The sequence below is a fragment of the Lithobates pipiens genome, unplaced genomic scaffold, assembly GCF_037356315.1.
Source record: "Lithobates pipiens isolate NorthernLeopardFrog02 unplaced genomic scaffold, aLitPip1_a1.2 Scaffold_27, whole genome shotgun sequence".
NCBI lineage: Eukaryota > Metazoa > Chordata > Amphibia > Anura > Ranidae > Lithobates > Lithobates pipiens.
The window spans coordinates 32,881,430-33,025,608 of NW_027507788.1; the positions used below are offsets into that span (position 1 = coordinate 32,881,430).

Sequence of the window (144,179 nt, forward strand, 5' to 3'; positions counted from 1 at the left end):
CTTACCCGAGCCTGTAGACCGGAAGAGAGGTCCCCCTCCTGAACCATACCGGGGGGTATGGGTACTTTGTTGATAGGGACAAGGGCATCTTCCCCACAACCCTGGCCAGTGGTTGTAGGGGTCTGTGGGCAGGGGACTTATCAGAATCTGAAAGCCCCTTTTAAGAAAGGGCTCCCCTGGATACCACCCCCCCATGTGAATGAGTATGGGGTACATTGCACCCCTACCCATTCACCCAACAAAAAGCAGTGTAATATTTCAAAAAACAAGAGACAGTTTTTGACAAGTCCTTTATTATAAATGAGGAATGTCCCCCACCGTAGTTACAACCTCAGTCACTATGTTTTCTTTCTCCGGTTCCTCCAATGATGTCTTATTTCTCCAGTTCCTCCACTTATGTCTTCTTTTTTCAGTTCCTCCACTGATGTCTTCTTGCCCAAGTTCCCTCAAATATGCAGATCAGAACCTCCTGGCCTCCACCCACCAACTTCCAGAAGCTTCTACAAGCTTCTAGATCCAGGGGGAGGTACCAGAGATCTGCATCTGTAGAGCCATCCAGCCCAACCTGCAGTAACCGACCCAATTTCTAACTCACTTAACTTATGAGTCATAAGATTAAATTTGCCTACACTAGCACTAGTAGCACACTAGAGGGTTCTACATTTAGTTGACACATGCTTTTCTTCTCTGGGTGATTCCATTGTGTAAGATTAAAAAGTTTATAATTACTGCACTGTCCTAATATCACTCTTAAAGTGTCGATAATCAAACAAAAAGTGAAACTTCTGCAACCAAAAATGTGAGACACACAACAAAAAAAACGGGGAAAAAATAGCTGCGCTGAAAAACTTAAATAATAACAACTACAGTGATTTCAACTGAGAAATAATTCTCCAGGTGGCTCAATAACAAAGCTAATAATGATACCACAGTGATAAATAAAACATGACATGAATAATATAGAATTAATAATGAAATTGGCCAAATGTCCAATTAGCTCCAAGTTACAACTAATTGAATGTTCCACACGATGGTACAATATCAAATGGTATTCGAATGAAGGTTCCTTAATGTTCTATTCATTAGTGACATAACTCTATATCACCCAAGAAGTAGTGACAGGGTATGACAGAAAAGGTCCTCCACCACTGAAAGTGCTGCCGCTTACTAAGAGATCTATTAATCTGGTAAGAGGCAGCAGTTTCGGTGGTGGAGGACCTTTTCTGTCATACCCTGTCACTGCTTCTTGGGTGATATAGTGTTATGTCACTAATGAATAGAGCGTTAAGGAACCTTCATTCGATTACCATTTGATATTGTAGCATCGTGTGGAACATTCAATTAGTGGTACCTGGGAGCTAATTGGACATTTGGACAATTTCATTATTAATTCTATATTATTCATTTCCTGTTTTATTTATCACTGTGGTATCATTATTAGCTTTGCCATTGAGCACCTGGAGAATTATTTCTCAGTTGAAATCACTGTAGTTGTTATTATTTAAGTTTTTTAGCGCAGCTAATTTTTTCCCATGTTTGATTCCGTTGTGTGTCTGAGCATGAGAGATGAGGGTGGGCAGCTCCTGGGCATTACATGGTCTGGTAATCCCTACAATGAATAAATGAGAAAATGGTGCAGGTAGAAGTGTAGTTAAAAGAACATATCATAATGTACCAAAAAGGTTGATACATAAGATAACTAAATTTTACTAAACTAATTCAACTAAATATAAAAACAACTCAATTGTTTGTACAAATTCCATAAAAAAGTCTGTTTATGCCAAGAGGGAATAGCGGCATCTCCTCAAAAAGAGTGAAGCAATCTCTGTGTAAAATACAAGAAAAACAGCAGAGGCTGCCAGCTAAATGCAGTATATCCATAAAGTTTATTAAGACCTATAAGTAGCAACTCTTTGGTAAAAGACATTATTGGCATATCTCATTCCTCAAAGTGGTTTTCGTCCTGGGAATGATGTGTTTATGTGATGAGAATGAATGTTGGGGCAGCTGCTAGCCAGATGGATGAATGAGACACTGGGAGTGGAACTCTGGGAACATATTCATTTTATTTATTTATCAAAGGTACTTACATAGCGGCATCAATTTATGCATTTTTTATACATTCACATCAGTCCCTGCCCTCAGGGAGCTTACAATCTAAGGTCCTTAACTCACATTCAAACAGACATGTACTAGGGCTAATTTAGGATCCATTTAACCTACCAACATATCTTTGGAGTGTGGAAGGAAATCTAAGCAGACACAGAGGAATATGCAATATCCAGGCAGGTAGTGCCGTGGTTGGGATTCGAACCAACGACAGTAGTGCTGCTAGGTGAAAGTGCTAAGCCACTGTGCTGCCCAATGTACAGGACTGGATGTGAAATCATGCCTAGCAGGCTCATAGTAAGAGGGGCCATAGGTTTTGGATTGCAGAGCATATCTGCTTCTTTCTTAAGCTTTCCTTGAGGTTTATCACTATCCTCAAGGCTTGAGAAAGGAACAGATATGCTCCTTGTAGCCTCACCCCCCTCTTACTGCAGCCCTATTAGGTTTGACATCACATCCAGTCCTGTTAATTTCATGGTGGTTACGGTGCACAAAGTTCCACACCTACTGTAGTGTCTCAATCATTCCTCTGTTGGCTGCATCAAGGTTCTGTCACATAAGGTTAAATTCTACCTACACTGGATAGTTGGAAAATCTGCTTGTGATGACAGATTGCATCTGAAACATGATCTCTATTATACATAACAGAAAAAGATAGCAGTAGGCAAGTGTTGGGATTTATTATTCTTCCCTCCATATTGTCCCTTTCTAGTTATGGATCTTCTTTAAAGGTAATAATCTACAGTAGTATTGAAGACCTTGGCAAAGTGGAACCCTCCTTCAGGCAAATATTTGATTGGCTTGACATATTTGTAAACAGATATAAAAGTAATCCAAAGGGAGGGCATACCAATACACTACTGGTAGAGAATGTAACAGCTACCACCCAACCCCATAGTGGAAGCCAAATGGAGATTCTGCTTTTAATGCTGTAGGAGGTTATGGGACAAGGACCACCATTCATGGTAATGTGTATGTACTAATAAGGCCGTATTGTGTTTCAATTATATAACAGTGATTAGGGATGAGTGAGTGATATCACCCCTCCCCCCATCCAGAATTTTGCCAAAAGTTAGCAGATTTCTGCTAAAAATCATCATGTTGGCAAAATGCATTTCCATAGGGAGAGGTGGTTTAAAAGGTTTGTAAGGGCTGTAAATGAGGATTACTGTCACAGATTGTCAAATCTGCATAATCACACTAGGACACTGAGACCAGACTATATATATATTTAAAGTAAGATTTATCTACACTGGAACCAAAATCCATCCAAACACCAGCAAACAACAAGCATAAAGATATAAGTGAGCCAAAAACCTGTGATAAAATACATAACTAAACGAGTAAACAGAGTAACAGAAAGCTTAACTAGTGAATGAACTGTATATAATATACAGAAATGGGGAACACTGGGGCAAAGGGGAAATGTAGAAGAGGAACTAAATACCCTCCCAGCAGCCAGCATCAGGTGGAAACTGATTACTAGGATTTGCTGGCTGCTGGGAGATACCCACTGGTGGACATCAGAACTGCAACCTTCCGCTCTGGAATACTCAGAGCAGAAGTATCTGGGACCTGGATCAGCAGGTGATCCAGGTCCTGACAATGCTACTGAAGAAGACAAGGGCCCCTTCCCCACAAACCTGGCCTGGTGGTTATGGAGGTCTGTAAGTGGAGTACTTATCAGAATCAGGGGAATAGGATAAATAGCTAGCAGTATTTGTCAGCAAAGCAAGACACTGGAGCGAGAGGGAGATGTAGAGGTGGGACTAATGGCCCGTACATATGATCGGATATATGATTGTAAGACCATTTCCGCTTAATAGTTGCAAGTAGAAATTGAATAGCTATATAAAGTCCCGAAAATTCTCGTACGACAGAAAAAAAAATCGGAAGTGATATCATGTGTTGTAATGTATTTGTATTGAATTTTCGGACGACAACTATACTGGCTAACCGAAAATTTCCAGATGATACGAGGAAAATTTTCGTGCATGCCCGATCAAATAAGATCATATAAACGGTCGTGAACGGCTGTCGAAAGTAGTGTACACACGATCCGAAAATCGTACAATCCTTCCTTGGATGACCGTTTTCCTACGATATTTGGATCGTGTGTACGAGCCATAAATATACTTCCAGCAGCCAGCATCAAGTGGAAACTGATTACTGGGGATCTGCTGGCTGTTGGGACACACCCACTGGTGGACACAGGAACTTCAACCTTCCGCTAGAACCACGTTGCCCCAGTAGGTGATCCAGGTCCTGACACTTACAGAAGCTCATTTCAATGATCTTGGACCTATTCTTGTGTCAATAGTCTCACTATTTTATGCTTGTTTCATAAGAAGAAAAATATAACAGTGCAAACCGAAGCAAAAAAAAAAAAAAAAGAAAATAGAACAGCAGCTTTTTAACCATGTGATTGGCTGTGTCCAATCATTTTACCTTCCTTTTGTCTCTAGTGCTTTGTCCAGTGCTCTGCCTGCACTTTTAGATTATATTATATGTATTGTTCCTTCTGCCTGGATTTTCCTGGGGAAATTTGTCTTCAGACACTGAAGGTGACAACAGCAACAATTCTGCAACTGAGCAAATTTATGTGTTTTTGATTATTGAATATATTTTATTATTATTATATTATTATTTTTTATAATTATTTATAGTTATTTATTATATTATAATTTTTGAATTAGTGTTTCAAACTTTATCATACCCGGGATGCCTACTAGACTCTTGTTTGGACAGATTTAAGTGAGTTACAGGCCTACAATATAAAACAATTTTTATTTTTACACTGTTGCTTTATGTTTTTGTTTTTATCACTTTTATTGCTGCCACAAGGAATATACACATCCCTGTAAAAGCAATAGGCATGTGACAGATACTCTTTATGGAGAGATCTGGGCGCTATAAGAATCTTAAAAGCATTCAAAACACCAAGAACACTGTTCTAGAATGCTTTTGATTTTTTTTAAATGGCGCCGTTGACATCTGGGTAAACTGGAAGTGATGTCATGTCATTGCTTCTGGGTTACCATAGCCGAGAGCCAATCCAAGCCAATCCAGCCTTTGTTCAGCTCTCCAACCAGCCAGCGGATGCACCAGCTGGTTGCTCGGGTCTCCCAGTGGGATGGCGGCTGGAGGGGGGACGTCCCCTCCCGCAGCATGTAAAAGAAATCGAGCGGCTAGTTATCCACTACGATTGCTTTTACAAGAGAGCTGACCGCCAGCTGCAGGCATCATCCTGGTATACCATTTGAAGTCCAGCAACTTACCGATATGTTGCTGGTCCTAAAGTGGTCCCATGGGCATTTGGTCTGTTTCAGTGTATTAACTCTAAATACAGCCCCTTTAAAGCACAACCTACAAATACAGAAGAAAATTGATTGTTTCCGCCTTTTTTATGCAATTTTCATCTAAGTAGCTAAAAGGGCAAAAGTGAGTTTTGATTTCACATGTAAAATCTTTGTCCCTGTTTATCCCTAAAATGTATACTACACAGTGGGTATCTTGTTAGTAGGGATGAGCTTCGTGTTCGAGTCGAACGTACGTTCGACTCGAACATTGGCTGTTCGTGCGTTCGGCGAATTCCGAACGTTTTGGCCGTTCGCGTCAAAATTCGAGTGACGCGCGCGCGGACCACAATGCACTGCGTTGGCGCAGTGCATTGCTGTCCGATGATTGGCCAAGCATGCACTGTGACCCCACATGCTTGGCCAATCGCAGCGCCGGCAGCGAGGAGAGCCATGATTGGCCACAGGCAGGATGCCTGTGGCCAATCATAGCTCAGACTGTGTAGTGCACGCCCCACACTATATAAGGCCGCCTTTAAGGCCGCCTCCTGTAGTGTGTTACTTTGCATCTGAAGCAGTGGGTGTTCTGTGTACCTTCAACACAGTACACACCAATCGTTTTTGGCTGATTTCCTATCTTGCTGCTGTGTAGTGGTTGTTGTCTGTGCCCTGACCGCAGTATACACCACTATATTCACCTCACCTATATAGCTAGTGATCTAGCTTTAACCACTTAACAACTGCCCATTGCCGATTAACGGCTTCAGGGCGGTTGTTTAACTCAGAGAGGCCGTTAATTAACGGCCTCCCAGAATTCTGCTCTCGCGTGCCCCGAGGTGTGCGCACTCGAGAGCATCCGTGACCGCCGGGTCCTATGGCTCATAGCGGCCGTTTACCACGTGATTGCTCCATCAAATGACGGAGTGATCACTTGGAAACAAACCGGCGTCATGTTATGACGCCTGTTCCTCCCTCCCCTTTCTGTACCGATCGGTACAGCGGAGGGGAAAGAGATCGGTGTCAGCAGCGATGTGGGCTGCATCTGCAGTGCCCACATCGCTGCTCACCGAATTTAACCCCTCAATTCCCTGCCAATACTCTGCAATACCAGTGCATACTCTGCAGTACCCTGCCATTACTCTGCAGTACCCCTCCATTACTCTGCAGTACCCCGCCATTACTCTGCAGTGCAGTACCCCGCCATTACTCTGCAGTGCAGTACCCTGCCATTACTCTGCAGTACCCCGCCATTACTCTGCAGTGCAGTACCCCGCCATTACTCTGCAGTGCAGTACCCCGCCATTACTCTGCAGTGCAGTACCCTGCCATTACTCTGCAGTGCAGTACCCCGCCATTACTCTGCAGTGCAGTACCCCGCCATTACTCTGCAGTGCAGTACCCTGCCATTACTCTGCAGTGCAGTACCCTGCCATTACTCTGCAGTGCAGTACCCTGCCATTACTCTGCAGTACCCTGCCATTACTCTGCAGTACCCCGCCATTACTCTGCAGTACCCCCCATTACTCTGCAGTACCCCCCAATACTCTGCAGTACCCGCCATTACTCTGCAGTACCCCCAATACTCTGCAGTACCCTACTATTACTCTGTAGTACCCCGCCAATACCCCGCCAATACTCTGTAATACCCTGCCATAAATTGCCATACCCAGCCATACTCAGAGATACCCAGCCATACTCGGTGATACCCTGAAGTACCCAGCCATAGACGCCCCCCATCCCTCACCGCCCTCCGGTGCTTCTACCAACTCGCCAGTACGATCAAAGCCAGAATCTTTTTTTTTATTTTTTATTTCAGGCTTCCCAGCCTAGAGGTGAGATGTGGGGTCATATTGACCCCCCAGATTTCACTGTAAAGAGGACCTGTCACCCCATATTCCTATTACAAGGGATGTTTACATTTCTTGTAATAGGAATAAAAGTGATCAAAAATATATTTTTGGGAAAAAAAATGTCAAACTAAAATAAATAAAGTAAAATGAACAATAAAAAAATAAAATAAAAATTAAAGCGCCCATGTCCCCATGTGCTCGCATGTGCCACACATGTGAGGTATCGCCGAGAATGTTAGAGCGAGAGCAATAATTCTAGTCCTAGACCTCCTCTGCAACTCAAAACATGTAACCAGTAAAAAAATATTTAAAGCGTCGCCTATGGGGATTTTTTAAGTAGCGACGTTTGGCGCCATTCCACGGGCATGTGCAATTTTGAAGAGTGACATGTTTGATATCTATTTACTCAGCATAACTTCATCTTTCACTTTATGCAAACATTGGGCTAACAAGTGGTTAATAATAGAGCTTGCAGTCAGTAGTGTTAGGAGATAGTGCGTGCTGTCTGCGTGCTCTGTACCCAGTACATACCGCTATAATATAGGGCAGGCCCCTACTTTCAAACATCCAACTTACAAACATCTCCTACTTGCAAACGCAAGGAGACAGCAGCAAGTGAGATGAAAAAAGATGGACGACAAAACAAATTATACAGGGGTGATAACCCTTCCCTATGTTTTCCAAAAAGCTTAAAGATATTTTTTTTGACTGGAGCTACACTTTAAAAATGTACCGGTTGAAAATGACAAACAGATTCAACTTAACACAACAAACCTACACAGTCCCTGTCTTGTTTGCACCGCCTGTATACTGCTGTTCTGAGTATATAGGGCCTGGGGGCCACACGCATTTCCTTTTTTTAATATGGGTACGGGGTTCCCCTTAATATGTGTACAAGACCCAAATAGGCTGGTAATGGGCAGGGAGGGCTGCCCATGCCATTTTTCTGAATGATTTTCAACCATATTGCAGGAACCAGATATAACATTAAAACCGCAAGCAGTTTTAAATGGTGTTATTTCCGTTTAATGTCATTTTGTGCAGGGACTGTTCTAAACACGGGAAACACGTGGCACTTCACAGGCATACTATAGACACCCCCCAGGCACCATATTTAAAGGAATATTTCACTTTTTTTTCACTTTAATCGTCATTAAAATCAGTGCTCCCGCCAAAACGGTAGTTTTTAAAACTTTTTTTTGCAGTGACCCATGTCCCCTGAGGCAGGAGGCAGGTCGCCAAACCCTTTTTAGCACACTATCTTGCATATTAGCCGTTAAAATTAGCATTTTCCAATTCGAACGTTCGAGTCCCATAGACTTCAATGGGGTTCTAACGTTCGTACCGAACGCGGGGGTCGTTCGCAAGTTCTGGTGCGAACCGAACCGGGGGGTGTTCGGCTCATCCCTACTTGTTAGTATCCATTGACAATTATGGAGTTGGGGCTTCCTCGTATCTTGTTCCTTTGGACCACTTTGCAATGTCACAAAGGTCCTGAAGGCTGTATTGGCTGTATTCACTGCCAGTTCTGACCTGAGCAAATCTTCTACATTCTAGGTTTGTTGATATGAGTATAGACCAGGGAGTTCCTCCTGTGGTGGTTCTACAAAAGCTCTTTTGGATGGTGATAAACACCATAAATCAATCTAGTCTAAGAATAACCTTGTTTGTGCTATCTAGCTTGAGTTTATTTTAACTCGTTCAAACTACATTCCAGTCTAGATTTAATTTTCCTCCAGTTGGAACCTTCTCCTTTGCCCAATAAGACATAAAGAACAGGATTAACACAGCTGTTGATGGAGACCAAGCAAAGGCACAAAGAACTTATCATAAAATCAGTGAGCACTTGATACACAGTTTCGTTTTTTGCTATCAGTGGCCACACATTGTATGGAAACCAGCACCCAAAAAAGCAAACCACAACAGCTATGATAATCCGGAAAGTTCTCTGAAATTTCTTGGGCCTTTTAATTGTGTTTGATCGGAGTCTGAAGATAATCAGACTGTAACAGACAAGGATTATAGAAAACGATAGCCCAAACATGATGCAGCATCGAGAGAGCATTAAATATTTTGCAGCTGATGAATATTTGATCTGACAATAATATGAAAGATCATCATACATAGGGACAAGGATATAGAAAATATGGATATCTGTTTCGGAAATGAGCATATATGATATTATAATAGATAAGGGTATAGTCCATATAAACACTGAACAAATGTTGACTAATTTCCTTGTACGGTGTACTTTGGACCAGAATGGCCAAACGATGGCCACACAACGGTCAATGCTAATGGCTGTTAGGAACAAAACACTGATGAAGGAGTTTATGTGCAACAATGTAAAATTAAATGCTTGTAAAGAAGTTCTATCATTGTATGATAGAAACCACACTGTTACCCGGAAAGGGAGGGAAATACAAAACATGAAGTCAACAATGGCCAAGTTGACAAACCACACAGCACTGACAGTCTTCATTTTGAATCCGGCGATCCAGATCACCAAACCATTCCCAATAATTCCGACTATAAAAGTCATACAGAAGCAAGCAATAATCAGAACTTTTGAAATGATGAATGCAAACTGAAATGATGGCAAACCAAGTATCTTCACAATGTCAGTGGCATCCAGTGTGAAATTCTGTACTTTGCATTTTGGCCTGTTGATAAAAAGGAAAAAGAAATCTCAAAAATTCATCATTACTAACTAGTTAATAACGTTATATGGTTTAAAGGTTTTAGATACCTGACTATAATCCCAATATTAGTTTGTTTGACAACCCATTCCAAAATCATGGTCATTTATATAGCGTTGGTCCCCCTATGCAGCTATAACAGCCTCCACTCTTCTGGGAAGGCTTTCCACAAGATTTTGGAGTGTGTCTGTGGGAATGTGTGCCAATTCATTCAAAAAATGAATAATTAGGCCAGGTACTTATGTTGGTTAAGAACACCTGGCTTACTATTGGTGTTCCAATTCAGTGGGTGTTTCCAAAAGTGTTCAGTAAGGTGAGTTGAGGTCAGGGCTCTGTTTAGGCCACTTGGGTTTCTCTACCTCAAACTGGGGAATCAATATTTTTTGGCAGGTAAGACAGTTTTTATATATATACATTTGAAGTGTGGTCTTTGGATCAGTTTGGATAGAGATTCACTCTAAATGTAAACAGATTAAAGAGAGAAAAGCAAAGAGAGGTTCAAGAAGTGAATGCTTTCTCTTTTATGAAGATGCTTTTATTGTGGACAGTGAATGGCAATTGGATACTGGCCTAGTACATAACTAGTATCACTATTACGTTTCCAGTTTTACTGCCTTATTGTCTTATGTTCTTCACTATATCCAATTAATAATGATGTGGCTGTTTTTCAAATAGCTGCATTAAAAATAAAACTTAAAGTGTAGACAAAAACTTGTTTTACCAATAATAATCATAATCGGAACTTGGGTTGATCGTGGAAAAATCCATTTGGTCATAAGCGCTCATGACTGGTAGGGTTCTATAAAACAAGATATAAATATGTTTATTTGATAGTGCAACTGACATCGATGAAACATTGACATTGTGTCTGGATCTAGGAGGTTGCTGTGATGGGCTGTGCTCCCCAGATTTCAGTTACACCCCCCAAAAGACAACAGGGCTCTGCTGAATGCCCTGCCAGCAGTGACCCCTATCATCTGACCTGCCACAATGACCCTTGTCCCCCTTCCTGCTGACCTCTATGCTCAGCTCTGCTAAACCCCTGTACATTGCCCTGCTTACCCCTGTCTGTCCTCTGCCCTGTGGAGCCCTGTACACTGCCCTGTTGACCCCTGTATTCCATCCTGTGGACCCTGTATGTTGCCTTTCTGACCCCTGTGCTCCATTCTGTGAACCCCGTACATGCTCTTCTGACCCCTGTCCTCTACCCTGCTGATCCTGTACACTGCCCTACAAACTGCTGATGCTATCCTCTGCCCTACTGACCTCCCATCCTCTGCCCCCTGACATTTTTTTACTGCACCCCCACATCAGACAGGCTATATCTGGCCCTGATTGACATAGAGTGTACCATTGTTGTTCATTCTGATATCATGAATGCTTATAACATTGATATCAATATAAGCCCTTCCCTGTGCCTCCCTGCTTACTTTAGCAATAAACGGGACCAAAAGAACTGTAGGACTGAGAATGAAAGGGAGTTCATCCAGACCCCAAGGGTGGTTTAATACCAAACGTTTAAATTATTATATTTAATGGTTCTTCATGATTTTATCACTCTTTGTAAACCTAATATTAATATCAGGTTGTGTTGTAAATAACGTATATATGCATTTTAGTTGTATAACATAGTATCTATATTATGGATAAGGATATCCTAAAATGCACCTTTTTAATTAGATCACTTTTTTATTTTATGTGACCTAATATTGGAGGGGATGGGGGTTAGGTATATTGAATTCCCAGAGCAAGTTTCAATTTTCTTTTTGCTCTCCTGTCATGTGCAATAAAGATTTACTGGACTTATATTAGATCTTTGGCATCCTTATCTTTATCACATTTTGTTGACTACTCCAAAAACCACCAAGGATACTTGAGCTGACAGAGAGGTGCCTGTAAAATTTGGATTGAAAGCCCTATTCCTCCTACTTTGGGCCAACCTTAAAAGTGGAAGAGTTAGGAACACTGTCAGATTTTTATTGCTGTACATGATGGGGAGATTTTTCCTCACTTCCTATTCCAGTGACCACGGAGTCAATCTCAACACAGAAAGCAATAGAAAAGAAACAAAAGTGGTTTTATTCTCTTTCCTATTTGAAAATATTCTTTTATTTCCGGTTCTGGAAACCACAGTTGAAGTAGAGTGAAATCTTCTCTGTAGATTTGGGAGAACTGAAGGATAGTTGAAACCCATCAAATTTGTTATTCTGTTGTGCCCATTTTTCTTCTCTTCTTGTCCAAGAGACTTAATGAGAAGTGAAAAATGAGAAGAAATCCCATCTTGAAAGATGTCCCGAGATGGAAAAGATACAACCATTTGAAGATTTCCTTTCCCCTCCTCTTTCAGTGACAACTTGGATTTCTCAGTACAATATGATACTACGTACATAGATACTAGTCACCAAGACAAACAGGGATAGGCATTCCCCGTGGGTGCACAGGAAATAGTAAAAGCTACACTGTTGTTCCATCCCATTACCATCCTATGTATGATTTTCTTTTAGATTTGGGTAATTGAGGAACAGTTGAAACCCATCCACATTCTATTGTGGCAATCTTTGTTCACCTCTTGTCCAAGAGACCCAGCAGGAAGCAAAAAAGAAAATTTGCAAAATTAAAAGAAATCCCATCTTGAAAGATGTCCCCAGATGGAAAAGATGCCCCCATTTTAGGATATCCTTTCCCCTCCTGTTTCAGTGACAACTTTAAAAAAATTGATTTCTCATTACATTACTATATGATTCAACATACATGGATCCTAGTCACTAGGACAAATAGAGGGGGTGACATTCCCCAGTTGGGGCACAGAAAGTAATAAAAACTAGACTGATGTTCCATCCCTTAACCATCCTATGTATGATATTTTTTAAGATTTGGGGAACTGAGGAATAGTTGAAAACCATCAAATTTGTTTCTTTATTCTATTGTGGCCATTTTCTTCTCTTCTTGTCCAAGAGAAATAACGAGAAGTGACATAAATATAAAGGTGCAGAGCTAAAAACATCTCAAAATGAACTAAGACAATGTTGTGAATCTCACATTCTATAATAAGGAATCAGTGAAAGCTTGATTAAATATGTTCACAGTGATGATACATCAATAATGAAAAACAAATAAACAGATAAACATGAAATCCATACGTTGTAGAACCCCAATGCATAGTGAGTCCAAACATTTTTGCCAAATGTTCATAACATCCATTTGACATCAAGGGTGAAAATAACTTGTGAAGAAAGTTGTACAAGTAGATAATCCACCACCAATCAGATGAAGGCTTACTAGAATGTTTGAACACAAAAGGGCGTACGCCCAGTGAGTCAAAAAGGCTGTGGTGGCGTATACCAAAGATGGAGGCTTCAGATCTGGCAACCTTTGACAAATGAATCAGGTAATCCCACAAATCCTCAAACAGCTTTCAAGGGTAGTAACCTCCAAGGTAAGTATTCACAAAGCAAGATGGATAGATTCTCCCATGCATTCATATATACAGTATAGTTGGAGACGAGAAAAAAATGCTACATAGTGTGATTCCGTTAAAAATATTTGATATTTATTTAAAGTTAAAAAACTCACATTTAAGAAGATGAACAGTGTTTTTGGTACATGTATAATGGCAGCAGTGGCCACATAGGCTGACAGCTATCAGATGGTTGGAGATTGAGACGAGTGTCACTTGTCCATTGCACCCATGTGCCATGTTATGGTCAGCTCTAGCTACGTCTATTACCCAACTGAGAAGCTTATGTCTACATCCTCTGTTATTCACTTTTAGTATATGGAAAAAATGGTCAACGGTTCTCGCGCTCTTCTCCATGGCCACCTTTGTTAAATGTGCTATTTAACCCCGACAACTCCGACAAACTATCCTATAGCCGAATGTACCCTTGGTTACAAGTTGGCATTTTCCAACTCAGTAATATAGTTCACCAACTTACCCATAGACTTCTCACTTTTGCGAAGATTCAACACAAGATCGCCAGATCGCTAAGCAACCTTTTTTACTCCTACTTACAGTTTAAACATTACTTCTCTTCCAAGTCACCATTCCTAACTCTAGGTAAACCTACTCCATTCAAACTCCTATGTACCCAAGGCCTTTACTAACCTCATCTTATCGTCCATTTCCAAATTTCTCCATGATGCTTCTTCACTGACTCGTACCATCTCTATATGCAAAAATGGTCCCAACTCATCCAACGGCAGATTACCCTGCCACAGTGGCAGAAAATATGGGACTCGGTTTCTAAAGCCTCAAGATACGTGGAGCAGAGAGAGATGGCCTATAAAATAATGTTTTTTTCTGGTACAGAACCTCAGAGGTCCTTCACAGATCTGACTCTAAGTTTCCTTGGGTGTGTTGGAGATGTCATGGTGACATAGGTTCCCATTACCACATCTTTTGGGTATGTCCCATTATCCAACCATTTTGGTCCTCAGTCCAAACCCTCCCACAAAACCTTTTTGAAATATTAATTCCTCTATACCTGATTCATTATCTTCTGGGCCTGCCTATTCCTGGTGTCTCCAACTATACCTGAAAATGTATTGCATTTGTTCTCCTAGCAGCTAAACATGTAATCCCCTTGGGATAGCTGTCCACTTTCCCACTCCCATTAAAGAGGAAGTAAACCCTGATGAGTTTACTTCCTCATTCATTCCCTGCAAAGGCAAAGCATGATGGACTTACCTGACACAGGAGACAGCGAAGTCACCGCTGTCCCCTGTAGTCCGGCCCATACATCTTCACGGTGGGGTCTCGCAGCTCCGCCGCTGTCATTCGGTGAAGCCGTCACTCCCACGCATGCGCACGGGAGCCAAGATGCGCGGCATCTTCGTCATCGAGGATGCCACGCTCAGTGCGCTTGCGCGCCGCTGTCTACGGCGCATGGTGCCCGTCTTTGGGCAAATATCTCCTAAACCGTATAGGTTTGGGAGATATTTCTTGGACCTACAGGTAAGCCTTAATCTAGGCTTACCTGTAGGTCAAAGTGGTTTTTAAGGGTTTACAACCACTTTAAGCAAACTATTACAGGTCCTAGCTCACATATGTACATCTTACTGCCGTGGTAGACGATTCTCTACCTCAATTTTCTAAAATTTGGGATTTGTTGGATAATTCAGTACTTAAAGTGGAGTTCCAACCACATATATACATTTTTTTAATCCATCTGTTATAATCACAGTATGCTAATTTTGCATTCATTAGGCTGGCAAATTGCGCTGCTTTTGTTTCTATTTTATTAAAAAAATTAACCTTATATTCCTCCTGCTTGAGCAATCCCAGCTTGGTTGTGGGCAGGCAAAGTCCAGAAGGATAAACTTCTGGGTTTGCAGTGCTGCTGAGTAACCAGCATGCAGTGCCCGTTCTCACGCATGCGCAGTAAGCACACATCACGTCGATGAGAGCACCCTGAGGTAAATTATATAAATCGGCGTGGAGCTGAAGAGGCAGAATACAAGAGACCCCATAGCAACAGTGAAGAAGGGATGAGTAAAAAAAAAATGTCCAATTGTTATTGCTGAAGGATTATGATGTCTATTTCTGTAAAGTAAATTTTATGGGTGGAAATATCAGTGCCTCTAATATCTGAATAATTGTATCCCCCCCTTTTATATATTTCATTTCATTGAAATGTTTTTATTTCTTATATTCTCATCTCCCATGGTGTACCTCTCTCTCACTTTTTTTTCAGGTTGCGCACCCCTCGGGGTAATTCCCTTTTCTGCCTCAAACCTTCCCATTAGGAAGTTTTAGAAGGTGTCAATCCGTGGAGCTACCATTATTGTTATGTGTTGGTTTGTCCCGGCTTTTTAAGCCTGCTCTATTGGATTGCCATTTCTATGATATTCAAGACTTTGTTTTTATGTGACATACAATATATGTGATTTATGTCTTGGATGTAACATAATATTCTTTTTCAAATATTTTCTATCTGTATTTGTAATTCTCTGAATATTTTTAAATAAAAACACAATAAAAAAAGCACAAATATCTAAATATTTTTTTGGTGGGCACACAAGTTTGCAAATCATGGTAATATGTTATTTCATTTGATTTCAGCAGATGCAATTAACAGTATAAACCTACCTTGACCTGAGTTAAAGTGCCCTTGATATTTTCCTTTCCCAATCGGTGCTCCCCAATTTCCTATATTTGTACATTTGTACATTTCCCACTATGAATCACCTTCGAATGTCCCCTTCGGTTCAGCTGAGAACCATAGTCCTCTCATATGGTTTGCCTAACCCAATTATCCTTGCAGGACCCTACCCTGTAGCAGCCTACCCATATGATCTTACTTCACTATCCTAGCATGATTGTGTAACACATGCCTCTTGTTACTTCTGATTTTGATCCAATGTCAAAAACTCCCTTCATTTAAACATTTGTAACAATTTGTAACATTAGCCATGGATACCTGCCCATTTATTCATGTTGTTATGCTCACACGCCTCCAATTTGACTATAGTAAAACCTTGGTTTGCGAGAATAATTCCTTCCAGAAACATGCTTGTAATCCAAAGCACTTTTATATAGCAAAGCAAATTTCCCCATAAGAAATAATGGAAACTCAGATGATTCGTTCCACAACCATTTATTCATAGATCCTTCAGTTTATAGTCCATATAAAAAGATTAGAGCAAAGTGACCAGGTTGTGTAACCATAAAATGTCCATCCATAAAAATGGAAGCCTCCACAATGGGATTAGAAGCAAAATACAGCAGGAGCTACAGAGTATAAAAAAGAAGAGAGGCGTCTCTAAGTGTAGCAATATGGTTACATTTAATGAAGGTACAACGTTTAGCAACTCACATGGTTGATGATTAAAAGAGGCACATCTAAGTATGCCGGCATTCGGGGTAAAGCTGTCCACATAGATCATCCTCCGCACGGCCGGCTCTCACCGCTGTCAGTCTACAATCGTGACCGGGAAGACTACCCGGCAGTAGAACGATCTGTAAGTGAGGCTTCAAGCGCTCGTGGAGCGCAGAGTGGAAGGGACGATGTCGATGGCGGTGAGGAGGACAGTCTGTGTGGACAGCTTTACCCCGGATGCCTGCATACTTTGATGTGCCTCTTTTAATCATCAACCATGTGAGTTGCTAAATGTTGTACCTTCATTAAAGGTAACCATATTTCTACACTTATGCTGTGTACACACGATCGGACTTTCCGGCAGACTTGGTCAGGCGGAACGGAATCCATCTGACAATTTGATCGTGTGTGGGCTCCAGCGGACTTTTTTTTCCCAAAAGTCAGACGGACCTAGAAATAAAACATGTTTTAAATCTATCCGACAGACTCAAGTCCGACTGGCTAAAAATCGGGAAAAACCGTTCGTCTGTGTGCTAGTCCGATGGACCAAATAAGATGCGAGGGCAGCTATTGGCTACTGAACTTCCTTGTTTAGTCCCGTTTACATCATCACGTTCAAAACGAATGGACTTTTGAACGGACGTAGTCCGGTTGTGTGTGGCCAAGTCTGTTTGTTCAGAAAGTCCGTCGGTCCTCTGCCGAAAAGTCAGTCAAAAAGTCCGGTCATGTGTACGCGGCATTAGAGGTGCCTCTCTTCTCTTTTCTACTCAGTTGTGACATGACGCTACTCTTATATCAAGATATTGCTTGTATATCAAGAGAAAATGTATTAAATAATTTTGCTTGTCTTGCAAAACACTCTCAAACCAAGTTAATCTCAAACCAAGGTTTTACTGAAGTTGTATTATACCTTGTATGTCTCAAAGGTGACATTTTTTCTATGTACTTTTAAATCTTATTATCAATAAGCTATTTTTTTTAAAAGGGGCCCCGATATCTTAAAATTATTTTGATTAAACTACCTAGAAGAGGAGAGGCAGTAAATCACCAACACCAACGCCATTGCTAGACAATTGAATGATCTTCAAATAAAATGATATTTTCACAGACTTTATCTTTTCAATAGTTTTGGTTCATCTGCTCTTTATAGACCATGGCAGTCTAGCACCTAGTGTTGCCAGATATTAGTCTATTCTGAAAGTTTTCTCTTTTAGCTATAGACACCGGTACACTTTAATCTACATAAACAAACTTCAATTTAAACTACTTACCCCTCTTCTTTCGGTGCAAGGCTTTCTCGACCTTCTTCACACTTGTTTCCACAGTCAATAAGATCATGATTAAGGCAAATGCCTGTCTCTTTTATTTATTTTTTATTAATTTCTTATGATGGTTTATGATTGGATGAAGTAGAGATTCTGTATTTGATTTTTATAACCTCTCCAAATACGGAGAAGATAATCTGTCACACAGTTTCTGTTGTTTTTTGAACTGTTACAGTAGATTTGTATCTGGCCAGACATGTGACAAAGGATATGGACCGTTAAAGATCAACTAATTGTGTGCTCAGCATGTACACGGGTCAGAATATTATTGTGAATAGTAATGAGTGAATTGGATCAGCTAATGGAAATTAGATATTTTTTTTCTAATTATCGATTCCGTCCTCCCCTGAAATATAAAAAATATGTTCAGTAAACATGTGAGGGGCCTAGTAGCCCACTTCCATGTTCCAGTATCTCACATAAGTAAAAATTATATTATGTAAGTATTTTGTTAGATATGCTAGATGATATATATATTATATATATATATATATATATATATATATATATATATATATATATATATATATATATATATATATATATATATATATATATATATTGTAATATTTGGGGGTTATTTTAGCTTAAAGGTAGAGCTTACCAGTGAGCTGGATCCACACCAGATGTCGTTTAAGGGCTCGTAGGCCCACTTTTATTAAAGAAAGAAAAGTCAAATAACAAAATAGTTGCCCACACAGGGGTTTCAGCTTTCCACAGCAGTAATGTATGTAGAACCAAAAATACCAAGCCACCTGGCTCTCTTTAGCAGCACTGCTGCTCAGACTTCTGCTGCAGCCCTCTTGGCTCTTTAACAGAGTTCCCGTACACCCAGTACCTCAGCACTCTTTAACAGCTTCTCTTTCAGCCCACAAGCTTGGACCCTCTGTCTGCTCTGACAGACCGACCTGTGCAGACATGCACACTTCTTCTCCCTTACACGCCTGGACTCCTCGGGAGGGTGGAGCCCAGAACCATGGTGTTGGCTTTGTTTTAAGCCCAAGACCCACCTGTGCAATCATCCAGTCAGACTGCTGGCTGTTCCCAAAACCCGGTCCCAGGATTGGAGATTCCGAACTACCACATATCCCCCCCCTTTGTTTCGACCCAGAGGGCGGAACACCCAAGTTACTTTTGGCACCTCTGTGCCAGATACCATTTACAGAAGTACCCTCCTGTCCAACCTCGCTTCTCCTAACGGGGAACTCCACCCAATGCCTCCTTTGGGGTCTCCCTCTAAGCCTTACTGTCACTCTGCTATGAGCTTTGATGCGACCTTCCCAACTTTTCTTCCGAGTGAATTTCCATAAGCACTTCCTCTCCTGAAATCTAAATGGGTTCCCGTTGGTCTTTCTACCAACCCTTCTGCCTCCACGCTTCAGTTTCCCAGGTTTCCCCAAAACTCTCTCAGCAGTACTGTTCTGAGACTGTAGGGGGCCCATTTCTATAGTGTTTAGAACGGAAACCCACCTCTTATTTCTGGTACCTGACGCAGCAGTCACTAATTGATTACCAGGTTTACCTGTACCTTTGGACACCACATTATCATGTACCATTAACACATTATTTGGTTCATCATTGACAGACATATTCAAACCAACATTAGACCTCTCAATGTTGCACATGTCACCAATGCCTTTTTTTTCAAAATTTGCTAGGGCAGAGTCTGCAGAGGGCACACATACTGGAGGGCCGCCATCACCCACAGGAACCTCACAGGACGCCACCTCCCCTGGGTTCACCCACTCTGCAGGCAGCTGTCCTATCACTTGACCCATTCTGATGCCATCTGTATTTTTATCCACCGGAACAGGCAAGCTCTGGTCTGATCCACATACAATTTTTATCACGCTCCTTGCCCATTCCCCTGTCCCGGGGACCTTATTAGGTTTGTCACCTAAACCAACCATTGGACTGGGGACCCCAGTCTCTTTAACCACCTTTGTTTGAGCCCTGGTCAGGATCTCTGCTGCTTTCAGGTCCACACATGGCCCTTCCACCTCATGTGGTTTTTCTACTGGTGCAGTATACACGCCCTTCACCAACAACTGACCAGCACCACACTGGACCATAGCAGCAGAAATGCTTCCCATATGGCTGTTAGGAGGTGTAACCACAGACATTTTAGGCTTATTTTCAACTTCTCCAATATCTGTCTCAAATATTTCTTCTGGAGCTAATCTAGCAGCATACGTAGCGGCAACTTTTAACAAAAGTAGCAAATTTAGGAATAAATCATTCCTGTCCTGTATTGCTTTGCTCTGTACAGCCTGCCATAAAGTGCTCCACCTAGTGGTACTCCGCAGTACCGGACCATCAGACTGTGGAGGAGACACACTAGTATAGATTGGTTGTACATCCCAAAGTTCAAGCATCTCTTTTAATGCTTTGGTGAATAACCAGGCCCTTGACTCCAGACCCAAGTCCTTCCTGGGGACTTTCATGACACTGGGGATGCAGAGAGACTCACTTGCTGAGACTTGAAAAGTTGCAATGGTTAACGGAACCTCCTCCCGGCTGGAGGTAAACACAGCCTGGTGCTCCACCAGAGCGCTGCCAATTGCTGGACTCATACCCAACTTCTCAGGCTCAGCATCAGTGAACTGCTCCAGAACATTACCAGTGACGTCACGTTGACACTCCATGTCAACCTCAGTTTTGTGGGTCACGGACAATGTCTCTGCTGTGCCCTTATTTGGTTCATCCTGCTCACCAGGGTTAACCCCTGCAGCAGCCACCGTGCCCTCAGGTACAGGCTGTTCTGCAGTCCCTCCTACTGGCCCAGCAGAAACAGTGTCCACCTTATCTTTGTGCATAAAAGCCTTATCTATCAGGGAGATAAGATTTTTGCTCCAACTATCCCAATCTGTTGTATGTGCGCTCCCTTCTGCGGTATTCCTCAGCACCGATCCATCTGCCCAAGGAGACACATAAGAACAGACTGGCCTAGTTGCAGACTCATTACAACAGTCATTGTAAATCATGTCAGACTGTGGTAGCACAGGTTGCAATACACCATATTCACCACCTTGCTCAGCTTGCATTTCATAAGCCTCACACACCTTTGCATTTTTCACAGGTTGTGTTAATCCACCATTTACCTGCACATTTTTAGTACTAGCAGCTTGCACTAACACATTACCATTACACGGTACAGTTCCATTCTGTCTAACCAGAGTGACATCGCAGTTGTCCAGGGCAACCTCTGACTCCAACACATGAAGTTCCCTGGAGATTCCTGTGGACAACTGTGCTGTCTTACCACCAGTTGCTACAGGCAACGGCCCATTTTTGATAACCCCAGGTTCTTTCAGAACAAAAGTTTTCCCAACAGCATTCAACTTTTCATTAACAGTAACACTTATAGCATTTTTCGCATTTGTAGGCTGTCCTAGCCCATGGTCAACTTGAGCCTGATAGTCATTAGACACAACACTTTTAGACATCAACACAGGTTCTATTTGGATTTTAACCCTTGCATTTCCACTATATAGGGAAAAGTCATTCTCAAGTGCACATTCAGTGGCCCCACTAACTGGGGTCACTCTCACATCGTCATGGACAGTCTCGTAACCAGTCCTTTTATACATGAAATCAGCAGTTCCAGCCATCATTTCATTAAAGACAGTCTTACCCACTGCAGTAGTTGGGGTCACCATCTTCATTTGAGTACGTTGTCTTATGCACCAGTCCTCTGCTGCACTTTTACTGGCCAACTCCTCCTGGTGGCCATGGGATGAAACTACAGCAGGCATCTCCCACCGTTTAGCACCCCCTGCAGGCACAACAGGAAACTTCTTGTTGCTAGGGGTGACTGCAAACATATTTTCACCGGAATCTGGGCCTACAGACAAAACTTTTTTCTCAGTAACATTATCTCCAGCCGTATTCCACAACCTAGGGCAAGAAAACCTGCCATGCCTCAGCTGGCCACATTCCAGGCATGGTACTGGACGATTTTTTCCCAAAGCGATTCTCTCTTGGTGATTCCCAGCTGGCCGGAATGCACAGGCCTCTTTGTGGGGACGCTGAACCAAACCTCTACTGCAGCTCCTTCCAGACATAAATTTCACTCCGGTTGCCATGGGAGACCGCACTCTCCCAGCAGAACTTTGCTGGCTCTCTCCAACATGATAAATTGGCTCCTCCTTAAGCCACTTTCCACGATCCTTATTAGACTTATTAGCCCATGGTACAGAGACAGCCCGACTGGCTTCCTCTGCATTGCTATGGGCAACCACTCTCATCCTCCGCCTTTGATCAGCCTCTCTCCTTGCATATAGCATGGGGTTCTCTCTGCTGGATCCCGTCTCATGCTGTGACACATTCACGTCTTTCACAATAGCTGTTTTAACTGCAGCAGCTTTGCTAGGGGCAACAACAGCCCTCTTCCAGTTATGGACATCCAGCGGCTTTCCCCTTGCACTGAGGGTTGGCTTCCTTTCCTCTGTAGCTTGGTTCAGTGCTGCTAAATGCCGCTTGCACCAATCCACTGCAGATTCAAATGCTGGTGGACTCTCCATAACAGCAGTCACCTGTGCACTCATTGCACCAGGGTTGCTAGGGACAACCCCAGCCCTTTTTCTCCTTGATAAACTCTGATCAGGTATGTATGGGGCTCGTTCAGGCGGTAACATCCCCTCCAACCACAGAGCTCTGTCTCTCATTTCAGAAAACCTGGCCTCTTTTAAGAGCTTTGACCGCCCCATACTTAGAGATTCCAGAGCAACTTTAAACAGTCCAGGAAAATGAAAGTGTCTCTTTTAAAGCAAGTTGCTTTTCTCTTCATGCAAGCTTTCCTCACCTGCACATTGCACACACTGATTGTGCTGTCTCATGCACACAAACACAGTTCATAGCAAGGAAAAAAAAAAAAATGGACTTTTCATTCACAGGTACACCACCTGCAACACGCAATGCCTTTTGCCTGGCTGCACTTCCACACACAGCCAACAGTTCCTGACTTGAACTTACTGTAGAGCAAGGACCCAGATTCCACCGTCTTCTGCCCGCATTCGAACACCACTTGTAATATTTGGGGGTTATTTTAGCTTAAAGGTAGAGCTTACCAGTGAGCTGGATCCACACCAGATGTCGTTTAAGGGCTCGTAGGCCCACTTTTATTAAAGAAAGAAAAGTCAAATAACAAAATAGTTGCCCACACAGGGGTTTCAGCTTTCCACAGCAGTAATGTATGTAGAACCAAAAATACCAAGCCACCTGGCTCTCTTTAGCAGCACTGCTGCTCAGACTTCTGCTGCAGCCCTCTTGGCTCTTTAACAGAGTTCCCGTACACCCAGTACCTCAGCACTCTTTAACTAACAGCTTCTCTTTCAGCCCACAAGCTTGGACCCTCTGTCTGCTCTGACAGACCGACCTGTGCAGACATGCACACTTCTTCTCCCTTACACGCCTGGACTCCTCGGGAGGGTGGAGCCCAGAACCATGGTGTTGGCTTTGTTTTAAGCCCAAGACCCACCTGTGCAATCATCCAGTCAGACTGCTGGCTGTTCCCAAAACCCGGTCCCAGGATTGGAGATTCCGAACTACCACAATATATATATATATATATATATATATTTATTTGTTATTATTTTTTTGTATAGTATAAGTAAACACTTAAGAAATGGCACATTGGGGAAAAGAAAGCAACAGAACTGGCTTGGTGATATAACATCAACTCCTTTTTAACCAATATTTTAAAACCATATGAATGTTTCACATCCTTGTATTTCTTTACCATCCCATATACTTGAACATTATGACTAGTGGCATCACTAGGGGGTGGCTTTTGGGGCTATAGCCCCAAATCTGTGACCCATAGCCCCGAGTCTCTGTAGGGGTCCCCAAGGGGAGGGGAGGCTCTCTGGGGACCCTGATATAAGTGGGGGGCTCTCTGGGGACCCTTATGCAAGGGGAGGCTCTCTGGGGACCCTGATTTTAAGCGAGAGGCTCTCTGGGGACCCTGATTTTAAGCGAGAGGCTCTCTGGGGACCCTGATTTAAGGGGACTCTCTGGAAACCATGATGCAAGGGGGAGACTCTCTGGGGTCTCTAATGTAAGAAGGAGGCTCTCTGTGGACCCTGATGTAAGGGGGGGCTCTCTGGGGACCCTGATGTAAGGGGGGAGCTCTCTGGGGATATACACACACACATGTATATTACTGTATATACATGTGTATGCCTGCTCAAGCGTATGACTTTCTTTACTACCGGTATGCTGCTATGGGCTTTAGCCCTAGATCTTTTGTAGACCTAACAACGCCCCTGCATGTGGATAAATTTTGCTTGCAGAGGAAGAAAGGGGGCCTGTCTGACTGGACCCTGATTACTGAGTCAGCTGAGTCTTAAGCTAGTTATAAATGGATCAAAATTTGTCCGCTTAAGCAGGGACTGTACGAATTTAGATTTATATGTGGTCAGTGTGGTTAAACAGAAGTCAATCTTCTGTTCGCTTTGTGTTCAACCGCCCGGTCAGTATATTTCCTCAGGCTGCAGCCCTGATCTGGCACAAGCAATGGCTGCAGCAATAATCTGTGTATTTTGATGGCGGGGGAGTCTCCCAGCTATCAGAATACAAGGGCACGGTGAAGAGGATTCCTCCATTCACATTGAATGTGTGGATGGGAAAAATCGGGTCATGTATGGCCAGCTTAACTCTAGTGCCTATTGTACTGGACAGTCAAATTTATACACCCAACACTATGACTGGAACAAAAACATAGAGGTAAGATTAGAGAAATGAAACAAGTGCCAGCTCTGTATGAACACATTCCTTTATTCTGTTACTTTAATTGGGCTTTAATAACCATTTGGAAGCATGCACTGATCTAGCTGAAATAGTTTAACAGAATTAAACATTAAGATAGAGATTGTTACCTACAGATAATAATAACGCTAAGTGAAATTAGCAAAGTGAGATTGCATTGAAATCATATACTTTATAATAATATCCATGTTATGATGATAAATCCAAAATACCATTAATGGCAAGGCAACAGATTTGCTTTAATCCCCTATATATACACTACTATGCACTTCCCTCGCTTGCTGTCACTCCATTTAGTGATGAGCCAAAGGAAATGTCAGATGTTCTTGGATATGGACAAGCATGGCCATTGGCAATGTGATAGCTCTTGGTCAATCATCACTGTAGCTTGGGAGGTCCATAGACTTATGTAAAATGCAATGACTTTAGCGATTTATAGCTTGCGTGGAGATTTTATTTACCCCTGATGACTGAATAGAGAGGTGGTCGGGTAAGTATTTGCTTCTGAGTGTAGGAAAACCTCTTACTTTTTGTTCGAGTTCTGTGGGTGCACTTACATGTTTGGTGATCCATTGGGCCATGTATTGGTTGATGCAATGACTCTTAAGACCATAGGAAAATGCTTTCAAATATAACCAGAAGTAGAACATGGATGCCTAAGTCTATTAGTAGTGCACTTTCAAGGGGATTGTTGGTCCGTAAGGTTGCAAGAAATAAGTACTTAGAGAAGACTTGGATGAGGCAAGTTCACCGTAATGGAAAAGATTTTCTTCCCCTCGACTATCTTCAATCACTCATTGCATTTTCCAGTCTGGCCTTTATGGATTTTTTATAATTGGCCCCGCGTGCTCGGCCCAGTAAGACATAAAGAATGGGATTGATGCAACTGCTGATTGAGATCAGGCAAAGGCAAACATTACTTATTATGAAATCGGGAAGTGTTTCATTTATCCCCGTAAGCAGGCCCGGGCATTTTAGACCGAGCAGCCCATTTTTATGATTTTTTTTAAACCAAATTACAAATAATGACAGCTAACCCTTTCACAATGTATTTTTGTTATATTTAGCCTGGTTTAATCACTGTGACAGGGATGATGTGATTCTCACAAACTTACTTTGAGGACCAAGACCCCTCTGGGCTTATTAGAGAGCTGTACAGCCAATCAGTTCCACTAAATGCCACCCGCCACCCTCCTTACCAGCATGTTTCCAACAGTTGCTTGCCCCCAGATTAGGGGGTAACCAGACATACCCTATGTGCACACCTATGGGACCTGTCTTCAATTCTTACTGTGCAGAGGAGTTGGGCATTTGCTGTGTACATGCTTTGGGGGGATGCAGCTGAGCTGATTCTGCACACCACACCAATACTTCAACCCACCAATACTACAGACAACTACACCAATACTATGGACCACCACACCAAAATAACTGAACACCAAGCGAGGAGGCAGGGCGGCACAACGTGACATTTAAAGTGATATTAAAGTCGCTTGTCATATGTATCTCCTCTGGGTAGTGGTTTTGCACAGAGCCTGATCCTCCTCTTCTCGGGTCCCTCGTCAGCATTCCTGGCCCCTCCCTCCTGCCAAATGCCCCCACATCAAGCAGCTTGCAATGGGGGCACCCAAGCAGGCTCACTCCTGAACGGCATGTCCATTCACACACAGAGCCTACTCCCTTAATGTTTTCCTCTCCAACAGAGACTTCAGGTAGCCATAAACTTCACAATCTGATTGTACAATCTCCTTTAGATTTTATAAAAGCAATGTAATATGAGGACACATCTAAACAATACTATATATTTCCTGGTAGATCTAAAGTAGATTGTACAATCATACTGTGTAGTGTATGGTCATCTTAAATCATAACTTGTCAGTCTGAAATACTTGCAGTAGGCCCTGTGGCTGCTGTCTGAGTAAAATATGTCCATCTTTGCATCAGCAGCTAAAATCCCATCATTACTGTCACTAAAATAATCCCCATTGTTGGTGTCAGATCCACCTTCCTCTCCCTTCCTATAGGGTGCTTCAGAGTCTTCAAATTCCCAAGCTGACTAAAATGATAAGGGCTACGAGGCTTTAGCACTATATTGGCTGCATGCAGCAGGGGGAACTGTACCACTGCAATATTGCCACAAGTCCTACCCACATATTTACATGGTAAAAAAAAGACCATCCAGCTCAATCAACATAGAAAAGAAAAACACAAATAGAAAATCTCCATATATACAATCCTATACCCACAGTTGATACAGAGCCCCCAGTAAAGTATGATCCAATGTGCTGCAGTGGGGGGAAAGAAATTCCTTCTTGATCCCCGAGAGGTAATCGGATTTTCCCCGGATCAACTTTACCTATAAATGTCAGTACCCAGTTATATTATTCTGTACATTTAGGAAAGAAAGAAAGAATCCAGCCTTTCTCCTAAAGAGAAGTATGTTTTTTGTTTTTTTTGCTATTTATACTTACCTAGGTGGATGCTGCATCTGTTCCCTGCCGCCTCCTCACTGAGAACTGAGCCACTGAACACCGCTGATGGCTCGGTTCTCTAACCTCCCTGAGTGGAGAGCTGCTGCCTATCAGTCAGCATCTCTCCTGCTCAGCTCCTCCACGCTCATTGGAGTGTTGAGCTGTGAAGGGGTGGGGACCGGCCATCTCAGCAGCTCGCTGAGACTGCCATCAGTGCAGTGCCTGGACTGATCCTGGTGACATCATCAGAGAGCGATCTTCAGACCACTCTCTTCTGAAAATGGGTCACAGCAGTGCAAAATGAATTGCACTCTGTGACCCATAGGAGAAGTACATCCAAATGAGCTCAAGCTGGACTTCTCCTTTAAAACAATCTACTGTGCTGGCCAGAACCAGCTCCTGAGGGAGTCTATTCTACATTTTCACAACTCCTACTATGAAGAAACCTTTCTGTATTTGGAGATTAAATCTCATTTTCTCCATACTTGTTCAGAGCTGTTTAACCCTCAACTCTCCTTCAAGGCAAAGGAACAGCAGCAGTGCCTTGAGTACTAGGAATACAATTGCACCAAAATGGTACAGGAGTAAAATCGCATCAAAATCGCTCACATGTTGCACGGCATAATCACCCTTTAAATCACAACACACATCACACTAGTGTGAACGATGCCTAAATGCTGGACAAATACCCTGCAATCTAAAACAGCCAGGTATAAAAACTCTGTGTCCTCTTCTTGATACTATATGCATCTTTAACAGGGTGAATTCCCATTTACAATACATTGCATGCTTACAGGCTGCGTGCACATAACATTTGAGGTTTGGAGTGAGTTGGGACTGTAGTCCTTGCTTGAAAAAAAGTTCAGTGACAAGCAGATCTTGAAGCCCTCAAATCCCCCATAAGATCTTGTTTGATACAAAGCTGGTCATGTAAAGGTTGACATGGTCACACAATAGTAATGTTTTGCCCCATGCAGACACCATATCGCTACAACTGCCCCAGCCAATTTTATGCAGCCACCTCTCACCCCCTTCACATTTAGGCATCTGCATTACAACACAGAACACAGACCTTGTAAACTTCACTGCATGCTCCGGGGCATTTTCTGCTACACACAGGGAGGGGGCATGGCTGAGCCGAGGACATGGACAGCAGGAACAAGGAACATAATTAAAGTGGTTGTAAACCCTTACAACACACTTTGACCTACAGGTAAGCCTAGATTAAGGCTTACCTGTAGGTCTAAGAAATATCTCCTAAACCTACACGGTTTAGGAGATATTTGCTGAAAGACAGGCACCGCTGTCTACGGCGCATGCGCCACAGACAGCGGCGCGCAGGTGCACTGAGCGCGGCACCGTCAACGGCAAATATGCTGCGCGTGGCGGCTCCCGTGCGCATGCGCAGGAGTGACGTCATCGCAGCTTCGCCGAATGACAGCGGCGGGGCAGCGAGACCCATGAGAAGATGGATGTGCCGGACTACAGGGGACATCGGAGACTTCACTGGCTCCTGTGTCAGGTAAGTGACACATAATGGACTATGCGATGCATAGTAGTCCATTATGCTTTACCTTTGCAGGGAATGAAAGAGGAAGTAAACCCATCAGGGTTTACTTCCTCTTTAAGCTCAGACAGTATGTAAAAATCAAATGCTGCTCCACACACTCCAGCATCCTTCACTTGTCATGTATGGGCTGCAGATGAGGGTGGTAGGAGAAATTCTGAGGGTGTTGAAGTACTCACCTGGCACTGCTCCTGCCTGCTCCCAATTGACCACCCCACTCCTCTCCATGGGGAGCTCTGCAGCCAAGTGACTCTAGCTGTACACTAGGTGCCGATGCCAGCACAGTGCAGACCGCTGGTTGTGGGGGCCTCAACCACCACTCATAGGGCCCCCTACTGCCAGCCCAGGTAGTGATTCATTGCTGCATCCTCCTCCGCTGTCCCTCTAACTATCTGACATCATCGCTGTACTCGCACTTCCTATCTGTGAGCGGCAGTCAGCACAGAGGAAAGACAAGCCCTGTGCGGCTTCTCTGCTATAGGGGCCTGGCCTGGCCCGGCCCACTGGGCAAATGCCCGCTGTGCCCAATGGCCAGTCCGGCCCTGCCCGTAAGCCACGCTAGGACTGGCCATGTGCTGAAAGGAAATCAGCAGATAAAAAAGCAAACCACTACTGCAATGATGATCCTGAAAGTTCTTTAAAACCCTTTTGGCCCTTTAAATCTGTTCTGACGTATTTTGTAGACAATAAGGCCATAACAAATAAGGATGATGATAAAAGGTATCCCAAATATTTTTGGACATTATGATATATGTTTCATAACTAATTTCAGAATTTAAACTATAAATATAGTGCATTTCAATCTCATTTAACCCTGGCACAGATATATAGTAACTGTTGTATCTGGCATAGTCCTTTAAAAAAGCACAATTAATAAACAGCACAACAGCCAGAGGAACAAGCCAAAGAACGACGGATACAATCCTCACTAATCTCTGTGTTCGGTGTACTTTAGCATGGACGATGGACACACAGCAGTTAATACTAATGACTGTTAAGAAAGCCACACTAACAGCGGAGTTCAAGTTCATCATAAAAAAGTTGATGATCTTTAAAAAAAATATGTAAATTCTCCATGTAAGGTATATGATCCACAACACCAGAAACAGCCAGCCATTCTATGACACGAAATGGAAGACAAAGGCAAAATATGAAGTCAGCGATGGCCAAGTTCATGAACCACACCGCACCGATGGTCTTCATCCTGAAGCCGGCGATCCATATTACCAATCCATTTCCTATGATTCCAACAATGCAGGAGATACAGTAACAGGAGATGGTTAAAACCTTGATGACTTCGTATGCCTCTGCCACATATGTTTCATTCATGGTGCCAGCAGTGGATGGAGTAGGATTAAGTGAACTCCTGTTAAAACAGAAGGGATGGATTATTCATTTTAAAAAACAAATTTGGAATTCTCAGTCAGACTTTCTGATGGGAAATGTTGGATGTGTGCTTGTTGTTGGAAAGTCCGACTGTGTGTGTGCTCCCTCGAACATTTGCTGTCGTAATTTCCACCCACAAATGTTTAAGAGCAGGTTCTCAAATTTTCCTCCAACTTCACTCGTCCCCTCCCTCAAAAAAAAAAATTTGCGTATAAATCTGCATGCTCAATCCCTAAGCATAAATCCCCCCCCCCTTCCAGTACAAATCTGCCCCCTGCTAAAATTCCCCCTCCCAGCACAAATCTTTGCCATACCCTCCAACTCAAATCCTCTCTCTCTGTATATGTCTACCTCCAGCACAAACACCCCCCCACCACCACCCACACACACACAAGCTTTTGTGTTTTTCTCGCATGTTGACTGGCCTTTGCTGGTTCAGAAAACGCCACTGATTGTTGGTTTTGCTTTATTGCTTGGAAAAACCCCATTGATTCCTTGTCCACATTTGTCATATGTTCTTTGTCCACGACTAACTTCTTTAAATGGGAATCAAGCTTTTGTGTTTTCTTCTCATGTCGGCTGGCCTTTGCTGATTTTTCTGGTTTAGAAAAAGCCACTGATGGTTGGTTTCGCTTTATTGCTTGGAAAGATGCCAGTGATTCCTTGTCCACATTTGTTGTATGTTTGTTGCCCACGAATAACTTCCTCAAATGGTAATCAAGCTTTCGTGCTTTCATCTCATGTCGGCTGGCCTTTGCTGGTATTGTTGATTCAGAAAATGGTTTTGCTTTATTGCTTGGAAAGACCCCAGTGATTCCTTGTCCTCAGTTGCCTTGTCCTCAGTTGCCTTATGTTCTTCATCCACGACAAACTTCCTCAAATGAGGATCAAACTTTAGTCTTTTCCTTCCATGTCGGCCAGCCTTTGTTGGTTTGCTGGTTCATAAAATGCCATTGATGGTTGGTTTTGTGTTTTTGTTTGGAAAGATCCCAGTGATTCTTTATACTCAGGGAATGTAGGGCCTTTGTCCTCAGGCAATGTCTGTTCATCCACAGGCAATGTCTCTTTTTCTTCTGCAGTCACTTCTTGGTCTTCATATGAAGTCACTTCCTCGTCTTTATATGCAGGCAGTGCCTGGTCTTCATATGCAGGCACTGTCCATTTTTCATCCACAGGGAATATATGTTCTTCATCCCTGGTCTGGATGGTAGAAGTGACTGGATAGGAAAACATGGCCATACGCCTGGCTTGAAATTTCTTGCCTACGTTCATATGTACAAATGTACAGTGAACCAGCACATACAACTTTTTCTTCCTAAGGTGTTTATTCAATATGGACCTACTGTATTTAACACTTAACTGTTACATGAATGTTGAGCTTTTTAACCAGTCCACTCTGAACACCATGCACCTTGACATTTACCTCGTACGTCCCACTTGCCTCCAGGCGGAGAGGACTGATAACAAAAGAACAGTCCTTTTCAGCAGCATGGGTCGAACTTATGTGGGCTCTCTGGTCATGATGACTCAGAGGTAGCAGCTTGATGCCACTGTGCCACAGGATGGTCATGTACGCCTGGGGTCCAGATGGTGCCATCCTCCATTCTATGTCAAGCCGTTGATTGGCAGTCAATCCGTCAATGGTGAGATGGCATGGAATCACCAATCTGGAGCTGGCTCTAGCCTCCAGGTGGTTTTATAGAGGCTCAGCATGGGACAATGTTACTGGTTGGTTTTGCTTTATTGCTTGGAAAGACCCCAGTGATTCTTTGTCCTCAGGCAATGTCTGTTCATTCACAGGCAATGTCTCTTTTTCATCCGCAGTCACTTCTTGGTCTTCATGTGAAGTCACTTCTTGGTCTTCATGTGAAGTCACTTCTTGGTCTTCATGTGAAGTCACTTCCTGGTCTTCATGTGAAGTCACTTCCTGGTCTTCATGTGAAGTCACTTCCTGGTCTTCATGTGAAGTCACTTCCTGGTCTTCATGTGAAGTCACTTCCTGGTCTTCATATGAAGTCACTTCCTGGTCTTCATATGAAGTCACTGCCTGGTCTTTATTTGCAGGTACTGCCTGGTCTTCATTTAGAGGCACTGCTTGGTCTTCATTTGCAGGGAATATCTGTTCTTCATCCCTGGTCTGGATGGTAGACGTGACTGGGCGGGAAAACACGGCCATACGCCTGGCTTGAAATTTCTTGTCTACGTTCATGAGCAGAGAATATGCATAAAACAAATATCAAAGAGGTCATACAAATGTACAGTGAACCAGCACATCAAACTTTTTCTTGCTAAGTTGTGTATTCGATATGGACCTACTTTGTTTAACACTTACCTGCTACATGAACGTTGAGCTTTTCAACCGGTCCGCTCTGTACATCATCCACCTTGAGGTGGATCTCGTACGTCCCACTGTCCTTCAGGCGGAGAGGACTGATAGCAAAAGAACAGTCCTTTTCAGTGGCATGGGTTGAACTTAGGTGCACCCTCTGGTCACAATGACTCAGAGGTTGCAGCTTGATGCCACAGGATGGTCATGCACGTGGTTGCGGCTGGTGCCATCCTCCATTTTGTGTCAATCTGACGATTGCCAGTCACTCCATCATTGGTCAGATGGCATGCAATCACAAATTTGGAGCCGGCTCTAGCCTCCAGATGGTTGTACGGAAGCTCAGCAATGGGCAATGCTACAGAAAGAGAACAGTGGTTAACCACATGTCGACTGGCTCCTGTACATATACGTCGGCAGAATGACACGGCTGGGCAAAGTAACGTACCTATACGTTACTTTGAATTTCCGCCGTGTAGGCGCAACGCCTGCTGTAAACTCCATGACCGTGTGCTCGCCGGGTGCTCGCGATCGTGTCACAAAGCTGAGCGTTCTGCCTAGTGACAGGACACTGATCGTCTGCTCCCTGTCATCGGGAGCAGCGATCAGTGTCGTGTCACTGCTAGCCCATCCCCACCACAGTTAGAACCACTCCCTAGGACACACTTAACCCCTACAGCACCACTTAGTGGTTAACCCCTTCACTGGCAGTGACCTTTTTACAGTAATCAATGCAATTTTATAGCATTGATCGCTGTATTAATGCCAATGGTCCCAAAAATGTGTCAAAATTGTCCGATGTGTCCGCCATAATTTTGCAGTCACAATAAAAATCGCTGATCGCCGCCATTACTAAAAAATAAAAAATTATTATTAAAAATGCCATAAAACTATCCCCTATTTTGTAGGCACTATAACTATTGCTCAAACCAATCAATAAACGATTTTTTTTACCAAACATGTGTCGAAGAATACGTATCGGCCTAAACTGAGGGAAAAAACTTTTTTTATATATTTTTGGGGCATATTTATTATAGCAAAAAGTAAAAAAAAAAAAATGTGTTTTTTTTAAAGTTGATGCTCTATTTTTGTTCATAGTGCAAAAAAACAAAAATGCAGAGGTGATCAAATACCACCAAAAGAAAGCTCTACCTGTGGGGAAAAAAGGACGTCAGTTTTGTTTGGGAACCATCTCGCACGACCGCGCAGTTGTGATTTAAATTGACGCAGCACCGAATCGTAAAAAGTGCTCTGGTCTTTGGCCAGCCAAATGGTCCGGGGCTTAATTGGTTAATAGTGAAACATTTCCCAAGTTATAATATATAACATCAAAATCAATAAAAAGAAAAAATGTAAAACAGTTTTTTGTGGACCATAGATGTATCTGACATTCCTGGGTTTAGATACTTTAATCCTTTCGCTGCTAGGGATGTTTTTCAAATTTTTTTAAATTTTTTTTTTTTACACATTTAAAAATGATTTTAGGCCCGAAGAATAATTAAAACCTTCAAATCATTATTTTTTTTTTAAAAACGGACACCCTGGAATGTAGAATGATGGTAGTTGCAATAGACCCCTGATGTCTCATCTACTATCCATCGATGCCTGAAACTGGAAGTGATGTTATACATGTCGCTTTCTGGGTCCTTTGTGGTGTGGGGAGATCAGCAAATAGGTGTTCGCTGGTCTCCCTCCACTCCACCCACGTGACACCAGGTGGGACAGAGGAACCCAAGAAGCTCGGAGGAGAGCACATATGTCGTGGCAGTAAAAGGCTAAATAAAATTGCTAGGATCTCATGGTTTGCCCAGCCCTCCTGAGCGCCATTCTCCTGGCAGGAGAAAAGCAGCGCCAAAAATGCACCTGAGGCTTTGTCTTTATAAAAGCGTTTAGATGCATCAAGAACTTGGCCGTGAATTGATTTCATTGGCCACAATAACAATTTATTGTGTCTATTGAAATGAATTAACGTTCAAGCGCCTAACACGCATTTAGGCAAGCCAAGATTTTTTTTCTGCCAAAATTTTGCTGCTCCATGAACGTGTTGGCAGGAGCATGTTACGCCCTAAACATGCTCCCATAGGTGAACTTATCCTTTAACTCGGAACTAAACCCTCCTCTCTTTTACAGCCAAGGAAGCTGCCATCTAAGCCCTCTGTTTGAACTGCAGTTGCCATGGAGCTGCACATGCCATCCGTTATGGTGCCAGTCATCTGATGGATTGACAGTTCGGTTGAGAGGAGAAGCAAATGTGACAGTTAGCATTGCCTTGTATGTAGCTGTGTTGGGAAGCTATTACATTTATTGGCTTTAGTTCCACTAAGGCTAAAACTCGTACACGGGCGATATCCGTATTGCTGGTATTTGAGTCCCTTTGCATTGCACTGTAAATACAGCTCTGCCAATAGGAATGCTGTCAGCCAACCAGTGACTCTAGTTGATTAAAAACAAAGGGGATAAGATGGCGCAAAGGACCAATCACAGCAAAGTCTCTTATGCCGTGTACACACGATCAGATTGTCCGGCGTACTTAGTCCGCCGAAACACATTTCAGCGGACAATTCGATCGTGTGTGGGCTTCAGCGGACTTTTCCAGCGTGAAGTCCGGTGGACTAAGAAAGTATTTTTGCACTCCAATCTTCCCGTCGGACTTGGGTTTCAGCGGACAATACGTTCGTCAGTATGCTAGTACGGCGGACTAAGAATGACGCATGCTCAGAAGCAAGTACGAAAAAGGAAGCTATTGGCTACTGGCTATTGAACTTCTTTTTTCTAGTCCCGTCGTACGTGCTGTACGTCATCACGCTAGCAAACGCCGGACTTTCTGTGTGGTCAAGTCTGTTCGGTAGAAAGTCCGCCGGATTATCCGTCGGATTGTATGTCGGACTAGGTAAGCCAGACAATTCGATCGTGTGTACGCGGCATTAGAAGTAATAAAAGGGAGGGGAGACAGGTAAAGAACCCCCGATAGGCTCAATTCACAAAGTTTTAGCATAAGAACGAATGATTTTTAAATTTAGCCAATTGACTGTAATTTATAAATCGCATAAAACTCCATTTACAAAGCCTACATTTCAGGACAAGGAAGCGTATGTTCAGAAAAGTGTCAGTTATTTTCACCTAAGTCCCTTAAAAAAAAAAAAAATGGTTAAATGGCTAAAAATAGCACCGCTCATCTACATATCCAAGATTGTTTATGTAGCGTTCGCTCCTGAAGAGCACGCGTTATGTGTTTTGTCATTTAACTTTTCCTGGAACCACAGTTTGGTTTTGGGTTTAATTACTCTAAATTTTGACCTCGGTACCAGTCTGGCTGGACTGCAGGGTGTTCTGCCTGACCATAGGTGGCGCTGTCATCTCTGGCAGGGTCAAGAACGCAGTCTAATTGGGTGCATTAAGGGTTTACTCTCTCTCAGAACCAGCCCAGTGGGAGTGTCACTCTTGCTGTGCATTCTGGGAGAGGGTACTTAAAGCCCTTGTACACACGGTCGGAGAATCCGTCGGAATGTGTCCTATCGGACCGTGTTGTCGGATAATCCGACTGTGTGTGGTCTGCATCGGACTGTTTCCATCGGAAAATCCGTCGGACCCAATTTTCCAACTTGTTGGAAATATTTTCCGGCAAACTGGTCCGATCGGACATACTCCGATCATGTGTAGAGAATTCCGATCAGTGCCACGCATGCTCAGATCAAATACCTACACCAAAGCTATTGGCTACTAGCCTGAACGTAGTCCCGTCGTAACAAAATAACGTCATCACGTTATGTACAATCGGATTTTCCGACAACTTGGTCCGACCGCGTGTATGCAAAAGTTTCGGACACAATCCGTCGGACAAAATCCAACGGATTTGGTTGGCAGAATGTCTGACCGTGTGTACAGGGGCAAAGAGGGAGTCCACCCAAAAAAAATTATTAAAAGCCAGCAGCTACAAATACTACAGCTGCTGACTTTTAATAAAATGGACACTTACTTTTCCTGGAGTCCAGCGATGTCGGCAGCTGAGGCACATCAATTACTCGGCACTCGGCTGCTGCCGCCGCCATTCTCTGTGAGGGAATCAGGAAGTGAAGTGTTGCGGCTTCACTTCCCAGTTCCCTACTGCGCATGCGCGAGTCGCGCAGCGCAATGAGAATGCTCTGCGCTGTCTCTGGGACCCGTGTGTGTCCCAGTAGACAGCGTGGCGGGACAGGAAGAGGCATAGATTACTTTGGGAGTATATGCCCGAAAGAGGGTGCAAATACCTGTCTTAGACAGGTATCTGCACCCTCCACCCCCCTGAAAGGTGCCAACTGTGGCACCGCAGGGGGGGAGGGTTCTGATGAGCGGAAGTTCCACTTTTGGGTGGAACTCCGCTTTAAGGTGCTGACGTCACATGCTTTGGGGTTCCGGTCCAGAAGTGCTTTCTGGCTGTTTGGTCCTTGTCCTCCTGACCAGCCCCCAGGACTCTCATGGCCTGGGGTGCGGATCCACCCGACTACAAGTCTAGCCCGAGGCAAAGAAACTGAAGGAAGGATTCAGAGGTGGTCGTCTCGGTTTGTGGAGAGGCCCAGCAACTGTGAAGGTTTCTAGGGGAGGACTCTTCGGGAGAGGGCCATGCAAAGGTTGGCTTCTCAGCAAGAGCCTGGACAAGTTGAAAGGCCCCAAGTGAATCTGGTCTCGTATGGTATCGCTGGACCGCCTGCAAGACACTGGTACCATACGAGGGTTTTCTGAGTTGTCTACATCTTTCGGGTCTGTTCAAGTGTTATACAACAAGTCTGTGGTAGAGACTTTAACCAAGTGTTCTACAACAAGTCTGTGGCAGAGACTGTATCTGATTGTTGGCTTCTAGGCCTGGTGAGTGAAGGACTATCCGATAAGGGTGAGGATCCAGCTGTGAATGGCTATTCTCTGGATTTCCTAGTGTGAGAGACTTTTCCTATTTGACTTAGCACTAAGAGTACCTGGACTGTCCTACCTAAACCCTCTAACCCTATGTTGAGAGACTGTGTTCGTTAACTATTTTTGCAAATAAAAATCCCTCTGGTTTGGATCTGGTGTCAGTCTCTACAGTTATTGGGCCATCTACCTTGGGAAACCCCTAGACCAGCCTTTCTCAACCTTTTCAACACAGAGGAACCCTTGAAATAGTTCTCTGGTCTCGGGGAACCCCTGCTAAAAATTAGAAATCTACAACTCATGATACATTAGTGTGATGGTCAGTGGGAAGAATGGTCCTTACACTTGTGGTCATTGGGAAGAATTATCTCCTTACAGATAGCTAAAAAGATCAATGGTGTGAGTGGGAACTTATCTGAGACTGAAAGGCAGAAATTGCCAAATGCTGAAGGAACCCCTAGCAATCTCTGGAGGAACCCTGGTTGAGAATCATTGCCCTAGACACACACGAGGTCAGGAAGGTAACGGTAAGCCCAATTAAATTAGCTGCTCCTTCGGGGGTCAGTGATACATTTACATAAAAAAAAAGCAGAGATTAGAAATTATTATAATTTTTGAAGAACCCCGGTAGGCTCAATTTACAAAGCTTTAGCACAAGAAAGAACAAGTTTTAAATATAACCAATTGACTATAATTTATAAATCACATAAAACTCCATTTACAAAGCATATAAATCAGGGCAAAGGATTCCTATGTTCAGAAGAGTGGCAGTTATTTTCCCATAAGTCTCATGAGATTTGACAAAAAAACCTGTTAAATGGCCTTAAAAGAGGATCACTCATCCACACATCCAAGCAGAATTGCCAATTTTCATGTTTACCAAAAGAAAAAAAAAATTTGAAATGAATATATGAGTTTACCTGTCCCCAGGTGCAAAATGCACAGAAAAAATTAGCAGCTTTATTTAAAAAAAAAAAAAAAATCACATTCTCAATCTTTATCATAAAGATGATGATGAATTGTAATTAAAAAAAAGTCCCACAAATCTGGATCACAAATATAATAAATGTAACTCAGAAATATATACAGTATCTCACAAAAGTAATTACACCCCTCACATTTTTGTAAATATTTTCTTGTATCTTTTCTAGGGCTGAAACGATTAAGCAATATTATCGATAATGAAAATCGTTGTCAACGATTTTCATTATTGATTAGTTGGTCCGCACCATGTGATCCGCAGAGTGGGCCGCGGCCTTATGAAAGACCGCGGCTTCGGCCTAGCTCCGGAGCTGGCGGCCATCTTGGTACACCCGGTGGCGGCGAGCTGCGCGCTGACGTCACCCCCAGCGCGGCGTTCAGCCTGTGTCAGCCCAAGTGAAGGAATTCTGGAGGAGTCACGCTGGATGCCTTGCATGCCCTCATTCAAAACTTTTATGCAGGTACCACTACATTTATTACCCAATCTAACCTAATAACAAACTACTATTTATTTGATAGTAGCTAGTTATTATCTAATCCTATCTATGCCTTTCCACTTGCTTGGCACAGCCACATTGTTCATTTAAATAAAAAGGCACAACACTATCTCCCCCCAATAAAATGCAGCTTATGACAAGCATAAAAACATAGTATATCACTGACGTTTTGCGCCAATAGGCATCCCGGGACTCATCACGGCGGTCTGTTTGGAGGAACTTTGATCAGTGGTGAGCTTGGCGCATCATCAGTGATATGCTGACTATGTTTTTATGCTTGTAATAAGCTGCATTTTATTGGGGGGGGGGGGGGGGAGATTGTTTATTTAAATAAAAGGTATAACACTATGTGGCTGTGGGGGGCGGGGATAGCGTTATTTTTTTTTGCTGATCCGAAAATTGATCCGATCCGTGACTCTGATGCGAGGAACGATCCGATAGTTTTTTGATCCGTTGCACCCCTAGTCTGCACCTTCCCCCCCTGCCGGTCCGTTAGAATCCTGTGTATCCTCCCGTGTCCTACGCATGCACCACGTCCATGACCACGCAGCTACGCCTGCTTGTATTCTCCACCCAGCTGACGTCCTGCCAGCAACGTGCCTGCGCTGCTTTCGGCTCCTCCTCCCCCCTCTACCCAGCAGCCTTCCAATAGACCCGCCGCAGAGCGCAGGAGCGTTAAGCCCTTGCGGGCCGCTTTCCAGCGCTGCCGTGATTGGAGGTTGTGCTCTGCACATGCGTGCATCCATCTCCCGGCTTTGGGGTGCCCTTCGCTCCATTTGGAGGAGTCGGCCGAGTCACGTGTGTGGGGGGTCCAGACTGAGACTCCGCCCCAAACCACCCCGGCACACCGAGGAGGAGCCGCTGTCACCATGAAGGGGTGAGAAAACCCGAGACACCGGAGGGGAGCACTGAGAGGAGGTGGGGCAGTGACACCATGTGAGAGGGGAGGAATGTGTCATCTATACTAGGGGGGACACGTGTGTGTGTGTGTGCGCGTATATAGTATATATACAAGCATGTACTGGCCATAGGGACTATAGGGAGTTTCCCGGTGGGCCGATGGCTCAGTGGGCCGGTTTCAGTGACAGGCATCGCTGGGGGGGGGGGACTTTTGAGGCTAGAGCCCCGAATCTGGGGCCCATAGCCCCGAGTCAGTCCAGGAGTCCCCAACCACAGGGTCCTGACCCACTACCAGCCCTCTTTCTGGTGACCCTGATGTAAGGACGGGCTCTCTGGTGACCCTGATGTAAGGAGGGGCTCTTTGGGGACCCTGATGTAAGCCGGAGGCTCTCTGGGGACCCTGATGTAAGCCGGAGGCTCTCTGTGGACCCAGATGTAAGGGGGGGTCTCTCTAGGGACCCTGATGTAAGGCAGATGATCTCTAGGGACTCTGATGTAAGAGGGGCTCTCTGGGGACCCTGATGTAAGGGGAAGGCTATATGGGGACCCTGATGTAAGGGGAAGGCTATATGGGGACCCTGATGTAAGGGGAGGCTCTCTGGGGACCCTGGTGTAAGTGGGGGGTTCTCTGGGGACCCAGATGTAAAGGGGGCTCTCTAGGGGCCTTTTTGCGCAATTGCGTACAGTTTATATACTGTTTTTTGCGTGTTTGCAAAATTAAAGTGGGCCGGTCTGGATGAAGTCCAGCGCCAAATTTTTGTACCAGTCCAGCCTTGTGTGTGTATATATATATATATATATATATATATATATATATTTCTCCCCTTTTTCAGTTTTTTTTTTTTTTTATCCGATTAATCGATTGTGAAAATAATCGTTAGTTGCAGCCCTAATCTTTTCATGTGACAACTATGGGCGTCCGCAGAACTTTTTCCAAGGGGGGGCATCATTTTAAGGCCACTCATGCTCCGCCCCTTTTCAACAATCTCATGAAAATCTTTCCACTAGAAATACATATGTGTTATATAACAGATAATTAATTTTCACTTGGTATTGGAAGTTACTCTGGCGGCTGTGTTTCATGCCCATATAGCCTAGAGAATGGACATCTTTTTACATTGCAATACATCTGTTGTGGTCATATTTTGAGCTCATACTGTCACTGTATAGGCTGTTTTCATCAAGATAAAAATATGGCAACAACAGATGTATTGCAATGTTAAAGATGTACATTCTCTAGGCTATATGGGCATGGTACGCAGCCACCTGAGTAACCTTGCGGACGCCCATGCTTTCAAAAACCAGCCTCACAGCATTATTATACCAGCCCAACAGCATAACGTCATTATTTTCTTGTTCATGAAAGGGAAAACCATACATTTTAAAGCATATTTGATGAAGAGCGTATTATATATAGATATGAAATCTCATAGGGCTTATAATATATATATATATATATATATATATATATATATATATTCAAATTCCAGTTAATAGTGGTAAGTGATCAATCATCAAGGGGGACCCCAGGAACCCAGAATGTGGGGGGGGGGGCACCTTCTGCAGAAAGAATACTCTAAGGTAAGGGGGGTGGGTTACTAACATAAGGAGGAAACCCTTTATATCAGTGCCCCTTACATTATCACATTCACTCCCCCCTTACATCAGTGACCCCCCCCCCCCCCCGACTGGCCTGGCGGTGCTTTCACTGACCTCCTCTCAGGTACACTGTGCAGGGCTTAGTCAGTCGGCTCCAGCTTGGTGGCTCTGGTTTTATCCTATAGTCTCCTGTCCACAGTCCACACAAGTCTGACTTTTCCCATGACCCCCATCCCGGCGGTGCTCCCACTCTTGACTCCTCTCCAGACTCCCTCAGAGACTGCAGACATGCTACAGGAGATGGTCAGAGACTGCAGACATGATGCAAGAGCTCAATGCAGCCTCACCAGGGCCCATCAAATGCAGCCTCACCAGTGCCCATCAAATGCAGCCTCACTGTGCCCACCAATGCAGCCTCACTGTGCCAACCAAATGCAGCTTTACTGTACCCATCATTACAGCCCCTCCTGTGCCCCATGTCCCAGTCTGCAGTCCCTGTCTGTGGGAAGGTGTGTTGTTGATGCTTGGTACGGTACCTTGCGTGCCAGCAGGATATCCATGACGGGCAGCAGCAGGCAGGGTCTGTTCTCGTTTTGGATGGGGACGGTGCTCCTTCCAGAGGATCTGTCTGCTGTGAGATGGAGTGGTCCCTGGCCACCTGCACCTTCAGCCATCCTCATTTTCCGGCCCCAGTCAGCCTGTCCTCTGGTCCTGGGGAAGCGGAGAGCACTGGGTGGGAGTTGGAGAGAAGAAGGAGCCTACTAGAGAGTAGAGAGTACTGGCGGGGTTGGAGAACACATGGGTGGGGGCAAAGAGCGAGGGGGAGTGGAGATCACAGGGGTGGGGAGCAGAAAGCGCTGGGGGTGGAGAGTACTGGGGGGGTACAAAGAGCAGGGGGCTGGAGAGCACCAGTGGGGGCCAGAAAGAACAGGGGTGGAAAGCACGGGGGACTGGAGAGCACTATGGGGGGTAGAGAGCACTGGTAGGGTTGGAGAGCACATGGGTGGTGGCAAAATGCAGGGGTGGAGAGCACGGAGGGTAGAGAGCACTGGGGGGCTGGAGAGCACAAGGGGGGCAGAAAGGACAGGGGTAGGGAGAATGGGGGGCTGGAGAGTGATGGGGAGAGCTGAAGAGCTCTAGGGGGGGGGGAAGAATAGGGGGGAGAGCATGGGGGGAGCACTGGGGGGAGTGGAGAGCACTGGAGGAAGTGGAGAGCACTGGGGGGGAAGAACAGGGGGGAGAGCACTGGGGGGGAAAGAACAGGGGGGAGAGCACTGGGAAGGAGAACAGTGGGAGAGCACGGAGGGGGGAGGACTGGGGGAAGTGGAGAGCACTGTGGGGGGGGGGGCACTGTGGGGAGTGGAGAGCACTGGGGGGAACAGGGGGGAGAGCATTGGGGGGAAGAGCACTGGGGGGGAAACAGGGGGGAGAGCACTGGGATGGTGGCTAGAGAAGTATGGGGAGAGCTGGAGAGCAGGGGGGGCAGGAGAGTGTGGTGCTGGAGGAAAACACGGGGGGGCAGGAGAGTGTGGTGCGGTGAAAAAGCACTGGGGGAGCAGAAAAACAGGGGTGGAGAGCACGGGGGCTGGTGAGTACTGGGGAGGTACAAAGAGCAGGGGGGAGTGGAGAGCACCAGTGGGGGCCAGAAAGAACAGGGGTGGAAAGCACTGGGGACTGGAGAGCACTATGGGGGGTGGAGAGCACATGGGTGGGGGCAGAATGCAGGGGGAGTGAAGAGTACAGGGGTGGGGAGTGGAGAGTGCTGGGGGGGAGCCAAAAAGAAAAGAAGATGGGTGGAGAGCACTGGGTGGGGGCTGGAGAGCACCGGGGGGCAGAAAGAACAGGGGTGGGGAGAATGGGGGACTGGAGAGCACTGGGGTGGGGGCTGGAGAGTGATGGGGAGAGCTGAAGAGCACTGGGGGGAATGGAAAGAAGAGGGGGAGAAAGAACAGGGGGAGAGCACTGGAGGGAGTAGAGAGCACGGGGGGGGGGGGAAGAACAGGGGGGAGAGCACGGGGGAGAACAGGGGAGGAGAACGAGGGCAGAGCACGGAGGGGAGAGGACTGGGGGGAGTGGAGAGCACTGGGCAGGGGGGAACAGGGGGGGATAGCACTGAGGGGGGAGAGCATTGGGGGGGATGGGGGGGGGCACTGGGATGGTGGCTAGAGAAGGATGGGGAGAGCTGGAGAGTTGGGGGGCAGCAAGAACAGGGAGGAGAAAACTGTGAGGGGGCAGGAGAGTGTGGTGGTGGAGAGAGGGGGGGAGAGTGTGGTGGTGGAGAGAGAGGGGGGAGAGAGTGTGGTGGTGGAGAGAGAGGGGGGAGAGAGTGTGATGGTGGAGATAGAGGGGGGGAGAGTGTGGTGGTGGAGAGAGAGGGGGGAGAGAGTGTGGTGGAGGAGAGAGGGGGGGGGCAGGAGAGTGTGGTGGAGGAGAGAGGGAGGGGCAGGAGAGTGTGGTGGTGGAGGAGAGCACTGGGGGGGGGGGGGGCAGGGAGCACAAGGTGAACTGGGGACAGTAAAATAAGTTGGATAGGAGAATCGGCAGGGGGCCCCCTGCAGCCCCCCCTCGATCCTCCTATCCAGGCACTGTGGCACATAGGGCGGGCTGTACCTGCAGCATCTCCTTCTCTTGACCATAGTGCTGGATGGCTCTGTTGACTGCAGTCGCTCTGTAACATGGCCCCGCCCCCCCCAGACCGGCTCGTGTGATGGGGGAACGTTGATTCTCTTTACTATCACACAAGCTGGTCTGAGGGGGAGGGACTGTGTTACAGAGCGGCCGCCGAACACAGAGCCATCCAGCGCTCTGATCCATAGGAGCCAGAGAGGGCGGAGGATGCAGCCGCCAGCGGACAAAAAAAATGAAAAAAAAAAGTGAAAAAAATGCAGCATGGTGGCGGCTACGGCAGACTCCAGCGGGGGCACTTGACCCCCCTTGCCCCCTGCTGCGGACGCCTATGGTGACAACACTGAAGAAATGACACTTGTCTACAATGTAAAGTAGTGAGTGTACAGCTTGTATAACAGTGTAAATTTGCTGTCCCCTCAAAATAAATCAACACACAACCATTAATGTCTAAACCGCTGGCAACAAAAGTCAGTACACCCCTAAGTGAAAATCTCCAAATTGGGCCATATTAGCCATTTTCCCTCCCCGATGTCATGTGACTCATTAGTGTTACAAGGTCTCAGGTGTGAATGGGCAGCAGGTGTGTTAAATTTGGTGTTATCGCTCTCACACTGCCTTCTGTATTGAACTGAACTGTAATTGTGCTGTCCCCCCTCTACATTGTAAAGTTCCACGTAAACTGTTGGCGCTATATAAATCGTGTATAATAATAATAATACTGGTCACTGGAAGTTCAACATGGCACCTCATGGCAAAGAACTCTCTGAGGATCTGAAAAAAAGAATTGTTGCTCCACATAAAGATGGCCTAGGCTATAAGAAGATTGCCAAGGACCTGAAACTGAGCTGCAGCACAGTGGCCAAGACCATACAGCGGTATAACAGGACAGGATCCACTCAGAACAAGCCTCGCGGGGGTCCACGAAAGAAGTTGAGGTCACGTGCTCAGCGTCATATCCAGAGGTTGTCTTTGGGGAATAGACCTATGAGTGCTGCTAGCAGTGCTGCAGAGCTTGAAGGGGTGGGGGGGTCAGCCTATCAGTGTTCACACCATACGCCGCACACTGCATCAAGCTGGTCTGCATGGCTGTTGTCCCAGAAGGAAGCCTCTTCTAAAGAAGATACACAAGAAAGCACACAGTTTGCTGAAGACAAGCAGACTAAGGACATGGATTACTGGAACCACGTCCTGTGGTCTGATGAGACCAAGATAATCGTATTTGGTTCAGATGGTGATAAGCGTGTGTGGTGGCAACCAGGTGAGGAGTACAAAGACAAATGTGTCTTGCCTACAGTCAGGCATGCTGGTGGGAATGTCATGGTCTAGGGCTGCATGAGTGCTGCCGGCACTGGGGAGCTACAGATCATTGAGGGATCATTGACATGAATGCCAACATGTACTGTGACATACTGAAGCAGGGCATGATCCTCTCCCTTCAGAGCCTGAGCCACAGGGCAGTATTCCAACATGATAACCACCCCAAACACACCTCCAAGATGACCTGAAGGTAAAGGTGATGGACTGGTCAAGCATGTCTCCAGACCTAAACCCTATTGAACATCTGTGGGGCATCCTCAAACAGAAGGTGGAGGAGTGCAAGGTCTCCAACATCCACCAGCTCTGTGATGTCATCAGAATAGAAGAGGACTCCAGGGGCAACCTGTAAAGCTCTGGTGACCTCCATGCCCAAGAGGGTTAAGGCAGTGCTGGAAAATAATGGAGGCCACACAAAATATTGACACTTTGAGCCCAATTTTGACATTTTCACTTAGGGGTGTACTCACTTTTGTTGCCAGCGGTTTAGACATTAATGGCTGTGTGTTGAGTTATTTTGAGGGGACAGCAAATTCACACTGTTATACAAGCTGTACACTCACTACTTTACATTGTAGACAAGTGTCATTTCTTCAGTGTTGTCATATGAAAAGATAAAACAAAAGATTTACACAAAATGTGAGGGGTGTACTCACTTTTGTGAGATACTGTATATATATATATATATATATATATATATATATATATATATATATATATATATATATATATATACATATATATATATATATATAAAAATGTATATATCTTTTTTTAGTAGAGGCCCTATAGAATAAAATGATGGGTTTTGTCACATGGTATTTGTGTAGTGTTTTTTCAAATGTAAAAAATACACTTTAATTAACCACTATAAATTATTTATATATATATATATATATTATACTGCAGCAGGTCGGCACGATCCCGCAAACCATCGTAGCTATATGCCGATCCCTTTAAGTGAAATAGCAGATGAACACGCGCACCCGCTGCAATGAACGCTGGCCACATGCGATCGTGGGCACAAGAGGCAGAACAGGGACATATGTGTGTGTGTAAACACACATCCCAGATCTGTGAGGAGAGGCAGATTGTAAATTCCTACAAGCTGGGAACCACGATCTGTCATTTCCTCCAGTCACTTCCATCCCCCACAGTTAGAAACAAACACATAGGGAACACATTTAACCCCTTGATCTCCCCCTAGTGTTAACTGCTACCCTGCCAGTGACATTTTCACAGTAATCAGTGCATATTTATAGCACTGATCGCTGTCGCTGTATAATTTTTAATGGTCCCAAAAAAGTTTCAAAAGTGTCTCATCTGTCTGTTGCAATCCTGATAAAAATCCCTGATTGCCGCCATTACTAGTTTAAAAAAAAAAAAAAAAAAAAATGCCATAAATCTTTCCCATAGTTTGTAGATGCTATAACTTTTGCGCAAACCAATCAATATACGCTTATTGCGATTTTTTTTTTTTTTACCAAAAATATGTAAGAGAATATGTATTGGCCTAAACTGATGAATACATTTTAACATTCTTGGGGATATTCATTATAGCATAAAATTTCAAAATGTTTTTTTTTTCAAAATTGTCTTTTTTTGGTTATAGTGCAAAAAATAAAAACCGCAGAGGTGATCGACCGCGCAATTTTCAGTTAAAGCGACACAGTTTCAAATTGTAAAAAGTGCTCTGGTCAGAAAGGGGGTAAAAATCTTTTGGGGCTGAAGTGGTTAAGTTAACAAAAAAAATTATATATTTTTTTATATTATACAATCATTTTTATTTATTTTTTATCTCCTGGAGATATATATATATATCTTTTTAATACATATCTATCTTCTCCAGGAGGTAAAACAAACAAAAACAAAATACAAATAAATTATAATATATATACATATATATATATATATATATATACATATATATTTTTATATATATATATATATATACATACATATATATATATATATATATATATATATATATATATATATATATATATATATATATATATATATTTTTTTTTTTTTATTATTATTATTTATTTGTATTTTTTTATTTTTTTTTTACCTCTTGGCAGTGTATTTAATATATATATATATATATATATATATATATATATATATATATATACATATACATATACACACACACTTTCCATTATATATATATATATATATATATATATATATATATATAATCTCCAAGAGATAGTAAAAAAAATTACAAGTACATTTTAATAACAATTATATATAATATATATATATATATATATATATATATAAATATATATATATATATATATATATATATATATATATATATATATATATATATTCTCCAGGAGATAGTAAAAAACATTACAAATAAATTATATTTTAATATATATATATATTTCCACTATTGAGAAGAAAAAAGTAGGGAGAAATCAGTTACCATTTACCACCAATTTATCTTGGGGGAAAAAAAAATAAAAACACAGTATAATCCTTCTGGTTACTAACAGACATCAGAGCTACAAAATTATGTTCAGTCATTACCAGCAGTCACTAAGGGGTTAATGAACAATGAGCTCAGCCTTTCATATATTAACAAAGTGACTGTTAGTTTTGGCCAACTGACAAATCTATTTTTAGCTGAGCTCAGTGCATTTTGCAGCAGTGCGGTTAAGCGAGGTGCAGCCTACTGCCATTATGACATCACAGAGGAGAGATTTCTGAGCTGTTATAAAAGAGCCTTCAGTGCTGGCTGTGTGTCAGTTGGAGTGAGAGTCTCAGAGCAAGAACATACGTGTGGAGTTCTTCCTGGCAACTCTCATTCTAGTTACAGAGCGAATATTCAGATTCTGTCTGATTATATAAGCAGTATATATATTATATATATAGTATATATAGATATATATTAATTTCTGTGTCACATTTCCAGATTATTTGTGACACATTTATAAAAATGAGCCTTTGGAAAGTGATTGTCGCTTTCTATTTCCTATACGCAGCATGCTGTATAGGAAATACAAATGCTCACCCGGTATATAGACGCATTGATGGTACAGCGGGCACCAAACTGGTGATCCCGTGTGAGGTCCCCGCTGACCATCGCTTTAGTTCCACCAACATCAGGATTGAGTGGGGGTGGTCTCCGGAAGACGGAGGCGCTCCATACACACCAATCCTGAGTCGTGATCTTGATGACCTGCTGAAGCAGCAAAGCAGGAAATATTCTATCCATCCACCACCTTCCGATAAAGCGGATTGCTCCATATTGATGGAACCGGTCCGCAAAACCGACAGCGGGACCTACGAGGTCCGACTCATCGTGGACGAGGAACCAAGACAGCCCTTCATGAAATTCTTCGTTCATGTGACTGGTAAGTGTTAGAGGATTTGGTTTATTGTTCATTCTATAGGGGGGTCTTCTCCTGCTGTGGGAGGGGGGTCTTCTCCTGCTGTGGGAGGGGGTCTTCTGCTGTGGGGGGCAAGGTATTCTGCTGTGGGAGGGTCTTCTCGTGCTTTGGGGGTCTCCTTCTGTGGGGGGGGGGTCTTCTGCTGTGGGGGGGCATGGTCGTTTGCTGTGGGAGGGGGTCTTCTTCTGCTGTGGGGGGGCATGGTCTTCTTCTGCTGTGGGGGGGTATGGTCTTCTGCTGTGGGGGGGCATGGTCTTCTTCTGCTGTGGGGGGGCATGGTCGTTTGCTGTGGGGGGGTCTTCTTCTGCTGTGGGGGGGGTCTTCTTCTGCTGTGGGGGGGGGCATGGTCTTCTTCTGCTGTGGGGGGGCATGGTCGTTTTCTGTGGGGGGGGGGTATGGTCTTCTGCTGGGGGGTGGCATGGTCTTCTTCTGCTGTGGGGGGGGGGCATGGTCTTCTGCTGTGGGGTGGCATGGTCTTCTTCTGCTGTGGGGGGGCATGGTCGTTTGCTGTGGGGGGGGGCATGGTCTTCTGCTGTGGGGGGGGCATGGTCTTCTTCTGCTGTGGGGGGAGGGGGCTCTACTGAGGACCAGGCTGGACAGGTATTGGTGGGCTTCTGGGTGATCTGATAACCCTTTCCCTGCCAGTTCTCTCCCCATAGAAGGCATAACTCACATCTTATACCCAGAAATGCCCCACCCAGGAGACGTCTGCCCCTTACATGATGTATTGTATCTCATCATCACTTCTCACACTATACAAATATGTGACATGCGGAGCTCCGCCCACTTTTACATCTCCTCCTCCTCCCTCCCTAATCTGAGCACCGCAAACAAATTGGATATTTGATATTTTTTTCCCGGCACTTACTGTGTTCATTTTAGTATTTGTTTTTCCCGGCCTCCTCTCAGCCAATCGCTGTCATTTGTGGTTTGCAATGCCTCCTGGGAGATGTGTGTCATCAATGGGCGTCGCGTTATTTGTGAACCAGAAATGATGCGATGACCATCCAGCGCCATGTTTAAAAAGGGTAACCAGGCTTTTGTTGCCATAGTTACCAAAGCTTCTTATTCACAGTGAGGGGCAGTGGGGGAGGCGGCTGGAGAATCTCAGCTCTGATTACATACAGAGCCCGGGGGAGGGGACAAGACACACCAATCCTTTATAATAGAGCAGTATGATAGGGGCAGTTTATGGAGGCAGTTTTGATGGGGGCAAGCTTTGATGGGGGAGGTTTTCATGGGGGCAATTTAATGGGGACAGTTTATGGAGGCAGTTTTGATGGGGGCAAGTTTTGATGGGGGGCAGTTTAATTGGGGGCAGTTTAATTGGGGGCAGTTTTGATGGGGGCAGTTTTGATGGGGGCAAGTTTTGATGGGGGCAAGTTTAATGGCCGCAGTTTATGGAGGCAGTTTTGATGGGGGCAAGTTTTGATGGGGGCACTTTATGGAGGCAGTTTTGATGGAGGCAGTTTTGATGGGGCAAGTTTTGATGGGGGCAAGTTTATGGAGGCAGTTTATGGAGGCAGTTTTGATGGGGCAAGTTTTGATGGGGCAAGTTTAATGGCCGCAGTTTATGGAGGCAGTTTTGATGGGGGCAAGTTTTGATGGGGGCAAGTTTTGATGGGGCAGTTTATGGAGGCAGTTTTGATGGTGTCAAGCTTTGATGGGGGAAGTTTTCATGGGGGCAATTTAATGGGGACAGTTTATGGAGGCAGTTTTGATGGGGGCAAGTTTAATGGGGGCAGTTTATGGAGGCAGTTTTGATGGGGCAATCTTTGATGGGGCAGTTTAATGGGGGCAGTTTATGGAGGCAGTTTTGATGGGGCAAGTTTTGACGGGGGTAGCTAAATGGGGACAGTTAATGGAGGCAGTTTTGATGGGGGCAAGTTTTGATGGGGGCAAGTTTTGATGGGGGCAGTTTATGGAGGCAGTTTTGATGGGGCAAGTTTTAATGGGGCAAGTTTTGATAGGGCAGCTAAATGGGGACAGTTTACAGAGGCAGTTTTGATGGTGTCAAGCTTTGATGGGGGAAGTTTTCATGGGGGCAATTTAATGGGGACAGTTTATGGAGGCAGTTTTGATGGGGGCAAGTTTAATGGGGGCAGTTTATGGAGGCAGTTTTGATGGGGCAAGCTTTGATGGGGCAGTTTAATGGGGGCAGTTTATGGAGGCAGTTTTGATGGGGCAAGTTTTGACGGGGGTAGCTAAATGGGGACAGTTAATGGAGGCAGTTTTGATGGGGGCAAGTTTTGATGGGGGCAAGTTTTGATGGGGGCAGTTTATGGAGGCAGTTTTGATGGGGCAAGTTTTAATGGGGCAAGTTTTGATAGGGCAGCTAAATGGGGACAGTTTACAGAGGCAGTTTTGATGGAGGCAGTTTTGATGGGGCAAGTTTTGATGGGGGCAAGTTTATGGAGGCAGTTTATGGAGGCAGTTTTGATGGGGCAAGTTTTGATGGGGCAAGTTTTGATGGGGCAAGTTTAATGGCCGCAGTTTATGGAGGCAGTTTTGATGGGGGCAAGTTTTGATGGGGGCAAGTTTTGATGGGGCAGTTTATGGAGGCAGTTTTGATGGTGTCAAGCTTTGATGGGGGAAGTTTTCATGGGGGCAATTTAATGGGGACAGTTTATGGAGGCAGTTTTGATGAGGGCAAGTTTTAATGGGGCAGTTTAATGGGGCAGTTTATGGGGCAGTGTTGATGGGGGCAATTTAATGGGGGCAAATTAATGGGGGCAGTTTATGGAGGCAGTTTTGATGGGGGCTGTTTAATGGGGGCAGTTTATGGAGGCAGTTTTCATGGGGGCAAGCTTTGATGGGGCAGTTTAATGGGGCCAGCTTATGGAGGCAGCTTTGATGGGGCAAGGTTTGATGGGGGCAGTTTATGGAGGCAGTTTTGATTGGGACAGTTTAATGGGGGCAGTTTTGATGGGGCAAGTTTTGATGGGCGCAAGTTTTCACGGGGGGGCAGTATTGATGGGTGCAATTTAATGGGGGCAGTTTATGGAGGCAGTTTTGATTAGGCAAGTTTTGATGGGGGCAGTTTTGCCGGCGGTATTACAAAAAAACGACTTCGGGAAAAGTAAAAATCCTCCCTTGCGGCTTCCTTACTGCAAGTGAGAATTGCTCATTTGTGTCTAGAGGAGGAGGAAAGTTATATTTCCCCGGATCCTCCAGCAGATGGCGCTCCCCTATGCTCCTCCAGTGGACAGTCCCTTGGCCTGTCCAATGCAGAGGAAGTGAGGGGAAATCTATCCAATGGGGACACACACAGCAATGTTTTATAATAGGTTGGGGAAGATTTTGATCCTTTGTTAGGTTTTTATTGGGATGCCCCCATTGGGGAGAATTGTCACCACTTCCTGTTCCTGTGATCCTGGTCCCCAGTACAGGAAGTAAGAGGAAATGGACGACTCTAACCTTCCCCTGCTCTATAAAAAAAAAAATGTAAAAGACCTGATTTGTCCTAAATTCATAGCCAATTGGATGAGGGACATTTGGAATAGATTTATAGTCATGAATGGAAACTGGTTTGTTGAATATTATAGCTCATTATTTGGACATTTAAGTGAATTTCCTTTGTTTTTATTTCATCAGATCCCACGTCCACTGAGACTGCCGAGACCGAGGCCATCAAGAAACACCAAAGAAATATGGAGACGCTTTGGCAAACCCCTCCAGATGCTACCTCTGACGCTGTGTATTACGAGGCAGAGGAGACCCCTCCAGTCTCTTCCACTGAGGAGGTCGGGGAGGACCCCAACAACGTAGAGGTAGAGGCGGAGACCCCTCCAGTCTCTTCCACAGAGGAGGTCGGGGAGGATCCCAACAACGTGGAGGTAGAGACGGAGACCCCTCCAGTCTCTTTCGCTGAGGAGGTCGGGGAGGACCCCAACAACGTGGAGGTAGAGACGGAGACCCCTCCAGTCTCTTTCGCTGAGGAGGTCGGGGAGGACCCCAACAACGTGGAGGTAGAGACGGAGACCCCTCCAGTCTCTTTCGCTGAGGAGGTCGGGGAGGACCCCAACAACGTGGAGGTAGAGGCGGAGACCCCTCCAGTCTCTTCCACAGAGGAGGTCGGGGAGGACCCCAACAACGTGGAGGTAGAGGCGGAGACCCCTCCAGTCTCTTCCACAGAGGAGGTCGGGGAGGACCCCAACAACGTGGAGGTAGAGGCGGAGACCCCTCCAGTCTCTTCCACAGAGGAGGTCGGGGAGGACCCCAACAACGTGGAGGTAGAGGCGGAGACCCCTCCAGTCTCTTCCACAGAGGAGGTCGGGGAGGACCCCAACAACGTGGAGGTAGAGGCGGAGACCCCTCCAGTCTCTTCCACCGAGGAGGTCGGGGAGGACCCCAACAACGTGGAGGTAGAGGCGGAGACCCCTCCAGTCTCTTCCACAGAGGAGGTCGGGGAGGACCCCAACAACGTGGAGGTAGAGACGGAGACCCCTCCAGTCTCTTCCACAGAGGAGGTCGGGGAGGACCCCAACAACGTGGAGGTAGAGGCGGAGACCCTTCCAGTCTCTTCCACTGAGGAAGTTGGGGAGGACCCCAACAACGTGGAGGTAGAGGCGGAGACCCCTCCAGTCTCTTCCACTGAGGAAGTCGGGGAGGACCCCAACAACGTGGAGGTAGAGGCGGAGACCCCTCCAGTCTCTTCCACAGAGGAGGTCGGGGAGGACCCCAACAACGTGGAGGTAGAGGCGGAGACCCCTCCAGTCTCTTCCACAGAGGAGGTCGGGGAGGACCCCAACAACGTGGAGGTAGAGGCGGAGACCCCTCCAGTCTCTTCCACAGAGGAGGTCGGGGAGGACCCCAACAACGTGGAGGTAGAGGCGGAGACCCCTCCAGTCTCTTCCACCGAGGAGGTCGGGGAGGACCCCAACAACGTGGAGGTAGAGACGGAGACCCCTCCAGTCTCTTCCACCGAGGAAGTCGGGGAGGACCCCAACAACGTGGAGGTAGAGGCGGAGACCCCTCCAGTCTCTTCCACAGAGGAGGTCGGGGAGGACCCCAACAACGTGGAGGTAGAGGCGGAGACCCCTCCAGTCTCTTCCACCGAGGAGGTCGGGGAGGACCCCAACAACGTGGAGGTAGAGGCGGAGACCCCTCCAGTCTCTTCCACCGAGGTGGTCGGGGAGGATCCCAACATCGTGGAGGTAGAGACGGAGACCCCTCCAGTCTCTTCCACTAAGGACATCTACGATCAAGTTGTTAAAAGTGGCTACCTCCCATATATGATCGTACCCCTTGTAGCCTGTGTCCTGGTCGTAATCATCGGAGTCCCTGCAGGACTTTACTTTTGGTAAGTTATCGCACATTCTTCATAGGTTTTCTCAATTACACTTCATGCTATCACCCACTGTATCTGAGCCCTCCCCCCTCCCAATATTTACCACTTTGCCTATAGGTGGGCAGTTGATCAGACCGAGGCGGTGTGTTTTCTGTACTTATTGCCCGGGGTTTAGCAGCACAAGCCCCTTACTGGTCATCATGAGATTAAAGCACCTCTAATGCCCCCCCTTACACACAGTCGGACTTTCCAACGACAAAATCCGTCGGATTTATTCAGACGGATTTTGGCCCAAACTTCTCTTGCGTACGCACGGTCGCACAAAGTTGTCGGAAAATGCGATCGCTCGGAACGAGGTGACGTAGAACACGTACGACGGGACTATAAAGAGGCCAGTAGCCAATAGTTTTTGTCTCGTAATTTATTCTGAGCATGCGTGGCACTTTGTCGGTCGGAAATTGTCTACACACGATCGCAATTTAAAATGATCGGATTTTGTTGTCGGAAAATTTTAGATCCTGCTCTCAAACTTTTTGTGTGTCGGAAGTTCCGACGGATAAAGTCAGATGGAGCCCACACGCGATCAGATTTTCCGACAACACAATCCGATCGCACATTTTCCGTCGGAAAAATGGGGTGATGGCGTGTGACTATTTATTTTCTATCAATCGCAGATTTAGGTGGCATCGCCTATTAATTCTGAAGATTATTGCTGGTTTATGGACACATTCTTATAACATTTCTTTCTTTATCTCAGTGGAATTAGGTGCTGCAGGTGTCAAAGAAAGAGGGACAGCGTAACCAGCATGGAGGAGGGACTATTAGAACTGGGAGGAGGACAAAAGATGGAAGTCAGTAAAAATCTGCTAGAGAGAGAAAAAGTGGAGATGCAAGAAAAACTGTCAGGGAGGGAAGAAGAACTGGCAGAAACAAAAAGAGCCCTGTCACTGAGAGAGAAAGAACTTGCGGAGACACGAGAAAAATTTTACAACAAAGAGCAAGAATTTATATCAATACTCTCAGAGACAAGAGACAAGGTCATCGAGCTTGAAGACCAACTATCAGCGATGACCAAAAAATTTGCACAAACGGAAAAAGAACTGGCAGAGAGCAAAAAGAACAAAGATGCCAGATAAAAAGATAAATGACACAATAGAGGTATATCAAGAAAAATCGCTCGTTGTCAGCTGAATGAATAGCTGACAAAAATCAAGGCCCAAAATCAATATCGGGCCTTTATCTGAGCATGCCCTCAACATGGGGGGTGTTTTGGGGTAACAACATGGGGGCAAGCTGCTTTCGGGGAGGGGAGCCCCTCTATCCCAAAGCACCCCCCATGTTGAGGACATGTGGCCTGGTATGGTTGGGGGTGGGGAGATGCAGGGGGGGGGGGAGGGGCACCCCCATGTTGAGGACATGTGCCCTGGTATGGTTGGGGGTGGGGGAGATGCAGGGAGGGGGAGGGGGGAGGGGGACGGGCACCAGCAATGTTGAGGACATGTGGCCTGGTATGGTTGGGGGTGGGGGAGATGCAGGGGAGGGGAGCCCCTCTATCCCAAAGCACCCCCCATGTTGAGGACATGTGGCCTGGTATGGTTGAGGATGGCGGGGATGCTGCAGCTGCCATCTTTGGTAAGGGAATCAGGAAGAGAAGACTTGAGCCTCCGGAACCATACCAGGCCACATGCCCTCAACATGGGGGGTGCTTTGGGGTATGGGGCTTCACTCCCCCTAAGTATCTTGTCCCCATCAACATGGGGGCAAGCTGTTTTCGGGAAGGGGGAGGGGAATCCCTCTATCCCAAAGCACTCCCCATGTTGAGGACATGTGGCCTGGTATGGTTGGGGGTGAGTGGGATGCGGGGAGGGGCGGGGAGGGGAGGGGAGGGGGGAGGAGGAGTGGAGGGGATAGAGGACCATATGTACATAAACTGACCGCTCCATGCTTTAGATAGATGAACACAGACACACAACCAAATTAGGAGAGAGTAGATCGCACACACAGATTATAGGATGAGGCCGTACTACAAACATACATCCAACATTAGAGAAAGGATGACTAGCATCCAGTAGGGTAGCTTAGTGTAGTTAGTGTAGGTCCTGCCCTAGAAGAGTCTACCTTGCCGTGGTGGGCAGGCTTGGAATCTCTTGGCCAAAAGTGTGTCAGCGAATGAGCGATCACCAGATCTTCACTTCTGGCCAATTGATTTTACCAAGGGACTCTTGGTTTAATCAGAGTATATATAGTTGGAAAAGGAAAAAAAATGCGTACAGATCCATAATTACACTTTCATAAACACGCAATAAAAATTTGGTATATTTACATTTGAATTGCTTCCTCTTTTATTTCATCCTTTCATGGCCGGGGGAGGGGTATTACCACTTGGATGAACAGGCCACACTTTCAAGGCTGGAAGGGGCTCTATGGCTACTTCCATTTCACTTGGATGTGTATAAGGTGTTTATGTATTAACATTAGGGGTGCGCATCTTCAGTGGTCTCACCATTCAATTTGATTATCCTGTCCGCGATTCGATTCGATTCCACGATGCATCACGTTTGATACCCAAGTGCCTATAGAGAAATATAGAAAGAAATATATTTATTTTCAAAAAAATGACACAGTATTTGTGAAAAGATCACTAAGACAAGATATAAACCATTAATGAAATAATAAGAATAATAGAAAAGTTATTGTAATGTAAAATATATTATTATTATTAGAATTGCACTTACTGAATAAAATATATGTGCCACTGACTGTGTGGCCTGCGCTGCCGCCAGCCTGAGCCAATATATTATTGACACAAATTAAATGACAACGTATCCCATTAGTTATGGTTTTATGACTATATGTCATTGTCTTAGTGATTGATTCACATCACACAACTTCATTGGATACCTTTTTGTATGATTTTAGTTATTGTTTTTCTCATCATCACACGGCCTCACACATGCAATGCATGCCATGCGCAGCCATGATGCCATGCATGGGCATGTGTGGGGCAGTGATGATGATGAGCAAAACCATAAATCATCAAAGGAAGCCATGAAGTTGTGATGTGAATCAAATCAATCACTATGATAAGACCTACCATAAACCAGATTTCATTACATGGCATGGTCACTTTTATGTTTAGGTCCACCATCATTATTATTTATAATGACTAGTCATAATTTGGCATTTTTTTTCACTGCAGTGAAGTCCACATGAATGGTGGTGCATCAGATATATTATATATACTACTAGTAGAGTTAAGCACCGTACACACTATCAGATTGTCTGCTGAGTTTTTCCTTCAGATTTACCAAAACCATGTAGTAGAAGGGCCTGCCTGATTGCATACACATTGAAACTCCTAAGGTTTGACCTCATATTATATGGTTTTGGTAAATCTGAAGGAAAAACTCAGCAGACAATCTGATAGTGTGTACGGGGCTTTATATATACTCAGGGCTTTATTTCACAGAAAATAGGTACAGGAACTCAACCGCCTCTTACCCTCCACTGGATGATCCTGCCCCTTTAAAACGCTCCCACTGTTAGTAGAATTTGACCACACCCACAATTTGATGAGATTTGGGGGGTGTGCGTGTATTCAAATTCCACCAACAGTGGGAGGGTCTTAAAGGGGCAAGATCATCCAGTGGGGGTGCCGGCCTCTGCACTGTACCTTGGGCAGGGCTGGACTTACCATTGGGCTTGACTGGGCTCAAGCCCATGGGTCCCGCCCAATAGGGGGCCCCGTGGGCCCCACCGAGATACATAGCTGAGTGTACTCGGCTTGGCTCACAGTCACACCCAGTCCCGCACTATGATGGACATAACTATATAAATCGTATATAATAATAATAATAATAATACTGGTCACTGGAAGTTCAACATGGCACCTCATGGCAAAGAACTCTCTGAGGATCTGAAAAAAAGAATTGTTGCTCCACATAAAGATGGCCTAGGCTATAAGAAGATTGCCAAGGACCTGAGCTGCAGCACGGTGGCCAAGACCATACAGCGGTTTAACAGGACAGGTTCCACTCAGAACAGGCCTCGCGGGGGTCCACGAAAGAAGTTGAGGTCACGTGCTCAGCGTCATATCCAGAGGTTGTCTTTGGGGAATAGACCTATGAGTGCTGCTAGCAGTGCTGCAGAGCTTGAAGGGTTGGGGGGGTCAGCCTATCAGTGTTCACACCATACGCCGCACACTGCATCAAACTGGTCTGCATGGCTGTTGTCCCAGAAGAAAGCCTCTTCTAAAGAAGATACACAAGAAAGCACACAGTTTGCTGAAGACAAGCAGACTAAGGACATGGATTACTGGAACCATGTCCTGTGGTCTGATGAGACCAAGATAATCGTATTTGGTTCAGATGGTGATAAGCGTGTGTGGCGGCAACCAGGTGAGGAGTACAAAGACAAGTGTGTCTTGCCTACAGTCAGGCATGCTGGTGGGAATGTCATGGTCTAGGGCTGCATGAGTGCTGCCGGCACTGGGGAGCTACAGATCATTGAGGGATCATTGACATGAATGCCAACATGTACTGTGACATACTGAAGCAGGGCATGATCCTCTCTCTTCAGAGCCTGAGCCACAGGGCAGTATTCCAACATGATAACCACCCCAAACACACCTCCAAGATGACCTGAGGGTAAAGGTGATGGACTGGTCAAGCATGTCTCCAGACCTAAACCCTATTGAGCATCTGTGGGGAATGCTCAAACAGAAGGTGGAGGAGTGCAAGGTCTCCAACATCCACCAGCTCTGTGATGTCATCAGAATAGAAGAGGACTCCAGTGGCACCCTGTAAAGCTCTGGTGACCTCCATGCCCAAGAGGGTTAAGGCAGTGCTGGAAAATAATGGAGGCCACACAAAATATTGACACTTTGAGCCCAATTTTGACATTTTCACTTAGGGGTGTACTGACTTTTGTTGCCAGCGGTTTAGACATTAATGGCTGTGTGTTGAGTTATTTTGAGGGGACAGCAAATTTACACTGTTATACAAGCTGTACACTCACTACTTTACATTGTAGCAAAGTGTCATTTCTTCAGTGTTGTCATATGAAAAGATAAAACAAAAGATTTACACAAAATGTGAGGGGTGTACTCACTTTTGTGAGATACTGTATATATATATATATATATATACATATATATATATATATACATATATATATAAAAAATGTATATATCTTTTTTTAGTAGAGTTCCTATAGAATAAAATGATGGGTTTTGTCACATGGTATTTGTGCAGTGTTTTTTCAAATGTAAAAAATACACTTTAATTAACCACTATAAATTATTTATATATATATATATATATTATACTGCAGCAGGTCGGCACGATCCCGCAAACCATCGTAGCTATATGCCGATCCCTTTAAGTGGGACAGCAGATGAACACGCGCACCCGCTGCAATGAACGCTGGCCACATGCGATCGTGGGCACAAGAGGCAGAACAGGGACATATGTGTGTGTGTAAACACACATCCCAGATCTGTGAGGAGAGGCAGATTGTGAATTCCTACAAGCTGGGAACCACGATCTGTCATTTCCTCCAGTCACTTCCATCCCCCACAGTTAGAAACAAACACATAGGGAACACATTTAACCCCTTGATCGCCCCCTAGTGTTAACTGCTACCCTGCCAGTGACATTTTCACAGTAATCAGTGCATATTTATAGCACTGATCGCTGTCGGTGTATAATTTTTAATGGTCCCAAAAAAGTGTCAAAAGTGTCTCATCTGTCTGTTGCAATCCTGATAAAAATCCCTGATTGCCGCCATTACTAGTTTAAAAAAACAAAAAACAAAAAAAAAAATGCCATAAATCTTTCCCATAGTTTGTAGATGCTATAACTTTTGCGCAAACCAATCAATATTCGCTTATTGCGATTTTTTTTTTTTTACCAAAAATATGTAAGAGAATATGTATTGGCCTAAACTGATGAATACATTTTAACATTCTTGGGGATATTCATTATAGCATAAAATTTCAAAATGTTTTTTTTTTTCAAAATTGTCTTTTTTTGGTTATAGTGCAAAAAATAAAAACCGCAGAGGTGATCGACCGCGCAATTTTCAGTTAAAGCGACACAGTTTCAAATTGTAAAAAGTGCTCTGGTCAGAAAGGGGGTAAAAATCTTTTGGGGCTGAAGTGGTTAAGTTAACAAAAAAAATTATATATTTTTTTTATATTATACAATCATTTTTATTTATTTTTTATCTCCTGGAGATATATATATATATATATATATCTTTTTAATACATATCTATCTTCTCCAAGAGGTAAAACAAACAAAAACAAAATACAAATAAATTATAATATATATATATATATATATATATATATATATATATTTTTTTTTTTTTTTTTTTAATTATTATTATTTATTTGTATTTTTTCATTTATTTTTTTACCTCTTGGCAGTGTATTTAATATATATATACATATATATATATATATATATATATATATATATATATATATATATATATATATACACGCACACACACGCACACACACACATATATATATATATATATATATATATATTGTGACAGAGCGAGGCTCTGTCCCTATGAAATTAGAGGTAAAGGAGACACAGAGTTTGCATATCTGCGGACTGCAGGACTACAGAGTGTAGAGTTTAAATGGAGAAAACTGCTCTGTCAGTTTTCTCCAGGTTTTGCTAGCTCCAGATGGGATTCTGTAGTTTGGAGATCCCTGAGAGTTATGGGTGGGACGGGATCTCCAACCCTGTGTCCGGGTCTTGAGGCTAGCGAGCAGGGTGTGTGCCCAGCTGCACACAGCCCATATAACGAGGGGATTTGTGTAGGATGGTGGTGTGTGAGCAGCTTGCTGCTTGAAGCTGTGTGAAGGACTTGAAGCTGTGTGCGTCCAAGGAGCCGTGTGCTGTGTGTCGAAGGGTTGGAAGCTGTGTGCGTCCAAGCAGTTTGTTGGACGGGGCAAGTACCTATAGCAGCAGTACTGCTGAAGAGTAGCCAGGTGGGCTAGCATTTTCGTTCTGATTTTGCTGTATTTAATTTAAGCTTGGACCCCTGCGTGGGATTACTGGATGGACTAATATTTTGTTTTCTTCGAATAAACGTGGGCTACCAGGCCCTTAACCATACACGCCTGACTGATGTGGACTAAAAAATGCATCTACCAATTGAGCTAATCACCCCAATGTCACAAGTGGTGCTCGAATGCGGGCATGTAGACGGTGGAATCCGGGTCCTTGCTCCATGGTGAGTCGCATCAGGAACTACTGCTAGCTGTGTGTGGCAGCCAGGCGAACAGCATTGCATATACGTTTATTTGATGGACTGTGTTGCATGCGGGTTGTGTACCTGTGAAGGAAGAATCAAACATCAGATTTTTTTTTTTTTCTTTCTCTGCTGAGAACTGTTACAAGCTGCTGTGTGCATGTGATTGCAAGGATGGGACGGTCAAAGCAAAAAAAGGAAGCAATCCTTGCTAAAGCCAGGGAGCGGCTATTGTGGCTAGAGGGTATTTCACCACATGCCCCAGCCACACCAGAGAATTTGTCTGAGTCTGACATCGCTGTGATCTGGGGTAAATTGATCATGTCACCCCGAGTTAAAGGAGAAGTGAAAGAGGATGTTGTTCCTGGCAGCCTGAGCCCAAAGGTGCCACAGCATGACGCAAGGAGGCCTCTGCGCTGCATTAGTTGTAGTGAGTGGGGACATGCTGTTGCCCATTGCCCCTTGTCACAGGAATGTTTGTGGAATAGCCAAGCTGGATGGGAGGTTGATGAATTCTGGAGCTCATCTACTAATGATTGTGATCAGCGGTATCCAATGGCAACGAGTGAGAGCCAGTCATGGAGGAGATGCCAAGAAGTGAGCTCAGCATGGCCTGAGAAGATGTCTCCACCTTGTAGGACCAGTAAAAAGGGGCCAGTGACATGTGAGACAGCGAATGAATGGTTCAAGCGGAATCGCAAAGAGTCGGGTGCACTGCAAGGGGCTGAGATCTTGGCCTCTGACTATGTGCAACCCATGCTGCCTACAGAGGAGGTGGGAGACTTCCTTGTAAGATTTGAAAAAGTTGCTGTAAAGAGAAAATGGCCTAGGGACCGGTGGCCAAAACTGCTGCAAACCTTATTGCGGATAGAGTTCCGGTCGGTTTACCATTTGATGGATGGGGACCAGGATGACTACAGCAAGTTTAAAGAGGAAATCCTTCTTAGAGGAGAGTTCCATCGTATCACGGGCCGCCAGCAATGCTCCAGGACGGGAGAAGTGTCGCCGGAAGACCTAGGATTTGGAAATCCAGAGAAACGTAAAGTTTTCTGTCATGGCCGCTTAGGCAAAGGGGTCAGTCCAGAAAGGAGAGTACATCAGCTTGAATCCTGCATGAGTTATAGCCAACCAGCTTTGGAGCGCAAGTCTGCAGTTACCCCTATCAACAAGGATCTTGTGTTACCTACAGGGGGCGTCAGTGGGTCCAGAAAGGCTGCAGATTTGCTCCATGGCCACATGGGGGAGTCAGCCTATGGAGACACCACACCAGTGAGACAACGCACTCAAGTGAAGGCTATGACATCAGCTGCAGGAACTGGTAAGACTGTTTCAGTTTATGATGCTGAACCTGGTGAAGTGGAAGTATGTCCAGTGGGGAGATCCGCAGTACAAATGGACATAGACTTTCTGCATTGTGCTACCCAGAGCAGTGGGGAGGCGCAGCGTAAAGCCCAACTAGACGCAGGGCTAAAGACTGAAAAGGACATGGGGACTCTGCATATGCCTGCTATGATCCAGCAGATGGCTGGGAAAATTGAGCTAGGGGTGACCAAAACAGTGCTGGTACCATGTTCCCTAGTGACAGCTGCTGCAGGGTTGCCCATGGAAACTTCCAAGGAGCTTGCAGTGTTGGAGCAGAGAGTTTCCCAGGTCAGCTATGGAGCTTCCCAAATAGGCAAAAGTGCCCCTTTACAGAGAGCGGGTGCTGTGAAGAGTTGCTCAGAGGTGATGGTGGCTCATAGACAACCCACAAAAGCAGTAGCTATGTCAACACATAATGAGAATATTGATGGTCATGCTGACAATAGTGTTGGCCAATGTGATGTGATTGGTGATTATAATGCTGAAAAATGTGTTTCCTGTAATGTTACGACTGAGCCACACAGTGAGAGAGTGTGGGCGCAGCCCCACAACCCTACGTGTAGCCCAGTAGGCAAGGGGTTAATTCAGCCTGCAAAAGCTGAGTGTACAAAGCTGAATGTGTCTGTAGTGCCACCAGAAAAAGGTGTTCAAAATGGTGTGCTGCACCAAGCTTTAGGTGAAGCATCACCCCAATGCAACGTTGATAAAAGTGTGGTGTTACAAAATGATGTATATAGAAGTGAGGAATGTGCAGTTAAAGCTAATGAATCCCAGGTTTCTGTGCGGCTTTCTACAGCAGGTGATGCAACGCTGTGGAACACCCATGGTGGAACCACAATGGACTGGGACAGCTGGGCCAAACAATTGCTAGCCATGCTGGGTAAGGCTAACTTAAGTAACAAGGGTGTGGACACAACTGCTATGCCAGACAGGGGGATCGCAGAGCCGCCGGTGGTTGAGGGCGTCCTGGTCCCTGCAAAGGTTGCTGCCCTCCCCTCTGAAGAAACAGTTCAGGGCACTGGCATCGCAGATGTGTTGTCCACAGCTCCACAGCTAAATGATATTGAGTATCAAAGTGATAGTGTGACTTGTAATGACCTGCAGAGGCTCACCAACACTGGTGCAGAATGGATAAGAGTGAGACATGTGTCTGACAGCTCTCCAGGGGAGCAACAGGCCGTGATGATGAGTACCTCCAAGGAGGATGAGGTCTCTTCAAATGTCTCATCCTCTCAACCTGCAGTCGCTGAGCCCCTCCATGTCTTGGACAGGGTAGAAGACCCTAGAAAGTTCTAGTGTTTAGACATGGGATGTTTAGAGATGACCGAAACCTTACTGGAAATGCTAGAGTTGGTAAAAATGAACTCGCTGTATACTTGGGTATCTCCACCGCAGTTGGACCAGGTGGTGCTGCGTAGCACCAATGGGTGGAGCCAGGTGGTACAGGCAGTGCTGGGAAACCATGACCAACAGTGGAATTGGTGGGACCAATGGTTAACCATTTGGCACAGGATCTCCAGATTCTCTGTGAGCGTACTTCTAGTTATTGATTGGTATGGAAGGCACGCGAGAGAACTGCTTGAGATATCAGAGGTCTCTCCGTCTGGGGCGGTGACTAGAAACATCTCTGCTGGTGTGGTCCGAGGTGGGGCGGAGCAGTGGTCAGTAGAGGGCGCAGATACTGCCTTACCCGCTAGGCCTCATGAGAAGGAAGGGCCCAGAATGGACTCAGCAGTAGCAGAGATGCTTTCTGTCACTGGCCCAGGGGTACAAGTTAAGGTGCCCGGAGACACTATGGGAGAAAGTGTTAATGTTGGTTGCCGTAACAATGTAATGTGTACACCTGGAAAAAATGGTTTATGCTTGGGTCAGGGTAGTTTGTTAGAACAGGTACCCATGGAGTGTTTGACAACAGGTGAGGTGGAGCTGTGCTATGGTCCCGTCGGACGTAGTCCCTCCTCAGGTCTTCTTCTAACAAACACTGAATTGGAAAGCACTGCTGATATGGAAAGCTGTGATCTGTTAAGAGTTCGTTCTGTAAACAATGATTTGGTTGCAGTGGGTACCAAGAAAAACAGTTTTGAACCTGAAATACCGATGGTGAAGGGTAAAATGGGTATTTGTAAGTTGAAAGGAGGGCTCAAGGAAGGCAGAGTTCCCCCAAGAAAAGTGAATAAGCCCAGGGACCCCAAAAGAAGAGGAAGGCTGAGTATAGGACAATATAGGAACCTGTTAAGATCCAGGGGGGAATGTTCCTGGAAGCGCACCCGGAAAAAGGGTTGGGCCTACGTGGCTGACAGCCAGCACATAGGTGTCCCAACCATCATGATGGGTGCTGGTGTTCCTCCCTCCGGATCGAAACAAAGGGGGGGGATATGTGACAGAGCGAGGCTCTGTCCCTATGAAATTAGAGGAAAAGGAGACACAGAGTTTGCATATCTGCGGACTGCAGGACTACAGAGTGTAGAGTTTAAATGGAGAAAACTGCTCTGTCAGTTTTCTCCAGGTTTTGCTAGCTCCAGATGGGATTCTGTAGTTTGGAGATCCCTGAGAGTTATGGGTGGGACGGGATCTCCAACCCTGTGTCTGGGTCTTGAGGCTAGCGAGCAGGGTGTGTGCCCAGCTGCACACAGCCCATATAACGAGGGGATTTGTGTAGGATGGTAGTGTGTGAGCAGCTTGCTGCTTGAAGCTGTGCATGTCCAAAGCTGTGTGAAGGACTTGAAGCTGTGTGCGTCCAAGGAGCCGTGTGCTGTGTGGGTTGGAAGCTGTGTGCGTCCAAGCAGTTTGTTGGACGGGGCAAGTACCTATAGCAGCAGTACTGCTGAAGAGTAGCCAGGTGGGCTAGCATTTTCATTCTGATTTTGCTGTATTTAATTTAAGCTTGGACCCCTGCGTGGGATTACTGGATGGACTAATATTTTGTTTTCTTCTAATAAACGTGGGCTACCAGGCCCTTAACCATACACGCCTGACTGATGTGGACTAAAAAATGCATCTACCAATTGAGCTAATCACCCCAATGTCACTATATATATATACATACATACATACATACATACATACATACATACATACACTTTCCATTTTATATATATATATATATATATATATATATATATATATATATATATATATATATATATATATATATATATTCTCCAAAAGGTAAAAAATACAAATAAATAATAATAATAATAATAATAATAATATATATTATTAAAATAATATATTTGTAATTTTTTTTACTATCTCTTGGAGATTTTATTATATATATATATATATATAATAAAATCTCCAAGAGATAGTAAAAAAAATTACAAGTACATTTTAATAACAATTATATATATATATATATATATATATATATATATATATATTCTCCAGGAGATAGTAAAAAACATTACAAATAAATTATATTTTAATATATATATATTTCCACTATTGAGAAGAAAAAAGTAGGGAGAAATCAGTTACCATTTACCACCAATTTATCTTGGGGGGGGGAAAATAAAAACACAGTATAATCCTTCTGGTTACTAACAGACATCAGAGCTACAAAATTGTGTTCAGTCATTACCAGCAGTCACTAAGGGGTTAATGAACAATGAGCTCAGCCTTTCATATATAAACAAAGTGACTGTTAGTTTTGGCCAACTGACAAATCTATTTTTGGCTGAGCTCAGTGCATTTTGCAGCAGTGCGGTTAAGCGAGGTGCAGCCTACTGCCATTATGACATCACAGAGGAGAGATTTCTGAGCTGTTATAAAAGAGCCTTCAGTGCTGGCTGTGTGTCAGTTGGAGTGAGAGTCTCAGAGCAAGAACATACGTCTGGAGTTCTTCCTGGCAACTCTCATTCTAGTTACAGAGCGAATATTCAGATTCTGTCTGATTATATAAGCAGTATATATATTATATATATAGTATATATAGATATATATTAATTTCTGTGTCACATTTCCAGATTATTTGTGACACATTTATAAAAATGAGCCTTTGGAAAGTGATTGTCGCTTTCTATTTCCTATACGCAGCATGCTGTATAGGAAATGCAAATGCTCACCCGGTATATAGACGCATTGATGGTACAGCGGGCACCAAACTGGTGATCCCGTGTGAGGTCCCTGCTGACCATCGCTTTAGTTCCACCAACATCAGGATTGAGTGGGGGTGGACTCCGGAAGACGGAGGCGCTCCATACACACCAATCCTGAGTCGTGATCTTGATGACCTGCTGAAGCAGCAAAGCAGGAAATATTCTATCCATCCACCACCTTCCGATAAAGCGGATTGCTCCATATTGATGGAACCGGTCCGCAAAACCGACAGCGGGACCTACGAGGTCCGACTCATCGTGGACGAGGAACCAAGACAGCCATTCATGGAATTCTTCGTTCATGTGACTGGTAAGTGTTAGAGGATTTGGTTTATTGTTCATTCTATAGGGGGGTCTTCTGCTGTGGGAGGGGGTCTTCTGCTGTGGGGGGGCATCTTCTTCTGTGGGGGGCGAGGTATTCTCCTGCTGTGGGAGGGTCTTCTTGTGCTTTGGGGGTCTCCTTCTGTGGGGGGGGGTCTTCTGCTGTGGGGGGGCATGGTCGTTTGCTGTGGGAGGGGGTCTTCTTCTGCTGTGGGGGGGCATGGTCTTCTTCTGCTGTGGGGGGGCATGGTCTTCTTCTGCTGTGGGGGGGCATGGTCGTTTGCTGTGGGGGGGGTATGGTCTTCTGCTGTGGGGTGGCATGGTCTTCTGCTGTGGGGGGAGTATGGTCTTCTTCTGCTGTGGGGGGGCATGGTCTTCTTCTGCTGTGGGGGGAGGGGGCTCTACTGAGGACCAGGCTGGGCAGGTATTGGTGGGCTTCTGGGTGATCTGATAACCCTTTCCCTGCCAGTTCTCTCCCCATAGAAGGCATAACTCACATCTTATACCCAGAAATGCCCCACCCAGGAGACGTCTGCCCCTTACATGATGTATTGTATCTCATCATCACTTCTCACACTATACAAATATGTGAGATGCGGAGCTCCGCCCACTTTTACATCTCCTCCTCCTCCCTCCCTAATCTGAGCACCGCAAACAAATTGGATATTTGATATTTTTTTCCCGGCACTTACTGTGTTCATTTTAGTATTTGTTTTTCCCGGCCTCCTCTCAGCCAATCGCTGTAATTTGTGGTTTGCAATGCCTCCTGGGAGATGTGTGTCATCAATGGGCGTCGCGTTATTTGTGAATCAGAAATGACGCGATGACCATCCAGCGCCATGTTTAAAAAGGGTAACCAGGCTTTTGTTGCCATAGTTACCAAAGCTTCTTATTCACAGTGAGGGGCGGTGGGGGAGGCGGCTGGAGAATCTCAGCTCTGATTACATACAGAGCCCGGGGGAGGGGACAAGACACACCAATCCTTTATAATAGAGCAGTATGATAGGGGCAGTTTATGGAGGCAGTTTTGATGGGGGCAAGCTTTGATGGGGGCAAGCTTTGATGGGGGAGGTTTTCATGGGGGCAATTTAATGGGGACAGTTTATGGAGGCAGTTTTGATGGGGGCAAGTTTTGATGGGGGGCAGTTTAATTGGGGGCAGTTTTGATGGGGGCAGTTTTGATGGGGGCAAGTTTTGATGGGGGCAAGTTTAATGGCCGCAGTTTATGGAGGCAGTTTTGATGGGGGCAAGTTTTGATGGGGGCACTTTATGGAGGCAGTTTTGATGGAGGCAGTTTTGATGGGGCAAGTTTTGATGGGGGCAAGTTTATGGAGGCAGTTTATGGAGGCAGTTTTGATGGGGGCAAGTTTAATGGGGGCAGTTTATGGAGGCAGTTTTGATGGGGCAAGCTTTGATGGGGCAGTTTAATGGGGGCAGTTTATGGAGGCAGTTTTGATGGGGCAAGTTTTGACGGGGGTAGCTAAATGGGGACAGTTAATGGAGGCAGTTTTGATGGGGGCAAGTTTTGATGGGGGCAGTTTATGGAGGCAGTTTTGATGGGGCAAGTTTTAATGGGGCAAGTTTTGATAGGGCAGCTAAATGGGGACAGTTTACAGAGGCAGTTTTGATGGGGCAAGCTTTGATGGAGAAGTTTTCATGGGGGCAATTTAATGGGGACAGTTTATGGAGGCAGTTTTGATGGGGGCAAGTTTTAATGGGGCAGTTTAATGGGGCAGTTTATGGGGCAGTTTTGATGGGGGCAAATTAATGGGGGCAGTTTATGGAGGCAGTTTTGATGGGGGCTGTTTAATGGGGGTAGTTTATGGAGGCAGTTTTCATGGGGGCAAGCTTTGATGGGGCAGTTTAATGGGGCCAGCTTATGGAGGCAGCTTTGATGGGGCAAGGTTTGATGGGGGCAGTTTATGGAGGCAGTTTTGATTGGGACAGTTTAATGGGGGCAGTTTTGATGGGGCAAGTTTTGATGGGCGCAAGTTTTCACGGGGGGGGCAGTATTGATGGGTGGAATTTAATGGGGGCAGTTTATGGAGGCAGTTTTGATTAGGCAAGTTTTGATGGGGGCAGTTTTGCCGGCGGTATTACAAAAAAACGACTTCGGGAAAAGTAAAAATCCTCCCTTGCGGCTTCCTTACTGCAAGTGAGAATTGCTCATTTGTGTCTAGAGGAGGAGGAAAGTTATATTTCCCCGGATCCTCCAGCAGATGGCGCTCCCCTATGCTCCTCCAGTGGACAGTCCCTTGGCCTGTCCAATGCAGAGGAAGTGAGGGGAAATCTATCCAATGGGGACACACACAGCAATGTTTTATAATAGGTTGGGGAAGATTTTGATCCTTTGTTAGGTTTTTATTGGGATGCCCCCATTGGGGAGAATTGTCACCACTTCCTGTTCCTGTGATCCTGGTCCCCAGTACAGGAAGTAAGAGGAAATGGACAACTCTAACCTTCCCCTGCTCTATAAAAAAAAAAATGTAAAAGACCTGATTTGTCCTAAATTCATAGCCAATTGGATGAGGGACATTTGGAATAGATTTATAGTCATGAATGGAAACTGGTTTGTTGAATATTATAGCTCATTATTTGGACATTTAAGTGAATTTCCTTTGTTTTTATTTCATCAGATCCCACGTCCACTGAGACTGCCGAGACCGAGGCCATCAAGAAACACCAAAGAAATATGGAGACGCTTTGGCAAACCCCTCCAGATGCTACCTCTGACGCTGTGTATTACGAGGCAGAGGAGACCCCTCCAGTCTCTTCCACTGAGGAGGTCGGGGAGGACCCCAACAACGTAGAGGTAGAGGCGGAGACCCCTCCAGTCTCTTCCACAGAGGAGGTCGGGGAGGACCCCAACAACGTGGAGGTAGAGGCGGAGACCCCTCCAGTCTCTTTCGCTGAGGAGGTCGGGGAGGACCCCAACAACGTGGAGGTAGAGACGGAGACCCCTCCAGTCTCTTCCACAGAGGAGGTCGGGGAGGACCCCAACAACGTGGAGGTAGAGACGGAGACCCCTCCAGTCTCTTCCACAGAGAAGGTCGGGGAGGACCCCAACAACGTGGAGGTAGAGGCGGAGACCCCTCCAGTCTCTTTCGCTGAGGAGGTCGGGGAGGACCCCAACAACGTGGAGGTAGAGACGGAGACCCCTCCAGTCTCTTCCACAGAGGAGGTCGGGGAGGACCCCAACAACGTGGAGGTAGAGACGGAGACCCCTCCAGTCTCTTCCACAGAGAAGGTTGGGGAGGACCCCAACAACGTGGAGGTAGAGACGGAGACCCCTCCAGTCTCTTCCACTGAGGACATCTACAATCAAGTTGTTAAAAGTGGCTACCTCCCATATATGATCGTACCCCTTGTAGCCTGTGTCCTGGTCGTAATCATCGGAGTCCCTGCAGGACTTTACTTTTGGTAAGTTATCGCACATTCTTCATAGGTTTTCTCAATTACACTTCATGCTATCACCCACTGTATCTGAGCCCTCCCCCCTCCCAATATTTACCACTTTGCCTATAGGTGGGCAGTTGATCAGACCGAGGCGGTGTGTTTTCTGTACTTATTGCCCGGGGTTTAGCAGCACAAGCCCCTCACTGGTCATCATGAGATTAAAGCACCTCTAATGCCCCCCCTTACACACAGTCGGACTTTCCAACGACAAAATCCGTCGGATTTATTCAGACGAATTTTGGCCCAAACTTCTCTTGCGTACGCACGGTCGCACAAAGTTGTCGGAAAATCCGATCGCTCGGAACGAGGTGACGTAGAACACGTACGACGGGACTATAAAGAGGCCAGTAGCCAATAGTTTTCGTCTCGTAATTTATTCTGAGCATGCATGGCACTTTGTCGGTCGGAAATTGTCTACACACGATCGCAATTTAAAACGATCGGATTTTGTTGTCGGAAAATTTTAGATCCTGCTCTCAAACTTTTTGTGTGTCGGAAGTTCCGACGGATAAAGTCAGATGGAGCCCACACGCGATCAGATTTTTCGACAACACAATCCGATCGCACATTTTCCGTCGGAAAAATGGGGTGATGGCGTGTGACTATTTATTTTCTATCAAACGCAGATTTAGGTGGCATCGCCTATTAATTCTGAAGATTATTGCTGGTTTATGGACACATTCTTATAACATTTCTTTCTTTATCTCAGTGGAATTAGGTGCTGCAGGTGTCAAAGAAAGAGGGACAGCGTAACCAGCATGGAGGAGGGACTATTAGAACTGGGAGGAGGACAAAAGATGGAAGTCAGTGAAGATCTGCTAGAGAGAGAAAAAGTGGAGATGCAAGAAAAACTGTCAGGGAGGGAAGAAGAACTGGCAGAAATAAAAAGAGTCCTGTCACTGAGAGAGAAAGAACTTAAGGAGACACAAGAAACATTTTACAACAAAGAACAAGAATTTATATCAATACTCTCAGAGACAAGAGGCGAGGTCATCGAGCTTGAAGACCAACTATCAGCGATGACCAAAAAATTTGCACAAACGGAAAAAGAACTGGCAGAGAGCAAAAAGAACAAAGATGCCAGATAAAAAGATAAATGACACAATAGAGGTATATCAAGAAAAATCGCTCGTTGTCAGCTGAATGAATAGCTGACAAAAATCAAGGCCCAAAATCAATATCGGGCCTTTATCTGAGCATGCCCTCAACATGGGGGGTGTTTTGGGGTAACAACATGGGGGCAAGCTGCTTTCGGGGAGGGGGAGGGGAGCCCCTCTATCCCAAAGCACCCCCCATGTTGAGGACATGTGGCCTGGTATGGTTGGGGGTGGGGAGATGCAGGGAGGGGGGGAGGGGCACCCCCATGTTGAGGACATGTGCCCTGGTATGGTTGGGGGTGGGGGAGATGCGGGGTGGGGGAGATGCGGGGTGGGGGAGATGCAGGGAGGGGGAGGGGGGAGGGGGGACGGGCACCACCAATGTTGAGGACATGTGGCCTGGTATGGTTGGGGGTGGAGGAGATGCAGGGAAGGGAGGGGGGAGGGGAGCCCCTCTATCCCAAAGCACCCCCCATGTTGAGGACATGTGGCCTGGTATGGTTGAGGGTGGCGGGGATGCTGCGGCTGCCATCTTTGGTAAGGGAATCAGGAAGAGAAGCCTTGAGCCTCCGGAACCATACCAGGCCACATGCCCTCAACATGGGGGGTGCTTTGGGGTATGGGGCTTCCCTCCCCCTAAGTATCTTGTCCCCATCAACATGGGGGCAAGCTGTTTTCGGGAAGGGGGAGGGGAATCCCTCTATCCCAAAGCACTCCCCATGTTGAGGACATGTGGCCTGGCATGGTTGGGGGTGGGTGGGATGCGGGGAGGGGAGGGGAGCCCCTCTATCCCAAAGCACCCTCCATGTTGAGGACATGTGGCCTGGTATGGTTGGTGGTGGGGGAGTTGAGGGGAGGGGGGAGGAGCCCCTCTATCCCAAAGCACCCCTCATGTTGAGGACATGTGGTCTGGTATGGTTGGGGGTGGGTGAGATGCGGGGAGGAGGGGGGGAGAGGAGCCCCTCTATCCCAAAGCACCCCCCATGTTGAGGACATGTGGCCTGGTATGGTTGGGGGTGGGGGAGATGCGGGGAGGAGGAGGGGGGGTGCCCCTCTATCCCAAAGCACTCCCCATGTTGAGGACATGTGGCCTGGTATGGTTGGGGGTGGGGGAGATGCGGGGAGGGGGAGGGGGGAGGGGAGCCCCTCTATCCCAAAGCACCCCCCAGGTTGAGGACATGTGGCCTGGTATAGTTGGGGGTGGCGGGGATGCTGCGGCTGCCATCTTCTGTAATGGAATCAGGAAGAGAAGCCTTGAGGCTTCACTTCCTGATTCCCTACTGCGCATGCATGACTCGCGCTGCCACTGGTCCCTGCTGTCTTCTGGGACCTGTGTGGCATCCTTAACAATAGCTGGTTGTTAAGGAGCGGGCCACGTCCTTAACAACTAATGACTCATCAGCTGTTGGCGGGTTTCCCACTGACAGCTGAATGAAAACAAAAGAATTGCCAGCAATAACATTGTAAGGTAAATCAGCGTGGGGGTCCCCCCAATCCATACTAGGCCCTTTGGGGGTCTGGAGAAGCTGAAAGGTGCCAGTCGGTGACCCCAGAAGAGGAAGAGCTGAAGGTTGCCAGTCGGTGACCCCAAAAGAGGAGGAGCTGAAGGGTGCCAGTCGGTGACCCCAGAAGAGGAGGAGCTGAAGGGTGCCAGTCGATGACCCCAGAAGCAGAGGAGGAGGAGGAGGAGGAGATCTTTAGTCTGAAGATGTATACACAGATGGACAGAGCATGCGATTCCTTCATCCTCAAATCGGAAGGACCGAGATTTTTTGACCGAAGGCAAGATGAACTCCAAATTGCAGATGAGTTTGGTCCAGGTAAAAACAGAACTAACATTTATTTACTGACACACAGAGGTCAACAGACAATGACTGGCATACACTGACCTGCACTAACAGAGGACGTCCATATGTACATAAACTGACCGCTCCATGCTTTAGATAGATGAACACAGACACACAACCAAATTAGGAGAGAGTAGATCGCACACACAGATTATAGGATGAGGCCGTACTACAAACATACATCCAACATTAGAGATAGGATGACTAGCATCCAGTAGGGTAGCTTAGTGTAGTTAGTGTAGGTCCTGCCCTAGAAGAGTCTACCTTGCCGTGGTGGGCAGGCTTGGAATCTCTTGGCCAAAAGTGTGTCAGCGAATGAGCGATCACCAGATCTTCACTTCTGGCCAATTGATTTTACCAAAGGACTCTTGGTTTAATCAGAGTATATATAGTTGGAAAAGGAAAAAAAATGTGTACAGATCCATAATTACACTTTCATAAACACGCAATAAAAATTTGGTATATTTACATTTGAATTGCTTCCTCTTTTATTTAATCCTTTCATGGCCGGGGGAGGGGTATTACCACTTGGATGAACAGGCCACATTTTCAAGGCTGGAAGGGGCTCTATGGCTACTTCCATTTCACTTGGATGTGTATAAGGTGTTTATGTATTAACATTAGGGGTGCGCATCTTCAGTGGTCTCACCATTCAATTTGATTATCCTGTCCGCGATTCGATTAGATTCCACGATGCATCACGTTTGATACCCAAGTGCCTATAGAGAAATATAGAAAGAAATATATTTATTTTCAAAAAAATGACACAGTATTTGTGAAAAGATCACTAAGACAAGATATAAACCATTAATGAAATAATAAGAATAATAGAAAAGTTATTGTAATGTAAAATATATTATTATTATTAGAATTGCACTTACTGAATAAAATATATGTGCCACTGACTGTGTGGCCTGCGCTGCCGCCAGCCTGAGCCAATATATTATTGACACAAATTAAATGACAACGTATCCCATTAGTTATGGTTTTATGACTATATGTCATTGTCTTAGTGATTGTTTCACATCACACAACTTCATTGGATACCTTTTTGTATGATTTTAGTTATGGTTTTTCTCATCATCACACGGCCTCACACATGCAATGCATGCCATGCGCAGCCATGATGCCATGCGTGGGCATGTGTGGGGCAGTGATGATGATGAGCAAAACCATAAATCATCAAAGGAAGCCATGAAGTTGTGATGTGAATCAAATCAATCACTATGATAAGACCTACCATAAACCAGATTTCATTACATGGCATGGTCACTTTTATGTTTAGGTCCACCATCATTATTATTTATAATGACTAGTCATAATTTGGCATTTTTTTCACTGCAGTGAAGTCCACATGAATGGTGGTGCATCAGATATATTATATATACTACTAGTAGAGTTAAGCACCGTACACACTATCAGATTGTCTGCTGAGTTTTTCCTTCAGATTTACCAAAACCATGTAGTAGAAGGGCCTGCCTGATTGCATACACATTGAAACTCCTAAGGTTTGACCTCATATTATATAGTTTTGGTAAATCTGAAGGAAAAACTCAGCAGACAATCTGATAGTGTGTACGGGGCTTTATATATACTCAGGGCTTTATTTCACAGAAAATAGGTACAGGAACTCAACCGCCTCTTACCCTCCACTGGATGATCCTGCCCCTTTAAAACGCTCCCACTGTTAGTAGAATTTGACCACACCCACAATTTGATGCGATTTGGGGGGTGTGCGTGTATTCAAATTCCACCAACAGTGGGAGGGTCTTAAAGGGGCAGGATCATCCAGTGGGGGTGTCGGCCTCTGCACTGTACCTTGGGCAGGGCTGGACTTACCATTGGGCTTGACTGGGCTCAAGCCCATGGGTCCCGCCCAATAGGGGGCCCCGTGGGCCCCACCGAGATACATAGCTGAGTGTACTCGGCTTGGCTCACAGTCACACCCAGTCCCGCACTATGATAGACATAACTATATAAATCGTATATAATAATAATAATAATACTGGTCACTGGAAGTTCAACATGGCACCTCATGGCAAAGAACTCTCTGAGGATCTGAAAAAAAGAATTGTTGCTCCACATAAAGATGGCCTAGGCTATAAGAAGATTGCCAAGGACCTGAGCTGCAGCACGGTGGCCAAGACCATACAGCGGTTTAACAGGACAGGTTCCACTCAGAACAGGCCTCGCGGGGGTCCACGAAAGAAGTTGAGGTCACGTGCTCAGCGTCATATCCAGAGGTTGTCTTTGGGGAATAGACCTATGAGTGCTGCTAGCAGTGCTGCAGAGCTTGAAGGGTTGGGGGGGGTCAGCCTATCAGTGTTCACACCATACGCCGCACACTGCATCAAGCTGGTCTGCATGGCTGTTGTCCCAAAAGAAAGCCTCTTCTAAAGAAGATACACAAGAAAGCACACAGTTTGCTGAAGACAAGCAGACTAAGGACATGGATTACTGGAACCATGTCCTGTGGTCTGATGAGACCAAGATAATCGTATTTGGTTCAGATGGTGATAAGCGTGTGTGGTGGCAACCAGGTGAGGAGTACAAAGACAAGTGTGTCTTGTCTACAGTCAGGCATGCTGGAGGGAATGTCATGGTCTGGGGCTGCATGAGTGCTGCCGGCACTGGGGAGCTACAGATCATTGAGGGATCATTGACATGAATGCCAACATGTACTGTGACATACTGAAGCAGGGCATGATCCTCTCCCTTCAGAGCCTGAGCCACAGGGCAGTATTCCAACATGATAACCACCCCAAACACACCTCCAAGATGACCTGAAGGTAAAGGTGATGGACTGGTCAAGCATGTCTCCAGACCTAAACCCTATTGAGCATCTGTGGGGAATGCTCAAACAGAAGGTGGAGGAGTGCAAGGTCTCCAACATCCACCAGCTCCGTGATGTCATCAGAATAGAAGAGGAATCCAGGGGCAACCTGTAAAGCTCTGGTGACCTCCATGCCCAAGAGGGTTAAGGCAGTGCTGGAAAATAATGGAGGCCACACAAAATATTGACACTTTGAGCCCAATTTTGATATTTTCACTTAGGGGTGTACTGACTTTTGTTGCCAGCGGTTTAGACATTAATGGGTGTGTGTTGAGTTATTTTGAGGGGACAGCAAATTTACACTGTTATACAAGCTGTACACTCACTACTTTACATTGTAGACAAGTGTCATTTCTTCAGTGTTGTCATATGAAAAGATAGAACAAAAGATTTACACAAAATGTGAGGGGTGTACTCACTTTTGTAAGATACTGCATATATATATATATATATATATATATATATATATATATATATATATATATATATATATATAAAAAATGTATATATCTTTTTTTAGTAGAGGCCCTATAGAATAAAATGATGGGTTTTGTCACATGGTATTTAAAAATACACTTTAATTAACCACTATAAATTATTTATATATATATATTATACTGCAGCAGGTCGGCACGATCCCGCAAACCATCGTAGCTATATGCCGATCCCTTTAAGTGGGATAGCAGATGAACACGCGCACCCGCTGCAATGAACGCTGGCCACATGCGATCGTGGGCACAAGAGGCAGAACAGGGACATATGTGTGTGTTTTTTTTCAAAATTGTCTTTTTTTGGTTATAGTGCAAAAAATAAAAACCGCAGAGGTGATCGACCGCGCAATTTTCAGTTAAAGCGACACAGTTTCAAATTGTAAAAAGTGCTCTGGTCAGAAAGGGGGTAAAAATCTTTTGGGGCTGAAGTGGTTAAGTTAACAAAAAAAATTATATATTTTTTTTATATTATACAATCATTTTTATTTATTTTTTATCTCCTGGAGATATATATATATATATATATCTATCTTTTTAATACATATCTATCTTCTCCAGGAGGTAAAACAAACAAAAACAAAATACAAATAAATTATAATATATATATATATATTTTTTAATTATTATTATTTATTTGTATTTTTTTATTTATTTTTTTACCTCTTGGCAGTGTATTTAATATATATATATACATATATATATATATATATATATATATATATATATATATATACGCACACACACGCACACACACACACACACACATATATATATATATATATTGTGACAGAGCGAGGCTCTGTCCCTATGAAATTAGAGGTAAAGGAGACACAGAGTTTGCATATCTGCGGACTGCAGGACTACAGAGTGTAGAGTTTAAATGGAGAAAACTGCTCTGTCAGTTTTCTCCAGGTTTTGCTAGCTCCAGATGGGATTCTGTAGTTTGGAGATCCCTGAGAGTTATGGGTGGGACGGGATCTCCAACCCTGTGTCCGGGTCTTGAGGCTAGCGAGCAGGGTGTGTGCCCAGCTGCACACAGCCCATATAACGAGGGGATTTGTGTAGGATGGTGGTGTGTGAGCAGCTTGCTGCTTGAAGCTGTGCATGTCCAAAGCTGTGTGAAGGACTTGAAGCTGTGTGCGTCCAAGGAGCCGTGTGCTGTGTGTCGAAGGGTTGGAAGCTGTGTGCGTCCAAGCAGTTTGTTGGACGGGGCAAGTACCTATAGCAGCAGTACTGCTGAAGAGTAGCCAGGTGGGCTAGCATTTTCGTTCTGATTTTGCTGTATTTAATTTAAGCTTGGACCCCTGCGTGGGATTACTGGATGGACTAATATTTTGTTTTCTTCGAATAAACGTGGGCTACCAGGCCCTTAACCATACAAGCCTGACTGATGTGGACTAAAAAATGCATCTACCAATTGAGCTAATCACCCCAATGTCACAAGTGGTGCTCGAATGCGGGCATGTAGACGGTGGAATCCGGGTCCTTGCTCCATGGTGAGTCGCATCAGGAACTACTGCTAGCTGTGTGTGGCAGCCAGGCGAACAGCATTGCGTATACGTTTATTTGATGGACTGTGTTGCATGCGGGTTGTGTACCTGTGAAGGAAGAATCAAACATCAGATTTTTTTTTTTTTTTTCTCTGCTGAGAACTGTTACAAGCTGCTGTGTGCATGTGATTGCAAGGATGGGACGGTCAAAGCAAAAAAAGGAAGCAATCCTTGCTAAAGCCAGGGAGCGGCTATTGTGGCTAGAGGGTATTTCACCACATGCCCCAGCCACACCAGAGAATTTGTCTGAGTCTGACATCGCTGTGATCTGGGGTAAATTGATCATGTCACCCCGAGTTAAAGGAGAAGTGAAAGAGGATGTTGTTCCTGGCAGCCTGAGCCCAAAGGTGCCACAGCATGACGCAAGGAGGCCTCTGCGCTGCATTAGTTGTAGTGAGTGGGGACATGCTGTTGCCCATTGCCCCTTGTCACAGGAATGTTTGTGGAATAACCAAGCTGGATGGGAGGTTGATGAATTCTGGAGCTCATCTACTAATGATTGTGATCAGCGGTATCCAATGGCAACGAGTGAGAGCCAGTCATGGAGGAGATGCCAAGAAGTGAGCTCAGCATGGCCTGAGAAGATGTCTCCACCTTGTAGGACCAGTAAAAAGGGGCCAGTGACATGTGAGACAGCGAATGAATGGTTCAAGCGGAATCGCAAAGAGTCGGGTGCACTGCAAGGGGCTGAGATCTTGGCCTCTGACTATGTGCAACCCATGCTGCCTACAGAGGAGGTGGGAGACTTCCTTGTAAGATTTGAAAAAGTTGCTGTAAAGAGAAAATGGCCTAGGGACCGGTGGCCAAAACTGCTGCAAACCTTATTGCGGATAGAGTTCCGGTCGGTTTACCATTTGATGGATGGGGACCAGGATGACTACAGCAAGTTTAAAGAGGAAATCCTTCTTAGAGGAGAGTTCCATCGTATCACGGGCCGCCAGCAATGCTCCAGGACGGGAGAAGTGTCGCCGGAAGACCTAGGATTTGGAAATCCAGAGAAACGTAAAGTTTTCTGTCATGGCCGCTTAGGCAAAGGGGTCAGTCCAGAAAGGAGAGTACATCAGCTTGAATCCTGCATGAGTTATAGCCAACCAGCTTTGGAGCGCAAGTCTGCAGTTACCCCTATCAACAAGGATCTTGTGTTACCTACAGGGGGCGTCAGTGGGTCCAGAAAGGCTGCAGATTTGCTCCATGGCCACATGGGGGAGTCAGCCTATGGAGACACCACACCAGTGAGACAACGCACTCAAGTGAAGGCTATGACATCAGCTGCAGGAACTGGTAAGACTGTTTCAGTTTATGATGCTGAACCTGGTGAAGTGGGAGTATGTCCAGTGGGGAGATCCGCAGTACAAATGGACATAGACTTTCTGCATTGTGCTACCCAGAGCAGTGGGGAGGCGCAGCGTAAAGCCCAACTAGACGCAGGGCTAAAGACTGAAAAGGACATGGGGACTCTGCATATGCCTGCTATGATCCAGCAGATGGCTGGGAAAATTGAGCTAGGGGTGACCAAAACAGTGCTGGTACCATGTTCCCTAGTGACAGCTGCTGCAGGGTTGCCCAGGGAAACTTCCAAGGAGCTTGCAGTGTTGGAGCAGAGAGTTTCCCAGGTCAGCTATGGAGCTGCCCAAATAGGCAAAAGTGACCCTTTACAGAGAGCGGGTGCTGTGAAGAGCTGCTCAGAGGTTATGGTGGCTCATAGACAACCCACAAAAGCAGTAGCTATGTCAACACATAATGAGAATATTGATGGTCATGCTGACAATAGTGTTGGCCAATGTGATGTGATTGGTGATTATAATGCTGAAAAATGTGTTTCCTGTAATGTTACGACTGAGCCACACAGTGAGAGAGTGTGGGCGCAGCCCCACAACCCTACTTGTAGCCCAGTAGGCAAGGGGTTAATTCAGCCTGCAAAAGTTGAGGGTACAAAGCTGAATGTGTCTGTAGTGCCACCAGAAAAAGGTGTTCAAAATGGTGTGCTGCACCAAGCTTTAGGTGAAGCATCACCCCAATGCAACGTTGATAAAAGTGTGGTGTTACAAAATGATGTATATAGAAGTGAGGAATGTGCAGTTAAAGCTAATGAATCCCAGGTTTCTGTGCGGCTTTCTACAGCAGGTGATGCAACGCTGTGGAACACCCATGGTGGAACCACAATGGACTGGGACAGCTGGGCCAAACAATTGCTAGCCATGCTGGGTAAGGCTAACTTAAGTAACAAGGGTGTGGACACAACTGCTATGCCAGACAGGGGGATCGCAGAGCCGCCGGTGGTTGAGGGCGTCCTGGTCCCTGCAAAGGTTGATGCCCTCCCCTCTGAAGAAACAGTTCAGGGCACTGGCATCGCAGATGTGTTGTCCACAGCTCCACAGCTAAATGATATTGAGTATCAAAGTGATAGTGTGACTTGTAATGACCTGCAGAGGCTCACCAACACTGGTGCAGAATGGATAAGTGTGAGACATGTGTCTGACAGCTCTCCAGGGGAGCAACAGGCCGTGATGATGAGTACCTCCAAGGAGGATGAGGTCTCTTCAAATGTCTCACCCTCTCAACCTGCAGTCGCTGAGCCCCTCCATGTCTTGGACAGGGTAGAAGACTCTAGAAAGTTCTGGTGTTTAGACATGGGATGTTTAGAGATGATCGAAACCTTACTGGAAATGCTAGAGTTGGTAAAAATGAACTCGCTGTATACTTGGGTATCTCCACCGCAGTTGGACCAGGTGGTGCTGCGTAGCACCAATGGGTGGAGCCAGGTGGTACAGGCGGTGCTGGGAAACCATGACCAACAGTGGAATTGGTGGGACCAATGGTTACCCATTTGGCACAGGATCTCCAGATTCTCTGTGAGCGTACTTCTAGTTATTGATTGGTATGGAAGGCACGCGAGAGAACTGCTTGAGATATCAGAGGTCTCTCCGTCTGGGCGGTGACTAGAAACATCTCTGCTGGTGTGGTCCGAGGTGGGGCGGAGCAGTGGTCAGTAGAGGGCGCAGATACTGCCTTACCCGCTAGGCCTCATGAGAAGGAAGGGCCCAGAATGGACTCAGCAGTAGCAGAGATGCTTTCTGTCACTGGCCCAGGGGTACAAGTTAAGGTGCCCGGAGACACTATGGGAGAAAGTGTTAATGTTGGTTGCCGTAACAATGTAATGTGTACACCTGGAAAAAATGGTTTATGCTTGGGTCAGGGTAGTTTGTTAGAACAGGTACCCATGGAGTGTTTGACAATGGGTGAGGTGGAGCTGTGCTATGGTCCCGTCGGACGTAGTCCCTCCTCGGGTCTTCTTCTAACAAACACTGAATTGGAAAGCACTGCTGATATGGAAAGCTGTGATCTGTTAAGAGTTCGTTCTGTAAACAATGATTTGGTTGCAGTGGGTACCAAGAAAAACTGTTTTGAACCTGAAATACCGATGGTGAAGGGTAAAATGGGTATTTGTAAGTTGAAAGGAGGGCTCAAGGAAGGCAGAGTTCCCCCAAGAAAAGTGAATAAGCCCAGGGACCCCAAAAGAAGAGGAAGGCTGAGTATAGGACAATATAGGAACCTGTTAAGATCCAGGGGGGAATGTTCCTGGAAGCGCACCCGGAAAAAGGGTTGGGCCTACGTGGCTGACAGCCAGCACAGAGGTGTCCCAACCATCATGATGGGTGCTGGTGTTCCTCCCTCCGGATCGAAACAAAGGGGGGGGGATATGTGACAGAGCGAGGCTCTGTCCCTATGAAATTAGAGGAAAAGGAGACACAGAGTTTGCATATCTGCGGACTGCAGGACTACAGAGTGTAGAGTTTAAATGGAGAAAACTGCTCTGTCAGTTTTCTCCAGGTTTTGCTAGCTCCAGATGGGATTCTGTAGTTTGGAGATCCCTGAGAGTTATGGGTGGGACGGGATCTCCAACCCTGTGTCCGGGTCTTGAGGCTAGCGAGCAGGGTGTGTGCCCAGCTGCACACAGCCCATATAACGAGGGGATTTGTGTAGGATGGTGGTGTGTGAGCAGCTTGCTGCTTGAAGCTGTGCATGTCCAAAGCTGTGTGAAGGACTTGAAGCTGTGTGCGTCCAAGGAGCCGTGTGCTGTGTGTCGAAGGGTTGGAAGCTGTGTGCGTCCAAGCAGTTTGTTGGACGGGGCAAGTACCTATAGCAGCAGTACTGCTGAAGAGTAGCCAGGTGGGCTAGCATTTTCGTTCTGATTTTGCTGTATTTAATTTAAGCTTGGACCCCTGCGTGGGATTACTGGATGGACTAATATTTTGTTTTCTTCTAATAAACGTGGGCTACCAGGCCCTTAACCATACACGCCTGACTGATGTGGACTAAAAAATGCATCTACCAATTGAGCTAATCACCCCAATGTCACTATATATATATATATATATATATATATATATATATATATATATATTCTCCAAAAGGTAAAAAATACAAATAAATAATAATAATAATATATATTATTAAAATAATTTATTTGTAATTTTTTTTTACTATCTCTTGGAGATTTTATTATTTATATATATATATATATATATATATATATATATATATATATATATATATATATATATATATATATATATATATATATATATTATATATAATAAAATCTCCAAGAGATAGTAAAAAAAATTACAAGTACATTTTAATAACAATTTTTTATATATATATATATATATATATATATATATATATATATATATATATATATATATATATATATATATATATATATATATATATATATATATATATATATATATTCTCCAGGAGATGGTAAAAAACATTACAAATAAATTATATTTTAATAATATATATATATATATTTCCACTATTGAGAAGAAAAAAGTAGGGAGAAATCAGTTACCATTTACCACCAATTTATTTTGGGGAAAAAAATAAATAAAAACACAGTATAATCCTTCTGGTTACTAACAGACATCAGAGCTACAAAATTGTGTTCAGTCATTACCAGCAGTCACTAAGGGGTTAATGAACAATGAGCTCAGCCTTTCATATATAAACAAAGTGACTGTTAGTTTTGGCCAACTGACAAATCAATTTTTAGCTGAGCTCAGTGCATTTTGCAGCAGTGCGGTTAAGCGAGGTGCAGCCTACTGCCATTATGACATCACAGAGGAGAGATTTCTGAGCTTTTATAAAGAGACTCTGCTGGCTGTGTGTCAGTTGGAACAAGAGTCTCAGAGCAAGAACATACGTCTGGAGTTCTTCCTGGCAATTCTCATTCTAGTTACAGAGCGAATATTCAGATTCTGTCTGATTATATAAGCAGTATATATATTATATATATAGTATATATAGATATATATTAATTTCTGTGTCACATTTCCAGATTATTTGTGACACATTTATAAAAATGAGCCTTTGGAAAGTGATTGTCGCTTTCTATTTCCTATACGCAGCATGCTGTATAGGAAATGCAAATGCTCACCCGGTATATAGACGCATTGATGGTACAGCGGGCACCAAACTGGTGATCCCGTGTGAGGTCCCCGCTGACCATCACTTTAGTTCCACCAACATCAGGATTGAGTGGGGGTGGTCTCCGGAAGACGGAGGCGCTCCATACACACCAATCCTGAGTCGTGATCTTGATGACCTGCTGAAGCAGCAAAGCAGGAAATATTCTATCCATCCACCACCTTCCGATAAAGCGGATTGCTCCATATTGATGGAACCGGTCCGCAAAACCGACAGCGGGACCTACGAGGTCCGACTCATCGTGGACGAGGAACCAAGACAGCCGTTCATGAAATTCTTCCTTCATGTGACTGGTAAGTGTTAGAGGATTTGTTTTATTGTTCATTCTATAGGGGGGTCTTCTGCTGTGGGAGGGAGTCTTCTGCTGTGGGGGGGCATCTTCTTCTGTGGGGGGCGAGGTATTCTCCTGCTGTGGGAGGGTCTTCTTGTGCTTTGGGGGTCTCCTTCTGTGGGGGGGTCTTCTGCTGTGGGGGGGCATGGTCGTTTGCTGTGGGAGGGGGTCTTCTTCTGCTGTGGGGTGACATGGTCTTCTTCTGCTGTGGGGTGACATGGTCTTCTGCTGTGGGGGGGCATGGTCGTTTTCTGTGGGGGGGGGGTATGGTCTTCTGCTGTGGTGTGGCATGGTCTTCTTCTGCTGTGGGGGGAGGGGGCTCTACTGAGGACCAGGCTGGGCAGGTATTGGTGGGCTTCTGGGTGATCTGATAACCCTTTCCCTGCCAGTTCTCTCCCCATAGAAGGCATAACTCACATCTTATACCCAGAAATGCCCCACCCAGGAGACGTCTGCCCCTTACATGATGTATTGTATCTCATCATCACTTCTCACACTATACAAATATGTGACATGCGGAGCTCCGCCCACTTTTACATCTCCTCCTCCTCCCTCCCTAATCTGAGCACCGCAAACAAATTGGATATTTGATATTTTTTTCCCGACACTTACTGTGTTCATTTTAGTATTTGTTTTTCCCGGTCTCCTCTCGGCCAATCACTGTCATTTGTGGTTTGCAATGCCTCCTGGGAGATGTGTGTCATCAATGGGCGTCGCGTTATTTGTGAACCAGAAATGATGCGATGACCATCCAGCGCCATGTTTAAAAAGGGTAACCAGGCTTTTGTTGCCATAGTTACCAAAGCTTCTTATTCACAGTGAGGGGCGGTGGGGGAGGCGGCTGGAGAATCTCAGCTCTGATTACATACAGAGCCCGAGGGAGGGGACAAGACACACCAATCCTTTATAATAGAGCAGTATGATAGGGGCAGTTTATGGAGGCAGTTTTGATGGGGCAAGTTTTGATGGGGCAAGTTTTGATGGGGCAAGTTTTGATGGGGGCAGTTTATGGAGGAAGTTTTGATGGGGCAAGTTTTGATGGGGCAAGTTTTGATGGGGCAAGTTTTGATGGGGCAAGTTTTGATGGGGGCAGTTTATGGAGGCAGTTTTGATGGGGGCAGTTTAATGGAGGCAGTTTTGATGGGGGCACTTTATGGAGGCAGTTTTGATCGGGCAAGTTTTGATGGGGGCAAGTTTAATGGCCGCAGTTTATGGAGGCAGTTTTGATGGGGGCAAGTTTTGATGGGGGCAAGTTTTATGGCCGCAGTTTATGGAGGCAGTTTTTATGGGGGCAAGTTTTGATGGGGGCAAGTTTTGATGGGGGCAAGTTTTGATGGGGGCAAGTTTTGATGGGGGCAAGTTTTGATGGGGCAGTTTATGGAGGCAGCTTTGATGGGGGAAGTTTTCATGGGGGCAATTTAATGGGGACAGTTTATGGAGGCATTTTTGATGGGGCAAGCTTTGATGGGGCAAGTTTTGACGGGGGTAGCTAAATGGGGACAGTTAATGGAGGCAGTTTTGATGGGGGCAAGTTTTGATGGGGGCAGTTTATGGAGGCAGTTTTGATGGGGGCAAGTTTTGATGGGGGCAGTTTATGGAGGCAGTTTTGATGGGGCAAGTTTTAATGGGGCAAGTTTTGATAGGGCAGCTAAATGGGGACAGTTTACAGAGGCAGTTTTGATGGGGCAAGCTTTGATGGAGAAGTTTTCATGGGGGCAATTTAATGGGGACAGTTTATGGAGGCAGTTTTGATGGGGGCAAGTTTTAATGGGGCAGTTTAATGGGGCAGTTTAATGGGGCAGTTTAATGGGGCAGTTTATGGGGCAGTTTATGGGGCAGTTTTGATGGGGGAAAGTTTTGATGGGGGCAAATTAATGGGGGCAGTTTATGGAGGCAGTTTGGATGGGGGCTGTTTAATGGGGGCAGTTTATGGAGGCAGTTTTCATGGGGGCAAGCTTTGATGGGGCAGTTTAATGGGGCCAGCTTATGGAGGCAGCTTTGATGGGGGCAGTTTATGGAGGCAGTTTTGATTGGGACAGTTTAATGGGGCCAGCTTATGGAGGCAGCTTTGATGGGGCAAGGTTTGATGGGGGCAGTTTATGGAGGCAGTTTTGATTGGGACAGTTTAATGGGGGCAGTTTATGGAGGCAGTTTTGATGGGGCAAGTTTTGATGGGCGCAAGTTTTCACGGGGGGGCAGTTTTGATGGGTGCAATTTAATGGAGGCAGTTTTGATTAGGCAAGTTTTGATGGGGGCAGTTTTGCCGGCGGTATTACAAAAAAACGACTTCGGGAAAAGTAAAAATCCTCCCTTGCGGCTTCCTTACTGCAAGTGAGAATTGCTCATTTGTGTCTAGAGGAGGAGGAAAGTTATATTTCCCCCGATCCTCCAGCAGATGGCGCTCCCCTATGCTCCTCCAGTGGACAGTCCCTTGGCCTGTCCAATGCAGAGGAAGTGAGGGGAAATCTATCCAATGGGGACACAGACAGCAATGTTTTATAATAGGTTGGGGAAGATTTTGATCCTTTGTTAGGTTTTTATTGGGATGCCCCCATTGGGGAGAATTGTCACCACTTCCTGTTCCTGTGATCCTGGTCCCCAGTACAGGAAGTAAGAGGAAATGGACGACTCTAACCTTCCCCTGCTCTATAAAAAAAAAAATGTAAAAGACCTGATTTGTCCTAAATTCATAGCCAATTGGATGAGGGACATTTGGAATAGATTTATAGTCATGAATGGAAACTGGTTTGTTGAATATTATAGCTCATTATTTGGACATTTAAGTGAATTTCCTTTGTTTTTATTTCATCAGATCCCACGTCCACTGAGACTACCGAGACCGAGGCCATCAAGAAACACCAAAGAAATATGGAGACGCTTTGGCAAACCCCTCCAGATGCTACCTCTGACGCTGTGTATTACGAGGCAGAGGAGACCCCTCCAGTCTCTTCCACTGAGGAGGTCGGGGAGGACCCCAACAACGTGGAGGTAGAGGCGGAGACCCCTCCAGTCTCTTCCACAGAGGAGGTCGGGGAGGACCCCAACAACGTGGAGGTAGAGGCGGAGACCCCTCCAGTCTCTTCCACAGAGGAGGTCGGGGAGGACCCCAACAACGTGGAGGTAGAGGCGGAGACCCCTCCAGTCTCTTCCACAGAGGAGGTCGGGGAGGACCCCAACAACATGGAGGTAGAGACGGAGACCCCTCCAGTCTCTTCCACAGAGGAGGTCGGGGAGGATCCCAACAACGTGGAGGTAGAGACGGAGACCCCTCCAGTCTCTTCTACAGAGGAGGTCGGGGAGGACCCCAACAACGTGGAGGTAGAGGCGGAGACCCCTCCAGTCGCTTTCGCTGAGGAGGTCGGGGAGGACCCCAACAACGTGGAGGTAGAGACGGAGACCCCTCCAGTCTCTTTCGCTGAGGAGGTCGGGGAGGACCCCAACAACGTGGAGGTAGAGACGGAGACCCCTCCAGTCTCTTCCACTGAGGACATCTACAATCAAGTTGTTAAAAGTGGCTACCTCCCATATATGATCGTACCCCTTGTAGCCTGTGTCCTGGTCGTAATCATCGGAGTCCCTGCAGGACTTTACTTTTGGTAAGTTATCGCACATTCTTCATAGGTTTTCTCAATTACACTTCATGCTATCACCCACTGTATCTGAGCCCTCCCCCCTCCCAATATTTACCACTTTGCCTATAGGTGGGCAGTTGATCAGACCGAGGCGGTGTGTTTTCTGTACTTATTGCCCGGGGTTTAGCAGCACAAGCCCCTCACTGGTCATCATGAGATTAAAGCACCTCTAATGCCCCCCCGTACACACAGTCGGACTTTCCAACGACAAAATCCGTCGGATTTATTCAGACGGATTTTGGCCCAAACTTCTCTTGCGTACGCACGGTCGCACAAAGTTGTCGGAAAATCCGATCGCTCGGAACGAGGTGACATAGAACACGTACGACGGGACTATAAAGAGGCCAGTAGCCAATAGTTTTCGTCTCGTAATTTATTCTGAGCATGCGTGGCACTTTGTCGGTCGGAAATTGTCTACACACGATCACAATTTAAAACGATCGGATTTTGTTGTCGGAAAATTTTAGATCCTGCTCTCAAACTTTTTGTGTGTCGGAAGTTCCGACGGATAAAGTCAGATGGAGCCCACACGCGATCAGATTTTCCGACAACACAATCCGATCGCACATTTTCCGTCGGAAAAATGGGGTGATGGCGTGTGACTATTTATTTTCTATCAAGCGCAGATTTAGGTGGCATCGCCTATTAATTCTGAAGATTATTGCTGGTTTATGGACACATTCTTATAACATTTCTTTCTTTATCTCAGTGGAATTAGGTGCTGCAGGTGTCAAAGAAAGAGGGACAGCGTAACCAACATGGAGGAGGGACTATTAGAACTGGGAGGAGGACAAAAGATGGAAGTCAGTGAAGATCTGCTAGAGAGAGAAAAAGTGGAGATGCAAGAAAAACTGTCAGGGAGGGAAGAAGAACTGGCAGAAATAAAAAGAGTCCTGTCACTGAGAGAGAAAGAACTTGCGGAGACACGAGAAAAAATTTCCAACAAAGAACAAGAATTTATATCAATACTCTCAGAGACAAGAGACCAGGTCATCGAGCTTGAAGACCAACTATCAGCGATGACCAAAAAATTTGCACAAACGGAAAAAGAACTGGCAGAGAGCAAAAAGAACAAAGATGCCAGATAAAAAGATAAATGACACAATAGAAGTATATCAAGAAAAATCGCTCGTTGTCAGCTGAATGAATAGCTGACAAAAATCAAGGCCCAAAATCAATATCGGGCCTTTATCTGAGCATGCGCTCAACATGGGGGGTGTTTTGGGGTAACAACATGGGGGCAAGCTGCTTTCGGGGAGGGGGAGGGGAGCCCCTCTATCCCAAAGCACCCCCCATGTTGAGGACATGTGGCCTGGTATGGTTGGGGGTGGGGAGATGCAGGGAGGGGGGGAGGGGCACCCCCATGTTGAGGACATGTGCCCTGGTATGGTTGGGGGTGGGGGAGATGCGGGGTGGGGGAGATGCGGGGTGGGGGAGATGCAGGGAGGGGGAGGGGGGGAGGGGGGACGGGCACCACCAATGTTGAGGACATGTGGCCTGGTATGGTTGGGGGTGGAGGAGATGCAGGGAAAAGAGGGGGGAGGGGAGCCCCTCTATCCCAAAGCACCCCCCATGTTGAGGAGGACATGTGGCCTGGCATGGTTGGGGGTGGGTGGGATGCGGGGAGGGGAGGGAAGCCCCTCTATCCCAAAGCACCCTCCATGTTGAGGACATGTGGCCTGGTATGGTTGGTGGTGGGGGAGTTGAGGGGAGGGGGGGAGGAGCCCCTCTATCCCAAAGCACCCCTCATGTTGAGGACATGTGGTCTGGTATGGTTGGGGGTGGGTGAGATGCGGGGAGGAGGAGGAGGGGAGAGGAGCCCCTCTATCCCAAAGCACCCCCCATGTTGAGGACATGTGGCCTGGTATGGTTGGGGGTGGGGGAGATGCGGGGAGGAGGAGGGGGGGTGCCCCTCTATCCCAAAGCACTCCCCATGTTGAGGACATGTGGCTTGGTATGGTTGGGGGTGGGGGAGATGAGGGGAGGGGGGAGGGGAGCCCCTCTATCCCAAAGCACCCCCCAGGTTGAGGACATGTGGCCTGGTATAGTTGGGGGTGGCGGGGATGCTGCGGCTGCCATCTTCTGTAATGGAATCAGGAAGAGAAGCCTTGAGGCTTCACTTCCTGATTCCCTACTGCGCATGCGACTCGCGCTGCCACTGGTCCCTGCTGTCTTCTGGGACCTGTGTGGCATCCTTAACAATAGCTGGTTGTTAAGGAGTGGGCCACGTCCTTAACAACTAAAGACTCATCAGCTGTCGGCGGGTTTCCCACTGAGAGCTGAATGAAAATAAAAGAATTGCCAACAATAAGATTTTAAGATAAATCAGCGTAGGGGTCCCTCCAATCCATACCAGGCCCTTTGGGTCTGGTATGGATTTTAAGGGGAACCTCACACCAAAATTTTTAAAAAGAATGCTTTGTGGGCCCAAAATCTATATAAGACCTTTATCCATGTATGCAGGCTGGTAGTTCAGAAAAGGGGCTGGAGGCGGACAGGTGAGTGTCCTTCCCCCCTACCTCCGGAACCATACCAGGCCACATGCCCTCAACATGGGGGGTGCTTTGGGGTATGGGGCTTCCCTCCCCCTAAGTATCTTGTCTCCATCAACATGGGGGCAAGCTGTTTTCGGGGAGGGGGAGGGGAACCCCTCTATCCCAAAGCACTCCCCATGTTGAGAACATGTGGCCTGGTATGGTTGCAGGTGGGTGGGATGCGGGGAGGGGGAGGGGAGGTGGTGGGGAGCCCCTCTATCCCAAAGCACCCCCCATGTTGAGGAAATGTGGCCTGGTATGGTTGGGGGTGGCGGGGATGCTGCGGCTGCCATCTTCAGTAAGGGAATCAGGAAGAAAAGCCTCGAGGCTTCACTTCCTGATTCCCTACTGCGCATGCGCGACTCGCGCTGCCACTGGTCCCTGCTGTCTTCTGGGACCTGTGTGGCGTCCTTAACAATAGCTGGTTGTTAAGGAGCGGGCCACGTCCTTAACAACTAATGACTCATCAGCTGTTGGCGGGTTTCCCACTGACAGCTGAATGAAAACAAAAGAATTGCCAGCAATAACATTTTAAGAGAAATCAGCGTGGGGGTCCCCCCAATCCATACCAGGCCCGCTGTCGGCGGGTTTCCTGCTGACAGCTGAATGAAAACTAAAGAATTGCCAGCAATAACATTGGAAGGTAAATCAGCGTGGGGGTCCCCCCAATCCATACTAGGCCCTTTGGGGGTCTGGAGAAGCTGAAAGGTGCCAGTCGGTGACCCCAGAAGAGGAGGAGCTGAAGGTTGCCAGTCGGTGACCCCAAAAGAGGAGGAGCTGAAGGGTGCCAGTCGGTGACCCTAGAAGAGGAGGAGCTGAAGGGTGCCAGTCGGTGACCCCAGAAGCAGAGGAGAAGGAGGAGGAGGAGATCTTTAGTCTGAAGATGTATACACAGATGGACAGAGCATGCAATTCCTTCATTCTCAAATCGGAAGGACCGAGATTTTTTGACCGAAAGCAAGATGAACTCCAAATTGCAGATGAGTTTGGTCCAGGTAAAAACAGAACTAACATTTATTTACTGACACACAGAGGTCAACAGACAATGACTGGCATACACTGACCTGCACTAACAGAGGACGTCCATATGTACATAAACTGACCGCTCCATGCTTTAGATAGATGAACACAGACACACAACCAAATTAGGAGAGAGTAGATCGCACACACAGATTATAGGATGAGGCCGTACTACAAACATACATCCAACATTAGAGATAGGATGACTAGCATCCAGTAGGGTAGCTTAGTGTAGTTAGTGTAGGTCCTGCCCTAGAAGAGTCTACCTTGCCGTGGTGGGCAGGCTTGGAATCTCTTGGCCAAAAGTGTGTCAGCGAATGAGCGATCACCAGATCTTCACTTCTGGCCAATTGATTTTACCAAAGGACTCTTGGTTTAATCAGAGTATATATAGTTGGAAAAGGAAAATAAATGTGTACAGATCCATAATTACACTTTCATAAACACGCAATAAAAATTTGGTATATTTACATTTGAATTGCTTCCTCTTTTATTTAATCCTTTCATGGCCGGGGGAGGGGTATTACCACTTGGATGAACAGGCCACATTTTCAAGGCTGGAAGGGGTTCTATGGCTACTTCCATTTCACTTGGATGTGTATAAGGTGTTTATGTATTAACATTAGGGGTGCGCATCTTCAGTGGTCTCACCATTCAATTTGATTATCCTGTCCGCGATTCGATTCGATTCCACGATGCATCACGTTTGATACCCAAGTGCCTATAGAGAAATATAGAAAGAAATATATTTATTTTCAAAAAAATGACACAGTATTTGTGAAAAGATCACTAAGACAAGATATAAACCATTAATGAAATAATAAGAATAATAGAAAAGTTATTGTAATGTAAAATATATTATTATTATTAGAATTGCACTTACTGAATAAAATATATGTGCCACTGACTGTGTGGCCTGCGCTGCCGCCAGCCTGAGCCAATATATTATTGACACAAATTAAATGACAACGTATCCCATTAGTTATGGTTTTATGACTATATGTCATTGTCTTAGTGATTGATTCACATCACACAACTTCATTGGATACCTTTTTGTATGATTTTAGTTATGGTTTTTCTCATCATCACACGGCCTCACACATGCAATGCATGCCATGCGCAGCCATGATGCCATGCATGGGCATGTGTGGGGCAGTGATGATGATGAGCAAAACCATAAATCATCAAAGGAAGCCATGAAGTTGTGATGTGAATCAAATCAATCACTATGATAAGACCTACCATAAACCAGATTTCATTACATGGCATGGTCACTTTTATGTTTAGGTCCACCATCATTATTATTTATAATGACTAGTCATAATTTGGCATTTTTTTCACTGCAGTGAAGTCCACATGAATGGTGGTGCATCAGATATATTATATATACTACTAGTAGAGTTAAGCACCGTACACACTATCAGATTGTCTGCTGAGTTTTTCCTTCAGATTTACCAAAACCATGTAGTAGAAGGGCCTGCCTGATTGCATACACATTGAAACTCCTAAGGTTTGACCTCATATTATAGGGTTTTGGTAAATCTGAAGGAAAAACTCAGCAGACAATCTGATAGTGTGTACGGGGCTTTATATATACTCAGGGCTTTATTTCACAGAAAATAGGTACAGGAACTCAACCGCCTCTTACCCTCCACTGGATGATCCTGCCCCTTTAAAACGCTCCCACTGTTAGTAGAATTTGACCACACCCACAATTTGATGAGATTTGGGGGGTGTGCGTGTATTCAAATTCCACCAACAGTGGGAGGGTCTTAAAGGGGCAGGATCATCCAGTGGGGGTGTCGGCCTCTGCACTGTACCTTGGGCAGGGCTGGACTTACCATTGGGCTTGACTGGGCTCAAGCCCATGGGTCCCGCCCAATAGGGGGCCCCGTGGGCCCCACCGAGATACATAGCTGAGTGTACTCGGCTTGGCTCACAGTCACACCCAGTCCCACACTATGATGGACATAACTATATAAATCGTATATAATAATAATAATAATACTGGTCACTGGAAGTTCAACATGGCACCTCATGGCAAAGAACTCTCTGAGGATCTGGAAAAAAAGAATTGTTGCTCCACATAAAGATGGCCTAGGCTATAAGAAGATTGCCAAGGACCTGAGCTGCAGCACGGTGGCCAAGACCATACAGCGGTTTAACAGGACAGGTTCCACTCAGAACAGGCCTCGCGGGGGTCCACGAAAGAAGTTGAGGTCACGTGCTCAGCGTCATATCCAGAGGTTGTCTTTGGGGAATAGACCTATGAGTGCTGCTAGCAGTGCTGCAGAGCTTGAAGGGTTGGGGGGGTCAGCCTATCAGTGTTCACACCATACGCCGCACACTGCATCAAACTGGTCTGCATGGCTGTTGTCCCAGAAGAAAGCCTCTTCTAAAGAAGATACACAAGAAAGCACACAGTTTGCTGAAGACAAGCAGACTAAGGACATGGATTACTGGAACCATGTCCTGTGGTCTGATGAGACCAAGATAATCGTATTTGGTTCAGATGGTGATAAGCGTGTGTGGTGGCAACCAGGTGAGGAGTACAAAGACAAGTGTGTCTTGCCTACAGTCAGGCATGCTGGTGGGAATGTCATGGTCTAGGGCTGCATGAGTGCTGCCGGCACTGGGGAGCTACAGATCATTGAGGGATCATTGACATGAATGCCAACATGTACTGTGACATACTGAAGCAGAGCATGATCCTCTCTCTTCAGAGCCTGAGCCACAGGGCAGTATTCCAACATGATAACCACCCCAAACACACCTCCAAGATGACCTGAAGGTAAAGGTGATGGACTGGTCAAGCATGTCTCCAGACCTAAACCCTATTGAGCATCTGTGGGGAATCCTCAAACAGAAGGTGGAGGAGTGCAAGGTCTCCAACATCCACCAGCTCTGTGATGTCATCAGAATAGAAGAGGACTCCAGGGGCAACCTGTAAATCTCTGGTGACCGCCATGCCCAAGAGGGTTAAGGCAGTGCTGGAAAATAATGGAGGCCACACAAAATATTGACACTTTGAGCCCAATTTTGACATTTTCACTTAGGGGTGTACTGACTTTTGTTGCCAGCGGTTTAGACATTAATGGCTGTGTGTTGAGTTTTTTTGAGGGAACAGCAAATTTACACTGTTATACAAGCTGTACACTCACTACTATACATTGTAGCAAAGTGTCATTTCTTCAGTGTTGTCATATGAAAAGATAAAACAAAAGATTTACACAAAATGTGAGGGGTGTACTCACTTTTGTGAGATACTGTATATATATATATATATATATATATACATATATATATATATATATATATATATATATATATATATATACATATATATATATAAAAATTTATATATCTTTTTTTAGTAGAGGCCCTATAGAATAAAATGATGGGTTTTGTCACATGGTATTTGTGTAGTGTTTTTTCAAATGTAAAAAATACACTTTAATTAACCACTATAAATTATTTATATATATATTATACTGCAGCAGGTCGGCACGATCCCGCAAACCATCGTAGCTATATGCCGATCCCTTTAAGTGGGACAGCAGATGAACACGCGCACCCGCTGCAATGAACGCTGGCCACATGCGATCGTGGGCACAAGAGGCAGAACAGGGACATATGTGTGTGTGTAAACACACATCCCAGATCTGTGAGGAGAGGCAGATTGTGAATTCCTACAAGCTGGGAACCACGATCTGTCATTTCCTCCAGTCACTTCCATCCCCCACAGTTAGAAACAAACACATAGGGAACACATTTAACCCCTTGATCGCCCCCTAGTGTTAACTGCTACCCTGCCAGTGACATTTTCACAGTAATCAGTGCATATTTATAGCACTGATCGCTGTCGGTGTATAATTTTTAATGGTCCCAAAAAAGTGTCAAAAGTGTCTCATCTGTCTGTTGCAATCCTGATAAAAATCCCTGATTGCCGCCATTACTAGTTTAAAAAAAAACAAAACAAAAAAAATGCCATAAATCTTTCCCATAGTTTGTAGATGCTATAACTTTTGCGCAAACCAATCAATATTCGCTTATTGCGATTTTTTTTTTTTACCAAAAATATGTAAGAGAATATGTATTGGCCTAAACTGATGAATACATTTTAACATTCTTGGGGATATTCATTATAGCATAAAATTTCTAAATGTTTTTTTTTCTTTTCAAAATTGTCTTTTTTTGGTTATAGTGCAAAAAATAAAAACCGCAGAGGTGATCGACCGCGCAATTTTCAGTTAAAGCGACACAGTTTCAAATTGTAAAAAGTGCTCTGGTCAGAAAGGGGGTAAAAATCTTTTGGGGCTGAAGTGGTTAAGTTAACAAAAAAAATTATATATTTTTTTTATATTATACAATCATTTTTATTTATTTTTATCTCCTGGAGATATATATAATATATATATATATATATATATATATAATCTTTTTAATACATATCTATCTTCTCCAGGAGGTAAAACAAACAAAAACAAAATACAAATAAATTATTATATATATATATATATATATATATATATATATATATATATATATATATTTTATTTTTTATTTTTTTAATTATTATTATTTATTTGTATTTTTTTATTTATTTTTTTACCTCTTGGCAGTGTATTTAATATATATATATATATATATATATATATATATATATATATATATATATATATATATATATATATATATATATACACACGCACACACACACACATATATATATATATATAAATATACACATACACACTTTCCATTATATATATATATATATATATATATATATATATATATATTCTCCAAAAGGTAAAAAATACAAATAAATAATAATAATATATATTATTAAAATAATTTATTTGTAATTTTTTTTTACTATCTCCTGGAGATTTTATATATTTATATATATATAATAAAATCTCCAAGAGATAGTAAAAAAAATTACAAGTACATTTTAATAACAATTATATATATATATATTCTCCAGGAGATAGTAAAAAACATTACAAATAAATTATATTTTAATATTATATATATATATATATATATATATATATATATATATATATATATTTCCACTATTGAGAAGAAAAAAGTAGGGAGAAATCAGTTACCATTTACCACCAATTTATCTTGGGGGGGAAAAAATAAAAACACAGAATAATCCTTCTGGTTACTAACAGACATCAGAGCTACAAAATTGTGTTCAGTCATTACCAGCAGTCACTAAGGGGTTAATGAACAATGAGCTCAGCCTTTCATATATTAACAAAGTGACTGTTAGTTTTTGCCAACTGACAAATCTATTTTTAGCTGAGCTCAGTGCATTTTGCAGCAGTGCGGTTAAGCGAGGTGCAGCCTACTGCCATTATGACATCACAGAGGAGAGATTTCTGAGCTGTTATAAAGAGCCTCAGTGCTGGCTGTGTGTCAGTTGGAGCTAGAGTCTCAGAGCAAGAACATACGTGTGGAGTTCTTCCTGGCAATTCTCATTCTAGTTACAGAGCGAATATTCCGATTCTGTCTGATTATATAAGCAGTATATATATTATATATATAGTATATATAGATATATATTAATTTCTGTGTCACATTTCCAGATTATTTGTGACACATTTATAAAAATGAGCCTTTGGAAAGTGATTGTCGCTTTCTATTTCCTATACGCAGCATGCTGTATAGGAAATGCAAATGCTCACCCGGTATATAGACGCATTGATGGTACAGCGGGCACCAAACTGGTGATCCCGTGTGAGGTCCCCGCTGACCATCGCTTTAGTTCCACCAACATCAGGATTGAGTGGGGGTGGACTCCGGAAGACGGAGGCGCTCCATACACACCAATCCTGAGTCGTGATCTTGATGACCTGCTGAAGCAGCAAAGCAGGAAATATTCTATCCATCCACCACCTTCCGATAAAGCGGATTGCTCCATATTGATGGAACCGGTCCGCAAAACCGACAGCGGGACCTACGAGGTCCGACTCATCGTGGACGAGGAACCAAGACAGCCGTTCATGAGATTCTTCATTCATGTGACTGGTAAGTGTTAGAGGATTTGGTTTATTGTTCATTCTATAGGGGGGTCTTCTGCTGTGGGAGGGGGTCTTCTCCTGCTGTGGGAGGGGGTCTTCTTCTGTGGGGGGCAAGGTATTCTGCTGTGGGAGGGTCTTCTCATGCTTTGGGGGTCTCCTTCTGTGGGGGGGTCTTCTGCTGTGGGGGGGCATGGTCGTTTGCTGTGGGAGGGGGTCTTCTTCTGCTGTGGGGGGGCATGGTCTTCTTCTGCTGTGGGGTGGCATGGTCTTCTTCTGCTGTGGGGGGGGCATGGTCGTTTTCTGTGGGGGGGGGGTATGGTCTTCTGCTGTGGGGGGGCATGGTCTTCTTCTGCTGTGGGGGGGCATGGTCTTCTTCTGCTGTGGGGGGAGGGGGCTCTACTGAGGACCAGGCTGGGCAGGTATTGGTGGGCTTCTGGGTGATCTGATAACCCTTTCCCTGCCAGTTCTCTCCCCATAGAAGGCATAACTCACATCTTATACCCAGAAATGCCCCACCCAGGAGACGTCTGCCCCTTACATGATGTATTGTATCTCATCATCACTTCTCACACTATACAAATATGTGTGTATATGTATCCCTAATCTGAGCACTGCAAACAAATTGGATATTTGATATTTTTTTCCCGGCACTTACTGTGTTCATTTTAGTATTTGTTTTTCCCGGCCTCCTCTCGGCCAATCACTGTCATTTGTGGTTTGCAATGCCTCCTGGGAGATGTGTGTCATCAATGGGCGTCGCGTTATTTGTGAACCAGAAATGATGCGATGACCATCCAGCGCCATGTTTAAAAAGGGTAACCAGGCTTTTGTTGCCATAGTTACCAAAGCTTCTTATTCACAGTGAGGGGCGGTGGGGGAGGCGGCTGGAGAATCTCAGCTCTGATTACATACAGAGCCCGGGGGAGGGGACAAGACACACCAATCCTTTATAATAGAGCAGTATGATAGGGGCAGTTTATGGAGGCAGTTTTGATGGGGCAAGTTTTAATGGGGGCAGTTTATGGAGGCAGTTTTGATGGAGGCAAGCTTTGATGGGGAAGTTTTCATGGGGGCAATTTAATGGGGGCAGTTTATGGAGGCAGTTTGGACGGGGCAAGTTTTGATGGAGGCAAGTTTAATGGGGGCAGTTTATGGAGGCAGTTTTGATGGGGGCAGTTTAATGGGGGCAATTTATGGAGGCAGTTTTGATGGGGCAAGTTTTGATTGGGCAAGTTTTGATGGGGCAGTTTAATGGGGGCAGTTTTGATGGGGGAAAGTTTTGATGGGGGCAATTTAATGGGGGCAAATTAATGGGGGCAGTTTATGGAGGCAGTTTTGATGGGGCAAGTTTTGATGGGGGTTGTTTAATGGGGGCAATTTATGGAGGCAGTTTTGATGGGGGCAAGCTTTGATGGGGCAGTTTAACCACTTTCAGACCGGACCATTTTGCTGGTAAATGACCAGAGGTCTTTTTACAATTTCGCACTGCGCTGCTTTAACTGGTAATTGCGCGGTCATGCAATGTTGTACCCAAACAAAATTTGCGTCCTTTTCTTCCCACAAATAGAGCTTTCTTTTGATGGTATTTGATTGCCTCTGCAATTTTTATTTTTTGCGATATAAATGGAAAAAGACCGCAAATTTTGAAAAAAAATGATATTTTCTACTCTTTGTTATTAGAAAAATCCAATAAACTCAATTTTAGTCATACATTTAGGCCAAAATGTATTCAGCCACATGTCTTTGGTAAAAAAAAAAGTCAATAATTGTATATTTATTGGTTTGCGCAAAAGTTGTCACATCTACAAGCTAAGGTACGTTTTCTGGAATTTACGCAGCTTTTAGTTTATGACTGCCTATCTCATTTCTTGAGGTGCTAAAATGGCAGGGCAGTACAAAACCCCCCCAAATGACCCTATTTTGGAAAGTAGACCCCCTAAGGAAATTGATAAGTGGCATGTTGAGCCCATTGAATATTTTATTTTTTTGCCTCAAGCGATTGAATAATGACAAAAAAAAAAATTTTTTTTTTTTACACAAAGTTGTCACTAAATGATATATTGCTCACACATGCTATGGGCATATGTGAAATGACACCCCAAAATAAATTCTGCTGCTTTTCCTGAGTACGGGGATACCACATGTGTGGGATTTTTTGGGAGCCTAGCCGCGTACGGGGCCCCGAAAGCCAAGAACCGCCTTCAGGTTTTCTAAGGGCGTAAATATTTGACTTCACTCCTCCCTACCTATTACAGTTTTGAAGGCCATAAAATGCCAAGATGGCACAAAACCCCCACAAATGACCCCATTTTAGAAAGTAGACACCCCAAGCTATTTGCTGAGAGGCATGTTGAGTCCATGGAATATTTTATATTTTGCCACAAGTTGCGGGAAAATTACAAACTTTAATTTTTTTTTATTTTTTTTTCACAAAGTTGTCACTAAATGATATATTGCTCATGCATGCCATGGGCATATGTGAAATGACACCCCAAAATAAATTCTGCTGCTTCTCCTGAGTACGGGGATACCACATATGTGGGACTTTTTGGGAGCCTAGCCGCATACGGGGCCCCGAAAACCAAGCACCGCCTTCAGGCTTTCTAAGGGCGTTACAGTTTTGAAGGCCATAAAATGCCAAGATGGCACAAACCCCCCCCAAATGACCCCATTTTGGAAAGTAGACACCCCTAAATTTAGGGGTACACTAGTGAGACTAGGTAATAAATGGCGGGTGCCCTGAAACTATAAAAAAATAACTAACCAACCAGCGTCACCTGTAACCGTTATATGGTGATCACTGGTGAAAGGGTTAACTAGGGGGCAATCAGGGGGCTTTATGCGGTAGTATATGGGGGTCCCTGGCGCTATAAAAAGCTGCGGCGAACCTAAATACCTACCTGCCTAACTAGCGTCACCTGTGACACTAATACAGCGATCAGAAAAATGATCGCTTATTAGGCTGGGTTCACACTGGAGCGATGCAGGAACGCCAAGAATCCGCGGCGGGTTCCCGCATCGCATGCCTCCCGGCGGCAGTTCACATTGCCCTATGCGAACTGCTGGGAGTGTCAGTGAAATGTTAATGACACCCCCAGATCAGTTCGCATATCGCAGTGCGATCTGCAAACTCGGATCGCATGGTGTGAACACCCATGCGATCCGATTCTGCTGCGGACCAAAAAAAGGGTCCCGTGCGAGTTTGCGGCGGGTGTGGCGGGTGCGACACGAATTCAGCCATACTATCTGTATGGCTGAACTCGAATCGCACAGAGATCGGATGTGATTTGCACTGCAGTGCGGTGCGAATCACATCCGTTCTCAAACCGCTGCAATGTGAACCCAGCCTTAGTGACACTGGCGACGGGGGGTGATCACGGGGTTAAACCTTTATTGGGGGGGTTAGGGGGGTACCTTAGAACTAAAGGGGGCTAACCCTAACTGCCCTAACAGTTATTACAGTCACAAATGACACCCGCCGGGTGATCAGGGGGTTAAACCTTTATTAGGTAATAAATGGCGGGTGCCCTGATCGGGGGGTAAAGGGGGGGTGTGAGTGTGCCTGGCATGTTCTACTGTATGTGTGGTGTGTTGGTGCAACTCACCGATGCTCTCTCCTCGGTGCCGGAACAAAAAATACCGACACGGAGGAGAGAATACATCACTTCCTCTCCTGTGTTTACATTACAGGAGAGGAAGTGATGTCACGAAGGATTTCCATTCGTCGGGAGCGATCGCGAGGGGGTGGCCATGAATGAATGGCCGTCCCCTCGTCCGGGATCGCTCCCGAACGAATGCCGACCGCCGCAGGCACCGGGGGGGGCCCGATCGGGCCCCCCACCCGCGGGAAGGCAGGGACTTATATATACGCCCTTATGCCTGCCCGTGCCATTCTGCCGACGTATATCGTCGTGCGGCGGTCGGCAAGTGGTTAATGGGGCCAGCTTATGGAGGCAGCTTTGATGGGGCAAGGTTTGATGGGGGCAGTTTATGGAGGCAGTTTTGATGGGGACAGTTTAATGGGGGCAGTTTATGGAGGCAGTTTTGATGGGGCAAGTTTTGATTGGGCAAGTTTTTATGGGGACAGTTTAATGGGGGCAGTTTATGGAGGCAGTTTTGATGGGGCAAGTTTTGATGGGCGCAAGTTTTCACAGGGGGGCAGTTTTGATGGGTGCAATTTAATGGGGGCAGTTTATGGAGGCAGTTTTGATTAGGCAAGTTTTGATGGGGGCAGTTTTGCCGGCGGTATTACAAAAAAATATTTTGATCACTTTTATTCCTATCACTAGAAATGTAAACATCCCTTGCAATAGAAGTAATAGAAATAAGCAATGACAGGTCCTCTTTATGGAGAGATCGGGGGGTCAATAAGACTCCACATCTCTCCTCTACAATGGAAAGCATTAGATATAAAAAAAAATGGATCTAATGCTTTTATAAACAAAAAAACTAACGACTTCGGGAAAAGTAAAAGTCCTCCCTTGCGGCTTCCTTACTGCAAGTGAGAATTGCTCATTTGTGTCTAGAGGAGGAGGAAAGTTATATTTCCCCCGATCCTCCAGCAGATGGCGCTCCCCTATGCTCCTCCAGTGGACAGTCCCTTGGCCTGTCCAATGCAGAGGAAGTGAGGGGAAATCTATCCAATGGGGACACAGACAGCAATGTTTTATAATAGGTTGGGGAAGATTTTGATCCTTTGTTAGGTTTTTATTGGGATGCCCCCATTGGGGAGAATTGTCACCACTTCCTGTTCCTGTGATCCTGGTCCCCAGTACAGGAAGTAAGAGGAAATGGACGACTCTAACCTTCCCCTGCTCTATAAAAAAAAAATGTAAAAGACCTGATTTGTCCTAAATTCATAGCCAATTGGATCAGGGACATTTGGAATAGATTTATAGTCATGAATGGAAACTGGTTTGTTGAATATTATAGCTCATTATTTGGACATTTAAGTGAATTTCCTTTGTTTTTATTTCATCAGATCCCACGTCCACTGAGACTGCCGAGACCGAGGCCATCAAGAAACACCAAAGAAATATGGAGACGCTTTGGCAAACCCCTCCAGATGCTACCTCTGACGCTGTGTATTACGAGGCAGAGGAGACCCCTCCAGTCTCTCCCACTGAGGAGGTCGGGGAGGACCCCAACAACATGGAGGTAGAGACGGAGACCCCTCCAGTCTCTTCCACTGAGGAAGTCGGGGAGGACCCCAACAACGTGGAGGTAGAGGCGGAGACCCCTCCAGTCTCTTCCACTGAGGAAGTCGGGGAGGACCCCAACAACGTGGAGGTAGAGGCGGAGACCCCTCCAGTCTCTTCCACTGAGGAAGTCGGGGAGGACCCCAACAACGTGGAGGTAGAGGCGGAGACCCCTCCAGTCTCTTCCACTGAGGAAGTCGGGGAGGACCCCAACAACGTGGAGGTAGAGGCGGAGACCCCTCCAGTCTCTTCCACTGAGGAAGTCGGGGAGGACCCCAACAACGTGGAGGTAGAGGCGGAGACCCCTCCAGTCTCTTCCACAGAGGAGGTCGGGGAGGACCCCAACAACGTGGAGGTAGAGGCGGAGACCCCTCCAGTCTCTTTCACAGAGGAGGTCGGGGAGGACCCCAACAACGTGGAGGTAGAGACGGAGACCCCTCCAGTCTCTTCCACCGAGGAAGTCGGGGAGGACCCCAACAACGTGGAGGTAGAGGCGGAGACCCCTCCAGTCTCTTCCACCGAGGAAGTCGGGGAGGACCCCAACAACGTGGAGGTAGAGGCGGAGACCCCTCCAGTCTCTTCCACTGAGGAAGTCGGGGAGGACCCCAACAGTGTGGAGGTAGAGGCGGAGACCCCTCCAGTCTCTTCCACAGAGGAGGTCGGGGAGGATCCCAACAACGTGGAGGTAGAGGCGGAGACCCCTCCAGTCTCTTCCACAGAGGAGGTCGGGGAGGACCCCAACAACGTGGAGGTAGAGGCGGAGACCCCTCCAGTCTCTTCCACAGAGGAGGTCGGGGAGGACCCCAACAACGTGGAGGTAGAGGCGGAGACCCCTCCAGTCTCTTCCACAGAGGAGGTCGGGGAGGACCCCAACAACGTGGAGGTAGAGGCGGAGACCCCTCCAGTCTCTTCCACTGAGGAAGTCGGGGAGGACCCCAACAACGTGGAGGTAGAGGCGGAGACCCCTCCAGTCTCTTCCACTGAGGAAGTCGGGGAGGACCCCAACAACGTGGAGGTAGAGGCGGAGACCCCTCCAGTCTCTTCCACAGAGGAGGTCGGGGAGGACCCCAACAACGTGGAGGTAGAGGCGGAGACCCCTCCAGTCTCTTTCACAGAGGAGGTCGGGGAGGACCCCAACAACGTGGAGGTAGAGGCGGAGACCCCTCCAGTCTCTTCCACCGAGGAGGTCGGGGAGGACCCCAACAACGTGGAGGTAGAGACGGAGACCCCTCCAGTCTCTTCCACCGAGGAAGTCGGGGAGGACCCCAACAACGTGGAGGTAGAGGCGGAGACCCCTCCAGTCTCTTCCACTGAGGAAGTCGGGGAGGACCCCAACAGTGTGGAGGTAGAGGCGGAGACCCCTCCAGTCTCTTCCACAGAGGAGGTCGGGGAGGATCCCAACAACGTGGAGGTAGAGGCGGAGACCCCTCCAGTCTCTTCCACAGAGGAGGTCGGGGAGGACCCCAACAACGTGGAGGTAGAGGCGGAGACCCCTCCAGTCTCTTCCACAGAGGAGGTCGGGGAGGACCCCAACAACGTGGAGGTAGAGGCGGAGACCCCTCCAGTCTCTTCCACAGAGGAGGTCGGGGAGGACCCCAACAACGTGGAGGTAGAGGCGGAGACCCCTCCAGTCTCTTCCACCGAGGAAGTCGGGGAGGACCCCAACATCGTGGAGGTAGAGGCGGAGACCGCTCCAGTCTCTTCCACTGAGGAAGTCGGGGAGGACCCCAACAACGTGGAGGTAGAGGCGGAGACCCCTCCAGTCTCTTCTACAGAGGAATTTGGGGAGGACCCCAACAACGTGGAGGTAGAGACGGAGACCCCTCCAGTCTCTTCCACTGAGGAGGTCGGGGAGGACCCCAACAACGTGGAGGTAGAGACGGAGACCCCTCCAGTCTCTTCCACAGAGGAGGTCGGGGAGGACCCCAACAACGTGGAGGTAGAGATGGAGACCCCTCCAGTCTCTTCCACAGAGGAATTCGGGGAGGACGCCAACAACGTGGAGGTAGAGACGGAGACCCCTCCAGTCTCTTCTACAGAGGAATTCGGGGAGGACCCCAACAACGTGGAGGTAGAGACGGAGACCCCTCCAGTCTCTTCCACTGAGGAGGTCGGGGAGGACCCCAACAACGTGGAGGTAGAGGCGGAGACCCCTCCAGTCTCTTCCACCGAGGAGGTCAGGGAGGACCCCAACATCGTGGAGGTAGAGGCGGAGACCCCTCCAGTCTCTTCCACCGAGGAGGTCGGGGAGGACCCCAACAACGTGGAGGTAGAGACGGAGACCCCTCCAGTCTCTTCCACTAAGGACATCTACGATCAAGTTGTTAAAAGTGGCTACCTCCCATATATGATCGTACCCCTTGTAGCCTGTGTCCTGGTCGTAATCATCGGAGTCCCTGCAGGACTTTACTTTTGGTAAGTTATCGCACATTCTTCATAGGTTTTCTCAATTACACTTCATGCTATCACCCACTGTATCTGAGCCCTCCCCCTCCCAATATTTACCACTTTGCCTATAGGTGGGCAGTTGATCAGACCGAGGCGGTGTGTTTTCTGTACTTATTGCCCGGGGTTTAGCAGCACAAGCCCCTCACTGGTCATCATGAGATTAAAGCACCTCTAATGCCCCCCCTTACACACAGTCGGACTTTCCAACGACAAAATCCGTCGGATTTATTCAGACGGATTTTGGCCCAAACTTCTCTTGCGTACGCACGGTCGCACAAAGTTGTCGGAAAATCCGATCGCTCGGAACGAGGTGACATAGAACACGTACGACGGGACTATAAAGAGGGCAGTAGCCAATAGTTTTTGTCTCGTAATTTATTCTGAGCATGCGTGGCACTTTGTCGGTCGGAAATTGTCTACACACGATCGCAATTTAAAACGATCAGATTTTGTTGTCGGAAAATTTTAGATCCTGCTCTCAAACTTTTTGTGTGTCGGAAGTTTCGACGGATAAAGTCAGATGGAGCCCACACGCGATCAGATTTTTCGACAACACAATCCGATCGCACATTTTCCGTCGGAAAAATGGGGTGATGGCGTGTGACTATTTATTTTCTATCAAACGCAGATTTAGGTGGCATCGCCTATTAATTCTGAAGATTATTGCTGGTTTATGGACACATTCTTATAACATTTCTTTCTTTATCTCAGTGGAATTAGGTGCTGCAGGTGTCAAAGAAAGAGGGACAGCGTAACCAACATGGAGGAGGGACTATTAGAACTGGGAGGAGGACAAAAGATGGAAGTCAGTGAAGATCTGCCAGAGAGAGAAAAAGTGGAGATGCAAGAAAAACTGTCAGGGAGGGAAGAAGAACTGGCAGAAATAAAAAGAGTCCTGTCACTGAGAGAGAAAGAACTTGCGGAGACACGAGAAAAAATTTCCAACAAAGAACAAGAATTTATATCAATACTCTCAGAGACAAGAGACCAGGTCATCGAGCTTGAAGACCAACTATCAGCGATGACCAAAAAATTTGCACAAACGGAAAAAGAACTGGCAGAGAGCAAAAAGAACAAAGATGCCAGATAAAAAGATAAATGACACAATAGAAGTATATCAAGAAAAATCGCTCGTTGTCAGCTGAATGAATAGCTGACAAAAATCAAGGCCCAAAATCAATATCGGGCCTTTATCTGAGCATGCCCTCAACATGGGGGGTGTTTTGGGGTAACAACATGGGGGCAAGCTGCTTTCGGGGAGGGGGAGGGGAGCCCCTCTATCCCAAAGCACCCCCCATGTTGAGGACATGTGGCCTGGTATGGTTGGGGGTGGGGAGATGCAGGGAGGGGGGAGGGGCACCCCCATGTTGAGGACATGTGCCCTGGTATGGTTGGGGGTGGGGGAGATGCAGGGAGGGGGAGGGGGGAGGGGGACGGGCACCACCAATGTTGAGGACATGTGGCCTGGTATGGTTGGGGGTGGGGGAGATGCAGGGAAGGGGGGGAGGGGAGCCCCTCTATCCCAAAGCACCCCCCATGTTGAGGACATGTGGCCTGGTATGGTTGAGGGTGGCGGGGATGCTGCGGCTGCCATCTTTGGTAAGGGAATCAGGAAGAGAAGCCTTGAGCCTCCGGAACCATACCAGGCCACATGCCCTCAACATGGGGGTTGCTTTGGGGTATGGGGCTTCACTCCCCCTAAGTATCTTGTCCCCATCAACATGGGGGCAAGCTGTTTTCGGGAAGGGGGAGGGGAATCCCTCTATCCCAAAGCACTCCCCATGTTGAGGACATGTGGCCTGGTATGGTTGGGGGTGAGTGGGATGCGGGGAGGGGCGGGGAGGGGAGGGGAGAGGAGGGGGGAGGAGGAGGAGGGGAGGGGAGCCCCTCTATCCCAAAGCACCCCCCATGTTGAGGACATGTGGCCTGGTATGGTTGGTGGTGGGGGAGAGGAGGGGAGGGGGGGAGGAGCCCCTCTATCCCAAAGCACCCCCCATGTTGAGGACATGTGGTCTGGTATGGTTGGGGGTGGGTGAGATGCGGGGAGGAGGAGGGGGGAGAGGAGCCCCTCTATCCCAAAGTACCCCCCATGTTGAGGACATGTGGCCTGGTATGGTTGGGGGTGGGGGAGATGCGGGGAGGAGGAGGGGAGGGGGGAGCCCCTCTATCCCAAAGCACCCCCCAGGTTGAGGACATGTGTCCTGGTATGGTTGGGGGTGGGGGAGATGCGGGGAGGAGGAGGGGAGGGGGGAGGGGAGCCCCTCTATCCCAAAGCACCCCCCAGGTTGAGGACATGTGGCCTGGTATGGTTGGGGGTAGCGGGGATGCTGCGGCTGCCATCTTCAGTAAGGGAATCAGGAAGAGAAAAGATGTGTGGAGAAATAGACCTGGCGCTATACCCTTCCTGCTGGAAATCTGTACGTTAAAATTATTTGGTATATAATTTCCAGCGTGCTGGCGATTAAATGAAAAAAGTGTATATAATAAAAACAATGAAAACCACTAAGTAGCAAATGTTATCATAAATAGTTCTACCAATATGTTATTACTATTAGATAAATAAATAAAGTGCAAGTGCAAATAAATTACATGTGCCACAATCTATGTACTATCATATACAGAGAAAATAATCAGGAAAAATGTGAATAAATAAAATAAAAAATAAAAATAAAAATAGAACAAGAAGTGATGGCTTGGTCTGGCCTTTGAATATAGTGACTGTGCTTAACCTATCAAGTATTTTGCAAACAGTGTCATGCTGGGTATAATCAAGTTGGATTAACGTGATAGCTAGTACACTGTAAATATAGTAAAGTAAACGTGTGCAGTGCAAACCAAAACAATAATGCAGTGCAGATCAGAAACAGTTATACGGTTAACATCCACAGTGATCCATATGCTTTTAGATTGTGAATAGTCTCTAGTGAGTGGCGGTGTCATCCATGCGTGGGGGAGGGGGGGTGATGCTTCCAATAGTATTTCCCGTGTCCAGTGGTTACGTCTATAATATGCTCTCACCGGAAAAAATACCCCATCCGAGGTGGATCGACCTTCACAATATCAGCTATTGTGTCGCTCTCTGGCTTGCTTCAGATACAATGCTGGGGGTCTCTCGTTTTTCCGAGTGTAGTGTACCACGTTGTGTATGTCAAAAGAAAGGTATATCCATAGCGTGATACCGTTTTAAAAGTTCACATTTATTTGAAAAGGTAGGTAAAAGCTACTTACAAACGTAGGTAATGTTATTGCGGTTGTGTGACAGCCTTAGGCAGGTTTAAAAGTCCCGCTCAGCTTCCTGGTTTGTGCTAGAGGTGTACGTCGTCTGGCCACGCCCTACGCGTTTCGTCACTCAGACGTCATCCGGAGCGGCCATCTTCATACACCTTTAGTCTTATATAGGGTGTATTGTCCTCATTGCGCATGCGCGGACGCCCGCCGCCATCTTTGGTGAGGGAAATGCCCTCGTATCTTAATATTGCGCTAATGGTATACTTAATGCGCATGTGCGGTCGGACGCCGCCATTTCTAGTGAGGGAATGTCCTCGTATCTACTACGCGATGGACACTACACCCTTACAATTGAAGCTGGCAACTACCCATATGCAACAACTTTAATAAACATTGAAATACTGAACAAAAAATACTAAACAAAAAACAAATACAAGTGTGAGGACAGTTTAAATGGAGAGCTTGATTGGAAAGAGTGATTGTAAATAAATATAATGTATGCTTATGGATGTAATTAAATATAATCAATGGACCAAATAAATATTTGCTATTTCTTTCTTTCATAGTGTCAGTGTACTGAAACTGGAAAGTAAATTAAAAGCGCTGGGTAATTAGTTGGAAATGATTTTATCTTGCCGGGTTAAAAGTTATTTGGAAGTTGTAAATAAAACAAAATAAAATAAAAAATTAAGAATTAAAAATTAAAAGGAAAAAATATATGAAATTTTTTTTTATTAAATAAAAAATAAAAATAAAATTGAAATTTAAAAATAAAAAATAAATAGAAATAATAAAGAATGAAAATCTTCAAATTATAAAAGGATGAGAAGAATATAAACAGGAAGAATATCTGTATTGTATTTCAAGATGTGCATAAAAATATGTATGAATAAAAAAATTTTTTGTATAAAAATATATGCATGTGTAAAAATTACTCAGTCCTGATGTTGTATAAAGCATGTGAGCTGAATGAGAATAGACGGTATATGCACTTAAAAATAGTGTGAAAATGGTAAAGCAGAATGTAAAATAGCGGAACCCTATAGAGCCTATATAAAAGGTAGGGATACAAAATATAAAATGTATAATATATAAAGCATATAAAAATATAAAAGATTAGATGGAACATAGATTTAGGAGAGGATCCGATTAAGAGGTGCTGAACTTAATACCCTGGGTTTTATCAAAATATAATTTTTATTTTAATGGGTAATTTTGAATGGATAGAAAAAGGAAATATATAAAAAACTTATGTATAAGATCAAACAAATTATTGTATGTATGAGGGATAGGTCATCCGTTGTGGCTTTGTCTGGGACTAGTATGTCTGTAGATACATATAAGGGGGAAAGGGAGGATTTGAAATAGGAGAAGGCTACTTAGATGGTGTTACTCCTCTATAGTGGATAGGAGAATCTTTAATGTTCTTTTCTTAGATGTTTGAATTTATTACATTCGACGTTGATATAAAAAGCTTAAAATAATCAGATAACAGGTTAAAAATTGGTTAGGAAACAGTTAAGATCGAGGTCAATGTTCATTCCTGCGGGATGTAACGTTTCCAGGTTAAAAATCCACTTAGTTTCGTTTTGTGAGATTTTAATGGTCAGGTCTTCTCCTCTCCAGTGTCCCTTGATTTTGTCGATAGCGTAAAAAGTCATTTGTTTAGGATCTTGATTATGAAAGTCCCTAAAGTGTCTTGAGACACTATGCTTATCGTATCCTTTTTTAATGTTTTTAATATGTTCCCCAATTCTTATATGTAGTTCCCGGGTGGTTCTTCCCACATATTGTTTGTGGCAGGGACACTCTATGACATATGTCACATGAGTGCTTTTGCAGGAAATCTTTTATGGGGAACTCTCTGCCGTTACTGGTTGAAGAGAATTTGGTGATTTTCCTATGGGTTTTCTTACTTTTACGGCAAGGAAGACATTGTCCGCATTTAAAGAAGCCTTTCAGATGTTTGTTGATCTTTATGTTTCGTGGGGGGTCGATCGAATTCTTAACCAGTTAATTTCTCAGATTGGGAGCCCTCTTGTAGATGAAAGCAGGGTTATTGGGCAATATTTGTTTCAGCACTTCATCTGTTTTTAGAATAGGCCAGTATTTTTTTATAATGTTTTCTATTTGCTTATGTTGTCTGTTGAAGCCGGTAAAGAAAGCTGTCTCTATATTTTTCTTATTTCTAGGTACTGTTTTATTTTCTATTAATTGTTTTCTCTCTGTTTTCATTATGGTTTCTTTAAGGGCCCGTAGATAGGGTTCTTTGTATCCCTTGTGCATGAACCTTCTAATAATGACTTCTGCTTGTGTATCGAAGTCCTCTTTCTTAGTGCAGTTCCTGTAAATTCTCAAAAGTTGCCCCTTGGGTATGTTACCAATCCATCTCGGATGGTGGCAACTTGAGGTGGGTATGTAGCCGTTTCGGTCCGTGGCTTTAAAAAAAGTTCTAGTACCTAGGGTACCATCCAATTTAAATATCTGTAAGTCCAAATAGTCTATATTGTGGTCATCCCATTTGCCCGTAAAGGTGATACCATAAATGTTGTGATTTATTTCGTTTAAAAAGGATTGCAGTTCCGCTTGGGATCCTCCCCAGATAATCAAAATATCATCTATGTATCTTCTATACATTTTCAAGTGTCTTCTAGGTGTTCCATAAATTTGTTCCTCCTCCCAGTGGTCCAAGAAAAGGTTCGCCACACTGGGTGCGTATTTTGCCCCCATAGCTACTCCCTTTGTTTGGACGTAATATTTCCCCTTATACCAGAAATGGTTATGGCTCATTGCTAGATCCAGACCTTCCAGGATATAGTCAATTTGTTCCTGTTTCAGATTGGATTTGTTATGGAGGGCCCATTCAACTGCATTGAGACCGTCCTTCTGTCTGATGTTTGTGTATAAGGAGTTAACGTCTATCGTGACTAGTAGGTCCTCCTTCTCCACCACAATATTCTGCAATTCCTTCAGTAGTTGCCTACTGTCTTTTAGATGGCATTTCCCTTCGGTTACTACCGGTTGTAGGAACCCATCAACGTAAGCGCCTAATCTTGAAAACAGGGAGTCTATTCCGCTTACTATGGGTCTTCCTGGGGGTTGTGTTTGGTTTTTGTGAATTTTTGGAACATAGTAAATCACTGGGGTTTTTGGTGCGTTAGGTGTTAGATACCTTGCTTCCTTTTTATTGAGTATCCCTTTTTGTAGGCCCTTATTGACATAATTATTGAGTTTCTTGTTGTATTCTTCTTTTGGATTTTTCTTTAGTTGTTTATAGGTGTCTGGGATGTTGAGGAGGTTAGTCATCTCCTGTTCATAGTCTGTCTTCTTGAGTATGACCAGGCCGCCGCCCTTATCAGCTGGTCTGATGACTATGTCTTTTTTCTTCTCTAGTTGTTTAATAGTCTTCCAGATGCCTTTCTTTTTGGATGGTTTTATTACTAGGTCCCTGATATCTCTTTCCACCATTTTTTTTAAAACTTTGAGTCCCTCATTCTGCTGTTGATTTGGGTTAAAAATAGAATTATTTCTCAGTTGGGAATGTTTATATTTGGGTTCTTCCTTATTCTTCTCTCTATCTTTAACACTGGCATAATATTTTTTAATATTTAGCTTCCTGACAAATTTTTGTAAATCAATAAAGGTTTCAAATTTGTCCAGATCTTTGTCTGGAGCAAATTTTAGACCTAGGTCCAATATTTTTAGTTCTTCCTCATTGAAGGATACCCCACTGAGGTTATAAATGCCCTCTCCTTGAGGCTTCACTTCCTGATTCCCTACTGCGCATGCATGACTCGCGCTGCCACTGGTCCCTGCTGTCTTCTGGGACCTGTGTGGCATCCTTAACAATAGCTGGTTGTTAAGGAGTGGGCCATGTCCTTAACAACCAAAGACTCATCAGCTGTCGGCGGGTTTCCCACTGAGAGCTGAATGAAAACAAAAGAATTGCCAACAATAAGATTTTAAGATAAATCAGCGTGGGGGTCCCTCCAATCCATACCAGGCCCTTTGGGTCTGGTATGGATTTTAAGGGGAACCTCACACCAAAATTTTAAAAAATCATGCTTTGTGGGCCCAAAATCTATATAAGACCTTTATCCATGTATGCATGCTGGTAGTCCAGGAAAGGGGCTGGAGGCGGACAGGTGAGTGTCCTTTCCCCCCTACCTCCGGAACCATACCAGGCCACATGCCCTCAACATGGGGGGTGCTTTGGGGTATGGGGCTTCCCTCCCCCTAAGTATCTTGTCTCCATCAACATGGGGGCAAGCTGTTTTCGGGGAGGGGGAGGGGAACCCCTCTATCCCAAAGCACTCCCCATGTTGAGAACATGTGGCCTGGTATGGTTGCAGGTGGGTGGGATGCGGGGAGGGGGAGGGGAGGTGGTGGGGAGCCCCTCTAACCCAAAGCACCCCCCATGTTGAGGACATGTGGCCTGGTATGGTTGGGGGTGGCGGGGATGCTGCGGCTGCCATCTTCAGTAAGGGAATCAGGAAGAAAAGCCTCAAGGCTTCACTTCCTGATTCCCTACTGCGCATGCGCGACTCGCAATGCCACTGGTTCCTGCTGTCTTCTGGGACCTGTGTGGCGTCCTTAACAATAGCTGGTTGTTAAGGAGCGGGCCACGTCCTTAACAACCAATGAATCATCAGCTGTTGGCAGGTTTCCCACTGACAGCTGAATGAAAACAAAAGAATTGCCAGCAATAACATTTTAAGAGAAATCAGCGTGGGGGTCCCTCCAATCCATACCAGGCCCGCTGTCGGCGGGTTTCCTGCTGACAGCTGAATGAAAACGAAAGAATTGCCAGCAATAACATTGTAAGATAAATCAGCGTGGGGGTCCCCCCAATCCATACTAGGCCCTTTGGGGGTCTGGAGAAGCTGAAAGGTGCCAGTCGGTGACCCCAGAAGAGGAGGAGCTGAAGGTTGCCAGTCGGTGACCCCAAAAGAGGAGGAGCTGAAGGGCGCCATTCGGTGTCCCCAGAAGAGGAGGAGCTGAAGGGTGCCAGTCGGTGACCCCAGAAGAGGAGGAGCTGAAGGGTGCCAGTCGGTGACCCCAGAAGCAGAGGAGGAGGAGGAGGAGGAGGAGGAGATCTTTAGTCTGAAGATGTATACACAGATGGACAGAGCATGCGATTCCTTCATCCTCAAATCGGAAGGACCGAGATTTTTTGACCGAAGGCAAGATGAACTGCAAATTGCAGATGAGTTTGGCCCAGGTAAAAACAGGACTAACATTTATTTACTGACACACAGAGGTCAACAGACAATGACTGGCAATACACTGACCTCCACTAACAGAGGACGTCCATATGTACATAAACTGACCGCTCCATGCTTTAGATAGATGAACACAGACACACAACCAAATTAGGAGAGAGTAGATCGCACACACAGATTATAGGATGAGGCCGTACTACAAACATACATCCAACATTAGAGATAGGATGGCTAGCATCCAGTAGGGTAGCTTAGTGTAGTTAGTGTAGGTCCTGCCCTAGAAGAGTCTACCTTGCCGTGGTGGGCAGGCTTGGAATCTCTTGGCCAAAAGTGTGTCAGCGAATGAGCAATCACCAGATCTTCACTTCTGGCCAATTGATTTTACCAAAGGACTCTTGGTTTAATCAGAGTATATATAGTTGGAAAAGGAAAAAAAAAATGCGTACAGATCCATAATTACACTTTCATAAACACGCAATAAAAATTTGGTATATTTACATTTGAATTGCTTCCTCTTTTATTTCATCCTTTCATTATTTTCATTACTATTACCACTTGGATGCATAGGCCACATTTTCAAGGCTGGAAGGGGCTCTATGGCTACTTCTTCCATTTCACTTGGATGTGTATAAGGTGTTTATGTATTAACATTAGGGGTGCGTATCTTCACTGGTCTCACCATTCAATTTGATTATCCTGTCCGCGATTCGATTCGATTCCACGATGCATCACGTTTGATACCCAAGTGCCTATAGAGAAATATAGAAAGAAATATATTTATTTTCAAAAAAATGACACATTATTTGTGAAAAGATCACTAAGACAAGACATAAACCATTAATGAAATAATAAGAATAATAGAAAAGTTATTGTAATGTAAAATATATTATTATTATTAGAATTGCACTTACTGAATAAAATATATGTGCCACTGACTGTGTGGCCTGCGCTGCCGCCAGCCTGAGCCAATATATTATTGACACAAATTAAATGACAACGTATCCCATTAGTTATGGTTTTATGACTATATGTCATTGTCTTAGTGATTGATTCACATCACACAACTTCATTGGATACCTTTTTGTAAGATTTTAGTTATGGTTTTTCTCATCATCACACGGCCTCACACATGCAATGCATGCCATGCGCAGCCATGATGCCATGCATGGGCATGTGTGGGGCAGTGATGATGATGAGCAAAACCATAAATCATCAAAGGAAGCCATGAAGTTGTGATGTGAATCAAATCAATCACTATGATAAGACCTACCATAAACCAGATTTCATTACATGGCATGGTCACTTTTATGTTTAGGTCCACCATCATTATTATTTATAATGACTAGTCATAATTTGGCATTTTTTTCACTGCAGTGAAGTCCACATGAATGGTGGTGCATCAGATACAGTGGTGTGAAAAAGTGTTTGCCCCCTTCCTCATTTCCTGTTCCTTTGCATGTTTGTCACACTTAAGTGTTTCGGAACATCAAACCAATTTAAACAATAGTCAAGGACAACACAAGTAAACACAAAATGCAATTTGTAAATGAAGGTGTTTATTATTAAAGGTGGAAAAAAATCCAAACCATCATGGCCCTGTGTGAAAAAGTGATTGCCCCCCTTGTTAAAACATACTATAACTGTGGTTGTCCACACCTGAGTTCAATTTCTCTAGCCACACCCAGGCCTGATTATTGCCACACCTGTTCACAATCAAGGCATCACTTAAATAGGAGCTGCTTGACACAGTAAGGTCCACCTGAAGATCCTTAAAAGCTACACATCATGCCGAGACCCAAAGAAATTCAGGAACAATTGAGAAAGAAAGTAATTGAGATCTATCAGTCTGGAAAGGGTTATAAAGCCATTTCCAAAGCTTTGGGAATCCAGCGAACCACAGTGAGAGCCATTATCCACAAATGGCGAAGACATGGAACAGTGGTGAACCTTCCCAGGAGTGGCCGGCCGCCCAAAATTACCCCAAGAGCACAGCGACGACTCATCCAAGAGGTCACAAAAGACCCCACAACAACGTCCAAGGAACTGCAGGCCTCACTTGCCTCAGTTAGAGTCAGCGCTCATGCCTCCACCATCAGGAAAAGACTGGGCAAAAATGGCCTGCATGGCAGAGTTCCAAGGAGAAAACCACTGCTGAGCAAAAAGAACATCAAAGCTCGTCTCAATTTCTCCACAACACATCTTGATGATCCCCAAGACTTTTGGGACAACATTCTGTGGACCGATGAGACAAAAGTGGAACTCTTTGGAAGGTGTGTGTCCAAGTATATCTGGCGTAGAAGGAACACTGCATTTCATAAAAAGAACATTATACCAACAGTAAAATATGGTGGTGGTAGTGTGATGGTCTGGGGCTGTTTTGCTGCTTCAGGACCTGGAAGACTTGCCGTGATAAAAGGAACTATGAATTCTGCTGTCTACCAAGAGATCCTGAAGGAGAATGTCCGACCATCTGTTCGTGTACTCAAGCTGAAACGAACTTGGGTTCTGCAGCAGGACAATGATCCTAAACACACCAGCAAATCCACCACCGAATGGCTGAAGAAAAACAAAATGAAGACTTTGGAGTGGCCTAGCCAAAGTCCTGACCTGAATCCTATTGAGATGTTGTGGTATGACCTTAAAAAGGCCGTTCATGCTCGAAAACCCTCTAATGTAACTGAATTAGGACAATTCTGCAAAGATGAGTGGGCCAAAATTCCTCCAGGACGCTGTAAAAGCCTCATTGCACGTTATCGCAAACGCTTGGTTGCAGTTGTTGCTGCTAAGGGTGGCCCAACCAGTTATTAGGTTTAGGGGGCAATCACTTTTTCACACAGGGCCATGATGATTTGGATTTTTTTTCACTTTTAATAATAAACACCTTCATTTACAAATTGCATTTTGTGTTTACTTGTGTTGTCCTTGACTATTGTTTAAATTGGTTTGATGTTCCGAAACACTTAAGTGTGACAAACATGCAAAGGAACAGGAAATGAGGAAGGGGGCAAACACTTTTTCACACCACTGTATATTATATATACTACTAGTAGAGTTAAGCCCCGTACACACTATTAGATTGTCTGCTGAGTTTTTACTTCAGATTTACCAAAACCATGTAGTAGAAGGGCCTGCCTGATTGCATACACATTGAAACTCCTAAGGTTTGACCTCATATTATATAGTTTTGGTAAATCTGAAGGAAAAACTCAGCAGACAATCTGATAGTGTGTACGGGGCTTTATATATACTCAGGGCTTTATTTCACAGAAAATAGGTACAGGAACTGAACCGCCTCTTATCCCCCACTGGATGATCCTGCCCCTTTAAAACCCTCCCACTGTTAGTAGAATTTGACCACACCCACAATTTGATGCGATTTGGGGGGTGTGCGTGTATTCAAATTCCACCAACAGTGGGAGGGTCTTAAAGGGGCAGGATCATCCAGTGGGGGTGTCGGCCTCTGCACTGTACCTTGGGCAGGGCTGGACTTACCATTGGGCTTGACTGGGCTCAAGCCCATGGGTCCCGCCCAATAGGGGGCCCCGTGGGCCCCACCGAGATGCATAGCTGAGTGTACTCGGCTTGGCTCACAGTCACACCCAGTCCCGCACTATGATGGACATAACGCAGGGACTGAGCCTGACTGTGAGCTGAGCCGAGTACACTCGTCTACTTTCGTCTCCGCTCGGGACTGAGAGAGGACCCAAGAGCCACAAAGAGGACCCGAGAGCTACCGAGAGACACAGGACTTTGTATTTTGGTGACGCCATTTTTAAACTTCAAGACTGCAATGACAAGGCTGCAGATGACAAAGCTATACTGACAAGGCTGCAATGACACTCTACAAGGCTGCAGATGGATGGGCAAGGCTGCAGAGGGACACTGATGAGGCTGCATTTATGGGCATTTAAATGTAATGTTTTTTCCTTAAACTTCCCTCCTAAACTTGGGGTGCGTGTTATACGCTGGCGTGTGTGATATACGCCGATAAATACGGTAATGTATAGAAGGTAGGGCCCAAAAGTGACTCAAGCCCAGGGACCCCCACCACCCTAAGTCCTGCCCTGACCCTGGGCACCTGCATCTCCCTTGCCCCCACCTTGCACTCAGTGGGAGCCATTGGGAAGACAAACTGCCACTTGTAAACAGAGAAGCCGGACTTCGGTGTTTACAAGCAAAAGAGGTGAACAGGAAGCAGAGGGCCTGAGCCAGAGGTGGTGGAACCGAGTTCCACCAAGTTCCAGCCTGTCAGGGTTTTTTTTCACAGAAAATAGGTACAGGAACTCAACCACGGCCCCCAAAAAAAGGCCTCTCACCCCCCCTCCTACTGGATGATCCTGTCCCTTTACAACCCTCCCACTGTTAGTGTAATTTGACCACACCCACAATTTGATGCGGTTTTTAGCTCTAATCGCTGTATAGATGTCATCCCCAAAAAAAGTCAAAAGTGTCCGATCTGTCCGCCGCAATATCACAGTCTCGCAAAAAATTGCAGATCACTGGCATCACTAGTAAAAAAAAAATATTAAAAATGCCATGAATATATCCCCTATATTGTAGATGCTATCATTTTTGTGCAAATGAATCAATATACGCTTATTTGGATATTTTTTTTTACCAAAAATATGTAGAAGAATATATATAGGCCTATACGGCCTTTTTGGGGGGGGGGGGGTATTTATTATAGCAGTAAGTAAATTTTCGCTTTTTTTTGTTTCTAGCGCAAAAAATAAAAAACGCAGAGGTGATCAAATACCACCAAAAGAAAGCTCTATTTGTGGGGAAAAAAAAGGACGTTAAATTTGTTTGGGTACATATATATATACACACACACAGTATCTCACAAAAGTGAGTACACCCCTCACATTTTTGTGAGGCCGCGTACACACGGGCGGACTGTTCGCCCAACTTTGTCCGCTGAACAGTGTTTGGGCGGACAGTCCGCTCGTGTGTGGGCTTTCAGCGGACAGTTTCAGCGGACAGTTTGACGAACAAGGTTTTTCGGAAATTCCGTAAAACTGTCCGCTGAAACCTTGTTTCAGCGAACAGTCCGCTCGTGTGTAGGCTTGTTCGTCAAACAAAGTTGCGCGCATGCTCAGAAAGGATTTTCACGCCGAAAGTTATAATGCAGTGTATAGGACGTCGTATTTTTCGTCCCGTCGTACGTGCCGTTCACGTCATCGCGCACGGTTTCAGCAAACTGTTCGTTCGTCGTGTGTGGCCATGTCCGTCCATGCTAATTTTGAGCGGACTGTTTGCTCTTTTCATGTGAAAACACTGAAGAAATGACACTTGTCTACAATGTAAAGTAGTGAGTGTACAGCTTGTATAACAGTGTAAATTTGCTGTCCCCCTCAAAATAACTCAACACACAGCCATCAATGTCTAAACCGCTGGCAACAAAAGTGAGTACACCCCTAAGTGAAAATGTCCAAATTGGGCCCAAAGTGTAAATTTATTTGTGCGGTCACCATTATTTTCCAGCACTGCCTTAACCCTCTTGGACATGGAGGTCACCAGAGCTTCACAGGTGGCCACTGGAGTCCTCTTCCCCTCCTCCATGATGACAGAGCTGGTGGATGTTAGAGACCTTGCGCTCCTCCACCTTCCATTTGAGGATGCCACAGATGCTCAATAGGGTTTAAGTCTGGAGATATGCTTGGCCAGTCCATCACCTTTACCCTCAAATTCTTTAGCAAGCCAGTGGCCGTCTTGGAGGGGTGTTTGGGGTAGTTATCATGTTGGAATACTGCCCTGTGGCCCAGTCTCCGAAGGGAGGGGATCATGCTCTGTTTCAGTATGTCACAGTACATGTTGGCATTCATGGTTCCCTCAATGAACTGTAGCTCCCCATTGCCAGCAACATTCATTGACTGTAGACAAGACACACTTGTCTTTGTACTCTTCACCTGGTTGTCGCCACTCATGCTTTACACCATCTGAACCAAATACGTTTATCTTGGTCTCATCTGACCACAGGACATGGTTGCAGTAATCCATGACCTTGTCTGCTTGTCTTTAACAAACTGTTTGTAAGCTTTCTTGTGCATCATCTTTAGAAGAGACTTCCTTCGGGGATGACAGCCATGCAGACCAATTTGTTGCAGTGTGCAGCGTATGGTCTGAGCACTGACAGGTTGACCCCCCCACCCCTTCAACCTCTGCAGCAATGCTGGCAGCACTCATACGTCTATTTCCCAAAGACAACCTCTGGATATGACGCTGAGCATGTGCACTCAACTTCTTTGGTCGACCATGGCGAGGCCTGTTCTGAGTGGAACCTGTCTGGTTAAACCGCTGAATGGTCTTGGCCACCGTGCTCCAGCTGAGTTTCAGGGTCTTGGCAATCATCTTCTAGCCTAGGCCATCTTTATGTAGAGCAACAATTCTTTTTTTCAGATCCACAGAGAGTTCTTTGCCATGAGGTGCCATGTTGAATTTCCAGTGACCAGTATGAAAGAGTAAGAGCGATAACACCAAAGTTAACAAACCTGTTCCCCATTCACACCTGAGACCTTGTAACACTAACAAGTCACACGACACCGGGGAGGTCAAAAGGGCTAATTGGGCCCAATTTGGACATTTTCTCTTAAATTTATTTTGATGGGATAGAAAATTTACAGTAATTTATAGTGGTCCACCGAGAAGACACAAGTGTTGCCAACATCCCAAATTGGAAAATATTATAAAAAAAGTATCCCCCAAAGAATATTAAGGGACTTTTGAGGCAACTGACCAACAATTGATGAAAAAAATATAAAAATGTATTACTATAAATAATATTAGGTGCGGACAACACCAAAAAAGAATTTACATATACAGCATAGACAAAATCATATAACAGATATGAATCTAAAAAGGCAGATCCTTCAATACTGATCCCAACATGTTTCTGGACCTCTGGAGAGTCCTTTCTTCAGAGGCATGTCATATGAAGTGGCACGTATGACATGCCCCTATACAATCTTCTTTTTTTACCATCCAGTTATAAAAGAAAATATTGAGAGTAACAAATGGATCAAATGAATTTGGGTTTTAGGTTCAATACGTTTTTATTGTTTCCAAAACGTGTGTAAACAAGAAAAAGAAGACAAAAAGGAACAGAGAAAAAGACTAGGTACCCAGCAACGGGGTTGTCCTATGGACAGACTCTCCCACCTCAGCTGTAGTTCTCTGCAGTTCATCCAGAGTGATCATGGGCCTCTTGGCTGCATCTCTGATCAGTCTTCTCCTTGTCTAAGCTGAAAGTTTAGAGGGATGGCCAGGTCTTGGTAGATTTGCAGTGGTCTGATACTCCTTCCATTTCAAAATGATCGCTTGCACAGTGCTCCTTGGGATGTTTAATGCTTGGGAAATCTTTTTGTATCCAAATCCGGCTTTAAACTTCTCCACAACAGTATTACCGACCTGCCTGGTGTGTTCCTTGGTCTTCATGATGCTCTCTGCGCTTTCAACAGAACCCTGAGACTATCACAGAGCAGGTGATTTCACACAGGTGGATTCTATTTATCACCATCAGTCATTTAGGACAACATTGGATCATTCAGAGATCCTCGCTGAACTTCTGGAGTGAGTTTGCTGCACTGAAAGTAAAGGTGCCGAATAATTTTGCACGCACCACTTTTCAATTTTTTATTTGCTAATAAAGTTTAAAATATTCAATAGATTTCGTTCCACTTCACAATTGTGTCCCACTTGTTGGTGATTCTTCACAAAAAATTAAAATTTTATCTCTTTATGTTTGAAGTCTGAAATGTGGCAAAAGGTTTAAAAGTTCAAGGGGGCCGAATACTTTCGCAAGGCACTGTATATATATATATATATTTTACATTCTGCCATAAAACATTTTTTTTTTTTTTTACCAAAATATGTAGCAGAATACATATCGGCCTAAACTGATGAATAAATGTATTTTTTTAAATAAAAAAAAAAATTGGAACTGTTTTATAGAAGAAAGTAAAAAAAAGTTTTTTTTCTTTTTTTTTTAAATTGTAGCTCTTTTTTTGTTTATAGTGCAAAAAATTAAAAATGCAGAGGTGATCAAATACCCCCAAAAGAAAGCTGAATTTGTGGGGAAAAAAAACATCAATGTTATTTGGGTACAGTGTCGCACAACCGCACAATTGTCAGTTAAAGCGACGCAGTGTCGTATCGCAAAAAAATGGCCTGGTCTGGAAATGTGTAAATCCTTCCAGGGCTGAAGTGGTTAACTGACACTTTTGACACTTGGAGGACCAATGGCACTAATACAGTGATCAGTGCTAAAAATATGCACTTTCACTGTACAAATGCTAGTGGCTGGGAAGGGTTTGCAGAAACACAAAATCCAACCCTTCCCCCCTGTCAGAACTCTGCCTTCTTTACATAGGAAGAGCTTCGTTCTGAGTCTCTGCCTGACGATCGGAGAGTGCCAGAGGACATCAAGCGTCCGACACCCGCAGATCTGCTACTGCTGTGAACAATCACAGCAGAAGCGGCCCGCCGGCGGCAAGTGCGCGCCCCCTGCAGGCGGAAGTGCAGGATCACGTATATATATCATCCAGTGCACAGCTACCGCCCTGTAGCAGTAAAACTAATATTGGGCAGTCAATAAGTGTTTAAAAAAAAGATCTGTCTAATTTTGCCATGCTAGACAAGACTACCCAAAAATACAGTTCTACTTAAGCCTCTCCTCTCCCAGCCTCTCCCAGGGGCAGACTGACAACTCATGGGCCCCCCCCCCCCCGGGCAATAGGAGATTATGGGGCCCCTGGGAAATAGGAGAAGATTATGGGGCCCCTGGGCAATAGGAGATTATGGGGCTCCCAGGCAATAGATTATGGGGCCACACAGTACACACACACACACACACACACATACAGAATACATACAGCAACACTGTGCAAGCAATCTTTTTGAAATGGAAGGAGTATCAGACCACTGCAAATCTACCAAGACCTGGCCGTCCCTCTAAACTTTCAGCTCAGACAAGGAGAAGACTGATCAGAGATGCAGCCAAGAGGCCCATGATCACTCTGGATGAACTGCAGAGAACTACAGCTGAGGTGGGAGAGTCTGTCCATAGGACAACAATCAGTCGTACACTGCACAAATCTGGCCTTTATGGAAGAGTGGCAAGAAGAAAGCCATTTCTCAAAGATATCCATAAAAAGTCTCGTCTAAAGTTTGCCACAAGCCACCTGGGAGACACACCAAACATGTGGAAGAAGGTGCTCTGGTCAGATGAAACCAAAATTGAACTTTTTGCCAACAATGCAAAACGATATGTTTGGCGTAAAAGCAACACAGCTCATCACCCTCAACACACTATCCCCACTGTCAAACATGGTGGTGGCAGCATCATGGTTTGGGCCTGCTTTTCTTCAGCAGGGACAGGGAAGATGGTTAAAATTGAGGGGAAGATGGATGCAGCCAAATACAGGACCATTCTGGATGAAAACCTGTTGGAGTCTGCAAAAGACCTGAAACTGGGGCGGAGATTTATCTTCCAACAAGACAATGACCCCAAACATACAGCAAAATCTATAAAAGGAATGGTTCACAAATAAACGTATCCAGGTGTTAGAATGACCAAGTCAAAGTTCAGACCTGAATCCAATCGAGAATCTGTGGAAAGAGCTGCAAACTGCTGTTCACAAACATCTAACCTCACTGAGCTCGAGCTGTTTTGCAAGGAAGAATGGGCAAGAATTTCAGTCTCTCGATGTGCAAAACTGATAGAGACATACCCCAAGCGACTAGCAGCTGTAATCGCAGCAAAAGGTGGCTCTACAAAGTATTAACGCAAGGGGGCTGAATAATTTTGCACGCCCCACTTTTCATTTTTTTATTAGTTAAAAAAGTTTCAAAAATCCAATAGATTTTGTTCCACTTCATAATAGTATCCCACTTGTTGGTGATTCTTCACAAAAAATAAAAATGTTATATCTTTATGTTTGAAGCCTGAAATGTGGCAAAAGGTTGAAAAGTTCAAGGGGGCCGAATACTTTCGCAAGGCACTGTATATATATATATATATGTGTGTGTGTATATATATATATATATATATATATATATATATATATATATATATATATATATATATATATATATATATTTATTTATTTATATATATATATATATATATATATATATATATATATTTTTTTTTTTTTTTTTTTTATTATTTATATATATTTTTTTATTTAGTTTTTTTTTTTTTAGTTTTTTAATTGTCTGTTTTTTTTTTTTTTTTTTTTTTTTAATTATAGCACACAAAAAAAATAAACAAAAAGAAAGCTCTACGGCCGCGCAATTGTCAGTTAAATGTATTGTCATGAAGGGGGGGGGGTAAATCCTCTGGAGGTCAAGTAGTTCTTATTTTTTGTTGTGTATTAATTTTAGGAGTTAATTAGTGTTATTTCAGCAGTTTGATCTCCTAGGGGGGCTCTTTATAAAACATTCATGGCACGAACGTCAAAAACATTTGCTAATCAAACTAAATGTCCCATGGTTTTTCTAAGAGATCAGAGCCATCTAGTGGCCAAAATGCAGTATAGTTTTCTGAAATACCTCAATGAGAAAACTACACTGCATATTTGCCGCTGGATGGAGCTGACAAATAGGCATTAAAGCGGAGGTCCTCCCTAAAGTGGACCTTCCGCTCATTGGAATCCTCCCCCCTCTGGCGCCACAATTGGCACCTTTCAGGGGGGAGGGGGGTGCAGGTACCTGTACAGTACAGGTATCTGCACCCACTTCCGGCGTAGATTCTGCAGAAGGTACGGCCCTTTCCGCAGAATCTACGCCCCTTTCCGAAAGTCCCCCGCTGCCTGCTGGGAAACACACGGATCCCAGAGACAGCGGGGACCATCCTTATTGCGCAGCGCTACTCGCGCATGCGCAGTAGGGGACCGGGAAATGAAGCCGAAAGGCTCCACTTCCTGATTCCCATACCCAAGATGGCGGCGGCAGCACCCGAGAGACGATCGAGAGATCGGCTTCGGGTGCTGACATCGCGGGCACGCTGGGCGGGTAAGTGTGACTATTTTAAAAGTCAGCAGCTGCAGTATTTGTAGCTGCTGGCTTTGAAAAAAAAAAAAAAACGCGGAGTCCCGGCGGACTCCCACTTTAATCTCCTAGAAAAAATATGGGACGTTTTGTTTAAGTTACTCAGATGTTTTTGACATTCATGCAGCGAATGTTTAAATAAATAAACCCCTTAGCGTGCTTTAGTACTTGTTCTAGTAGCCAGTTCGTTGTATTTGAGCAGCTTGATTTTTCAATACTTTTTTTCGCATTTGCTTTTTGATTCAATTTACATTGAATATCTACACAGTATATTTTCTACTTAATGTTTTACTATGTATATCATTTTTATCTTTTAATCTTCTCAAATTCAATCAAGATAACTGATGTTTACATTTGTTGTTATTATGTGATGTTCTATTTTGGTGGTCAGGGCTTCAGCCTACCTGACAGGCTCACCCCTCCAACCAAATTTAACAAAAATTAAAACATTTAAAAAAAGATTTTTTCCAAACTTTTTACACTTACTATTTTATACATTCAAAAAAAAAAATTCCTTTTTTTTTTCTTTTTTTTGGGAGGGACTTAAGAGCCCATTCACACAGGGGCAACTCCTGATCCGACTTCAGGTCGCCCCTAGTCGCCTCAAGTCGCCTCAGGTCGGACAACATTTAAAAAGCAATGTAAGTGAATGAGAGCCGTCTTAATGCACACTACTGAAGTCGCTCCGACTTCAGAAAAGGTTCCTGTACTACTTCTATCCGACTTGTAGGCGACCGGTACCCATTGATTTCAATGGAGATCGCCTCCAAGTCGGATCTCCGTTTATACGGAGGCGACTTTGACAGAATTATCAGCTCTCAAGAGGGAACTCCACGGCAAATTTCTGAAAAAAATTTGGCGTGGGTTCCCCCTCCGAGAGCATACCAGGCCCTTAGGTCTGGTATGGATTCCAAGGGGAACCCCCTACGCCGAAAAAACGGCGTGGGGGTCCCCCCCAGATCCACACCAGACCCTTATCCGAGCACGCTACCCGGCCGGCCAGGAAAGGGGGTGGGGACGAGCGGGCGGCCCCCCCCCTCCTGAGCCGTACCAGGCCGCGTGCCCTCAACATGGGGGGGTGCCTTGGGGGAGGGGGGGGCCTGCGGCCCCCCCACCCCAAAGCACCTTGTCCCCATGTCGATGAGGACAAGGGCCTCTTCCCGACAACCCTGGCCGTTGGTTGTCGGGGTCTGCGGGCGGGGGGCTTATCGGAATCCGGGAGCCCCCTTTAATAAGGGGGCCCCCGGATACCGGCCCCCCACCCTATGTGAATGAGTATGGGGTACAATGTACCCCTACCCATTCACCTGTGGAAAAAAAGTACAAAAAAAAAAACACAACACAGGGAAAAAATATTTTATTGCACAGCTCCGGGGGTCTTCCGTCTTCGGGGGTCTTCTCGCCGGACTCCTCCGCTATCTTCTTGTAGCTCTTTTACTAGCGGAGGAGTCCGGCTTTCTTCCTCCCCGCCGCCGGCCTCTTCTCCCGACTTCGGGGGTCTTGTCCCCCTCTTCGGTTCTTCTGCCGGGCCACCGCGCCTTCTTATAGCTCTTTTACAGGCGGTGGCCCGGTCTTCTGTCGTCGCTGTCGCCGCCGCCTTCCGTTCTTCTTCTTCTTCTTCTCCAGGAGATGTTGACACGACGCTCTCTCCGGCCGGAATGCCAGAGCCGCCCTGCGCTGCCACTTATATAGGGACAATGGGGCGGTGTCACATGGGTTGATGTCACATGGGTTGGTCACATGGGTTGATGTCACATGGTAAGGGGGCGGGGTCATTATTCCAGAGACCTGTTCTGCCATCATTCAGGTCCTGCTGAAGGACTATATTATGCTAAGTTTTAACCTTAACCACCTCAATACAGTGCAGTTACACCCCCTTCCTGACCAGACCAATTTTCAGCTTTCAGCGCTCTCACAGTTTGAATGACAATTACTCAGTCATCCAACACTGTATCCATATGAAACTTGCGTCCTTTTTTCCACACAAATAGAGCTTTCTTTTAGTGGTATTTAATCACTAGTGGGTTTTTTATTTTTTTGTGCTATAAATAAAATAAAACGTAAATTTTGTGAAGAAAAATGCCTTTTTCTTCGTTTCTGTCATAAATTTTTGCTAATTAGTAATTTTTCTTCATAAATTTCGGCCAAAATTTATACTGCTACATATCTTTGGTAAAAATAACCCACATTAGTGTATATTATTTGGTCTTTGTGAAAGTTATACAGTCTACAAACTATGGTGCCAATTACTGAAAATTGATCACTTCTGATCAGGCCTTCAGTACATCAGGTGTACCTCATTTCTTGAGACACTAACAAGTCAGGAAAGTACAAATACCCCCCAAATGACCCCTTTTTACAAAGTAGACATCCCAAGGTATTAAGTAAGTAGCATGGTGAGTTTTTTTAAGTTGTCATTTTTTCCCACAATTCTTTGCAAAATTAAGATTTTTTTTTTTTTTTTTACAAAATTGTCATATTATCAGGTTATTTCTCACACACAGCATATGCATACAACAAATTACACCCCAAAATACATTCTGCTACTCTTCCCGAGTACGGCGATACCACATGTGTGAGACTTTTACACAGCCTGACCACATACAGAGGCCCAACATTGATGTAGTACCTTCAGACGTTCTACGAGCAAAAATGACGCATCTCATTTCTCAACCACCTATTACACTTTTGAAGTCCCTGGAGTACCAGGGCAATGGAATTTCCCATAAAATGACCCCATTTTGGAAAGCAAACACCCCAACGTATAATCTGTGAGGCATAATGAGTCTTTTGAATGGTTAATTTTTTTCCAGAAGTTTTTGGAATATGTGGAAAAAAATTAAAACGCATTTTTTTTTTTACACAAAATTGTCAATTTATAAGATATTTCTAACACATAGCATGTATATAGCAAAAATTACACCCTAAAATACATTCTGCTTCTCCTCCCGAGTATGGCGATACCACATGTGTAGGACTTTTACAGAGCCTGGCCACATAGAGAGGCCGAACATTGAAGTAGTACGTTCAGGCGTTCTAGGAGCATAAATGACACATCTCATTTCATTCCTACCCATCACACTTTTGAAGGTCCTGGACCACCAAGACAGTGAAATTACCCACAAAATGACCCCATTTTGGAAAGCAAACACCCCAACGTATATTCTATGAGACATGGGCTGGAGATAGGTACTCGGGTACTCTGATGGCCTGGTGACAGGTACTCGGGTACTCTGATGGCCTGGTGACAGGTACTCGGGTAGTCTGATGGCCTGGTGACAGGTACTCGGGTACCCTGATGGCCTGGTGACAGGTACTCGGGTACTCTAATGACAGGTACTCGGGTACTCTGATGGCCTGGTGGCAGGTACTCGGGTACTCTGATGGCCTGGTGACAGGTACTCTGATGGTTTGGTGACTGGTATTTGGGTACTCTGAAGGGCGGTGACAGGTACTCATATGGACTGTGACAGGTACTCGGGTACTCAGATGAACTGTGACAGGTACTCTGGTACACAGATGGACTGGAACAGGTACTCGGGTACTCAGATGGGCTGTGACAGGTACTCGGGTACCCTGATGGACTGTGACAGGTACTCTGTACTCTAATGGACTGTGACAGGTACTCGGGTACCCTGATGGACTGTGACAGGTACTCGGGTACCCTGATGGACTGTGACAGGTACTCGGGTACCCTGATGGACTGTGACAGGCACTCGGTACTCTAATGGACTGTGACAGGTACTCGGGTACCCTGATGGACTGTGACAGGTACTCGGGTACTCAGATGGGCTGTGACAGGTACTCGGGTACTCAGATGGGCTGTGACAGGTACTCGGTACTCTAATGGACTGTGACAGGTACTCGGTACTCTAATGGACTGTGACAGGTACTCGGGTACCCTGATGGACTGTGACAGGTACTCGGGTACCCTGATGGACTGTGACAGGTACTCGGGTACCCTGATGGGCTGTGTCAGGTACTCGGGTACTCAGATGGGCTGTGACAGGTACTCGGGTACTCAGATGGGCTGTGACAGTTACTCTGTACTCTAATGGACTGTGACAGGTACTCGGTACTCTAATGGACTGTGAAAGGTACTCGGGTACCCTGATGGGCCGTGACAGGTACTCGGGTACCCTGATGGGCCGTGACAGGTACTCGGGTACCCTGATGGGCCGTGACAGGTACTCGGGTACCCTGATGGGCCGTGACAGGTACTCGGGTACTCTGATGGGCCGTGACAGGTACTCGGGTACTCTGATGGGCCGTGACAGGTACTCGGGTACTCTGATGGACTGTGACAGGTACTCTGATGGACTGTGATTGACAGGTACTATGAGGGGTGGTGACAGGTCCTCTTTATTGGGGGGGCAATCAGTATGATTAGTGTACACTGTATGCGGTAACGAGATGTTACCGCAATCTCCTCCTCACACACGATCGGTGTGTGAGGAGGAGAACCCGGTAACATCCCGTTACCGCGGTTTGTTTACATTTTAGTGATCGGCTGTGAAAGGATCACAGGCGATCACGTGGGTAAACAGCCGGCCAATGGCTGTTTACCAGCGTCGGTGACGAGCAGTGTTCCCGGGGAACACGCCGCCACCGACGTGCACGCGCAGCACGCTCGTGCGCATGCGCCGTGCACGTTCGGGGTGTGACCATCTGTGATCGGCCGTGACTTCATCACGGCCGATCACGTGGTAAACAGCCATAACGAATGGCTGTTCACCCCCTTTGTGGCGAGCGGTGTCTCAGTGACACGCCGCCACCGAAGAAAAAGGGATGCGCGCGCACGATCGCGCGCATTCCCTGTTTAAACGGGAGGCCGTCATATGACGGCCTCCCGCCACAATAGGTGCGCCGCCTGGCCGTCATTTGACAGCCGGTGGTCGACATCTAGTTAAACATCACATTCTATGTATTTCATGATTGCTAATGTCTTGCATTTCTTTCCTCATTCCCTAATTACCATCATTGCAATATGCTCTAATTCATATGCTCTGCCCCTTTGTCCTCAGGCATATTTGCCTCACTAACTTCCCCACCATGCTCTTCTTGGCCCCTAAAACTATAGTCTAGTCACTTGACAATGTCTTTTGTCAGCTCCATAGTATTGCTTTCCCCTAAACACCCCCTAAAATGTCTACGAATGTGATGTGTGTGCTTCAATTCATGCAAAGTGACCTTTTTATTGTTTATTTGGAGTTGTGCCAAACTCATTAGTAACCCCCCCTCTCCCCAACTGTTACCTCAGCTGATAGCAATCTTCTATCTGATGACTTGACCCAACCCAATACACACTCTAAATACCTTTTTCATGATAACATTTATGGAACAATTCACCAAAGCATGTAGTGTAAGGGCCTCAATACTTTCACATGCTATTTCGATTTTTTTTTAACACATTCATTTTCTTGCTATGTAATAGCAGAATGTCAACATGTGCTTCCATTTTGGTATTATGACACTTCTTACCTGTCCGGTGGGCTGCCAATAGTGTAACTAAGGAGGGGCTTCCCAAAGTATCACACATTTTTTAGGCATTCAGCTCTCAATCAAATGGAGAGGGTTACCTGTCCTAAACATCCCCCCTCATTTTTTAGCAAGGGCCCATCAGATGGGGGGGATGGGGGGGTTAGGACTCTCATAAGGGGACCTTATACTTTAGGCTTTAAATACTCATTTAAAAAAATGTTATACTAATTTTGTCCAAAAATGTGGGTGTCTAATCTGCATGCAATGTTGATTTGTAAAATTACTATTTTTTTTTCTTGTGTCACTACACAGTGTCCTTCAACGCCACAGGAATGGCAGACTGTGGCCTCCCACTTTGCCATTTTTCGTCAAGTTGTGCCTTTTTCACCAACAGTGCAAACCCAAGTTCAGAGTGAGATGAGGGGACAGTCTCTCTTCAGATAATCTTATTATGTTGTGGGTCTGCTACACACACACACCTTCTTTTTGTTAACTAATGTGTAGTGCATTACTGATCTAAATCGTGATCATTTTCAGCACCATGGCAGGAAAATGGCATGATTGTCCAAATTTACACATCACTGTGGGTGTTTTTTACTAAAGGCACATCCACTATGCACTACAAGTGCACTGCAAAAGTACACCTGAAACTGCACTTGGAATGCAAAGTGGAGTTGCCTTTAGTAAATCGCACTCCTTCTCAGCACAAACTCAAATTTCACTACAAATACATTTTAAGCCCAATGAAAAAGGAAGCCACACATTGTTGACAATTCAACTTTTTAATACAAGCACATTCACATGTGCGTTTAGTAAAGGTTTTTACAACAAACTAAGATATTTTGGGGATCCAAAACCGAGTTTAATAATATTTATTTTTTTGTTGTTTTTTTGTGTAAACAGGCATGTATCAAAGCGTAAAATACAGAACACAGGAACTTACAAAGTTCAACTTGGAAAAGTGAAGACAAGATCAGACCTGAGTATGTACAAACTGGGCTGATATTGCCTTCATCACATGGGGTGTGACCCCTGAAAAATACAAATTTGGAAGATGCACACAGTGTGTCAACATGTGCTATCTCCCATCATGGGATCAATGTACATGCTTTGGGGCTGCAACCCCTTCATCTCAGACACTTTCCACAAAACATGTACATTGATCCCCCATGATGTGAGATAGCACATGTTTACACACTCTGTGCATCTTCCAAATTTGAAATTATGCAAAATACAACATTTTTTGGATAAAAAGCAAAAATAAAACCCTATCTAGTTTTTTCTTTTTCACACTCTCCCCAAAACATCAATGATGTTCTTCATTTTATTTTTAACATCATTGATGTTTTGTTGTACAATTTCCAAATCCCTATTGCACCCCATTATCTCCCCGATCAAGATCTGGGCACTTTCACTGGTAAAACGGGAATCTTCCTCCACATCACCTAAAAAAACAAAAAACAAACACACCATGTAATCCAAATATAGTGATATACATTGATGAGCTTACCGGAAGCTGTGTTCTCCGACACTCACCTGTTGTGGTGACAATTTGGCCAACCTCCACGATCTCTCCTTCTTCCTCCTCCTCCTCCTGCTCCTGCTCCTCTGTTTCTTCTTTTGGAAGTTGCCCTTCTTTGGGAGGTGTGGGGTCCCTGGTATCCTCATACTTGCCGAGTCTTCTCTCCCCTATGAGAATGTAAACAAAGATTAATTAGCACACAGAGGGCAGAAATAGGAATATGAAACATTGCTTAGAAGTGTTGTACAATTGTGTTTTTGGGTTGAGTTACAAGGTGAGAACATTATTGGGGCTACTTTGTTAAGCTGGAATACTTCCCTGCAGAATGATGTTTCATACGAACGAACGAAACCATGACCTTGAAAGTGGCCATTTTTAAATGCACAACATGAAATCAAAGCACATGGAGCATTTATACAAGCAAGAATAATCATATGAACACACGACAACTACTTACTTTTTTTAAGAACACGCTTGATCCTTAGGTACTGCTCGTGCTCCCTCAGTTTCAGGTCTGACCAGCGTTTTCTCAGTTGATCCTTGGATCGGTGTACCCCAAAATTCTTCAGAAGACTCTTCACAACTTTATTCATGATCTTAGCCTTTCTGATATTTGGGTTTGGGTAAGGTCCATACTTCCCATCATAGTCGGTCCTGTTCAATATGTCGACCATCTCCAACATCTCTCCAAAAGACATATTTGAGGCCTTAAATCTTCTCTTCCTGTACTGGGACGTTTCTGGCTCCGGGCTTTCCTCACCCTCCTCCTCGTTAGTGGAACTATTATTGCGCACCTGCGTTCTCTCCGCCATGTGCTCTCCCCACTGCGCGGGAAGCGAAGGGGCGGGGAATAGTCTGGAAAGAACGTCAGGGGCGGGCGGAGTTTCACGCATGTGCACTGTATATAAAACGCCACACATGGGTATCGTCCGTACGATCTGGGAGGAGAGTGTGAGTCACGGACGCGGCGAACGTGGAAACGAAGGTAACATTTTTAACTTTGTGCTTCACTAGACTAGACTGCTTCTATCTAGGCCGCTGTTGGGACAAGATTAGGAGGGATTTTAATTGCATTATTAGTATTTGAGGGTTTGTCTTGTGTTGTGTCTTGCAGAAAAAATTGACCCATTCAACAATGCCAACTTTATGGGGCTATTCCTCGAGCTCTACATGGAGATGCCCTGCCTGTGGCAGTTCCACAATAAATTTTATAATGACAGATCAAAGAGGAACGTAGCACTGGAGAAACTGCTTGCTTTGGTGCAGATCAGGGTCCCCACGGCAGACATGGCCTATCTGAATCGCAAAATTGTGGCCATGAAGCTTACATATTTCAGGGAGAGAAAGAAGCACCTGGAGTCCTTGAGAGCAGGAGATCCAGATGCTGTTTATTACCCCATCATTGGTGCACTTTGACAGGCTGCATTTTCTGATAGACCAGGGGGTACCCAGGCCACCACTCAGGCCACCACTCTCCATGCTTCCTCCAAGGCATCCTTCACCCCCAGCTGAGGCTTCTGATGACCAACCTGGGCCTTCCAGGCAGCACCATGTGGTGGGGCCAAGCTTGAGACAGGTATTGCATTGTTGAACATATTTCTTGTGTTACATTTAATGATGTTAACTAGATGTTCTTATTGATCAGTAAGTTGAGATTTTTCCAAGTGGTTTATATCTCAATAGACAGTAGTGACCAAAAATTATTGGGACGGGAAAGAAAAATGCTGGTGTCAGAATGATAGTCTGTTCTATTTGGTAACAGTCAAATAGCAAAAGCCAGGAGCACAAAATGTTGTGATTGATGATCAAAAAACTAAAACTATGTCCCCTTTTCATACACAGGAAGACCTCAGTCGGGGGCAGGCTGTGGCAAGTGGCATCCAGGAGGTCCACCAACGCCCTCCTCCTCCTGCCCCAGCTACAGGAGCCCAGCCACAGCCTGGAAGGATGCCTGGTGGGAAGTCACAAAGGAAGACGAGAGAGTGATGGCCTGGGATGAGTCTGGTGTGCCAGAAGATGCAGCCTCTTGAAGATCCACATCCTGGGGACGGAAATGTCATCTGAATTTCCTGCTCTCTAGGACTTCGGGACCAGACTTCTCTCCCTGAGATATCTACTCCTCAGGCCACCAATTTTTTTTATATCTCATTTAGTCATGTCTGCCCTGGGGGCCAAAGGCTGCACCAAAGTTAAGAAGTTTCTCCAGTGCTGCGTTCCTAGTTTTATTTTGGAGCAAACTAAATAAATTTTATTTTTGTTTGATGAAATACTTGTGTAATGTGTTTTCCTTTCCAAAAGTACAGTTTATTTGTGAGCAGGCAGGTACATTTCCAAAATACAAAGTGAACTAAAAAACAAGGGGTACCAACACTAAACAACCTCCTGTAGATTAAAAAAGACAAAGAAAATCTAAAAAATACAATAATGTTGTTGTTGTAAGTTTACACCCAAAAATAAAAAGGAAAAAAAAAGGATAAATGACCAGTGTCATTATAGGAGATTTTTAGGGAATCCCCCCCCCCCCATAAAAACATCCAAAAAAAACAAACAAAAAAAAACATTGTGTAGATGTGACTTAAAATAAAATTGTATTGCTGAAATGGTTAAAAAAGAGTCATGAAATCCGTTCGGGAGAAGTGTGTGTGACTATGAGCATCAAAAGAAGTTGGTTCTTGCAGCATTGTAAAGAACAAGAGAATGCGCTTGATGACTGATTGTTTAACATTGCAGCGTGACGAATGTGCTATATCGCTTACAAGCAGTAGTTTTACCTGAACGAGCGCTTCCGTGTCGGAATTTGAATGTGAGCATGCGTGGCACTTGGTCCGATGAAAATGCTCTACACATGATCGGATTAGGTCCGTCCAGACCAGTTGGTCGGGAAATTTTTCCAACATGTTGGAAAATTGGGTCGGACGGAGATTCGGACGGAATCAGTCCGATGCATACCACACACAGTCGGATTATCTGACGACACGGTCCGATAAGACTGATTCCAACAGATTCTCCGACCGTGTGTACAAGGGCTGTGGATGGGATGGTAGAGGTAAGGCAGTCTGTGGATGGGATGTCATGTCAGAGGGGGCCAGTCTGTGGATGGGATGTCAGAGGGGGGCAGTCTGTGGATGGGATGTCAGAGGGGGCCAGTCTGTGGATGGGATGTCAGAGGGGGCCAGTCTGTGGATGGGATGTCAGAGGGGGCAGTCTGTGGATGGGATGTCAGGGGGGGGGCACTCTGTGGATGGGATGTCAGAGGGGGCCAGTCTGTGGATGGGATGTCAGAGGGGGCCAGTCTGTGGATGGGATGTCATGTCAGAGGGGGGGCAGTCTGTGGATGGGATGTCAGAGGGGGCCAGTCTGTGGATGGGATGTCAGAGGGGGGCAGTCTGTGGATGGGATGTCAGAGGGGGCCAGTCTGTGGATGGGATGTCAGAGGAGGCCAGTCTGTGGATGTCAGAGGGGGCCAGTCTGTGGATGTCAGAGGGGGCCAGTCTGTGGATGGGATATCAGAGGGGGGGCAGTCTGTGGATGGGATATCAGAGGGGGGACAGTCTGTGGATGGGATGTCATGTCAGAGGGGGCCAGTCTGTAGATGGGATGTCAGAGGGGGCAGTCTGTGGATGTCAGAGGGGGCCAGTCTGTGGATGGGATGTCATGTCAGAGGGGGCCAGTCTGTGAATGGGATGTCAGAGGGGGCCAGTCTGTGGATGGGATGTCAGAGGGGGCCAGTCTGTGGATGGGATGTCAGAGGAGGCCAGTCTGTGGATGTCAGAGGGGGCCAGTCTGTGGATGTCAGAGGGGGCCAGTCTGTGGATGGGATATCAGAGGGGGGGCAGTCTGTGGATGGGATATCAGAGGGGGGACAGTCTGTGGATGGGATGTCATGTCAGAGGGGGCCAGTCTGTAGATGGGATGTCAGAGGGGGCAGTCTGTGGATGTCAGAGGGGGCCAGTCTGTGGATGGGATGTCATGTCAGAGGGGGCCAGTCTGTGAATGGGATGTCAGAGGGGGCCAGTCTGTGGATGGGATGTCAGAGGGGGCCAGTCTGTGGATGGGATGTCAGAGGAGGCCAGTCTGTGGATGTCAGAGGGGGCCAGTCTGTGGATGTCAGAGGGGGCCAGTCTGTGGATGGGATATCAGAGGGGGGGCAGTCTGTGGATGGGATATCAGAGGGGGGACAGTCTGTGGATGGGATGTCATGTCAGAGGGGGCCAGTCTGTAGATGGGATGTCAGAGGGGGCAGTCTGTGGATGTCAGAGGGGGCCAGTCTGTGGATGGGATGTCATGTCAGAGGGGGCCAGTCTGTGAATGGGATGTCAGAGGGGGCCAGTCTGTGGATGGGATGTCAGAGGGGGCCAGTCTGTGAATGGGATGTCAGAGGGGGCCAGTCTGTGGATGGGATGTCAGAGGGGGCCAGTCTGTGGATGGGATGTCAGAGGGGGCCAGTCTGTGGATGGGATGTCAGAGGGGGCAGTCTGTGGATGGGATGTCAGGGGGGGGGCACTCTGTGGATGGGATGTCAGAGGGGGCCAGTCTGTGGATGGGATGTCAGAGGGGGCCAGTCTGTGGATGGGATGTCATGTCAGAGAGGGGGCAGTCTGTGGATGGGATGTCAGAGGGGGCCAGTCTGTGGATGGGATATCAGAGGGGGGGCAGTCTGTGGATGGGATATCAGAGGGGGGGCAGTCTGTGGATGGGATGTCAGAGGGGGCCAGTCTGTGGATGGGATATCAGAGGGGGGGAAGTCTGTGGATGGGATGTCAGAGGGGGCCAGTCTGTGGATGGGATGTCAGAGGGGGGCAGTCTGTGGATGGGATGTCAGAGGGGGCCAGTCTGTGGATGGGATGTCAGAGGAGGCCAGTCTGTGGATGTCAGAGGGGGCCAGTCTGTGGATGTCAGAGGGGGCCAGTCTGTGGATGTCAGAGGGGGCCAGTCTGTGGATGTCAGAGGGGCGCAGTCAGAGTCTGGATGTCAGAATGGCTCCGCTGATGGACACCAGATGTGAGGAAGGCTGCTCTGATGGGGCACCTGATGGCATCTGGTGGCAGGCAACGTGGCTAGTGACGCGCTCAGGGCTCCCACTGATTCTGCATTATGGTGAGCAGGGGCGTACCTAGAGCATTTGCCACCCGGGGCGGATCCTATGCCTGGCACCCCCCACCTTAAAATGTAAAAACACCTCACTTTGCCCCCTGCATCCTTCAATATCTTTTTGTCACTACTTTGTACCCCCCCCCCCCTCTCCACAACTGCACCTCTGGACCCCTTTACATTACACAGCACCCTGCACCTCTGCATCCCTTTACATTACATAGCCCCTCACAGCTCTGGACCCCCTGCATGTTACACAGACCCCCTACAGTACAGACCCCCCTCCCTACCGTACAGACCCCCCATCTTCACTGCATTACCAAGGAGGACCACAAGTCCCAGCATGCAAGGCTACTCTGCACTATAGAGGACCACAGGTCCCAGCATGCAAGGCTGCACTGCACTATAGATGACTACGTGTCCCAGAATGCAAGGCCTCCACTGGATTACAGAGGAGGACCACAGGTCCCAGCATGCAAGGCTACTCTGCACTATAGAGGGCCACAGGTCCCAGCATGCAAGGCTGCACTGCACTATAGAAGGGGACTACAAGTCCCAGTATGCAAGGCTGCACTGCATTACAGAGGAAGACTACAAGTCCCAGCATGCACTGTACTACTGAGGAGGACCACACCTCCCAGCATGTAAGGCTGCAATGCACTACAGAAGAGGACTACAAGTCCCAGCATGCAGAGCTGCACTGCACTACAGAAGAGGACTACAAGTCCCAGAAAGCAAGGCTGCACTGCATTACAGAGGACTACAAGTCCCAGCATGCAAGGCTGCACTGTACTACAGAGGAGGCCTACAAGTCCCAGCATGCAAGGCTGCACTATGGAGGACTACAAGTCCAAGCATACAAAGTTGCTATGCTCAGCAGAGGAGAACTGTAAGCCCACACAGCCCGATATGTTGGGACTTGTAGTCCTCCTCAGCTGCATCTTGCAGTTTGGGATGTTGAGGTTACATAATAAGAGCTGCAGAGAATCTCTTCACACCCCCCCTCCCCCGCTCGGTCTCTCTGTATGACCAGCACTGACCTGTACCGGGAGGACACAGAGCCAGTGACACCTGTCGGCAGTGATCCGGGACCCGGTGCGACAATCCCCTTCTTTCTGGTTGCGTCGCGCCGTTCTGATCAGTCTCGGGCAGCGGCTGCCACTCACAGCCGAGCAGAGTGAAGCCGCCTCCCCCTCCTCCTGTATGTCTACACAGTGCTGTGCATGGAGGAGGAGGGGGAGGCGGCTTCACTCTGCTCGGCTGTGAGTGACAGCCGCTGCCCGAGACTGATGAGAACGGCGCGACGCAACCACAGAGAGAAGGGGCTTATTGCGCCGGGTCCTGGATCACTGCCGGCAGATGTCACTCCACTCGGGTGCTTCTCGCCCCGCACCCTGCAATGCCGCCCGCAGCTCTCTCTCTGTGGTCAGTCTAACCCGCGACGCTGTCTCCTCTTCAGTCGGAGGGGGAGGGCGCTGGCCTGGCACCCCCCCCAGGGTGTGGCACCCGGGGCGGCCCGCACCCCCCACCCCACACTTAGTACGCCACTGATGGTGAGTTGAATGATTTCATTTCATATTACAATGTAATAATAGAAATAATGCGCTTCAATCATCCTGAAACCATAACAATCATGGCTCCGGGATGATTGAAGCGCCAACACCAGGTATTTGGAGTATCTTTATCTGCTGATTGTCAAACTCTGGAAAACACATTGCTATTGTGGTGTAGGATCGGGGGGCTGCTGTCCCTCCATCCCTCCACCCTCCTCCTTTCCCTTAACCTTTCCCTCTCCATCCTGCGTTCATCTCAGACGCTAACCACACCCCTTCGAGCCACGCCCCATGTAAGCCACGCCCACTATTTTACGTAAACCACGCCCATATTTTGCCACATTTTATCCTTTTCCTATGCCACGCCTATAACCGCATGCCCTGCCCCCTAATAACACAACTCCGCCTACTACCAAAAAAGCGTTTTTTTTTTTACAATGTTGGCAACTATGGAGCTGTCATACCCCATCACATAGCTCCCAACTGTCCCTGATTTCGAGGGACTGTCCCTGATTTGGAGCAATGTCCCTCTGTCCCTCATTTTGATCTGATCTATATAGATGTGTATAAAATGCACATTTTATCTATCAAAAAAGTGTTTTCCAGCACTAAACCTTCATCTGATTTCTAAATTGCTGCATTTGTAAATTCCAAAAGCCAATTTAAAGGAATACAAGTGGTAAAAAAATCACTTGTGGTTTTAACCAATCTTGTTTTTTTTGTACAATTCTCCTTTAAGGGGGTGTGGCCGGGGTGTGCCCTATGCCTGCATGCTTTTGCTGATAGGTGTCCCTCATTCCCATCTCAAAAAGTTGGGAGGTGTGCCATCAGGGAAGTAGCACATGGAGCATGATCTGTGCTCTTTTAGTTGCATTTGATTGCAAGGGATATAGCAGGGCTCTAATAGATATAGTAAATATTAACTCTTAATGGCCAGTGTAGGGCATTCATTGGACAGTAGAGTTGCCACCTCTTGCAGAAATAGTGCTTGTTGTGGGTTGAGGCTTGTGGAGGGAGCATAGTTTGTACATTACAAATCAAAATGTTTTATCAATCACCATCATCAGCTTGTTTTATCAATCATCCTTATCAGCACCTTCTTTTTTTACCATTTTACAGGCGCACGCAATTTACAGTCTTGACATGTTTTGTATCTATTTACTTGACTCAACTATATCTTATATGTTACCCAAAAATTGGTTATATATTGTAATTGTGTGCACTAAAATTCATTTTAATGTAGTTTCACCTGGAATAAAACTCACACCGGCCACTTTATTAGATACACCTTGCTAGTACCAGGTTGAACCCCCTCTTGCCTTCAGAATTGCCTTAATTCTTGGTGGCTAGGGATGAGCCGAACACCCCCCGGTTTGGTTCGCACCAGAACCTTCGAACGGACTGAAAATTCGTACGAACTTTAGAACCCTATTAAAGTCTATGGGACTCGAACGTTCGAAATCAAAAGTGCTAATTTTAAAGGCTAATATGCAAGATATGCAACAGACAACACCAGCGATAAGGGGTGTCTTCAGGTGTATACTGTGCTGGAGGCACACAACACCCACTTTAACTCCTGCAGATGCCTGTATTAGAGAACACCAGCAATAAAGGGTAGATACAGGTGTATACTGTGCTGTGCTGGAGGCACACAACACCCACTAACTCTTGCAGATGCCTGTATTAGAGAACACCAACACACATGGAGGCACACAACACCCACTAACTCCTGCAGATGGCTGAGAAAAGAACACACTGTCCCTGCCTATCTTGCTCTTTCCCTGCACACCAGAACACACTACACAAGGCTGCCACGCTAGCGGCCTTCTATAATGTGGCACATGTACTAAACCCCCTGAGCTATAATTGGCCACAGACATCCTGCCTGTGTCCAATTATGGCTCTCCTCGCTGCTGGCGCTGTGATTGGCCAAGCACGCAGGGTCTCAGTGCATGCTTGGCCAATCATGAGCCAGCAATGCACTGCGTTGGCATAGTACATTGTGGGCCGTTCATAACACACGAATTTGGTGCGAACGGTCCACAAAGTTCTGAATTTGTCGAACAGACGAACGGCCGATGTTCGAGTCGACCATGCCTTTTGAGTCAAACACCGAGCTCATCCCTATTGGTGGCATAGATTCAACAAGATGTCGGAAACATTCCTCAGAGATTTTGGTCCACAATAACATGATAGCATCACGCAGTTGGTGCAATTTTGTCAGCTGCACATCCATGATGAGAATCTTCTGTTCCACCACAAAGTGCTCTATTGGATGGAGATCTAGTGGCTGTGGAGGCCATTGGAGTACAGGAACCTCATTGTCATGTTTAAGAAACCAGTGGTGAGATGATTGGAGCTTTGTGACATGGTGCATTATCCTGCTGAAAGGAGCCATCAGAAGATGGGGACACTGTAGTTATAAAGGGATGGACATGGTCACCAACAATACTCAGGTAGGCCGTGGTGTTTAAACGATGCATCTGAATGTCGCAGCTGAAATCAAGACTCATACGACCAACATTTTTCCAATCTTCTATTGTCCAATTATGGTGACCCTGTGTAAATTGTCGCCTCAGTTTCCTGTTCTTAGCTGATAGGAGTGGCACCCAATGTGGTCTTCTGTTGCTGTAGCCCATCTGCTATAAGGTTCGATGTGTTGTGCATCCAGAGATGGTATACTGTATACCTTGTTTGTATTGAGTGGATATCTAAGTTACTGTTGCCTTTCTATCATCTCAAACCAGTCTGCCCATTCTCCTCTGACCTCTGATATCAACAAGGCATTTTCCTCCACATAACTGCCACTGTAAACCTGAGAGATGGTCGTGTATGAAAATCGCAGTAGATCAGCAGTTTTTGAAATACTCAGACCAGTCCATCTGGCACCAACAACCATGCCACATTCAAAGTCACTTAAATTGCCTTTCTTCACCATTCCCATGCTGTTTGACCTTCAGCAAGCCATCTTCACCACGTCTAGATGCCTAAATGCATCGAGTCACTGCCACGTGATTGGCTGATTAGCAAGTTGGGTTACCAAGCGATTGAACAGGTGTACCTAATAAAGTGGATGGTGAGTGTATATTTGATAAAAAGCTGAGAAAATATTGTGTTTTATTCTTCAGGGCCTCTGCTTTCAGAAAATATACACTGTTTTGGGGTTTTAAGTAATAGTCTAGAAACAAAATGCTGATTTTAACATGGGTGTGAAAAATTTGTAAATTGCCCAGGACACAAAACGTTTAACTAGTTGCCACCTGCCCACGTCAAATGATGGCAGCACGCCCCCAGGGGCACACACAGCGCAGCAATTGTGGCCGCGTTGCCAGAACACGGTGTGACCCTGATCTCTGTAAAGAGCCGCGTCTGCAGCTCTTTAACCATGTGATCAGCTGTGTCCAATCATAGCCGATCAGCGGCATCTCCTCACAGGGGACAGCTAGGCATGTAATCAGGGCACTGATCATCAGTGCCCTGATTACAATTAAGTGCCCAGCAGTGTCACCAATCAGTACCCACCATTGCCCACAAGTGGCAGAAATCAGTGCCCACCAGTGGCAGCAATCAGTGCCCACCATTGCCCACAAGTGCCACCAATCAGTGCCCATTAGTGATGCCAGTCAGTGCTGGCTATCAGAGCCGCCTATCAGTGCTGCCCATCAATGTCCATCACTGCTGTTGATAAACGCCCATTAGTGTCACCCATCGGTGCCACTCATCAATGCCCATAAGTACCGCCTAGCCGTACCACCTATAAGTGCCCACCAGTGCCAAATATAAGTGCCCACCAGTGTTGCCTATTAATGCCCATCAGTGCAACCTAACAGTGCCCATAAGTGCGACCTATCAGTGCTCATCAGTGCCACATATCAGTGCCACCTATCAGTGCCCATAAGTGCCGCCTCATCAATGTCCACCAGTTCAGCCTATCAGTGCCCATCAGTGCCGCTTCATCAGTGCACATCAGTGAAGGAGAAAAATGACTTAAAATTTACTGACAGAAACTATGTAAAACAATTTTTTTTTCCAAAATTTTTGGTCTTTTTTTGTGTAAAAAATGAAAAAACCCAGCAGTGATTATATACCACCAAAAAAATCTCTATTTGTGTGAAGAAAATGATAACAATTTCACACAGTTACAGTGTAGCTTGACATTCAAAGTGCAACAGCACTGAAATCTGAAAATGGCTTGGGCAGGAAGGGGGTGTAAGTGCCCTGTAGGCAAGTGGTTAAATATGCAGCCTTGAAGATTTATGGATCCACTTTCTCATTATATATTCATAAAAATATATAGTAATTGTGTTCATGAAACATTTTTATTATGATACACTGTGCTGACAATTTTTAATATTTACACCTGCAGATATTCATCCAGCATGGAAGCCACGGATTACAATCAGTCCCATGAAAACTTTATGTTAGAAGGCCATAACGCTTTCTTTGTTTCCCCCAGTGTGTTTCCATATCTTAAGGCCTTTTGCATCACTTGCTACAGTTTCACCTTTGTTGTCGGAATTGTGGGAAATGGTTTAGTCATCTGGATTGCTGGGTTCAAGATGAAGACCGTCAGTGCGGTGTGGTTCCTCAACTTGGCCATTGCCGACTTCCTGTGCTGCCTCTTTCTTCCCATCGGCATTACGGAGTGGTCTTTGTTCACTATATCTTACTTTCCTGAAGAGTTGTGTAAAATCAGTGTAATGACATCGATTCTAAACATGTGCAGCAGCGTCTACTTCTTAACCGTCATCAGCGTTGACCGCTGTGTGTCTGTGACAAGGCCAATTTGGGCAAAGCTACGCAGGACACGCAACTTAGCACACGTTATTTCCGGCATGGTTTGGGGGCTTTGTCTGATTTTGAGTGTTCCATTTATTGCCTTCCACAATCTACACACTGACTTTTCAGACTGTTCGGAAAAGTCTAAGCAGGTTGAAAACAGTTCATCAAATCAATTTGTGAAAATGTTGCGACACACCAGATTTACCTTTATGTTTGTGCTGCCCTTCACCGTCATCCTTGTGTCTTATGGTCTTATATTTCTGGAGTTAAAAAAAAAAAGGAGAGGATCAAATCTATCCCAGCAACCCTACAAGTTATTAATTGCAGTTGTGCTTGGCTTCTTCCTCTGCTGGTTCCCATATTATACCTGACCTCTTGTCCACATTGGCAAAGCTAAATACCAAGTAGACAACCTGATAAATGAAATTTGCATATGTCTGGCTTACGTGAGCAGTTGCATAAATCCTATTCTGTATGTGTTCTTTTGCCGAGACTTCAAGGACAATTTAATCAAATCCATTCCAGCAAGCCTGGAGAAAGCCTTCTTGGATAGATCTGAACTTCAGAGTAGTGAAGAACTGGCTGGTTAAAATATTTATCATAATTACACATGAAACGTTCACTGCCAAGAATGATCAAAACTCAAACTGACCATTGGCTCACATGATATGCACTGTACATGCATTGCTTAGACAATTTGTGGACATGACTCAACATCACTCTGAGACAGTGATTCTCAACAAGGGTTCCATGGAACCCTAGGGTTCCTCCAAGGTTGCTAGGGGTTCCTTCAGCATTAGGCAATTTCTGCCTCTCGGATAAGTTCCCAGTCACGCCATTGATCTTTTTAGCTATCTGTAAGAAGGTAATTCTTCCCAAGGACCACAAGTGTAAGGACCATTCTTCCCACTGACCATCTCACTATTGTATTATGAGTTGTAGATTTCTAATTTTTAGAAGGGGTTCCCGAGACCAGAGAACTATTTCAAGGGTTCCTCTGTGTTGAAAAGGTTGAGAAAGGCTGCTCTGGGATCATATATTTAAAGTGTGAAGAATCAACTGAAGCCATTTATAAATGCAGAGGTCTTGGTAGATTTTACAAAGAAAACAAAA

The 144,179-nt window shown here is 45.4% G+C and overlaps 1 protein-coding gene across 1 annotated transcript; it reads right to left on the reverse strand.

The window, feature by feature from the left end:
• Positions 1-8,192: 8,192 nt before the first annotated feature.
• Positions 8,193-74,291, reverse strand: LOC143932941 (N-formyl peptide receptor 3-like). Its single transcript, XM_077455876.1, has 6 exons — positions 74,217-74,291; positions 56,619-56,688; positions 29,917-30,269; positions 18,044-18,125; positions 10,676-10,753; positions 8,193-9,918 (listed from the first exon to the last, which is right to left on the reverse strand). The coding sequence occupies exons 2-6, from the start codon at positions 56,666-56,668 to the stop codon at positions 8,943-8,945; spliced, it is 1,539 nt and encodes a 512-aa protein (XP_077312002.1). The 5' UTR covers positions 56,669-56,688; positions 74,217-74,291; the 3' UTR covers positions 8,193-8,942.
• Between the last annotated feature and the right edge of the window lie 69,888 nt (positions 74,292-144,179).

Coding starts and splice junctions, on each gene's coding strand:
- LOC143932941 (XM_077455876.1), bottom strand. CDS start 56,668: ATGCATCGTGGAATCGAATCGAATCGCGGACAGGATAATCAAATTGAA. Junction 18,126..29,916: donor TGATGAACTTGAACTCCGCT/GTTAGTGTGGCT, acceptor TAAAAGAGACAG/GCATTTGCCTTAATCATGAT. Junction 10,754..18,043: donor CTTGCACCGAAAGAAGAGGG/GTAAGTAGTTTA, acceptor CTTGTTTTATAG/AACCCTACCAGTCATGAGCG.